Source organism: Equus asinus, chromosome 2 (assembly GCF_041296235.1).
Source record: "Equus asinus isolate D_3611 breed Donkey chromosome 2, EquAss-T2T_v2, whole genome shotgun sequence".
Lineage (NCBI taxonomy): Eukaryota > Metazoa > Chordata > Mammalia > Perissodactyla > Equidae > Equus > Equus asinus.
The window spans coordinates 101,012,130-101,151,934 of NC_091791.1; the positions used below are offsets into that span (position 1 = coordinate 101,012,130).

At 53.3% G+C, this 139,805-nt stretch overlaps 3 protein-coding genes and 1 pseudogene across 7 annotated transcripts; 2 read left to right on the plus strand and 2 right to left on the minus strand.

Annotated features, from left to right (window-relative positions):
• The first annotated feature begins 5,636 nt into the window (after nt 1–5,636).
• Nucleotides 5,637–18,601, plus strand: MFGE8 (milk fat globule EGF and factor V/VIII domain containing). Of its 4 annotated transcripts, none has more exons than XM_014842556.3 (9): nt 5,637–5,849; nt 8,456–8,581; nt 8,937–9,068; nt 11,290–11,471; nt 11,878–12,033; nt 12,791–12,935; nt 16,353–16,537; nt 17,566–17,721; nt 17,827–18,601. In XM_014842556.3, exons 1-9 carry the CDS (start codon nt 5,777–5,779, stop codon nt 17,962–17,964), a joined length of 1,293 nt encoding a protein of 430 aa, XP_014698042.1. In that variant the 5' UTR covers nt 5,637–5,776; the 3' UTR covers nt 17,965–18,601. The 4 variants fall into 4 exon arrangements, with proteins under 4 accessions (XP_014698042.1, XP_070351615.1, XP_014698041.1 ...); XM_014842555.3 differs by having other exon boundaries at nt 5,668–5,849; nt 16,350–16,537; XM_070495514.1 differs by lacking the exon at nt 8,456–8,581 and having other exon boundaries at nt 5,663–5,849.
• A 2,975-nt stretch (nt 18,602–21,576) lies between these two features.
• Nucleotides 21,577–37,074, plus strand: HAPLN3 (hyaluronan and proteoglycan link protein 3). The gene is made up of 5 exons (XM_014842554.3): nt 21,577–21,719; nt 29,371–29,537; nt 32,353–32,721; nt 35,115–35,417; nt 36,115–37,074. The coding sequence occupies exons 2-5, from the start codon at nt 29,417–29,419 to the stop codon at nt 36,399–36,401; spliced, it is 1,080 nt and encodes a 359-aa protein (XP_014698040.1). The 5' UTR covers nt 21,577–21,719; nt 29,371–29,416; the 3' UTR covers nt 36,402–37,074.
• Nucleotides 37,075–38,679: 1,605 nt separating this feature from the next.
• On the minus strand, nt 38,680–104,070 carry ACAN (aggrecan). Of its 2 annotated transcripts, XM_070495523.1 has the most exons (18): nt 103,699–104,070; nt 77,331–77,407; nt 74,643–75,026; nt 73,510–73,684; nt 71,415–71,542; nt 69,604–69,897; nt 67,932–68,327; nt 65,452–65,626; nt 64,799–64,926; nt 63,321–63,614; nt 61,287–61,502; nt 53,902–58,740; nt 45,867–45,980; nt 42,595–42,753; nt 42,057–42,139; nt 41,065–41,209; nt 40,056–40,238; nt 38,680–39,628 (listed from the first exon to the last, which is right to left on the minus strand). In XM_070495523.1, exons 2-18 carry the CDS (start codon nt 77,398–77,400, stop codon nt 39,552–39,554), a joined length of 7,860 nt encoding a protein of 2,619 aa, XP_070351624.1. In that variant the 5' UTR covers nt 77,401–77,407; nt 103,699–104,070; the 3' UTR covers nt 38,680–39,551. The 2 variants fall into 2 exon arrangements, with proteins under 2 accessions (XP_070351624.1, XP_070351622.1); XM_070495521.1 differs by lacking the exon at nt 45,867–45,980.
• A 14,141-nt stretch (nt 104,071–118,211) lies between these two features.
• On the minus strand, nt 118,212–118,305 carry LOC123283596 (U6 spliceosomal RNA; annotated as a pseudogene).
• Nucleotides 118,306–139,805: the final 21,500 nt, after the last annotated feature.

Below are 139,805 nucleotides of genomic sequence, written 5' to 3' on the forward strand. Positions count from 1 at the left end.
CAATTATGCCAGCACCGCTTGTTAGAAAGACTCTCTCTTTCCATTGTATTGCCATGGTACCTTTGTCAAAGTTCAGTTGATTACATTGATGTGGGTCCACTTCTGAGCTCTATGTTCTCTTCCTTTCTCAGAACTTTTGCTTCCTCAGATCCTTGTAAGGCTGGCTTCTTATCATTCAGGGTCTCAGCATCAACATTCCTTTTCAAAGAGCTCTTTCCTTGTCAGCCTACCTAAATCAGTCTCCCTTCCCTCCTCCTTGCCTATGTCATATCATCCTGTTGTGTTGTCTTTGTAGCACTTACTAAGATCTGAAGTTACCTTCTTTTTCTTTTTTTTTAAAAAATTGAGGGGCTGGCCCCATGGCTAAGTGGTTAAGTTAGCGTGCTCCACGGCAGGCAGCCCAGTGTTTCATTGGTTCGAATCCTGGGTGCAGACGTGGCACTGCTCATCAAACCACGCTGAGGCAGCGTCCTACATGCCACAACTAGAAGGACCCACAACGAAGAATATACAACTATGTACTGGAGAGCTTTGGGGAGAAAAAGGAAAAATAAAATAAAAAAAAAAGAAAGAGCTAATATCAGAAAAAGATAATTCTAAAAAAAAAAATAAAATAAAAATTGAGGTACAACTGACATACAACATTATATTGATTGCCTTCTTTTCTTCTGTACATAAGGCCCTTGTGACCTCACTGGTCCCGTGCACAGCTGTTCCCTTAGTGCCTAGAAGGGTGCTTGGCTCAAATAATGTTGGTAGAAAAAAAAAATGACAGTTCAATTCTCTCTTTTTTTAATTAATTAATTTTGTATTGTGGCAAACCCCAAAATTTACCATCTTAACCATTTTTGAGTATGCAGTTCAGTAGTGTCAAGTATATTTACATTGTTGTGAAACAGATCTCCGGAGCTCTTTCATCTTGCGGAAGGGAAACTCTATACCCATGAAGAAACAGCTCCCCTTTTACGCTCCCCCTAGGCCCTGGGGGCCCCATTCCATTTTTCATTTCTATGAATTTGACTATAGATACCTCACATAAGTGGAATCATGGAATCGTACGGTATTTGTCCTTTTGCGACTCAATTCTCTTCCAATTTTTGTTTTCATACAGACACACATCTAAGTGTGAGGCGTCCCGTAGGTGTGTTATTGACGACTGTGCAGCCTTTGGACAGACATTGGACTTTGCCCATTCATGTTCTTTCACATGCAAATTCCCACATCCTTTTCTCTTGGAACTATACAATATCTGTCATAACAAGTTTGTTTAGCTCTCTACCTCTGGGCATTTTGGACGACTATCAGTTTTTCAAAACCATAAACAGTGGTGCTCTGTGCATCTTTGTACATTACTTTTTATCTGGATAATTTCCTCTTGGTGAATTTGCCCAGGGCAGAATACCAGGTCAAGTTTTGTAGTCTTGCTACAGCAAGACTTCAATCCAGAGAGAATGAATCAACTGGTGGTTCCACCAATTCGATGGAAATGTATTTATTTCCCCCACAGCCCCGTCAACTTCGGGTTTTGTCAATTGAATTAATTTTTGTTAAGTTTCTGGAAGACAGAGTATGTTCTCTGATTGTGTAGGGGCGTCACTAACTAAAAAATAAAGGCATACCTGGTTTCCTGTCATTTATGTGAACAAAAATCTGAAGTTTTTAAGTGGACTCTCTGTTAATGACGATCATGGTATGATATTGTTGTTGAAAAATCCAAACAAATCTTGTAATTCTGTGATGCTCTAGTACTGGGTAAGAAAAGTGTGCAGGCCAAGGAGATACCATCCCACTGATCTCTACAAGGGTCAGATCATACAAGAAAATGCCCTCCCTTTCTACCACTCTCTCACCTGTTAAAACTCCCTATCAGCTCCGGGTCCCAAGGCTTAGGTCTTTTGTTTCTCTCGTCAGTGAGTCTAGCCAGCGGTTTCTCTTACCACTTGCACATTAGCCTTATATGGGGAGGTTTAAAAAATATAGATTCCCACACTCCACCCCAAGGATTCCGATTTGTTTGCTTTGCAATGGGGCCTGGTTAGATGTATTTTTAAAAATCTTCTGCAGTGATGCTAACGTGCAGCTGGGGTTTCCAGCCACAGTGCTCACCCCATTAGTGCTCAATAAATGATTGTTGAATGACTCAATGATTGAATACGACTTGTGCCAGGAAGCTGGTGAGGGCAGTCAGGAACTTCTATTCTGTAGAAGTAAGTGGCATTAACCAGCAAGGACACTATGTTCACAGCCCTCTCTGTCTGCCACCTGAGATGGATTTTTGAAGTCATATTTCTTTTTTATTGAAATATAACTCACATAATGTAAAATTCACCCTTTTAAAATGTACAGTTCAGTGGTTTTTAGAATACTCACAAGTTGTGCAATTATTACCGCTAACTAATTTAGAATGTCTTCATCACCCCCCAAAATCCTGCACCCAAGAGAAGTCACTCCTCATTTTCCTCTCACCCGAGCCCCTGGCAACCCCTCATTGACTTACTGTCTCTATGGATTTGCTTATTCTGGACATTTCATAGAAATGGAATCATACAGTGGCTGGCTTCTTTCACTTCGCACGATGTTTTCAAGGTTCATCCACGTTGCAGCAAGCGTAGGAGCTTCATTCATTTTCATGGCTGAACTTGGTTTATCCGTTCATCAGTTGATGGACATTTGGTTAGTTTCCAGTTGTTGACTATTAATGATGCTGTAATGAACATTCACGTCTAAGTTTTTGTATGAACATACGTTTTCAGTTCTCTTGGGTATGTATCTAGGAGAAGAATTGCTGGGTCCTATGATAACCCTATATTTAACTTTTTTGAGGAACTGCCAAACTATTTTCCATAGTGGCTGCACCATTTTACGATTCCATCAGTAATGCACGAGGGTTCCAATTTCTCTGTATCCGCATTGACATTTCTTATTACCTTTTTGATTTTAGCCATCCTAGCAGGTGTGTGAAATAGCATCCCATGTGGTTTTGATTTTGATTGTCCTGATGACTAATGTTGACCATCTTCTCACGTGCTTATTGGCCATTTGTGTATCTTCTTTGGACAAATATCTATTCAAATTCTTTGCCCACTTTAAAACTGAGTTGTCCTTCTGTTGTTATGAGCCATTTATATATTCTAGATATTAGATCCTTATCTAATACTTACAAATATTTCCTCCCATTTTGTGGGTTGTCTTTTCACCTTTTTGATAGTGTCCTTTGAAAAGTTTAAAATTTTGATGCAGTTCAATTGGTCTATTTTTTCCTTTGGTTGCTTGTGTCTTAGGTGTCATATCTCAGAAACTATTGCCTGGTCCAAGGCCGTGAAGATTTATGCCTATTTTCCCCTAAGAGCTTTACAGTTTTAGCTCTTACATTTAGGTACTTGATCTATTTTGAGTTAATTTTTGTATAAAGTGTGATGCGGGAGTCCAATTTTATTCTTTTGTGGCTATTCTGAAAGTCCAGCACAGTTTGTTGAAAAGACTATTCTTTCTCCATCGAATTGTCTGGGCACTCTTGTTGAAAATCAATTGACCATAGATGCATGGGATTTATTTCTGGACCCTCAATTCTATTCCATGGATCTCTATGTCTAGCCTTATGCTAGTCCCACACAGTCTTGATTACTGTAGCTTTGTAGTAAGTTTTGAAATTGGAAAGTATGTCTTCCAATTTTGTTCTTTTTTTCCCCCCAAAGATTGTTCTGACTATTTTGGGTCCCTTACATTCTTACATGAATCCTAGGATCAGCTTGTCAATTTCTGCAAAAATGACAGCTGTCTTTTTGACAAGGATTGTGTTGAACTTGTATATCAATTTGGGGAGTATTGCCATCTCAACAATATAAGTCTTTCGATCCATGAACAAGATATCTTTCCATTTATTTAGGTCTTCCTTACTTTCTATGTTTTATAGTGTTCCGTTTACAAGTCTTGCACTGCTTTGGTTAAATTTATTCTTAAGTATTTTATTTTTTGATGTGACTGTAAATGGAGTTGTTTATTTAATTACATTTTTGTATTCATTTCTAGTGTAAGAAACACAAGTGATTTTTGTATATTGATCTTTTATCCTGCAACCTTGCTGAACTTGTTTATTAGCTTTAGTAGATTTTCTGTGTGTGTGGATTCTTTAGGGTTTTCTATACACAGTATAAGATTGTATCATCTGCGAATAGAGATACAGATAATGTTACTTCTTCCTTTTCAACTTGGATGTCTTTATTTCTTGCCTGATTGTCCTGGCTAGGCCCTCCACTGCCGTGTGGAATAGAAGGGGTGAGAGCTGACATCCTTGTCTCGTTCCTGATCTTAGGGGAAACATGCAGTCTTTCACCACTAAGTATGATGTTAGCTGTGGGTTTTTCATAGACAGTCCTTATCGGGTGATGAGGCTCCCTTTTACTCCTAGTTTGTTGATGGTTTTATCATGAACGGGTGTTGGGTTTTATCAAGTGATTTTTCTGTGACTATCGAGTTAATCATACGTGGTTTTTTCCTTCTGAACAGTTTTAAGAAGGGCCTCCTGCCAGTAGTAAATTGGTCCCAACGAGGTCTCAAAATAGCTCGTAGGGGAGATGACTGGCTGTTCTTTTTTTTGGCTAGTCTGATTGGAACACTATTATTAAAATTATTTACTTGTAGGGCCGGCCTAGTGGCGCAGTGGTTAAGTTCCTAGGTTCTGCTTTGGCCACCCGGGGTTAGCCGGTTTGGACCCCGGTTTCGGACCTACGCACCCCTTGATAAGCCATGCTGTGGCAGGCGTCCAACATATAAAGTAGAGGAAGATGGGCACGGATGTTAGCTCAGGGCCAGTCTTCCTCAGCAAAAAAGAGGAGGATTGGTGGCAGATGTCAGCTCAGGGCTAATCTTCCCCCCCCCCAAAAGTTATTTACTTGTAAATAGGTAATACTTGCACACGATAAAAAAGAATCATTTAGTAAAAAGTCAGCTGTGACAAGTGAATCTCGTTCCCCTTAGGCAACCACTATGCTTATCCCTTGGATATCATCCATCTGTAGCTGCTTTTTTTCTACTCGGGCCCAGCGGGAGAGTTGGCACAGAGCTGTTATGGCCTGCAAATTCTAAAATACTTCCTCTCTGGCCCTTTACAGAAAAAGTGTGCTGATTCCTTTTTCAAGTCTCTTACCATTTCAAAGGATGCTGCTATGCCATCTTGGCACACGTCATTTTACACAGGTGAGTTGCTGTAGAATGACTTGTATAAGTGGAACACTAGGTCTCATCGTCTCTGCATTTGTCATTCTGATAGGTACTGCCAAGTAGCACGGCGAAGTTGAGCCAATTCACACTTCCTCCAACAAGGCAGGCTAGGGCCTGTTCCCCACAGCCTGGCGCTAACCGTGCGCTAATAATTTCATGCTTGCCAAACTCATAAGTGAAACATGGCACTCATTGTACTTTTAATTTGCATTTTCCTTATGAATAAGGTCGAGCATCTTTTCTTAAGGCTAAAATTAAACAACAAGAAACCAACTCCTTCTGTGCCCTTTCCTGCCCAGGCGAACCAGGACTCTGGGCCTGGTCGCCGGCACCACACAGGATGCGGGGCGTGGCCGGGGCGGAGGCGGGGGCTGCGGACCCCTTGGTCCCCCTTCCCTCCCGGGCCGCGGAGCCCCGCCCCGAGCCCGCCTCCGATCGGCCTGGGCTGAGCCGGCGGCCCGGTGGGCGGGGCGGCGCCGCCCGATTTATCCGCGTCCGGGCGGCGGAGGGCGAGCCCGCGTGTCCCTGCCGAGCCCCGCGCTGGTCCCTCCGCAGCATGTCCGGCCCCCGCCTGCTGGCCGCGCTCTGCGGCGCGCTCCTGGGCGCCTCGGGCCTCTTTGCCGCCTCGGGTGAGTGCACCGCCCGCGCCCGCGCCCGCGCCCGCGCCCTCCTCCCCGCGCGCGCTCGGATGTCCGCCGCGCGCCTCCCTCCACCTCTGCTGTTTACAAACTTGGGCGAAGCGCCGGGGCCGTGCGGAGGGGCGACCTCCCCGACCCGGGGCGGGGATGCGCGCGGCCTCCGCTGCTGTCTCCGCGCCTGGGGCTCTTAGCCGGTCCTACGGGCTGGAGCGTTTGGGCGGCGACTCGGGACACCGGTGACAGCCCCGCCGCCCCCCCAGGAATGGGGCTTACGCATAACAAAGGAATCCGCTGTGTCGGGCCTCTCTTTGCCCATCTGTAAAATGAGGCCATTGAAGTGCGTGCCTCGCGCGCGCCTTCCACCTAGAAGTTTCTGGGACTCTTGTATTGATGAGGGTTCTGCAGCAAACTTTGTCTGGCAAGTCCCTCCCCAGCCGTGGCGGCCGGTCGGTTCATTGGAGTTTTGCGCCCCTGCTTGTAGATGTTCCGGCAGCTAAGCCGGGGTTGGGGGTGGGGACACGGATGGACGGACTGGGGGCTGGGGAGTCGGAATGGACGGGGCTCTAGGTGGGGCCCAGGAGGGGCATAGAGTCTAGGGAGGGGCTTAGAAAAAGGGCTGCTTCCTGCGGTGGCGGCTCCGACTCCCCCCCCGCGGCCTTGGCCTGCTGCTGTATCTTCCTTGGTCCTCCTCCCCCGGCTAAGAGGCCTCCGCCCTCCAGCAGGCGGTCATGGGGACGCCCGTCCCCTGCGCCGGGGGCCACGCAGTCCCCTCCAGGGCTGGGAAAAGGATGCCCCCTGTCTGTGTGTGTAGGGGGGGGATATCAAGGACTCTCCAGGCGCCCCTTTCCATCCTTGTCTGGTAGAAATAGGATTGACTGGAGCAAGGGGAGGGGTCCCAGCTGAGCCCTGGCTCTGCCATCCGGTGACAGCCTGACCCCCAGGCCTGCAGCGGAAGCCTTAAGGGCACTCCAGGCTTCCACGCTCTTGGGAGCTGGTGGCTCTCCCCAGCGACCCTGAGAGACGGCTGGGTCTCTGATGTCCCTTTCCACTCCTCTCTGTCCCCACAGCTGCGCTCTGGCACAGCACCCCTGGGGAGATCCCCCAGAGGGCAGGACCTGACATCCGGCAGGTGGTTTAGCTCAGGTTGATCTGGCTCCTCCTGGAAGAGGGAAGCACCTCGGCTGCTGTGCGCAGGTGTGTCAGTGCAAGACCTGCCTGGTGGGAGGCGCCTCTCACTTTCCCTTTTTCCCACTGGCCGGCGTTGCCCCGGAGCATACAGGGAGGGACCGCTTTGCCCCGGAGCCATATAGGGAGGGGACGCGGTTGGGACTGGAAAGAAGAGGAGCTGGATCTTGTTGGGACCGGAGCCCAGGACTCTGGCCATCCCCAAGCCTCTGTCGGTGGCGCTGCCCGCCGCCTGCCAGGTCAGGGGAGGGGATTAACCTGCTATTTAAAGCCAGTGACTAATAGCTTGTCGGGAGTGGCCTTGAGCTCCTGAGGCCGGCCCCCAGATGGAACTCTGAGGGCTGCATCGCTCGTTAACGGTGTCCCCTTCCGTGGAGCCCTGGCCCTGCTCTCGGGGGCTTTGGGATTTCAGGGGGACCCTCCAGCCTGGGATGGTGTGACTCTGCGAGGAGGGAAAAAGATGTCTCACATCTTACCCCCCATGTTGGGGTGGGGCGTGGGATCTGGGGCAGCCCTTCTGGGATGCTAAGGTGGGCTGGAAGACCCTCCCTCTGCAGGCCTGCTTGACGTAGTGGGCAGCACTTTGCCAGAGTCAAGGGACTGGGGACAGGTTAATATGCACATCCGGCACCCAGGCCCCCAGCCAGAAGCTGTGAGGGCCTCTCTGGTGCTCCTCCCACCTCTGTTGTCTTGGTCCATGTTTCTCCAATCCTCCTTTCCTCCTCACCCCTTTGCCTGACTCCCTTTCAGCGGGAGGCCTGTGACAGCCTCCTGATGCTCTGCTCGTCTCCTGCCTCACGCGCGTTGCAGTCACATTTCCATCCGGTGGCAGAGGGATCTTCCTGGAGCTACAGACACTGCCCCCCGCCCCTCCCCAGGGGGAGTCCGGCCATCTCTGCAGGGGGCCTTGAGACTGATAATTTTTTCCTAGTGGACAGTGGTGGGGAGGCTGAGGAGGGTTAAGAGTCCCTGGTCTGCAGAAGGAAAGTCTGAACTTGTCCTTCTTAAGGTCCCTCCCAGCTGGCCCCAGCCTACCTTTTCAGCCTTGTCTGTGTTCTCCAGTGTACCATGTCCCCATGCTCCTGCCTTTCTTTGCAATGTTCTTTCCTCGTTCCCCAGCCTGGCACACTCCCACTCTGTCTTTTGGACCCAGCGCACATGTCCCCTCCTCTGGGAGACCTCCATCTCCCTGGTGGAAGCCGTACCTCCAGTGGCCCCTCGGGCGGGCCTCTGTCACCGCTTATGGGCGCCTCTCCCTCACTGGGGGACTTGTCCGCCTCTTTCCCGTGGCTTGTGGGGGTCTGGCCTGCGCCTGGTTTCTCTGTCTTGGGCCCAGCCCACGCACGGTAGTTGGCTCTCCAAACATTTTACCAAGTGAATGACTAGTTCCTGAGTCAGAGCTGCCATTGCAGGTGACTTCTGTGACTCCAGCCAGTGCCTCAATGGTGGGACCTGCTTGCTGGGCCAGGACGACCTCCCCTTCTACTGTCTCTGCCCTGAAGGCTTCACTGGCCTCATTTGCAACGAGACTGAGAAAGGTACCCGTCCTGGGCCGTGCCTGCCGTCCCACGCCAGGCTGCTGCGCTGAGCTCAAAGGGGACAGTGGGCCCCAGCACCTCGCCCATTGTCAGCCAGCAGTTCCCTGGGCGCTCCCAGGCCGTTTGGGAAGCTGGGTGCCTCCTGCATTTGCGCTAGTTCCCCTGTGACCCTCCTTGGCGCCTGGTGGGTCCCAGCACCATCAGGCAGGTTGCAGGAAGGTGGAGGTGACTGGAGGGGGCGGGCAGTGGGCTGAGTTTGTGAGTTGGGGTCGAGGGTCCCGTCTGCCGCTGCCTGTCTCTGTCCCCAGCTCCTTCCTGATCACCTGCCCATCTTAACCTGCTTCCCACTCCCCAGGTCCCTGTTTCCCAAACCCCTGTCAAAACGATGGCGAATGCCACGTGATCGACGACTCGCACCGCGGGGACGTGTTCACCCAGTACATCTGCAGCTGCCCTCGCGGCTACACGGGCACCCACTGTGAGACCAGTGAGTATCCGGGGGCGTCTGCTCTGGGGGCAGAGCTGGAGCCGCAGTGCTGGCCGCCCAGGGCACGTGCTGGCCGTGTTCCCTGTGTCAAGGCTGCCTCTGGGTAGACTGAGGAGGGGACAGAGCCTCGGTTAGGCCACGGGGCCGGGGAGGAAGGGGGCCTGTTGTCCGTCCCCTAGCTTTTCCTGCCTGGCCCTCTCTCCTGGGACTGGAGGGGAGGGAGGGGCGGTGGGGCCCCGGGGGTCATGGGAGTACTGTTTCCTGGGTCATCATGAACCAAACACACAGCATTAGGGTTAAGTCTTGAGACTTTTCTGCCAAGAGGGGAGAAGAAACACCTGCTTGATCTTTTAGAGCCAAGGAGGTCAGTAAATAAGGCTTGGGCCTCAGGGTCTGACAGTTCGTGGCCCACGTTTGGCCTGTGGCCTCCTCACAGAGCCCAGGGAGGAGGGGGAGGCCTGGGCAGGCCGGGCCATCCCCTCCCGGTCAGGAGGTCGGAGGCCCAGCGTGTGCAGAGGGGCTGACCCGCCTGGCCTGCTGGGTTATCCCCGCGGCCCCAGAATGGCCCTGGGTGGGTGCCCAGCCGATGGAGACAGCAGCGGCTCTTCACGCTGACTGCCCTCCTGGTCCAGCTGGAGTCCCTCCCAGCAAACGGGTACTCCTCCTCAAGCTCTGTGGGGGGTGAGTCCACATCTGAGGCCCAGGGGTGGGTGTGTGGGGGTCCAGGTTTCTGCAGTCCAGGGGGTCTGTCACTGAGCATCTCGGGCAGGAGGCAGGTCGTTCTCCTTCCGGCAGAGGTGGGGCTTCTCTCTGAGGTTTGCTGACCTATAGAAGGAGCAGCGAGGGCTGGCCGCCTGGGTGGGAGCTGGGCCCTTGGGGAGAGCAGCTAAAATGCCTGCAATGCCAGTGCCCTTTGCCTCAGAGGAGCCAGCACTGCGGGCCGGGGCCCTGGGCTCTGGCCTGAGGCCCATGTGTTTGAGATCCTGGGTGGAGGAGTGTGTGTGTGTCGAGGGGGAGGGGGTTGCCAAGGCAGATGGAGCCCTGGGTGGGGCCACTAATTATGTGCTGGGGGCCCAGGTAATTATGGGCGTGCCTGAGTTGGAATTACCCACCTGGCCTCCTTCTGCTCCTCAGCCTGGGGTCTGCCCCTGGCTAGACATGGCAGCATCTGGGGCAGAGGGCAAGTCGGGGAGCCCGCCAGAGGGACCTTTGCAGCGCCTCCTTATTTGTTATGTGTGTGTTTCCTTGGAGCCCACAAGGACCCCACAGGCCCAAAGAGTGCACGTTTGGGTCCCTGAGGGTATGGCCATGGTGGGTGTGAGGACTTGGAGACCTGGGTTCAGATCGCTGCCCAGCGCTGGCCGGCTCTCCTCGTGGGCGTGTGGCCTCACTCCTTGCGAGGGTGTCAGAGCACCGAGCTCAGCATGAGCCTGGGGTGTTGGAGCAAGAGCAGATCCATCCTGGGTTCTGTGTTTGGGACCGAGGCCCAGGCACCCAGCGTGGGGACCCCTGGGGAGGAGAGAGGCTGGGCCCCATGACCACATCCTGGGATGAAGGTGAGGGTGATGGGACCTTGGCAGGGGCAGCTTCCCAGGTGCCTGGGTCAGGACCAGCAGTTGGAAGGGGCAGGGGGTGCAAGAGAAAACAGAATGGCATTCACACCTCACCCGGAAAACGCCTGCCAGTGGGATTCTAGAAAACGCCAGGGAGATTTCTTACTGCTTTTTCTGCAGTGCACATCCTGCTCACTGCCATCCGAGGGGCCCCTTCTCTCAAAGCCCCCCTCAGGGGGAAGGCGGGGGCTGGGCTGGACGTGGCGATCCTCCTGGTGGGGCAGGGAGCCTGAGGAAGAGGGGGCCACACTGCTGTTCTCTCCCGCTAGTCCCCCACCCCCAGAATGATTGCTGCTCGCTGCCCTGTAAAACCAGACCACCTACCTCACACAGCCTGGCGGGAGACTCCAGCTGCCAGTCATGGCCGGGCCACCAGTGCCGGCCTGGCCTGGGATCCCCCCGGCAGCCCCCGGTCCCTGCCCTGCTGACTCTGCCCGGCTGCTCTCTTCCTCACCATGCTCCTTTGCTTGGTACCTCCTCTTGGGCCCTCCTTGTCCCGTTGAGGTCTCTGCGCTGGGTCCTCAGCAGAGGTCACACTGTCGTGTGCTCTCGTCCTCCGACTCCCACCTGCCCGGGCTGCCAGCCGACTGCCATGTCCCTCCCTGCAGCCTGCGCCATGCCGCTGGGCATGGAGACGGGCGCCATCGCCGACGCGCAGATCTCCGCCTCGTCCGTGTACTTCGGCTTCATGGGGCTGCAGCGCTGGGTCCCGGAGCTGGCCCGCCTGCACCGCACGGGCATCGTCAACGCTTGGACGGCCAGCAACTATGACAAGAACCCCTGGATCCAGGTGTGGAAGGGACGGCCCTGGGGTGGACGGCGTGATGGGGGGCAGAGGGTGAGATGAGGGTGTCTGCGTTGGGGGGTCTGCGTATGTCCCTGCTGCGTTGGGACAGCGGGGGTCATAACGAGGTCCAGGTGGCAGGGAGCAGGTACCCATGGGTAAAGTATCTGTAAGTGGGGGGCAGTCTTTGGGGGCCTGGGGTAGGTGGGTAGGATGAGGGGGGCAGACCCCAGGCTAGGGAGGGGCTGTTGGCACTGGATGTGGGCCCTGGGGCCTCGTCCCTCCCATGTGCTGGGTCTGGAGCCTGAGAGGGCCAGTGAGAAAACCCACTCCTTTGTTCCCCGTCTCGGGGGGAGTGGTGGGACAGAAAGCATCCGGAGGTAAGGGTCTGGTCCTCCTTGTCCTGGTCCAGGTGAACCTCATGCGGAAGATGCGAGTGACAGGCGTGGTGACGCAGGGTGCCAGCCGCGGGGGCACTGCTGAGTACCTGAAGACTTTCAAGGTGGCCTACAGCGTCGATGGGCGCAAGTTCCAGTTCATCCGGGATGCAGGGGACTCAAAAGACAAGGTGAGGCTTGTTGGGGCCCTAAAGAAGGGCTGTGGTCAGCACCCCTTGGGGCTCCAGCGCTGTTGGAGGGCTCCCAGTGAGCGGAGAGTGCCCAGTGAGGGGAGAGTACCCAGTGAGGGGAGAGCACCCAGTGAGGGGAGAGCACCCAGTGAGGGGAGAGCACCCTGGGTGATGGGCCATGAAGAGGATCTTCACGTGCATCTTGGTTCCCAGAAATTAGGAAACCCAGATCGTGCCCATGTTCTGTGCTTACGAGGAACAGTCTCACTTTATAGATGAGAACAACGAGACTCGAAAAGGTTCAGTGACCTGTGGGGGGTGGCTGTCGTGCTGGAGCTCGGATGCATTTTGAACCTTCATGGCTACTATGTACGGTTGTGCAGGTTGTATATTGCTCAAGGATGTCATTACTAAGTGAGCACCATTCACACTATAGACATTCTATGTTTGTGTACTTCTGTCTGTCGGAAAGTTGTTATAATAAAGTGTCCTGAGAAAGGAGTGTCTTTTCCTAACTTCCACAGAGGCACCCTATAGATTATAGGTGGTCCTGTGTGAAAGGCAGGGGGTTTGTGCCCCGGCCCCGTGATGACCAAGGAAGGTGTGAGGAGGGGAACCTGTATGGAGGGCTGTGGGGTGGCCAGAGCAGAGCTGAGCCTCTGCTGAGGAGGCTCAGCAGAGGAGGACGGCAAGGCAGCCCCAGGAGGGGGCACAGCCTGCACTGCCTCACTCCTCCAGCCTGCCTCTTCCCTCCTAGGTGTTTGTGGGAAATGTGGACAACAGCGGCCTGAAGGTCAACATGTTCGACGTCCCTCTGGAGGTGCAGTACGTGAGGCTGGTGCCCGTTGCCTGCCATCATGGCTGTACCCTGCGCTTCGAGCTCCTGGGCTGTGAGGTGAATGGTGAGTGCTGGGGCGGGGTCGGTCCTCGGTGGGGTGGGTGGCTTTCCCTGCCCCGCTTCTCAGAGCTGAGCTGGGGGGACGCGCATGAGGCAGGTCACCCGGCCACACGGTCCTGCCCGGTGTCCCTGTCTGCCACCCATGGCATTCTGGTCGGTAGAGAAAAAGACGCTGCTTCCGTTTTCACAGTATTTTCACGCTTCTGAGTGGTTCCCTGAGCTTCTGGAATGCTTTTGTGCTGTTGCACAGCCCTCGACCCTGAGGCAGGAGCTCGTCTGTTTTGTTCACTGCTGTGTGGCCAGTGCCTGGCTCGTAGGTGCTCTGTGTGTATACTTGGAGTGAACGAATGAAGAATCGATGAATGAGAGAAGGGAGGCCCAGATGAATGAGTGATCAGGGGCATACAGCTGGCAAGTGTGAAACTTTGATCTGGATCCCTGGGCTTCTGACGCCCCCCCAGCCAGTGCTTTCCCCCCCGGACCTCCTGTGGTCTGCATTCAGGAGAAATAGGGCTGGATCTGGGGCTTCCTGCTACCCTTTCCAGAGAATTCCAGATAGAGGGATAGGGGGACAGAGAGGCACAGTGTCTGCAGAGCCAGAAAACACTCAGCGTTGGAGAGGTCGGGGTGCAGGGGCTGGACTGACGGTGTGGCTCAGCGGGCTGGCGCTCTGAGGTCTGGGTGTCCCTCTCTTTGCAGCCATGGCACCCTCTGCTGGCCCACAGTGGGACTGCAGAGCGCAGGAGGAGCCGCTCCGCCTTTCTAGTCCTTCCCAAGACCCGCCCACCATGTGGCGCCTCCTCCTGTCATCCCCTTTGAGACCTGCCCGGTGCCCCTCTCAGCTGAGTTCTGTGGCTGGCTTCGCTTAGTCTTTTTCTAAGTGTGGACTTAAGTCGGCGTGTCCAGCTCGGGGGCTCACTGCCTTCTGAGCCTGATGGTTTAGTGGGGAGTGAAGGTCAGGTGATCGGTGAAGGACAGACGGGTCTGGGCGCCCCAGCCTGGCTCCTCTCCCCCGAGAATCTGGGTCTGAACCTGTGGCTGTTGCAGTTGCCACGTGGCCTGTCGTGGCTGGCTCCCTCGGAGGCCACCAGAGGGCGAGCCTGCCAGCCGAGGGGTGAGGCGGGCGGCCTGGCTGTGGCCGCAGGTCTGGACCCGCCCCTTTCCTAGCAGCCCTCCCTCTCTTCGCAGGCAGGGGTGGCGTCCTTGGTGAGTCCACCAGTTATTTAACTCAGTGGACATTTATTAAGATATTTATCAAGCTCCTCTGAGCACCTGGCTCCAGGGAGCAATACCGGTGAGATCCCTGACCTCGTGGAACTTGAATTCTAGTGAGGGAGGCTGATGCCAGACGAAGAGCAAAGAGAAGAAAAACTAGAGGGTGATGCCGGGAGGGCGACTTGCGGAGTGGGGAGGGGAGGGGACGGCACAGGGACTGCCCTGCTGGGATGGCCTTTGAGTGGAGGCTGGAATGATGGAGAGCAAGCCACATGAAGAACGGGGGAAGAGCATTCCAGGCGAGGAGTTGGCGAGTGCAGGGACCCTGGCTCGTGTCGAGGGGATGGAAGGCAGGCCAGTGGGGCTGGAGCCTAGAGAGTGAGGGCAGCTGGTGAGTGATGAGGCCGGAGAGGAGGATGGAGCAGACCGGCCAGGGCAGTGTGGACCATTTGAGGCTTCAGGTCTTTACCTCAGATAAAGCTTGCCCATGGGATGTGATTAGAGTTGTGTCTGGGCGAGAGCCCTCAGGCTGTGTGGGTTATGGGGCAGAGGGCCGCTGTGCAGAGGGGACACCTGCGGGAACCTGGGTGCTTGGATCAGGAAGGTGGAGTCAGTGGGTTAGAGCGCTCAGCTCTCAGTGGGCTCCGTGGGCCAGCAGCCTGAGCATCACCGGAGCTTGTAGAGTGTAGACTCCAGCCCCACCCTAGACCGCTGAGACAGAATCCACATTTTAACGAGACCCCAGGGGATCTGTGAGAAGCACTGCTGTATATCTCATTTTATGGATGGGGCCTGGAGAGGGAAGGGACTCCTAGGGTCACATAGTGAGTGCTGGAGCCGCGAGCCCTGGGCTTGGCGCCCTCCCAGCTGCATCTCCCCAGGAAGGCTGTCCGACTGCCTGGGGAGGCCTGAAAGTGAGGGGCATGGACTGCTGGAAGCAGATGATCTAGGAGAGGCCTCCTCGAGCGGATGATGCGACTTGGCGTCCTCTTTGAAGCTGCCCCAGGCCTTAGCTGGCATCGGGACGAGCCACCTCCCAGCCCAGTGGGTTCCCTGTGTGTCGGGGGGGTTTCCTGGTGCACCGCCCTCATGGAGATGGTACAATTGGCATCTTTATGCTTGCCAGGCACATGTCTGTAGTAGGGAGGGTGCATGCATCTGGGGCGACAGTGACGTGAAGCTGCGGGGTAGAGGCATGGCTTTCTAGCCCCCCCACCCCCAAGTCCCCAAAGGGACAGAGTTGTGGAGCGGGGATTCTGCAGGTGGGAGACACGCCCCACTCTCTCGAGAGTTTTCTCTTCTCCTGCCCAGCCCTGACTGTCCTCGCCACCTGCACGTGCAGGTGACTAGTGCAGAGCGGCTGGCACATTCCTGAGGGCGGAGCAGACCTGACGGCACCCCCAGGGCTCAGTGTGGAGTGCGTGAAGGCGTCTGGGAGACACTGAGGGATGGGCTGCTGGAGAGGGTGCAGGATGCCTCCTGAGCCCCAGGAGTCCCGACTTCCCTGACCTCCACCTGCTGGAGGACGGGAATGTTGTCCGTCCATCGCCAGGTCCCCACCGGGCGGGACTTCGGCTCTGGGTGGGTGCGTGGTGGTGGAGATGATGTCACCGTGTGCTGCCGTGGGTAGGAGTTCATGTGTGTCACTCTCAGCCTCAGTTTTCTCTCTGTGGAATGGTGACTCACTTCCTCTTTGTTCGGGTTTTTGCGGGTAATGCCTGATGTAAGCACTGAATCCCTGAGATGGTTGTTATTAATGTTGCTGATGACAATCCCAGGACTCAGCGTGCGGGTCGCAGCTGTACCACAGGAGTGACAGAAGAAGTGCTGGGAGTCCAGAGGAGGGACGAGTCCCGCCTGAGTTGGGTGGTCAGGGCACCCTTCCTGGAGGAGGTGTCTCAGGAGTCAGGCTGTGAAGGCGGGTGGGAGGTGGTGGATCAGGGCCTGCCCTGTGCTGGGGTCGGGGGTTGGGGGAATGAACTCTGAAGGACAAGTCAGGATCGGGGTGGGCGCTGAGAGCAGCTGGCTGAGGTGAGGAGTGCGGGGGCAGATGGGTGGCTCTAGAAGGTGCAAGGAGCATCTGTCTGTTGTCCAAGAGGATGCAGGGGCTGGTCAGGATCTGCAGAGTTCTTTCCCTTTCTTGCCTGTGTCACAGCCCTGGGAGGCTGTGGATCCCGGATGTGGTGACAGCCCCCCTTCCTAGCAGGATGTGCTGAACCACTGGGCCTGGAGGACAACAGCATCCCCGACAGGCAGATCACTGCCTCCAGCACCTACCGGACCTGGGGCCTGAACGCCTTCAGCTGGTACCCCTTCTACGCACGGCTGGACAAGCAGGGCAAGTTCAACGCCTGGACCGCCCAAAGCAACTCTGCCTCTGAGTGGCTGCAGGTGGGCCTGCCCCTCCTGGGCCGCAGGGCTGGGCTCGGCTGGGACCCGCTGGGACCGGGTGGGGCTACCGGACCTCCACCCTCCACCTGGCTCAGGCTGCTGCTCCCCAAGAGGGAGTTTCTCAAAAGCCTGGTTTTTCTTTGGCTTTGCTCTTTCTTCCTCCCGTGTGCCCCCGCTTCTTCTGATTCTGTAACTCCAGAGGGAGAGCGGGAGCTCAGCACTGCCTCCACCGAGGCCCCCAGCCCCAGGTGGAGAAAGGGCGTGTGTGGGTGTGGGTGTGGGTAGGGTCGTGCCCCCTCTACTGGCCGCCACAGCATGACAAGTGAGCCCTCGGACAGTGGGGCAGGGTTCGGGGGGGGGGGGACATGTGACCAGACGCTGTGGGATTTTTCCGCCTGAGCACCGAGCATATGCATTCGGCCCCATTGTCTGGGACACACCGTGAGACAGCGCTTGGATTTCACGGGAAACCTGGGCATCTGCTCATTGTGTAGATGACGAAACTGAGTCTTTGTCTGGGGCCCACCTGCTGGTTGGCAGTGAGTTGGGTTGCAAGCTGGGTCTTGGGGCTGCACGTCCGGGGGGGCAGCTGGCAGCCTCCCCGGGGCACTAGGAGCCAGAGGTCTGTCTCGAGGCCCCCAGGGGCATGATATTCTGTGGAGCCGGTTCCGTCAGGAGCCGCCCGCCTGTGGACTCCCCTCAGGACCAGCGGCAGGCTGTGTGCAGCCCTGCAGGGGCCCCGGGAGCCGTTCCTGCCCCTCCAGGCTCCAGCCCTTCCTGCCTGGTCCCCATCATCCGAGGGGCTGGCCGGGGCCCAGGTCTGAAATCGGGGCTTCCGCGCGGTGACTGCGAACAGTGTCTGACAGAGTAGGTGGTGGTGTTTATGTCCATTTTATAGAAGAGGAAACTGACGCTCTGCCAGGTGAAGTGGCTTTCCCCAGACGAGAGTTCATGCCCCGGTGTGTTTCCCTTTTCTTGCTTCATGGAGATGCTTCAGGCAAAGAAAACGTGGTTGGTTTTTCCTATAGGTCGACCTGGGCTCCCAGAAGCAGGTGACCGGGGTCGTTACCCAGGGAGCCCGAGACTTCGGCCACATCCAGTACGTGGCAGCCTACAAGGTGTCCCACAGTAATGACGGCGTGAACTGGACCGAGTACCGGGACCAGAGGGCCGCAGACAGCAAGGTGAGTGTCCGGCCGCCTGCCCCACATGGCCCCAGGGGTGCCTGGCCTGTGCTCTGCCAGGAGGGGGCTGGCCTGGGGCCCTCCTGACACTCTCTCTGCCTCCAGATCTTCCCTGGCAACTTGGACAATAATTCCCACAAGAAGAACATGTTTGAGACGCCCTTCCTGGCTCGCTTCGTGCGCATTCTGCCTGTGGCCTGGCACAACCGCATCACGCTGCGCGTGGAGCTGCTGGGCTGTTAGGGGTAGGCCGGACCGAGGCCACTGGGAGGGCCATGGGGCACCTGCCCCTTCTCCGGTCCTCCTGGCTTCTGTGGGCCTGCCGCCTCCTCCACCCTCCCTCCTGATTGTAGCTAACCTGGTGGCGCGGGTTCCACCCTCCCTCCTTCCTTCCACCTCCCACATGCCCCCTGCGCCCAGCCCTCCTGCCATCCCTTGTTGAAGGCGCTGTGGGAGGGGAGGAGGTCTGGGATGGACAGGGAAGGGCGAAGTAGGGCATGTGTGACCTGCACCTCTCAGACCCCCGATTCCAGCCTCTGTCCTCCCCAGCCCCTCTCCCACACCTCACATTCCATGGCCCTGGAGGAAGGCCCTCAGGCGCCAGGCGGGAGATAATGGCCTCCTGCCCCTCAGCCCTGACGCGTGATGCTGCCACTCCTGCTGTTGCCACCTAGCCCCCGACACTTCCCCTCCTTATCTCCTTGGAGCCCCTCTTGACCCTTGTCCTGAAGCCTAGAAAGAGACCGGAAGGGGGTGGGGTGGGTCCATGGAGAGAGAGGGGAGGAGGTGGGTGGGCATGGGGGGCCCTCTGTGCTGGTTGTTCACCCAAGAGTACACAGGCAGCTTCCAAAATATATTTATATCACCCCCTGGAACTCTTGCTGTGGTTCATCATTGCTCCTTTGAAATGGGCCTCGGCTTGTGCTGGTCCCCACCCCCCACCCTCGTCCACCCCGAGCCCCAGACTCCTTGTGTCGCTTGCCTGACGACAGAGCGCTTAACAGCAGCAGGAGGCAGCCAGGACTTTGAGTCCCAATCCTTGGGCTCCTCCTCCAGATCCCTGCAGCTCTGGGGCCTCAGGCGCCAGCCCGGTGAGGGGTCCAGGGGTGCCTGGTACAGAGGCTGTCTCCCTTTGCTTCCTTGCCACGCCAGGAGGACAGGCTGGTGCTGCTGGTTTTCCCCTTCAGCACTTTGCATTTTCTCTGCAGCTGGAGTGGTGGGCTGGAGGGACTAGTCGAAACTCCATGAGCCTGGGCTGCTTTCAGAACTGTGGGGGGCCCCAGGGTGGGGTGCAGTGTGGGATGGCAGGGACTGGGGTTCTGCCAGGTGGGTCCGAGGCTCGTGGGAGGCCGCTGGCATCTTTACTCCGGGGCTTGGAGGAAAGCCCCAGGGGAACTGTGATCCTTTGCCCTCCCCTATGCAGGGGCCGGCAGGAAGTGGCCAGGGAGGGCAGTGCCCTGGTGATCTGAGCGGGGGTGCTGGCGGCTAGAGGAGGACTGCTAGCCGGGAAAGGGGCACATGAAACCACTCTAGTGTTCAAGGCCTTGGGACACAAGGTGAATTTTCTGGCACGAACTTTGGGAGCCGTGCTATGATATGACAGGCACCTCTGGGCAGCAGATCTGGCCACGCGGCTGCCAAAGGCAGGGTGTGGTTTCGTGGAACTTGGTCAGGGAACTTAGTCTGGAATTGGCTCCTTCCTGACAGCTGCTGTTGCCAGGGCTTCTTGGCTGGGCAGGGACAGAAGTAAAGGCCCAGGCTCTTGTCTCTGAATGAACGGGGGGTCTCAGGCTCCCCACCCCTAGGGTCCCTCGGCCCCCTCCTTCCTGTGTCAGGGCTCTCCTCTGCAGAGCTTCATGGATTGGGTTTGGAGTCTGTCTTTCTGGGCTCCCTCCTGGGAGCATTTCCCACCCCCAGCCCTGTTCTGCCCTCTCCCGGGGGCTAGCAGACAGCAGGAGAAGCATCTCATCCCCACGTCTCTGCGCTGGCATGTCCCGCCTCCCCAGGGACTAACTGTAGCTCGACCCTTGCTAAAACCCAGGAGTCCCACTTGTAGAAGGGGAAACTGAGAGCTTCACTCCCATCTGCAACTCATCCCTCTAGGTGGCACTGAATATTTTCTGCGGGCCAGTCTCCTTGGCTGGCCGTGTGGGCTGGTAGGTAGTACTCACAAGCCCACCATCTGGCCCAGGAGACCAGGGGCGACTCTGGAATAGCCTTGACCACCTCTCAGGCCTTCTGCTCATCTTTGCAGCCTTGGATATGTTCGCTGTCACCTTCTGGGACCCTGGAGCGGAGCCCCCTCACTCCTGACCCTTGTGCCCTTGGCCCCTCTCCCTGGGCAGCCTCCTCCACAGACATAGCTTTGAGCATCGCCTCCACGAATTGACTTTTTTATTCCTGACTGCAGTCCTGAGAGCCACCTTTGAGGTTCTGCCTGCTGGCCAGCCCTGCCCCCCCCAGCATTAAACTCATCCCAAAGCTGACCTCCCCTGTCCATCCCTCTCCTTGCACCTGTGGCTGTCAGCACTGGGACCCATCGCCCCGCCTCTCCCAGGAGTCCAGTCTCCTTTCCCTTCCTGGTTTAAGTATAGCAGAGTGGTTAGGGGCTCAGGGTCTCTAGCTGGACGACCTGGGTTCAAATCCTGCCTCCGAGTGACCTTGGCAGTTAAATCTCTCTGGGCCTCAGTTCCCTCCTCCGTAAAATGGAAAAAATAGGACCTTGTGGGGACTAAAGCCCGCCCCGTGGGAGGCCTCATAGACTTCGGTCATTGTCATCAAGGAAGCTTGCAAGAGTTTCCAGATTGGTATTTATGTCCTGTTTATTTCCCCTCCCATCCATCCTGCACACAGTGCTCAGTCATGTCTCTCCTCCTCGCAGAGGAACCTTCATTGGCTCCCTCTTGCCCATCAAGCCTGGTGTTCACTTTGGATACAGTTTAGCTTCTAGTCCACTGCAGCTCTTTGCTCTCTGATTTACTCCTGGCTGTGTGTGAGTGTAGCGCACGTGCACACCCCCCCCCCCCAGAGGCATGTGCACGTGAGCATGCGGGCTGTCGAATGTATTTAGGAAGAGGCGCTGGGCTCAGTGACCCTGTGGTCCTCCTCCCAGCCACATGGAAGGACCTCTCTTGGCTTTTCTGCTGAGGGAACAATGGTGCTGTCCAGGCCAGGGCCCCCTTGGTCTGGACGGGAAAGAAAACACTCTGTCCAAACAGAGGCATCCTGGGAGGTGGCTGCCGGGATGGCTGTGCTGACAGATGTCAGGATTCTAAGGGAGGGTCCCCCTGTTGGAGGACCAGTCAGAAGCCTGCTTGCCCCTGCAGGCTGCTGGGAACATGCCAGCCTATGCCTCCTGTGGCCCCAGGGCCACTCATTCTAGCCTCACCCTCTAGGGCAGCATCCACATGCCTGACCCTGAGTTGAGTCTGGCTGGCGGGTTCATGATAGCTGAACTCCAGGGCAGGAGGGGTGTTCACACCCCCTTTCAGCTATTGGTGATGGTGGGGGGAGGTCAGCATAGAGAGCCTCACTCTTTCCACTCCCCACCGTGCGGGCCAGAAAGTCCACCTGCAGAGTGCAGGAGGGGGGCTCCTCCTGCTAAGTCCCCTGTTTTTGGTTAACCAGGGCGTTCTTATGGGACCCTTCTTCTGCCTACTCTCCTCTTTCATCCATCACTTACCTCCTCCCCCAAGTTGTGACAACCTCAACTCCTGGACATTACCTTCACAGCTTGGCCAGCGGCTCCGCGCTTCGAGGGGTGGTCCCCAGCCAAGTCTGGATTCAGCCCAATCCTGCAGCAACTCCTCCCTTTGGGCCCAGCCTTTGGAGGGAAAGGGGCGTGTCTTCCTTTAAGGGGCTGGCCCGGCGGGAGCGCGAGGGTTTGTCCGCAATCGCTTCCTTTCTGGCCATTCAAGATCCCCAAATCCGCCTGCTTCCTCGACCCGGACAGCCCGCGGCCAACAGCGCTCGCGCCGTCTAGGAGCCGCCTGGGGACGGTATGTGGGTCGGGGATGGCCGGGTTCCTGGGGCCCCGTGGGGGCCAGGTTTCCTCCCTCCCCACTTTGGGTCTTGTGCAGCCCCCACGCCTCCCTGGGCAAGGTCCGGGAAGCGGGCAGGGGGAATGAGCCGGGCACCAGGGTCGGGGCGGAGCTGGGGTGGGATCGCCGGCGGGGGCGACTGGGGGCGGGTGGGGTGGGTGCGGTGCGGGGGCGCTGGGCCCTGGTGCGAGCCGCCAGGAGGCAGATCCCGAGCGAAACCCGTGGCCTCGGAGACCACCGCCCGGGTGCAGCCACCTTCCCACCGGGGCCGCTGGACTCCTTCCCATCTCCTGTCCGGGTTCTGCCGCCGCCAGCACAGCGCACCGCGCACCGGGCTCTGCCCCGGGGCATCTGTCGGATGCTCGGGGCCACGAGAACACTGAGAGGGGCTGGGGACCAGCCGCGAGGCGGCGGGCGGGCGGACCTGCGCCTCTCGGCCTGTGGCAGCCCGCGCTGGCCGTCCCGGGGCAAACGCCAGAGATGCCCATCGGTTTCAGACCTCGGTCCACTGGGGTTTCTGCCTTAGGAACAGCGAGACCAGAAGGGGCCGAGAGGGCGGAGGGTAGAGCCCTGGATGGGGTCGCTCAGAGAGGAAATAGCGCAAAGCACTCTGTCACCAACTCGCCAGGTGGCCCCGAGCAGCCTGTGACCCAGTCTGGACTGCGGTGTCCAGCGCTGGCCCTCGGGAGTGCCTCTGCTCTCTGCAGCAGGGGGAGGTGATGGACCGCGCCTGGCCCCTCTCCCGGGGCCCTGCAGGGCCAGCGGGCCGGGCACGCTGCTAGGAAACACCTTCGCCTTCCACTTTCCGGAGCCGCACGGTTCAAAGGCGCTTGTAAGCCTTGTCTATACAGGGGGCACCGAAGTAAAATTCCACGCTGGGAGGCGGGCTCGCGGAGACCTGGAGGACAATGCTGCCCTCTGCTGGTGTCTGGGGGACTGGCACGGTCGCGTGGCCCTCGGAGGCTTGTCCGGTGGCGCTCCGTCTTCTTCCCAAGTCAGGGTTGGGCTTGTCCCGGTATGTGGAGGGGTCCTGAGGCAAGTGGTGCTGGGAAAAACAAAGGATGGGAGGTCAGAATAGGTCTAATTTCCACCTATTTACCAAAGATAAAGCCTTGGGTAGTTCACTCACTTCCATGCCCTTGGCCTCGGGTTCTCCAACTGTAAAGAGAAGGCAATGGTGGCTGCTTTCTCTCCCAGGAAATGAGAAGGGAGGAGGATCCGCTGAAATAACGTGAGACTTCACTTTGTAAGTGATTAGTAGTAATCCTAGCTAGTGTTTTTGAGTGCTTGCCCCCTCCATTGCTCTGCAGACATTCTCTCCCTTAATCTTCATGAAAATATTTTCTGGTCGGTACTCTTGTGACCCCCCATTTTACAGATGAAAGTGAGGCTCAGTGACTTCTCAATGGCAGACTGTTACTAAGTGGATGGAGCCAGAACCAAATCCAGGTGGCCAATCTGGTTCTGAAATCTGCCGCCATGTTCCTCTGCCAATAATATCAGCTGCTGATTGTTGCTCACTTGCTGTGCGGTCGGGGGCTGGATGTCATTCATCTGGTGTGATCCTCACCACGGCCCTATAGGGAGGGGGCTGTTGTTATCCATTTTTTACAGATGAGGAAATGGAGGCACAGACAGGTGGAGTAACTTGCCCAAGGTCACTCTGTAGGATGCAGGTGTGTCTGGCTCTAATGCTGAGCCCAGGTCTGGGTGCCCAGGCAAGGCTCCAGCTGACTTGGGGAGCCACCCACTGCCACGGGGACTGGGCTAGACTCGATCTTGGGCCTTCCAGCTGGTGGCAGGTCTGTGGTGGTCCTGAGGGGAAGCAGAGGCGGTCCATCGCTACACTGCCCTGTGCTTTAGCATAACAGTCAGGGTGGTCCTTGTGCTCGGCCCCCGAGCTTCCCTGTTAGTCTTCTCTGGAGATGGGGAGACTTCTATTCAGAGAGGTCACGTGGCTTGCCCAGGGTCACCCAGCCAGCAGGTCGGAGAGCCTCGATACAAACTCGGCAAGCCTAACTCAGAACCTCAGGCTTGTGTGCTGCCTCCTCTTGGGGGGCTACAGGAGGGGGCCAGCTTCCACCCGGGTGGAGCTCCAGGACACTAGGCTGATCTTTTCTTCAGAGCTCATTTCGGTTTTCTTGGCGTGCCCCTCCACCCCCAAGGTTGGATGACTGCTGGGCTCGCATCCAGCCAAGAGGGGTGTTGACCTGGTCACACCTCGCCATTGGCGGTAGTGTTCCTAAACCAGAGGAAAGCCAGGGAGCGCCCAGACTGGAGAGGGCCCGGAGGAACAGAGGACAAGGCTGTTTGTAGCTCCAAAGGAGGAGGAGCCAGGCTGAGGACACGCCCCTGACCGGTGGGAGGAGGACAGCCAGAATGATGGGTTTAGAATGTCAGTCAGGCTCCTGATGCTCCTCTGCTGGACACTCTTTGTGTCTTCCCTTCGGTGCCACATTGTGGGGCCTGTGACTGCCCCTCGGACAGCATCTCCTACCACCCTCCCTCTTTCTCCCTGGGCTCCAGCCTCCCTGGACTTCAAGCTATTCCTGCCAAAGGCCTTTGCACTTGCTGTTCCCTCTCTCGGAATGCTTTTCCCTACCATCTCCAAAGCTCTCATCTTCACCATTGATCCCCTTCTCAGGGACCTTCCTGATCCATCCTGTCTCCAGGAGCACCCTTGTCCCCCGCTTCTTCCACTTCTGTCACGTATGTCGCTTTCACATCGCATACGTCCCCCGTTGTGTTTACTGTCCATCTCCCTCACTAGAATGTAAACTCCACGATGACTTCCGGTTTCCGTCCCCCGTGCCTAGAACTGTGCCCCGCACATGGGAGACGCGTTCACCAGCCCCTTCATCTATCACCTGGGTAACCTTAGCCGAGCAACCTAGCATCTCTGAACCTCAGTTTCCTTGTCTGTACGACGGGGACAATAATTATGATATTGTGAGTCCCACAGGCGACTACATCCACGAAAGTGCATTGACCAGTGGAAGGCAGTCCTTGAATGTGACAGACGGTTGTGAGGGTTGGCTGAAAGAGCTCAGCGGAGAGTCCTGCCTCCTGCCTGTGTGACCTTTCGACCGTTGCTTCACATCTCTGTGCCTCTGTCTGCCTGTGGATTAAATGCGGGAGAGTACAGTTCTCCTTGCTGAGGGGGGTGGGGGAGCTCTTGCGAGGACTGAGGAACTGCCAGACATGGAAGCCCTTTAAGACGCAGGGAGCAAGTGTGGGGCCTAGGCTTGAGGTTGTGAGTGGGTGCTGGGGTCCCCCAGGCCGGGAAGGGGTGCCTGGGAGCTCGCCGGGGGACGCCGGAAGGGGCCGCAGTCTGTTCTGTCTCAGCGAGTGTTTCTGAACTGTGAATTTCCTCATTCATGATGTCAGAACGATGAGGGGACCGTGTCACCGTCATATGGAATCGCATTGGTCCTGTGGTGGGTTCCCAGCACCCTGATGTGTTGGAGCGACCGTGTCGCAATTTCTCACATTTAAAGAGCAAGCTGTAGCAGCGTGTGACTTCCTCAGGACAAATGCCAGCAGTCCTGCAGAACGTGCCTTTCCCTCGCTAACTGAACTCTTATGATCCACTGTCCAAAACTCAGGAGCCAGACAGATTTGGGTAACGCACGCAGCATCTCTTCCCGCCGAGTTCCCCCAGCTCCCAGCGTCCAGACTCTCACCATCCCAACTCAAGGACGCGGTAGCTCTGCTGAGGGAGGCTGCCTGTGTGCTGCTCTACACGCCACGGTTTCTGATAAAAGTGGGAAATGATGCAGAAGTTGCAAAGACATTTCCCCCGTGTTAAAAAAATGATCGAGGGGCCGGCCCAGTGGCGTAGTGGTTTAGTTCACGCGCTCTGCTTCAGTGGCCCTGGGTTCTTGGGTTTGGATCCCTGGCACAGACGTAGCACCGCTCGTCAGGCCATGCTGGCGGCATCCCACATAAAACAGAGGAAGATTGGCACAGACGTTAGCTCAGCAACGATCTTCCTTAAGCAAACAGAGGAAGATTGGAAACAGATGTTAGCCCAGGGCCAATCTTCCTCACACACAAAAAAAAGATCGAAGAAGATGGTTCACCCTGGGTCAGATTTTTAACTTTGGTCAATCTGGTTTCTGTTAGAATCCAGTGCCCCCAAGGACCTCCGTCTCAAAGGAGGTCTCCCTTGCCACAGCCATGAAGGCTGCAAAGGGCCGATTGACCCTTTGGTGCCACTGTCAGGGGGCCAGTGGGTTTGGTGCCCAGTGGGTGCCACTGTCAGGGGAGAGTTAAAGGGGTTGGTGTTTTTTTGTTAGGGTTGTCCTTGTTTTTGTTAGTCCTCTGCTCACCAAGTTGCATATAATTTGCAGTCATCTGTCCCAAACTTATTTTTCCCCTAAGCTTGTTCGTTTTTCATGCATGATCCTGCAAAAATCCACTTTTTTTTTTTTAATACAAAATCACTGGCAGCAGCGCCCGCCTTTGCTCGTTCTGGGGAAGCGCTTTCTTACCGGGGAGCGTCTGCACCGGAAGAGCTGCTGGAAGAGGCTGCAAACGCTGCACACGGAGGCTCTGGGCGCCCCGGGCCAGAGTGAACCCCTGGGGCATCCAGCGCAGCATCAACAACCCTCTGGGCCCTCATTCCACTTCCCTCCTCCTTCCGAATGTGGGACCTCAAAGGAGGAAAGGAAACCAGCTCCAAGCCAGGCCCTGGGCTACCTGCTCCACACACATCACTTCCCTGAGTTAGACCCAGTGGTTCCGGGCTTGCGCACTGGGGTGGGTTCAAATCCTCACTCTGCCACTTCCTCGCTGGATGACCTTGGGGCATTATTTAATCTCTCTGGGCCTTGGTTTTCCCGTCTGTAAAATGCGGGTACTAATAGGTCCCATCTCAGGGGTGGTGGTGAGGATTAAATGAGATCGTATGTGCTCATGAAACGCAGCTTTAATATTTTTATGCCTATCATAAAGTGGAAGTGAGTTGTTTGTCAGGCTAAGCTGCGTTCACAAAGGGGACTTGAGATGCGACCTTAAATACCATGGGACTTTGTTTCTCTCTCATGACCTGGTGCAGGTAGGGGAGGGCCAGGGCTGGAGGGGTGGCCCTGCCATTCGATCTGTGGTTTCCATCTCTGAGTCTAACGTGGCTGCTCAGTCGCCAGGAGGTTGGGGCGAAAAATACCAGGGAAAGGTGTCCCTAATTGTTTGAATGGCATGTCCTGCATGGGGCACGTGTTATTTCTGGGCGCTGCCATGGGTCAGCCCCGCCCAGCCGCCAGGGAGGCTGGACACACAGCCTTCAGCTTACTCGTCACACGGATCTAGAATTCTGCTACTACAGGAGAAAAGTAGCGCATATTGGGGAGCAATAAGTCGTGGTGAGTTTTACGATCTCTCTTTCACATGTGAGGAAACCCCTCCAGGGTCACACAGCTCGTGAGTGGCGGAGCTGTGATTTGAACCCGGATCCTCCCGTCCCCAATCTCTGCCTTAGGTTGCCTGCCTGTGCCTGGGCTGCCCAGATCCACGTCACCAAGGGGCTTTATGGGTGTCGCCTGGGGATTCCTCTGGGACAAGAAGCGAGGCCTCAGAGGGCAGTGTCCTCCTGCAGGGCACAGCTCGCAGGGCAAGTCTGCGCCTCGGGGTCTCTGCAAAGATGTCAGAGAGAACAGTGGGGTCTACATCGCCACCTCCTCCACATCCCTAACTTCCTCTCCCGCGGGAGCTCCTGACTGTTCTGGAAACAAGAATGTTTCCTCCACAGTCCTACACCCTTGTAGTCCGATGTTTGTCTTGTCTTTCCCCCTTCCTCCTCCCCTTTCTCCCTTTCTCTCTCTCTTTCTCTTGTTCCCTCCCCCTTCTGGCTCCTGTGCACAGTCCTTTGTAGGGCCACATACTGACAGTCACAGTAGAGTGGCGGTTCTGGCTTCCGCTTTGGCTGTTTTAAATTACACTCTAAGCGGTTTCCCGCAATGCTGCGTGATGATCATAGTTAGGCTTCTAGATGCCTGCTCTGGCCTTGTTGCCCCACAGCCCCTTCTGGTCCACCCAGGAGGGCTGTTTCTAAGATGTAGGGCTGACCCTGTGGTCCTCCGCTTAAAGCCATTCCTGGCAGCCCAGGGCCTTTGGGACAAAGGACAGGCTGCTGAGCCTGGCACCAAGCCGTCAAACACTGGTCTCGCTGACCCCTTCCCTCCTCTCCCTGGTATCAGCCAGGGCTTGGCAGGAAGCAGAATTCGCCCTAGAAGTTTGCAATAAAGAGAATCCGATGAAGGGATGACTCCTAGAGAGGAGGGTGGATGCAGCAGACAGGGGAGTGGGGGATGCAGGGCCAAGCATGGGCCCTCACTGCCCCCTAGGCCTGGAGGGGACAGGTGAGGAAATGGTGTTACAGAACCCAGGCGAGCGGGTCCTGGGAGAGGAGCCCCCGCTGGAGCCGTGCTCCTGAGGGTCACAGGTGTGGCAGAGGCACTAGAGTGAGGACCGGCAGGGAGGAAATAAAGCCCTCTCTGCTCTTTCCTCCCCCGCCTGCCCATCTCCTGTGGGTGCCTCCCACTCGCTGAGTCTGGCTGGAAGTCAGAGGGCCAGGGCGCCTGGGAGAAGTGGCACACAGGGACCAGTGCAGGGCAGATGTGGGGCACCAATGGAGAACTTCCAGCACGGCCCAGCCCGCACGCGCTCTCTCTGGCCTCTGCATCTCTGCGTTTGCTGGGTCCCTGCTGGGCAAACCCCGCTGTCCTGTGCCATCTGGCTCCCTCCTGGACCTCAGTCTAGCTTCCCTGCTCCTTCTCTGCACCCCATCTTTGTGCTCACCACACAGCATGGTGACCCCCAGCCTGTGACTGCCCCCTCCCTGCACGGAGCTCCTCGGAGGCCTGATCCAGCGCTCAGTAGATGGCGATGACCAGGGCAGGGACCCGGGAAGGTGCGTGAGGCACTGGCCTTGGGCACAAACTTAAGGGGGGGAGTGTGTGTGTGCCAAAAAAATTCAGTAATCAAGACATAATATTTTAGTGCAATATTCAAAAAAATCAAATCAACAAACGACAGCCTGTGGAACAGCTATTTTATTTGAGTGTCCACCGCAACCCGAACAGCCCCTCAGAAGTGTTCTACTGTGATGTTTAAATTTTTTTGGACCTTGACCCAAGATACGAAATAAATTTCACATTGTGACCTCCCCACTTCATCCCCACACACCTTTCTGCCAAAACAAAAGCTTCACAATGTAGGCCTCATCCTCCCCAAATACGGATGTGCCCTGGTATTTTCTAGTCTAGTCCAGTCTCTTCCATGCCGTTAAAAAATGCTGCTCACAGCCTTTCAAATTCAAACCTGCAGTTTGAAAAACGTCGATGCTATCGTGTTGTCCTGCTTAATTTCTCCACGTCTCTCTGCTGCCTCGTAAGTCAGGATTTGTTGGCTTGCTCATGGCCATCTTGCCTGTGGGCTGTGGCCCCCGGAGAGCAGGGACCTTGTCTAACTCGTCACTGCTGTCTTCTTGGCTCTTGGCTCACAGAAGATGCTCCATAATACTTGTTGAGCGAGTAGGTGCTGGAGCCCAGGGGTCCCCAGCCCCCACAGTGGGGCTTCTCTAACTGGCTTGTTTTTCTCCTCTTCCCAGTTGGCCCCGGGCCCCAGCCCTGCCCAGGACCCCCGGAGCTGCCGCCATGCATGACGCCATGGGGCTGCTGGTCCTGCTGCTGCTCCCGCTGGCCGGCGTCTCCGGGCTGCCCTTCTACAACGGCTTCTATTACTCCAGCAGCCCCGTGGGCAACGGCCATGGCGAAGGTGGGCCGCCTTTTGGGCCCAGCTTGGGCTCCGCCCGCCGGGTGACCGAGACCTCCCCTGGCCCCTGCTGTGACCCAGCAGCCCTCTTCCCATTGGGGACTTTGCATTAGGCCAGGCTCGCTTCTAACACGAGATGCTTGAGTCACTCTGTGTTTGCCAGCCCCACGGACACGGAGCCCAATGCACTTAAGGACGACCACTTGTGCTTTTTATACTTTCCCAACATCCTGCCAGTTTGTCAAGACCGAGCATAAATGTGACCTCCCCTGATGTCCCCAGTGGAAGGGGGTTGGGGTCAGACAGATGTGAGTTTCAGTCTTAATGTTGCCACTTCCTAGCTACGTTGCTTTGGGCAGGTGACATTTTAGTTGGTGGTGGCTGCACACCTACTATGTGCCAGGCAGGCTTCTAGGTGCCTTACCTACATTGTCTCATGTAAACCTCACAAACACCCTGACATGGGCAAGGGTGAGAATAAAACATTTAACATCCAGGGCAGCACGGGCCCTGACCAGGCTCGATGAATGTTGGCTGCCCTCGCAGCCCCAAAAGCAGATACTGTTTATTATTCCATTTTGTAGATGAGGAAACGGAGGCTCAGAGGGTTGAGCCAGGTGCTCAGGGCACACGGATCTTAAGAGGCCATGCTGAAATCTGTCTGTGGAAGGACTTGGAAAATGAGCAATGCCTGGCCCCTCCCCGTCTTGATGTGGGCTCCCTCAAGGCTCTGGGGGAGAAGCCGCTCTCTGCCTCCTCTGGTTCCAGGTGGCTGCCTGCATACCTTGCTGCTGTGTCACTCCAGTCTCTGCCTCCATGGTCATATTGCCCTCTCCTCCTCTGTGGGCAAGTCTCCCTCTGCCTCCTTCTAAAAAGATACTTCTGATTGCATTTCGGGCCCATCTGGAAAACCCAGAATACCGCCCCCCATCTCTAGTTCATTGATTTAATGCCATCTACAAAATCCATTTGACTGTAAAAGGTGACACTCCCAGGTTCCAGGGAAGAGGCCCTGGATATTTGGGGGAGCCATTGCTTAGCCTACCACACCCCTTTTCTCCAGAATTGGTTTTGTTGTACAAGCACACTTTAATGAGATTCAAGGAAACTTAAAAACATCAACTTTCTACCCATCAGTCCACCACTTGACCAGGCCAACTCTTCATTTTTCTCCTTCCCTTTAGTTCCTGAATATATGTGAGCAAAATCACAAATAGTGCCCCCACCCAGGGGAACCACTGCTAACGTTTTAGGTGTATCCTTCCAGCCTTTCATACATGATTAAGAGAATTTCCTTTAGCCTCATGCTGTACGTGTAATTTTGTTGTTTCATAGAATACACGTCTGCCAGGTTATTTGACATGGCTGTTTAGTATTTTGTCATATGATTTAGCTAAACATTTTCACTTTATTCAGGTTAAAGCTTCAGACACAACTTTACTAAAGAGCTCTGGGAACACAAAGGGCATTGACACCAAATGACAGCCGGGCTCATGTCTGTTGAGCTCTTTCTCTGTGCCAGGTGTCCCGCCTCACCTGATCTGAGCCTCTCTCAGCCCTCTGTAGGTCCCGTTACTATCCCATGCTACAAAGGAGGAAACCGAGGCTCGATTTCTCTAGACTACGTGTTGTGAAAAGCTGAGACTCAAGCCCATCTTGCCTGCCTCTGGGCCTGTGCTCTCAGACCGCTGTGTCCTGTCATCCAGAGCAGGATCCTCCAGCTTGAGTGACCACAGAGTCACCTGCAGCACTTGTTAGGACACTGATTTCTGGGCGTCACCCCCAGAGCTTCTGATTCAGCATCGCTGGGTGGGGCCCAACAATGCATTTCTAAAAAGTTCCCAGCGGTGCTGGTGCTGCCAGCCCAGGACCCACTTTGAGAACCGCTGCAGAGGAGCATCTGGTCGTCAGGTGCAGCTCTCGTTCAGCGTGACATGCTCTGTGGGGAGCCTCCTTGTCTATCTCCTGCTGACCCCCCAGGCTGCCCCTCTGCCCCCGCCCTGTGTACCTCCAGGGGCCCGAAGTCCTCACCAGGGTCGTGACACAGTGAGACCGCTATAGTGGGTCTCAACTAAAGACGAGCCAGCCTGGCCCATGCGCTTGCTTTCTGTGTTGCCTGTTAGGCTCTGGTTTCTTTGTGCCCTTGAGCCCTGAGCACAGTCTCCTCTAGAAGTCCCTGCCTCATCTTACCTGCGTTACTAGGAATTCGGGCAGAGTCACGGCAGGCAGTTGGAAGAGAGCGAAGGGCAGGCTGTGCTCTCCTGTGGCCCGTGTCACAGAGAGGGAGACTGGGGGCATCTGGGTCCTAGCCACCCCACCCCCTGTACGGCGGTGCTCTGTCGCCTGCCACATCACATAGCTTTTGCTGCACAACAAACTTCGCGGCTTGAGACAGCAGCCATTTGTTTTGCTCGTGATTCCGTGGGGCAGCATTTGGGCGCGCTCACTGTGCCTGCAGTCGGCGGGCAGGTCGGGGCGGGGGGGCTGGTTGGTCCCGGATGGCCCCAGTTGGGACGGCTCCCTGCGCTTTCGTCCTCCAGCAGGTGAGCCCAGGTGTGCTCTGATGGCGGCTGGCAAGGTCCCGAAAGTGGAAGCCGCAGGGTCCCCTGGGGCCTGGGCTCAGAACAGGCACAAGGCAGCCGTCACTTCCGCCACGTCCATTTGGTCACAGCAAGTGGCAAGGCCAGCACAGGTTCAAGGGAGGGGGGAGCAGTCGCCTCTTGATGGAAGGAGCTGGATGCAGAGCGTGGATACAGGGAGGCGGGCAGCCTGGCGGGAGCTTGGATGAGATCCCCCTCTGCACCCCCCTACCCCCCAGGCCTCTTCAACGGAGTGAAGCTGGTGGTGGACACGCCCCAGGAGACTCTGTTCTCCCACCAAGGGGCCAATGTGACCCTGCCCTGCCGCTACCACTACGCGCCGGCCCTGGCCTCCCCCAGGCCCGTGCGCGTCAAATGGTGGAAGCTGTCGGAGAACGGGGCCCCCGAGCAGGACGTGCTGGTGGCCATTGGGCTGAGACACCGCTCCTTCGGAGACTACCAAGGCCGGGTGCGTCTGCGGCGGGACGGGGAGCGCGAGGCGTCGCTGGAGATGCAGGACCTGCGGCTGGAGGACTCCGGGCGCTACCGCTGCGAGGTCATTGACGGGCTGGAAGATGAGAGCGGCCTGGTGGAGCTGGAGCTGCGGGGTGAGACCCTGACGGGGGTGCATGATGCTGGGACCCCGGGGGCCGAGGGGAGAGGGCCCCGGGAAGCATGCAGACCTTTGTGCTTTAAACAGGAAAACATTTAATCTTCAAGACAAACCCATGAGGAAGCTACTGTTACTATCACCCCCATTGTGCAGATGAGGAAACTGAGGCACAGAGAGGTCAAGTAACTTACCTAAGGTCACATAGCTCATAAGTGGTGGAGTAGGGATTTGATGCCAGGCAGTCAGTCTCCAGAATCCACTGCCTCTCACTCACACCCCATTCAGAGAGAGGAAAGCAGGAGCTGGTCACACAGCTAATTAGAGACAGAGCTGAGATTCAGGCCGGGTTGGCAGGCAACACAGACGAGTGCCAGGTGATAGGGAGCGGTGGGGACTGGGGCACACTGCCGAGCCCTCATTCCGTCCAAAGGGCCCAGCTGATGATGCCATCCCAGAAGGAGGCCCAACCAGCCAGATTTTCTGATTTGACAAGAGAAGCTGATATTTTTATGTGAACTCTCTGGATTTTTCTGTAAAAATCTCCTATTTAAAAAAAACCTCAGTGCTGTCTAAACCAGTTAGACCCTGCAAGCCAGATCCGTATGTGGGCCCCAGGTGAGGTCTCTACGTGACTTCTGTTCTCTGTGTCTAGGACGGGAGGTGTGTCCTCATATCTCTCCTGCCTGTTAGGGAGCAGCTTGGGGGGTGGAAAAAGATGACTTGTCTCCATGTCCACCCAATCCCAGCTGTGGCTCCTGGTAAATGCCTCCTCCCCCCAGAGCTCCAGAGCCCTCATGGGTAAACTGAGGAACGAGGGTAGTTCCTCCTTGACCTCCCTCAGAGGAGATGAGGGTCAAATGTGTGTCAAGGCCTAGCTCAATCAATGGCAGACCTTTGCCATCAGCATCCACTTCCCCAGTCCATGTGGCTTAGATGGTGGCCCAGAGGGGCTACATTTCCCATCCCTGATGTTGGGGATGGTGGGCGCTGGGAGGGAGCCTGTGAGAGTCATTTGTCTACAGGGGACCGGAGAGAAACAGGGAGCCCTCATTCCGTTCCGGGGGTTTCAAAGGAAGGAATTTGGGATGGAACCAGGTGTGAAATAACTCCCCTGCAGACACACACGGAGGTGTGAGCTGATTGTCGAGGCCCACAGACCTCTCTGTGCCCTCGACCTCGCTCCGCCCAGGCGGCTGGCTTCCTGCTCCAGAGGAGATTGGGGGTGTGGGGCCCAGGATGGTTCCCGGCCCCTGGCCACAGGGAGGAGCTTCCGAGGACTTCAGGCCCTGCTTCTCAGCCATGCCAGTCCAGGCCGCTAGGTACACCAGTCTCCTTAAGGTTTATCTGATGTGCTAGAGACCGGGTCTTAGATGTTTAAAAAAACTTTTCATTATAGTAAAATTTCAAACACAAGTGGTGACTTTTGAGAGGACCCTGTGGCCCCTACCAGACCCTGGCACCAGGAGGGGAAGCCCCCAACCCGGGGACCTCCCTGGCCTCAAGCCCCCTTTATTAAGGCCTTTTATGAGCCCCTCCTCGTCCCACGGCTTCTAGGGCCTCCCCTTCCCCTGAAAATCGTCTGTCACACTTGGAAAGTTTCTTGTATTCTCCCAAGAAGCTTCCAAATTAATGATGACATAGATGATCAGGCCCCAGCTACTGAGAGCGGGGCTGGGAGCCACACCTGCCCCCAGAGGCAGGTGCTGGAGAGACCGCGCACCCTCACTGGTATCGTAGTGGGCTCGGCTGTGGGAACAGACCACCACAGCCCAGGGGGCGTAGAAACAACACTTACTGCTCACAGTTCTGGAGGCTGGAAGCCTGAGATCAGGGTGCCAGCCTGGCTGGGGGAGGACCCTCCTCCGCCTCCCAGATTTCTCACTGTGTCCTCACGTGGTGGAAGGGGCTGGTGCGGGGCTGTCTCTGGGGTCTCCTTTATAAAGGCACTAATCTGAGCACCTCCTGAAGCCCCCGCCTCTGAACACCATCACCTTAGGGGTTAGGATTTCAACATAGGAGTCTGGGGGGGACACCCCGAGACCATAGCACTGGGGTTCTCGCAACAGCCCTGGGAATTAGGGATTATTTCCCTTCGATAGTTGGGCACATTAGTTGGCTGATTAATTAATTACCTTAATCAACGTTTGCTGAGTCCTGCTGTGTGCCAGCCCAGTTCTAGGAGGGAGGTGTAAAGCAGAGGTCGGCTTGCCTTGCACTTGGATGATGGACAGGAGGTGACAGGCTCGCTGAGCTGCTGAGAGGGACTGTGTGTGTGTGTGTGTTGGGGGAGCATATGTATGTCCCAGTGGACATGGGGGCAGGGCACTGGGGTCTCCAGCCACTAGGCCCCTGCCCACCCCTCCAAGCCCCTCTGTCTTCCCTCCCCAGGTGTGGTCTTCCCTTACCAGCCCCCCCAGGGGCGCTACCAGCTCAACTTCCACGAGGCCCAGCAGGCCTGCGAGGAGCAGGGCGCGGCAGTGGCGTCCTTCGAGCAGCTGTTCCGGGCCTGGGAGGAGGGCCTGGACTGGTGCAACGCGGGCTGGCTGCAGGACGCCTCCGTGCAGTACCCCATCGCGCAGGCCCGGCGGCCCTGTGGCGGCCTGGGCCTGGCCCCCGGCGTGCGCAGCTATGGCTCCCGCCACCGCCGCCTGCACCGCTATGACGTGTTCTGCTTCGCTGCGGCCCTCAGGGGTGAGTGGGACGGCCAGGCCCAGGCCTGCAGGTGGGAGGGAAGCCCCTGGGGGGCTTCTGGACCCCTCCGCCTGCCCTGCCGGCACCTCCTCCTGGAGGTCTGGAGCCCCCGCAGATCTGGAAGCCAGGCTGAGTTTTCAGTGCTCTCCTGCTGCTTCCCACCAATCATTGGTTTATTCATTCATCAAACATTTCCTGAGTGCCTACTACGTGCTGGGGCCAAGACTAGGCTCTGGGCATCAAAGACGCATAAAACACAGCCTCTCTTTATAAAGCGGCTCACTTCATGGGAAGATAAACTAAAAACAGAAATTGGTTCCGTGCCATATCCCCAGCACTTTGAAAAGTGCCTGCCACATAGTGGGTGCTCAGTAAGTGATGGAGCAGATGAGAGATGCTGATCAGTCAAGCCTAAGTGGGGCGCCCACCGAGGGTGCAGTTAGGGAAGGGTGGGAGGAGTACAGACATGACTAGGGGACCCCAGCCCCAGGGCAGGCGAGATGGAGCTCTCAGAGATGGGATGAGGAGGGGGACGGTGCCCCTTGAAGTGTCCACTGCAGATGCAGACAGCATGGGCTCCGTTGTCAGGGTTTGGGGCCGGGTTGTAATGTCTGGATGAGCTGGCATAGAAGCAGGCCCTGCTGTCTTCTCCGGCTGCCCCCCTGCTGCCCTGCCCTCATGCCCCACTTGCCTGCAGGGCGGGTGTACTACCTGGAGCACCCCGAGAAGCTGACGCTGGCGGAGGCAAGGGAGGCCTGCCAGGAGGACGGCGCCCAGATCGCCACGGTGGGCCAGCTCTTTGCCGCCTGGAAGTTCCGTGGCCTGGACCGCTGCGATGCCGGCTGGCTGGCCGATGGCAGCGCCCGCTACCCTGTGGCTCACCCACGTCCCAACTGCGGGTCCCTGGAGCCTGGTGTCCGCAGCTTCGGTTTCCCAGACCCACAGAGCCGAGAGTACGGCGTCTACTGCTACCGGCCGCGCTAGACCTCACGGCTCCTGACTCGCCCGCCCCTCCCCTCGCGGGCTGTATTTATTGACTGCTTCATGTTCCCCTTCCAGTTGGGGTGGTTTTCATCTTGTTTTTATACTTGTCAACTTAAAATTTAAAAAAAATTATTACAATTTTTCATAAATCCTACAGTTCCCAGATCCTCGCTCTGCTCAGGCGGACACCCCAAGGCTCCCCGCTCCAGGATCCTCCTGCCCCTCTCCTCTGGCCCTTTGAGCCTCGTGGGCTCGAGAGGGCTCCCTGCCGTCACTGAGTCCAGCTGCTCTCCCTGCCCCGGGGGCTGATGCCCGAGGGGACAGTGACATGAGGAGGCAGGCGTGGCTGCCACAGCTGTCCCTTGGCTCCAGCCTGGGTGGACAGGGCAGCCAGGGGGCTCTAGAGCTGGGCTGTGGGCCTCGCAGTCTCCTGCCCGCTCCTGCTTCTCTGTGAAGCTGCTGGACCAGATCAGCGACGCTGAGGACCAGGGCTGGGAGCGGGTCCCTGGGCTTCGGTGTGAAATCCTGGGGAAGGGAGAAATTCCCCGCATGCTCCCCTTCTCTCTTGGTCCCAAAGAGTCCGTATTTTGTTCCCGCTTTTCCCGATTTGGGGAGTGGCCCTCAGGTGTGTGTGCTTTCCTTGGACAATAAAGGTGCTAAGCTTCCTTCTTCCATCCCGGCCCTCCTCTTGGTCTCGCTCCGCATCTTGTTCAGTCTTGGGGCCCAGCTCCCTGCCCAGTGGGCATGGGGGGGTCTATTCTATCCTAGGTTTCAGAGGTCGCTGGGGTCCGTCCAGTGGGGTGGGCAGGGAAGTCCATGGCCTACACCTTCAGGCTGACTTGGTTCTGGCCTTGCCTGCTCCGTGGCACACCCTGCCTCGAGTGCTAGCCTAGCGGCTGTGGCTCCAGCTTGCTTCCCCACCATCCCCGCTCCTGGGCTCTGTGTCTGCAGGGCCCAGCACAGGAGTGGGAGGTGCCTCTCAGGAGCTGGAGGAGGCTGTGCCCCTCAGAAAATCTCGGAGGCCAGGGATCTCAGGGACCAGCCCTCTCTGTGCCTCACCCTCTGCCCCCCAACCCCCACCCCAGCCTCAGGAAATGGACCAGTTGCCTCTGCACTGGCACACCTCTGCCACTCACTGTCAGTTAGTCAGTCAGTTCTTCATGTAGCCCAGTGCTTCTCAAAGTGTGGCCAGCAGCATCAGCATCACTGGGAACTTGTTAGAAATGCAAATTCCTGGGCCCCACCCCAGACCTGCTGAGTCAGAAACCCCGGATTGGGGCCAGTGCTCTGTGTTATCACAAGCCCTCTTGATTTCTGGTGTAGGCTCAAGTTGGAAAACTACTGGCATAGTTGTGTTCCCAACTACTCCGTCCATTAATTGACAAATTGTGTGATCGTTGAGCCCTGCTATGTGACCATCGCCGCACCCTCCACTCTGGTCCACTCATTCTTTCCAGAGCTGCCAACAACCTGGGCACACGTACGGATTCACGGAGAGATACTCAACCACACACGTACACACTGAACTCACACTGGCACACGCTAACCAACACACAGACGTGTTCACACACACAGACTCAACGCCCACTGAGCAACTCTGATGAGGGGGTGGTGCCAACCTGCCTCCTCCAGAGAGGCCGGTGGAGGGAGGCCACCAGGCACGCACTTCCGGCCTGACTCCAGGTTGTGGGGGAATCCATAAACAATCGAAACCATCCTCAGTGATGTCCTAGAGCCTACTTAAAAGCAGGATGCCCAGACATTTTTGCCAGTGGCCAGCCAACCAACTTACCCCAAAATGTGTAAGCAAGAGTCACTGTTTCCAGGCGGGCTGCGATTTTTTTTTGTTCTCCTAAATCCTGATATTGCCTCTGTTCTTGGGCTCACACTACCAACCGACTCCTTCTGTGTGAGCAACAGCGTGATATCAAAGAACAAACTCTGCAAGGTGGCCACGTGTCTCCCTGGAGCTGTCCTTCGACAGTGTGCCGCCCACAAATCCACACGCAGCACCCATTGACTGACACACACACGCACACGCACGCACGGAGCAGAGAATCCATCAAACGCATCAGCACCCCCGTAAAAATAAAGCACAACGCGTGTGACTGTCCCCAGGCTTTCTGAACAGGCCCAGATTCATACCAATTTGCGGCCATTTGATCAAAACATGTCCCCACTGCCCCCATTTCTAAAAGCCACTTCAGTAGCCTCTGGACGGTGGCTGCCTTCTCTTTCAATCAAAAAAAGAAGGGAAAAGAAAAGAAACAGATCTCTTCCAATGTCTTTATTATTATAATTATCATAATCTTCAGTTTTCAAAAAATATAAATAGGTGCTCGGAACCCTGGTGCCCGCACGGTCCCGGGGGTGGGGTGGGGGGGAGGGGAGAGGGTGAGGGGGCGCTCCCGCTGGGAAGGAAGTGCCCCCACCCAGCCCTGCCGAGAGCCACACCTGCTAGGGTGGCAGACAGCCCCGGGGGAGAGGACGCTGGAAGAGGGACCCTTGGAGGGAAGCAGATCCCCATGCAGCAGAAGACCCCTGGATGGCTCGCTCCTGCCCACTCACCCTCGGCCGGAACCCACCCGCTCTCCCCCCGGCTTCTCCCCGACAGGGATGGTGTGGCTTCTCCTGCTCCGGCCCGGCCCCTTCTCATCGGATACATTCAGCTGCGGCTCCCGAGTTCTTCATGCCCTGGGGCTTCTGCCCTTCCAGCTCCTTCTGCCCCTTCCTCCCTCCTCCCTAGCTCTCCCTGGAGAAGAAAGAACCAACGATTCCACTGCTCTTGGATAAAGTCAGGAAACAAAAAATAATCTTCTTTATTTAACTTAACCCCTCCCCTTCTCCCCCTGTCCCTGCACTGGTCCTTGGAAAGGCACATCGGGAGATTGAAGAAAAGTCTCTAAACTCAGTCCACGGGTTACGATACATTTGCTGTGCTTCGGCATTTGAGGGAGAAAATCAGACGAAGTGTCGGTGATCTGGGGGTGGGGGGGTGGGTGCATACACAAGGTGGGATTTATGTTTTTCCTTCTTTAATGGAATTCCTTAGAGGACAGAAAGCGACAAGAAGAGGACACCATCCGTGTGGGATGTCAGCCTGGCAAGGCTCCTGGGCTCAGCATCCTGGGCGCGTCCGGGAAGCCCCTTTCAGTGGGCCGTGCTGGGGCGGCTCCTCCGTGGGGCCCGGGAGCTCCGCTTCTGTAGTCTGCGCTTGTAGCTGGCGGCTGAGGTGAAGGGGAGATGGAAAAATCCTAGTGAGCCCCCGGAAAGAAAGCAGGGCTGAGCCCTCCTCATCGTGCCCCTCCTCTGCCTGCTCCCCTCTCCGCAGAAACCAGGGGCTCCAGAGGGCAGCCTGGGGGGTTTACCCGCTTCCCAGTTTTAATTTTTCTTGGCAACAACTTGGGCTAAGGGGCTGGTGTTGCAAAGGACAGCGGGCCCCCTGCTTTCTTAGTAAGCCCCCCTGGGGGCTGAGGGCAGTGCCCCGTGACAAGCAGCCCCCTGGCCTCGCTGCCCTCATGGCTGGTGCAGACGGCTGGTGTCCAGGATCCCCAGGAGAGGGCCAGCCACCGCCGGGCCCCGGACGCAGGGAGGAGGAGGTGCTGGCGGGATGGGACGCTGTGCTCAGCGAGGGGTGGGTGGGGTGGTGCTCACGGTCTGTGCAGGTGATCCGGGGCTCCTCCCACTGTCCGCTGGGCTGGCAGCGGATGGTGGGCACGTGGCGCTGGACAAAGCCCTCGGTGCACTGGTACCGCACCAGGGAGTTGATCTCGTACCGCGCCTTCTTCCGCCCAAAGGTCCTGGCGTGCTCCACCACAGGGGGGTCTCCGCAGGCCACTGAGGGACAGACAGACAGTCTTCAGAAAGGGCTCCCGTGATGCGCCAGGCCGGTGAGGAGCCGGTGTGGCTCCTCTGGCTGCCATGAGACAGCCCAGAGCCCAGGGAAGGGACATCGAGCCCGGACACCCAGCCGTGAGCCCTGGCTGCTGGCAAAGCGGCATTTTCATGCCAGGCTAAGAATCTGGAAACCACTGTTTGTGGCCCTGGGTTCCTCGATGACTCAGAGCAGAAGGAAGGGAATCAAAGGAAGGGCCTAAGGGGACGAGGAGAAGACAACCAGAGGGAGAAAGGTGGGGAAAGGGGGCGAGAGCCTGGCAGACCTGCCTTCTTTATGAAAACATCAGTGCAGGGAGAGTGAGACCTAACAGCGTGGGGCGAGGCCAGGGGCAGGACCAGGTGGGCGTGTGCCACCAGCACCTCCACGTCACAGACTTAACACCAGGATCAAGGCCTGACAACTCTGGCTGTGAGTGACGGGCTTGGGGACCCAAAGAGAGGGAGGCTCCCAACGCATGTGCCATCGCGGGTGAGCTCCTGTGCCGATCTCCACGGGACTGTGTGCACGTGTGGAGCAGGGGTCTGTGCTCCAGCCTGTGGCCTTCACCCTCTGCCTGTCCCTGTCCACGGTCCCCAGGAGTGGACTTGCACCTGCCATCGGCCCTGGGATGCTGGCGTGAGGAGAGGGCCCCACGTCAGCTCCAATCTGCTTGTGGTGCAGGTGAAGTGACATCAGCAGCCAAGAGACAAGGGACTGGCCCAGGTCACAAAGCGGGAGCCGAAGTCTTGATTCTGTTCACGTGGGCCCTCCCAGGCCGCCACTCACCCGTGCCCTTTTTACACGTGAAGGGCAGCTGGTAATTGCAGGGCACGTCGTTCCACTCGCCCTTCTCGTGCCAGATCATCACCACGCAGTCCTCGCCGGCCGTGAAGAAGTTGTCGGGCTGGTTGGGGCGCCAGTTCTCAAATTGCTGTGAGTGGGCGTGGGGGAGAGGTGAGCAGAGGGCAGGGGTGGCACAGCCTGGCCTGACCCCCGCCTTCTCCCCCAGCCATCAAGCCCTTCCGTGGGCTCCTTTCCCTTCTGGCAGTGGCGCAAAGACTGCTGGGAGCCTGGGCAGGGCTGTCCCATGGGCTCCCCAAAGAACTGGCCTCACCGCCCGGCTGTGTCCTTTCTCAGAAACTCAGGACCCCAGGCTTCACCGCCCCTGTTAAGGAGCGGCCACCACGCTCCTCTTCCATATGGGCCACAGGGGCTGCTCGCGCAGGCTGCCTTGCTGGGGTGGGACTGGGTGGCATGCTCCAAGTCCAGACGGTGCCTCCCCCGCTTCTCCCTCCAGCCTGGCCCCGGGACAAGCAGAGTCCCTTTTCCTCTAATGTAACTGCTCCCCTCCCCCACGGCCCTGTTGGCAGTCAGCTCTTCCAGGGAGCCTGCCTTTGCTGACCTGCAGCATCTACTAAGTATCCTGTTCATCTGAAATCTGTGTTGCTTTCTGTCTGTCTGTCTCCTTGAGGTGACTGGAGTTGTCTGTGGGCAAGGAACCCCTTGAGAGCTTCCATGGATCCCCCATGGTGGTTGGCCTGCATTCATTCATTGCCTTCCTCACCCCGCTTCCTGCATGCAATTATTCACTCAGCTCATCCAGCCTGGGCTGGTCTCCAAAGGCAGAGATGGACGAGACATGGTCCCTGCCCTCAGAGCTCCCGGTCCAGCAGCTGCTCAGGGAGCATTTGCATGCCGTCTGAATGTGTCTCCCTCTGGGGGTCCTCATCTCCCTCCTCTGGGCTGCCAACTCTCCCCGGTGCCCCTGCAGAACTCACCAAGGAGTGTCCATCTGACCAGCGGAAGTCCCCTTCGATGGTCCTGTCATTCAGGCCGATCCACTGGTAGTCTTGGGCATTGTCTGGAGAGAAGATGTGGGTTTGGGCATGGTGCTGGACACCCTGAGGGTGTCTGAGAAAGTTGAGCTCACAGAGGCAGAGGGGATGGAGGGGTGGCAGGAGCAGGTTGGGCTCCTGGGAGCATGGCACCTGCCTCTGAGGTCCTGACAAGAGTCTCAGCATAGGCGTGTTCGACCACTTTGGACCACCTCCCCGAGCTGGCACAGACTGGTGACAGCCACAAGGCTAGTCTGGGGCTGACTCTGACAGACAGTTGGCTGTCCTGGGTGCAGCCAGAGCCGTTGGCCCCAAAGACCTCTGTCCTCGTCTCTCGGGGCCCTTAGGCTACAGAAACACCCTTCGCTGTCCCCGACCCGTGCAGCCCGCCTGGGCCCAAGTCTGCTGACTTCTGGCAAGTGAGGCCCTTCGCCCACATGACCACTCTCCTCCCAGGTGCCAGAGGCCCCGCCACACTCACTGTTGACAAACTCCTGTTCCTCGGGAGTGACGATGCTGCTCAGGTGTGACTGCTGCTCCCGACACCTGCTCTCGGCGTCCACCCAGGTCTCGCGGTCGGGAAAGTAGCGGTAACAGTGGCCCTGGAACTTGGTCCAGCCCTTCTCACACAGCTCCTGGTCTGCAACACAGGTCAGGGGCTTGAAGGGAGGGGCCCGAGGCCGACTGGGGATGGCGGTTGCCGCCAGTCTTATGGCACGAAGTCCTGTATTCACCCTGTCTTCAATGTCATGCCCTCAAGAGGCCCAGTTGGATGGAGGCCCAAGTTGGAGGCCAGGAGGGCCTGGCCCTGGCCCCCTGGAGCCTCTGGGCATGTTCCCGCCCTCTGGAAAATGCCAGGACCCTTTCTCTTTATGATGTTGGCTCCCCCAAAGCTTTTCTCGTGTTGCTGCCTGCTCTGCAGGGCTGGCCGAGTTCATCAGGCCAGGTAAAGAGATGGGAAGGCGGGAGGTGTTGAGGTGTAAGGCAGGTTCAGAGGCTCCGAGGGGCTCCAGAGACAGGGAGCTGCGGGGAAGCACGTGAAGGCAGCAGCAGCGGGCGGTGCGGGGGGCGTGGAACGGAACCTTGGGTGGCGACAGGGGAACAGAATAAGTCAGCTTTGGGTCCAAAGAGGACTCAGAGTGCTAAGTCTGTGGATCAGAGCTGGCTCCAGCAGGGTACGCGATTCTTGCCTCTTGAAGGGCGAGGCAGCCAACCCGGGGTCCACGACCCAGGGGCCCTGACGTTTTATTGGATTTCCTGGTGGCTGATGAGAAGAGGGGAGGAGCTTCTCTCCTCGCAAACCTATATAGGTAATGGGTCCCGAGTTCAGGAGGGTTCAAGAGGAGGGCCTCTTTTGGAGTTCCTGGAACAGCCCAGAGGGACCCACAGAGGCAGGGGCCTGCTGGGGCTGGCTCCTTCAGGCTTGGGAAGCCATTCAGGGTGTGTCTTCCCAGCTCCGCCTTCAGTGACACCACATTGGTAGCCTTAAGGTGGCCCTGGTGGGATTATTATATCTCAGAAATTGGCAGATGCTACAGCTCTGGGCTCCTCCCTCCTCTCTGAGAGCCGGTGGTTAAAATCTGCCAGCCCAGCAGTGGACGGAGCAAATTCCAAGACCCTCTCTTCCTTCTTCCACTGGGGCCTCCCAGGTGAAGGGCTGCCCCTAGAGCCCTGGGGCTGAGTGTGGGGCCGTGAACCCCTCAGGCTGTATGGCAGCCTCCTGATTGGGTGCCACTGACAGGCTGGCTGTCCCAGGAAGGAAGGACCAGTACCCGAGGGGAAGGAGGCTTAGGCTGGAGGGGTGCATGCTTGGCAGGCTTGGAAGAGAGAGGCTTGGAAGAGCAGGGAGAGAGGAGGGCTGGGGGCCAGCAGCCCGAGAAGAAAGAGGCACAGAGGCAGGAGGGCTAAGAAGATGCCGCTGGCCCCCTGCTGCCAATGCCTCCCCCAGGGGGCGAGACAAAGGTCTGGAAGGAAGGCGGAGAGGCCTCAGAGGCAACTCAGCACCTGGCGAGGCCGGAGACATCATCCCAGGGCTGATGGGTGGGGCCAGTTCTTGGGCCGCCTCAGTGCCTGCGGGCTGAGCTGGGCAGGTAAGGCTGGAGGGCGCAGGTGCTCCGGGAGGCGCCAGGGCCATGCAGGATGGAGGCGCTGGGGGAACAGCGACCCAACGGCAGGAAGGCTGGAGGAAGCAGCGGGGCCAGAGCCACACACAGCATGAAGGAGCCGAGGGCGGTGAGGGCTCAGGACTGGAACGGGAGAAGAGATGCAGCCTGGCGCATAGCCGGGCACCCCGGCTGGGGGCCAGCTGGGCTGCTCCAGTACCATCTCTGTGCTCCATCAGAGTGTATCCCTGCCTCCCCTCCACCAGAGCACCTCCTTCCCAGTCTGACGCCCAAGATCTGTCGTCTGTGCGGACGTTCCAGACCCTTCTCCCCTGTGGCAAATATTTTGGCATCCTGGGGAGAAAATCCTCGTAGCTCTCCACTCCCACTCCAGCCAAGACCCCAGGCACTGATTTTTTGGGTTCTTGGGATGAAGGTGGAGGGTGAGAGGCTGCAACGGAGGAGGCGGGCCCAGGCCTTTTTTCCAGAAGCCTTAAGTTCCTCCACCAGTCTGCAACCTTGGCAGTGCCTTCAAGGAACATGCAATCCGGAACTACCTCACTACATTGCTTAGCACCAAAGGGAGCCTTCCCAGGGGTTTCAGCTGCTTTCTGGAAGTTTCTGGGATGTCCAACTTGAGAGTTCATTGAAAACAGTTTTGAGCCCCTGCACCCTTCCAGTTCTGTGTGGGCCATTACTATTAGCAACTGCAAGCCCCACCCTCCCCTTTCTGAGGTGGGATGGCCCTGAGATCCAGGAGGATGGGGGGCCATGGGGAAGCCTCAAAAGTGAGAGCTGGGGGCTCTGTCTGGCCCTGGGAGGTTCCCGGCACACAACTCCCCTTCGCAGAGCCTGGCCGAGGGGCAGAAGCAGAGGGGTTGGCAAGGCCCAAGAGGGGACACTCAGACCCTCTCCCTTGCAATGAGGCTCTGTTCTCTCTGGCCAGGCTTTGACCTTGCACAGGGGAGGAAGAAAGGAAGTGTGGGCCGGAATGGCATTGACATGGCAGTTGTCATGGTGGTGACATGCAGCAGTCCCTGTTCATGCATGACCTGAGCATGCTGGTGACATGGGAGTTCTCAGGCAGACCAGCCACAGCTCTTGCCAGAGAGGAAGAGGAAGGCAGCTTGGCCAGTGTGGCACGGTGGCTCTCAAGGCCATGGAAGGGCCACAAAGGTCCCATGGACAACACAGCAGGCAGACCATGACCATGCTGGGAAGGTCCGTGGCTGTCATCCGGAGCGAGAACCAGTGACTCCCACCCATCGCTGCCTTTAAGACAAATGCATGGCGTCAGCTCTGTCCTCTTAGTCTGATGCCTGTCCCCACCTCAGTGGTGGCATCTGCAGGTCTCGAAGCCCTGGAGGAGGTTAGCGTTTTAAAGGTCTCCCAGAGCCCCACCTTCCTAAGTGCTGGCCGGCCCTGCCTGCATGGCTCCCCTGCGGTCAGATCAGCCAGTGCCCTAGAGGAGGGTTTTCGCGGGGAACAGCGAGAGAAGGAGTGGAAGGGAGTGGGGTAGACTTCTCAGTGGTGACTGTCTGGATGGGCCTGGGGGCCCCCAGGGCCTAGCACCAGTGGTTAGGAAGGAAGGGTGAGGGAGGAGGAGGAAAGCAGCTGTTAGTAACATTAGCTGAAGCCGAGACGGCCGTACCGATCTCACACAGGTCCCCTTGGTAGCTGGGAAGGCATAAGCATGTGAAAGAGTCGATGGCGTCCACGCAGGTGGCTCCATTCAGACAAGGGCTTGAGAGGCACTCATCAATGTCTGCAAGAAACCAAGGGCCACCGTTAGGACTCCTGTCGGCCACTCCAGCTTCGCAAGCCCGGCGGCTTCTTTATGGGTGGCCAGCCCTGCTGCTCTCCAGGGCCCTGGGAGGAGAGGCTGGATTTCCTAAGGACTGTTGCTGCTGCTGCTGCTGCTGCCGCCATCTTGGAGCGCTGAGCCAAAGATCCAACAAGGGTTTTCTTGGATGTGTGTGATCCTTGATTGGCAAACTTGGAGCCGTGGAGGCAGGCTTCCCAGTGGGAGAAGAGATCTGGTGATTTTGAAGGCAAAAGCCTGTGGTGAGAGTGAGCATGGAGTCCCTGTAAGATGCCTTCTCTTGTGACTATTTCAAGAGGCCTTGGGGTCTGAACTGGCTCTGAACCTGGTGGTGAGCAAGGACAAGGAGGGCAAGTTCTTGAAGCTTGGTGAGAGCTCTTTCTTTTCCTAGCTTCCTCTGTAGCTATGAAGCAAGGAAAGAGGGCAAGGCCGTGCCGTACTAGAACCAAGAAACTAGAAGTGGTCTGCAGAGCACAGGACCAGGAGAAAATGGCAGCAGGGGATATTGGCTTGAGACTCATGACATTTTTTGGGTTGCAGACACCTTCTCTGTCTTCAGCAAACAAGATTCCAGAGTATCTCATAAAGATAAAGCCAACTTCATTCTCTTGGGGAGGAGGGACAAATACTCAGCCCAACATTTCCCCATATAATCTCCTTTCAGCTTACGGCCCCAGAACGTGGACATCTCCAGCCAGTCGTGATTTCTAGAGGGCTCCATCCTGGCCAGTGGGAGACCAGTGTTTGAAGCCGGCGAGGCACTCAGGACATGGCCACCCACCAGCACCAGCCTGGGACACAGGCAGCTCCCTACCAGCCTCTTCTACCCAGGCAGATTCTTCTCCTCTTCTGTTCTTGGGGGCCAACATGTTCTTTCTGATCCAACTTCTTCACGGGACTTGAATTGATAGGTCATTGGCCTTTGCCTCATATTTTCATCCAACAGCCAAGATGAGAACTGAATCTCCTAATCTGGCCTTTTCGCATCTTTCTGAGAAGCCAGAGACCTAGAGGCTCTCTTCTACTCTCTTCGTCTTTGTTCTCCAAAGGCTCCTGCTCGCTTTTTCTGGGTGGCTTCCCCTGGGATCATGACGCAGGCACTGTGCAGCTCCTCTTCCCGGGAGGTCAATACAATTCTGCCATGAGTAGGTCCCACCGGCTCATGGGGCGTCATGATAGGTGGCTAAGCCTTGGTCTGGGCAGCTGTGTTCATACAACCTTCAGGACCTGATGCGTCTAAGCTGGTCTCCATGTGGGCGGCTTCCTAGAAGTTCCTGGACTTCGTTCTTGCCTCTCGTAAGAGCAGACTAGACCTTAAAGTCAATCTTCTGACAAGAAGGCAAGAGCACTTTCTTCAGGATTCTTTCCCTAGTGCTTAGCAGACATCTTCTAGACCAGAGCTGGGTTGGTGCCACAGGTGGCCTGAAACTCTCAAGTCCCCAGGTACTCTCTCTTCCCACCAAGTTCTTAACTTCATCTCGGGGCGTGCACACCATGGACGAGAAACCGACAGTTCTGGGGTTGGAACTGTTCCAAGCAAAACCAAAATGCATGGAGGAACTGACCGAAATCCCAGCATGCACCAGGATTCCCAGCAGCAGCAGGAGCAGCAAAAGGTCAGGCCGGTGGGCCAGGCAGAAGCAGGGGATGGCTCTCCTGCTTCAGGACAGCTGCTGTCCTCGTTTGTCCAATTAGCATCATTATGGGAGGTGGGAAGCACTGGGCAGGGAGGAATTAAGCAAATGGAGGCGCTAAAGCAGTTGTAGAGAGCAAGGGACAGGAGTGGCCTGGGGGGACCACCCGACATCCCCCCTGCAGCCTCAGGCCAGCCCACGGGGGAGAGGGCTGGGGAGGGGGGCCCACGGGAGGCCGGCCAGGGGCCTTCCAGTTGCCCAGAGGTCTATGTCACATCGCCCACCCCTGGTGGCCTGAGGTCCAGGGGACAGTGTACTTTTCCTCCGGCGTTTGGCCAAGGCACAAAGTCTGAGAAGCTCGAGGAACCGTTCCTGGGCCCAGAAGCCGTTTTGTGCAGGGCCCTGGATTCACGGGCTGGCTCGGAGGGAAGGAAGGGCCGAGACCCCCAAAACCAGTGCCCAGGGGCCCGGGGTGACAGAGAGGCCTCCAGCTGTGGGAAGAGGCTGGTGGCCTGTGTGGGGCTTTCTCACAGCACGAGGCTGGCGGTGCCACCTCCTCCCCAGCTGAAGGAGCTGCTTGGGCTCTGCAATTGTCACCTCTTTCTGTGAAGGGTGGTTAGGATGTCACTTGTCTTCATGAGAGGAGCTGGGCAGGGCCCTGCTGTGAGCACAGAGCGGGGAGCCCAGCCATTAGGATGGGAAGGGCTTCAGGCTGTGGGCAGACGGCGTGAAGGAAGAGAGGAGAGAGAGGGAACCGGCACCTCTGAAGGACCTTCTCTGAGCCAGACACTGCATCCCACACCCACACGGTCCTCCCAGCAGCCCGATGGCACAGACGTCTTTGTGTCATTTCACAGGGAAGGAAACAAGTGATGTGACCTGTCCACGCTGGTAAGTGGGGGGACAGACGGCAAGAGATGGAGGAGAGAACTGGATAGTGAGGCTGGAGGCTGGAGGCTGCGCCTCGTCCCATGTGGAGGGAGAGAGAGCCGGGTCCTGGACCTCAGCATCTCGTAAGCATTTCTGCTGCACCAGCACAGGGCTCAGCTGTCATCGCCGAGCAGGGACTCTGGGGCATGTCAGGACCTCAGAGTCCTCTTCCCACTGCTGTAACCAGAAGGGGTGGTTCGTTCCTGAGCCAGGCACCCTAGCAATAGCTCGAACTTAGTGGGGAAAAGAACTGAGAGCCCCTGGTAAAGGCAAGAGGAATGAAACCATTTGCAAATAAGCACTTTGGCATCTGAATTGGGCATCTCAGCCCTCCACCCTGAATAGGTCTTGTCCAGCTTTTGCCAGGACCTCCAAATGAGAGAGTTTATTTGACTTATAGAAAAAGTTGACTGAAGAGTGGCAGCAGGTGCTTTTACTCAAGCAATACCCAACTAAAGGGACTGCCACTCATAAAGATTATGACATGAATGGTACCCCTCCAGTTGTTCAGTGCACAACCCGTGCAGCTGTATGTGGCGACCCTGGACAAACTTTCCTGGATAAGGATGGGGGAAAATCCGCTCAAGAAGCACAGAGACAAGTTTCTTACCTCAGTGGATGCTCTGTACTCTGTAAAGAACTGGGATCAATCAGGATGGGACAGACTTGAGTAAATACAGATTTACTCTATCACAATTGATAGACGGATTATAAGAGCACATTTATCAGTTCCAATTTGCCTTTAAAGTAAAAATCATTCAGTTAAAAAGCGTACTATAGCTATTTATACTATCAAGTCTTTTGTATTTTTAAAGTTTGATCTTGAATGTAACTTGAATGCCCTGCTTCTTAAATTCGATTAGTTAAAATCTGCCCATGGACTTGTTGGTTAAGTCAAGTCAAGAAGACAAGAAGTGTGACTTGTATTTTCACTTATAAGCCTCTATTTTCACTTGCTTTGAAAGATTCCCCTACCCACCCGCTCCTCCCCCCCAGGGATAAGGTTTAACTGAAATTCAAACATGTCCCCAGTAGGGGAAGGGACAGTGTCAGATCATAGATCAGAGCCCCGGACCTATGAAGTGACAAATAGCAGTAAAACAGAAATGAGGCTGCTTAAAGTTTAAGTTCACGCTCTTCTACCCAAGGGGTCTAGAGAAAGCCACGCAGCACTGCGAGGGCTGGAAAACTGCACGTGAGATCTGATTAGAACAGCATTTCTCAACCTTGGCTGCCGATCAGAACCACGGTGGTAATTCAAGAAACTTTTTTTATTTAAAGATTTGAAAAAAAAACACGCATGCCGGAGTCCACCTCCAGACCCACTGAATCGGGGCCTCTGGGGTGGGGCCCAGGCGTGGGGCTTTTTAGAAGCATCCAAGGTGATTCTAAGGAGCAGCCAGGATGGAAACCTCGGAGTCAGAAATCTCACCCCCAGAGGAAATATAAGCAGTGGAAGTGGGAAGGATGCGGTGGCTTTTGAAGCCAATCCGAATAGAACATCCCTGCTTTTAGTTGCTGAAGATCTGAGAATTCATTAAACAGATGTTTATTTGGATGCCAAGAGGACAGATGCACAGTTTATCAAGAACTCGTTTACGAAGGGCTGCCTAAACAAGATGACAGGAAGTGTCAAGTGTTTTCTTTTAGGACAAAATGCAGCCTCCGACCTCCTTTACCAGGTGCGGGTCTTCCCTGAGTATTCAGTCTTGCCACAGCAATAATGCCAGCGTTTGCTACCTATGGCCCTGGAGCACGCTCGTCCATGGTCTTTCAACAACCTGGGGTTCCTGGTTCTAGTCAGAGACGACGGGCGGGGCACCTGTGGGGACCAGACACCGTCTGTGGTCCTTTGGGAGCTGCGCTGAGCTCAGTGGAGCAGGAGTGACCTGGGATCCCAGGGGCGGAGTCACGGGCAATGAGACCCCAGGTGGGTGACCCTCACCACTTGCTCTTTAGAGATGATAAAGCTTTGGCTAACCAGAGGAGCAAGAGGTGGGAGAGCGGAACCAACATTCCTTAAGGCCTCCCCCTGCCAGATGCTGCCCACTGATGACCTTGATCCTCACAGCAAGGTCCGCTCATCTCTGGCTGCACACTGGAGTCACCGGGAGTTTGAAAAGCCCCAGTGCAAGGGTCTCAGGACCATTTCCATCAGAATCGGGGCAGGGGACCCAGGCACCAGAGTTTTCAAAGCCGAGAACGATTGGCTTTGAGCCTATTTACAAACAAGGTAGTGAGGGCCTGGCCGGGAGTGCCCAAGGGGCCCCACCCCAATTCTACAGCCTGTCTCCACTCTGGTCCCCTGAAGTCCAGCCTCTAGCTCTTCGCGACCAGCAACCGGTTATTATGTTCAAGAGGGATTTTCTTATTTAGCCGGGTGTGTGAAACAAGTGCATTAAGACCTCAATTCTTGGTTCGACTCACTCAGCGGAGTTAGAAAAATTACTTAGCCTCTCTGTGCTGCAGGTTCAGATGGGGATGATTATCAAGCTACTCCCAGAGCCGTGTAGGAAGAAATCGTGGGAAAGAACGTCCTTTGGAAACATACATGGTTAGAGAAAGGCTGTCCTTACAGCAGATTAGTTAAGGTCCACTGTCACCTACTTCTAATTTCAGGAGAGCTGGGACACAAGGCTTGCTGTGGCTTCTGATAGTGTCACATTTTTGCTTCAAGCCTCAGGCTGGGGAAGGCATTGTAAGAATGGAGGGGGGCATCAGAGAGACTGAGAGAGGGCAAGGGGGTCTGGTCCCGGCGTCTGCCCGGGTCCCACAAGCCCTGGTGGACACTGTGTCTGCTCCTCACTGAGCCGGGCTGAGCTGGCCGACTGAGCCAACCTGCTCTCCACCCACGCACGCAGACGGGGAGGGGGTGTCTGCAGACCCGGCACGGCGTCCTCCAGGGGAGCTGCTCACTGGACGGACAGTGAGGCCCACTGCTGACCGAGGACCCTGAGCCCCACTTGCTGGAAAGCACACACAGGGTCTCCCCAGGTTTTCTTCAGGGGCAGCCTTTCCCAGGACAGGGGCAGCTCTCCGCCCTCCTGTCGGGGTGGGGGATGAGGGAGGGGTGCGGGTCACTGTGGCCCAGTGGAAATACTGTCCCCTTGGCAGTAAGGCCAGGACCTTCCTAGGAGAGCCCACCCTCTCTGGCCACGGACCCACAGAGTGATTTCAGTCATGGCCACCACTCGGGGGCAGAGGCTGACCCCACTGCGGGAAGAGCGATAGAGCCGCACCCTAGTGCCCGTGCATACGGACATCCACGTGTCCTGCACAAGTGCTAAGTGTGCGGCCTATGTATGTCACAGCAGCATATAACACACCAGCAGGGGCTCATTTGCACGTATATTCACACGTGGAAACACACAATCCTTCTCTGTGGACCGTGTCAAGGCTACTGGAGGACACGATGGTTGGTTCCCCCAGGATTGCGGCTCTGACTCTGCCTGCGTCCTAGGAACGCAGCCCTTTTATGAAGGCCTTTTATGATTCCTGACTTTGCACAGAGCGTGGGTCAGGGCTTGGGGCAGCGGTGTAGACAGCTAACCCATGAACAGGAGCTCAGAGGTAACGGGGCATTTCCCCCTCGATGGTGGAGATGTTGACCAGACGAAGCCACAGGCCTCAAGGTGTTCAGGGAATGACAGGCAGATTCTAATCATTTTGTTTCGGCGGGGGGAGTCACCTCCAATCAGAGGATCCCCAGGCTCCTCCCCGTCCCACAGGCTGCCTGACCCACGGCAAAGGCCAAACAGGGGCCCCAGGGTGGCAGGTGCCCAGGGGCAGGGTCACAGCTGACCTGCAGTCGTGAAGCCGGGAGCTGGGGGTGACAGCACTGTCTGTGTCACTTCCTTCAGGCAAGAAGGGGACCCAAACCCCAGCCAGCCCAAGCCTGGTGGGGACTGTGGGGGCTTTCCTGGGGAGGATTACTCTGCATGATGCAGCCAGCCCCTCACAGAGCTTCCCTCCCATCACTCTGCGGGGCGTGTGACCAGCTACCCCCAGTTCTCCCATTTCTTTGAAGTCTCAGATTTTATCTTCCAAATTTAAGCCCATTTTGCATTCTGCTCATCAGTCATTGGCTTGACAAAAACTCACTGCTTACCAGTTTAATCACTTGACTTTTCTCTCCTAAACTGCCGCGGAGAACAGACGCTCTAGAAAGACGGGCCACGTCTGTTCTGTGGCCCCCACCCCAACATGTCACTGACTGCCCCCTCCCAGGCCTAGGTGCCTGAGCCTCAGGGAGCCTGGTCGCCTCCCCCGCCCCCCCAGAACCCCTTCTGGGGATAAAGGAACCCCCTTGCTCCCCTGCCTGCACCCCCACAGGCTGTGAGGTCTTTCCTACATCGCAGTGCTGGCCAGTGCGGCCAGGGGGACACAGGTACATGACATGTCCCTCTGTCTCCTGGCAGGTCCCAGCACCGCAGGGCTTCTGGCACAGGCCCTGGGGGGCCCCACTCCCCAGCGAGAGGCTGGATGTCACCGCCTGGGGTACAGCGCAGCCTCTGAGACCTCGAGGTGGGGCCCCCAACGCCCATGAGGCTGGCTCCAGGTGAGCATGTGAGAGGGGACTCAGTCCCTCCCGGGCACCTGGCCCGGCACCTGGGGGGCTCTCTGACGGGGGGCGGTCTCAGCCATGGGGAGGTGTGAGGGACCCCAAAGCGAGAGCAAAGGAGAAATCACCAGCCTCTGGGCTGGGAGCTGGGTGTCGAGGTGAGGCCATCACTACGGTACAGAGGGGCCACCTGTGACGGGCCAGGCGGGGTGGGGATGCTGGGTCTAAGTCAGGACACAGCTAAAATAACACTTCGTAGTTCCTGAAATCGCGCAGGTTCTAACCCTGCACAAAGTGACTATTTGGGCATAAACATCATCGGTAGATCCATTCTCTCATCTCACACTCACCCCACGGGAAAGGGGCATGAGCAGAATTTCCAGCACTATCTACACAGTCATCCTTCTCTCTGTGCCAAGTACGGAGAGCTGCATTCACATATAAACGTCCTTATGATGTAACGCCACTGTGGCAATAACCATCAATGATCTGTACGTATGTACTGCGTGCAAAGTGTGATGCTAAGTGCTTGTTTCCTGGATATTTATATCCTGTTTAATCTTCCCTGGTACTATTCTCGTTTTACAGATGAGGCTCAGAGAGGTTGAGAAACTTGCCTGAGGCTGCACAGCTAATCTGTGGTGGAGCTGTGCTCAGAACCTTCAATCTCCACAGCCTCCCACTATGCTACAGTCTGAACTACCCAAACCCCTTTAAAGAAACAGAATCCTAAGAATACCTGTGACGGCTGTCTCCGATACACCTGGTCCTCCTGGAGAAGCTGGGATGGAAGCCTCTGTCGGGGAGACGGCTGTTTCGGCTGTTGGGGTCTCTTCTCCTGAGTACAGGGGGCTTGAGGACTCGATTTCTAGGAGCGCCTCTGCAGGGCGCTGCATCTGCGGGGTCCACTCAGACTCTGGGAGGCTGGTGCTCAGGACCACATCTGGGCCCGAGGTGTGGCCAGATGGGTCTCCGCTGCTGTCAGTCCTGTCTCCGGAAGCCGCGGGGGCGGCCGAAGGCCAGCCTGATGCCTCTGTGCCAACGTGGTAGGTGGTGCTTGACACTCCACTGGCCTCCGGGCTGGCTGAGCCCTCCCTGGGGCCTTCGTGAAAGGGGGACGTGCTGCTGCTCACGCCCAGGCCTGAGCCTCCGTCCAGGTCAGCTTCACGGGAGGCGGCGGTGGCTGAACTCAGATCAGGGGACCCAGAAGCTCCTCCGCTGGCCTCGGGGGCAGCAGACGCCACCACCCCGGCCTCAGGATAGGCAGACGTCTCATGGCCGGATTCTGGGACTGAGGATGCTTCCACTCCAGCCCCGGGGAACCCGGGCGTAGCTCCACCGGCTTCTCCAGACGCAGAGGCTTCTCCACTGGACTCAACAAGCTGGGGGGTGAATGTCACAGGGGGTCTCTGGCCGAGTTCCTGGGAAACAGTTGGTTCAGTAACACCCTCCACGAACTCAGAAGTGATTAAAGTAATTTCTGGAAGTCCTGAGGCTTCCCCACTGGTGCTCGTGGCCGCCGAGGATGCCCCACTTACATCAATGGTGCCCGAGAAGTCCCCACTGAAATGTGGAGTACTCGATGGCTCTCCACTGGGCTCCACCAGCCCTGACGGCAGCCCGCTTAAGTCCGAAAATCCCGAATGGTCTCCAGACACGGCCGGTGCTCCAGAATGGGCACCACTGAGTTCCAAAATGCCCGAAGGCCCTTCTCCTGCTTCTTGGGCTGTTGGAGCCTGGGTTACAGATTCCACCAAAGTTCTGTCTACAAGGGAGACAGTGGGGAGACCAGAGGGAAGTCCACTGCCGTCGTAGGCTCCCGAGGGCAGGCTGCTCCCAGTCTCAGCTCCAGAGGATTCTCCACTGACCTCAGCGACGCCACTTGGCAGGCCACTGAGTTCTGGAGGCTGGGATGTAAGCCCACTGGAATCAGGTGCTCCAGAAGATTGTCCACTGACATCTGCTCTCCCAGATGTGCCCGAGAGGTCTGCGTCCCCTGAAGGGAGCCCGCTGAGTTCCACGGATCCCAAACCTTCTTCTTCTTTAAACGGAGTCGGGGTCACTTCGACCAAACTGGTGTCCACAAACGTAATGCCAGAAGGTTCACCACTGCCACTCATGGCACTGGAAACCAGGTCATGGATTCCAGATGTTGTCCCACTGAACCCCGGCAACCCCGATGGCTGCCCACTGAGATCATGGACCCCGGATGCTCCTCCACTCAGGTCGGTTATGCCAAATGGTTGACCACTGCCAAAAAGAACTCCAGAAGCTTCTCCACTGACATCTGGTTGTCCAGAGGACAGTCCACTAAACTCAGTCACTCCAGATGTTTCCCCAGAAAATCCTGATGGCTGCCCGCTGACCTCAAAAAGCCCAGATGTTCCCCCACTGATGTCAGGAAACCCTGACGGCTGTCCACTGACACCAAAGAGTCCAGATGTTTCCCCACTGATGTCAGGAGACCCAGATGCCTGGCCACTGAGTTCAGCTCCTGAAGGGAGTCCACTAGCTCCGCCACTAATGTCCAGCTCGCTTAAGGGCAGTCCAGATGTTTCTCCAGCACCACTGATGCCAATCGTTCCCCTCCCTTCCAGTTGACCTGCAGTGGTGGCTGTGACGACTTCCACCAATGTCGTATCCACTAGGGAGACGGTTGGGAACCCAGACGGAAGTCCACTAAAGTCCGGCAGGCCAGAGGATGGGCCACTTCCAAGGTCCACCCCAGAATACTCACCACTAAATCCAGAGGGAAGGCCACTTGCTTCAGGAGCTTGCCCACTTCCAGAAGGTATTCTGCCAAAGTCCAAGGCTCCAGAAGCTGACCCAAACAAGTCCTCTCTTCCAGAAGGCAACCCACTAAGGTCCTCAGCTCCAGAAGCAGAGGTCTCTAGACCTTCCCTTCCAGAAGGAAGTCCACTGAGGTCCTCTACTCCAGAGGCAGTGGGCTCGAGATGGACCTCTCCTCCAGAAGGAAGTCCACCGAGGTCCTCTATGCCAGAGGCAGTGGGCTCGAGATGGACCTCTCCTCCAGAAGGAAGTCCACCAAGGTCCTCTACTCCAGAGGGAGTGGGCTCGAGATGGATCTCTCCTCCAGAAGGAAGTCCACCAAGGTCCTCTGCTCCGGAGGGAGTGGTCTCTAGATGAATCTCTCCTCCAGAAGGAAGTCCACCGAGGTCCTCTACTCCAGAGGCAGTGGGCTCTAGGTGGATCTCTCCTCCAGAAGGAAGTCCACCGAGGTCCTCTACTCCAGAGGCAGTGGGCTCGAGATGGATTTCTCCTCCAGAAGGAAGTCCACCGAGGTCTTCTACTCCAGAGGCAGTGGGCTCAAGATGGACCTCTCCTCCAGAAGGAAGTTCACCAAGGTCCTCTGCTCCGGAGGGAGTGGTTTCTAGATGAATCTCTCCTCCAGAAGGAAGTCCACCGAGGTCCTCTACTCCAGAGGCAGTGGGCTCTAGGTGGATCTCTCCTCCAGAAGGAAGTCCACCGAGGTCCTCTACTCCAGAGGCAGTGGGCTCTAGATGGATCTCTCCTCCAGAAGGAAGTTCACTGAGGTCCTCTACTCCAGAGGCAGTGGGCTCAAGATGGACCTCTCCTCCAGAAGGAAGTCCACCGAGGTCCTCTACTCCAGAGGCAGTGGGCTCGAGATGGATCTCTCCTCCAGAAGGAAGTCCACCAAGGTCCTCTGCTCCAGAGGGAGTGGTCTCCAGATGAATCTCTCCGCCGGAAGGAAGTCCACCAAGGTCCTCTACTCCAGGGGCAGTGGGCTCAAGATGAATCTCTCCTCCAGAAGGAAGTCCACCGAGGTCCTCTACTCCAGAGGCAGTGGGCTCTAGATGAACCTCTCCTCCAGAAGGAAGTCCACCAAGGTCCTCTACTCCAGAGGCAGTGGGCTCTAGATGAATCTCTCCTCCAGAAGGAAGTCCACCAAGGTCCTCTACTCCAGAGGCAGTGGGCTCAAGATGAATCTCTCCTCCAGAAGGAAGTCCACCGAGGTCCTCTACTCCAGAGGCAGTGGGCTCTAGATGAACCTCTCCTCCAGAAGGAAGTCCACCGAGGTCCTCTACTCCAGAGGCAGTGGGCTCTAGATGAATCTCTCCTCCAGAAGGAAGTCCACCGAGGTCCTCCACTCCAGAGGCAGTGGGCTCTAGGTGGATCTCTCCTCCAGAAGGAAGTCCACCGAGGTCCTCTACTCCAGAGGCAGTGGGCTCTAGATGAATCTCTCCTCCAGAAGGAAGTCCACTGAGGTCCTCTACTCCAGAGGGAGTGGTCTCGAGATGGATCTCTCCTCCAGAAGGAAGTCCACCGAGGTCCTCTACTCCAGAGGCAGTGGGCTCTAAATGGATCTCTCCTCCAGAAGGAAGTCCACTGAGGTCCTCTACTCCAGAGGCAGTGGGCTCTAGATGGATCTCTTCTCCAGAAGGAAGTCCACCGAGGTCTTCTACTCCAGAGGCAGTGGGCTCAAGATGAACCTCTCCTCCAGAAGGAAATCCACTGATATCCTCTACTCCAGAGGCTGTGGGCTCAACATGAATCTCTCCTCCAGAAGGAAGTCCACCGAGGTCTTCTACTCCAGAGGCAGTGGGCTCAAGATGAACCTCTCCTCCAGAAGGAAGTCCACCAAGGTCCTCTGCTCCGGAGGGAGTGGTCTCCAGATGAATCTCTCCGCCGGAAGGAAGTCCACCAAGGTCCTCTACTCCAGAGGCAGTGGGCTCAAGATGAATCTCTTCTCCAGAAGGAAGTCCACCGAGGTCCTCTACTCCAGAGGCAGTGGGCTCTAGATGAATCTCTCCTCCAGAAGGAAGTCCACCAAGGTCCTCTACTCCAGAGGCAGTGGGCTCTAAATGGATCTCTCCTCCAGAAGGAAGTCCACTGAGATCCTCTACTCCAGAGGCAGTGGGCTCAACATGAACCTCTCCTCCAGAAGGAAATCCACTGATATCCTCTACTCCAGAGGCAGTGGGCTCAAGATGAACCTCTCCTCCAGAAGGAAGTTCACCAAGGTCCTCTACTCCAGAGGCAGTGGGCTCGAGATGGATCTCTCCTCCAGAAGGAAGTCCACCGAGGTCCTCTACTCCAGAGGCAGTGGGCTCTAGATGAACCTCTCCTCCAGAAGGAAGTCCACTGAGGTCCTCTACTCCAGAAGCAGTGGGCTCTGGGCCCTCGCTTCCAGAGGGCAGCCAGCCAACTGCAGGAGTCGTGGACCACCTAATTCTATCTTCATCCCCTGAGGCCAGTCCACTGCCCACATGCAAGCCTGAGCCCACTGCAGAGATGAGACCACTGGAGTCAAGGTCTCCAGAGGGCAGTCCACTTACACTTCCCTCTGAGGGCTGCCCCCTGAAGTCCAGGTGTCCTGAAACTTCTCCACTGCCTGTGAAGTCACCGCTGACTTCAGGCACCCCCGATGGCTCCCCAGAGCTTGGCAGCTCCGTCTCGATGGGCACTGGGGCTGAAAGTGTGGATGGCTCCTCCGAGGGGGATGGCTTCTCTGAGGCTGAGGGCACTTCCGTGGCCCAGGGGCCTTCTGTGCTCTCCTCTGTTGCTGCACTTGTGGGAGGCCACGTAGGAGGAATCCCTGGAAGAAAGGAAGACGGAAGAGAGGTGTGGGATTAGAAACTGCTCCATTTGAAGCTCAAGCAGAGAAGCTGAACTCTACTCCTTCCAAAGCGAAACTTTTCTCTCAAGACCTCAGAGACACGTTCAAGCATTTTCTAACGGAACCCTCCTTCTGGAAGAGAGCACCCTGGGAAGGGATAGAGGGAGTGGGGAGGCCTGCAAACTTCCCGCCACCCTCAGGCTGCACTTTCTGAGACTAGAGTCTAGAGGGGGCGCCATTCACACAACCCATGGGATGTGGGGGCCTGGCTACCCCTGAGGGCAGTCTTGGTCACCTTTCAAGTACTCCACATCAACTCTCATTTATCTAAACCCATGGTTTCCAAAGTGTGGTCCCTGGACCAGCTGCACCAGCATCTCCTGGGAGCTTGATAGAAAAGCGAATTCTCACACTCAGGTGAGCATCAGCATCGCTGGGAGGGCTTGTGAAAACACAGCATGCTGGGCTCACCCCACAGTCCCTGATTCAGTGGGGCTTGGGTAGGATTTGAGAATTTGCTTTTCTTTCTTTCTTTCTTTTTTTTTTTTGGTGAGGAAGAGTTGCCCTGAGCTAACATCTGTGCCAATCTTCCTCTATTTTATATGTGGCATGCCATCACAGCCTGGCTGATGTGTGGAGGAGGTCTGTGCCCAGGATCCAAACCTGCGAACCTCGGCCACTGAAGCAGACCATGCGTAACTTTAACCACTTGGTCATGGGGCCGGCCTTCCAACCCTCTCTTATTTTTTTTATGATGAGTCCCATGGGACATATCCCCAGGGAGTGTGACAATTATTCATCTAACCCATTTCCTGTGGGCCAGGAAGGGCCAGGCGGTGCTGTTTGCAAAAATATACCAACATTTTCTATTCTGAAAACCTATTACAGAGGATTTGGAAAACAGAGAGAAAAAGAAAACTCCATTATTTAAAATAATTATGGTTACATTATTTTCTTTCCATCTTGTCTCCTTTGGCATTTAAAAAATAACCTAGCTGGAACTGTACCTTGTGTGGACTTTTGGGCTGATTTTCCCAGGTGGAGAAGCCAGGCGCAGAGGCTGCCGGACCCCTCTGGGCAGGCCCACAGTTTACCCTTGCTTGGAGGAGAATCCTGGCAGGGTGGGCAGCTCAGTATGGCGGTGGGGGCATGCAAGAGGATTTTTAGGTGGGAAACACCCAGGGATGGCCACTTACAGTCAGGATATAACATTTCTCCTTTAAACAAATTTAGGTTTCTTTTTTAAAGCAAGTCAATTTAAAGAAAAAGACGTAGAGTTAACAACAGTACAGATGGTTCCCAGATATGGTCGAAATCAGCAAGATGGTTGGAAGCTGAAGCTTGGAGAACATTTCTCTGGGCCCCTGAGCCCCTTCCCATGGATAACTCCCACCCGTGGCTGCCAGAGTCTTCTGCCAAGCCACCCACTCATGCCAAAGAGGACTCAGCTATTCCTGTCCTGGAGAAGGGCGAGGAAAGGGCCATGGGCAGGAGTGGCTTCTTGGTGAGGTCTCTGGGCCAGAAGCCCACCGGCTCCACCCACGCACACCCACCTCCTGGCATGGAAGGGGCCAGGCGTTGCACTGCCAGCACCCAGAGGAGCGCCCAGTTCAGCGAATTGTCCATGCACTGGACGGGTGACTGGGGGAATTACTGAGAAGCTCTGACGCACCCTTTTCTTCAAATACACACGCCCCTGGGTGAGCTGACCCTACTAGGCACGCACACGTGACTGCACACTGCTTTACTTCAGACTGATCCAAACTGGGCGATGTTAAAATTGTTCCAAGAAAGAAAGGCCCTGTGGTCAGATTCTTTGGGGACAGAATACCTCCCCCGCTCTGCATTACAGTGCACGTTAACATATCCAAAGCTCTGAGAAGGTCTGCAGCCAGGAAACCTATTGATCTTTCTGTACTTCAGCGTTTCCCAAACATTATGGCCACAAAACCCTTTTCCCAACAGGGTTGGCAGGCTGCTGCTTTCATCCTATCTATCAAGTCCCGTCTGATCTGACCATGACAGCTGGAGCTCAGGAAGCTCTGGCTGGGCAGGCTGGCCCCAGAAGAGGGACAGGAAAGGAGGAGAAAGGCCAGGGGACGGGTCACAGTCAGACTTCAACAATGACCGCTCCTGGCCCTTCCTTCGATTGAGGATCCTCCTACAGGGAGATTTTAAAGGATGATGGGGCCGGGGTGAGAAAGCAGGGGGACAGAGTCATGGCCCTCTCATTGGCACAGGATGGGCAATGGGGTGTGCAGGCAGGAGAAATAAAGGAAAGGGGACAGTGAATGAGGAGGGAGGGAAGGAGAATGTTTCCGAACAAGACCACCCGTGCCCTTTCTCTCACGTACGGGAGGTCCTAGAGGCCCGCCCAGGGGGCTGAAGTCGCCTGCAGCAGCATGCCCAGGTAGTGTCAGGGCTGGGGAAGCACAGCTAGGGGGAGAAGCCATGCCCAGGACACACCCAGGGCGGACAGGGGTGTGTGGCCTCAGGACACGCCCCAGCGCCCAAGCCATACGAACCTGGCAGTGGGGATGCAGCCAGTGGCGTGTAGGCTGGTTCCCATTCTGTCTGGTTTTCCGGCTCAACGGTGAAGGCTGGAATTGCTGTCGTCTCCTCCCCTAAGGGGACAGCAGCCACGCCAGGCGCCACTTGGGTCACGAGCCAGTCCTCCACGCCTGAGGGCAGTGTGGGCGTGCCAGCCTCCTCTTCTCCTGGAGACGGCGCCACTGAGACACCTGAAGGGGATGTAGGTGGTGAAGGTTCCTCCTTACCAGTGACCCACCCAAGGCTGGCCCTTCTCGAGGAGAGCTAGGGGACTCTGAGGTGGGCCAGGCCTGTGCAAAAGCCTTGCTGGGCCTCGAGCTCCTCCCTACACCCCCGTCCCCATCCAGCAAGACAGCTCTTGGCCTCCTCAATTTATAAGAGCCGTTTGCATCAGCTACACAATATCGATTTGCGCACTCCATCAGCACTTTATTTCAGGTGGTCTGGGGCACTGCTTCTGCAGAATCCGTCACACCTGCCAGGGCTTGTTTAAAGGCATTACGTATGTAAGATCATTTTATCTCACAACAGCCTTAGGAGCTAGACACCATTATGGCATTTACAGATGGGGAAGCTAAGGCACAGAGTTAAGTGACTTGCCCAGGGTCAGTGGCTTATAAGTGGCAGATCTAGTCTTTGAATCCAAGTATCTGATGTCAGATGCCACGCTCTCAGCTGCTGCGTGAGGCTGCCTTTCCTGGGGACAGAAGTTATGTTCCAAGTGTGTCGGGACCAAAAGCAGGAAGGTTCTGTTTAGATCCCGTGAAGCCACCCCAGCACTGGAAGGGGTAAGGCAGGATTCACCGACTGGGGGTACCTGTTGTGGTTCAGGGGAACCGGCAGGCGGCTTGGTCGGGAAGGAAGCTGAACTTGTCTGCATTTATAGAAAAGGCTGGGATCACGCGGGGTCGGGTGGGGGGTGCATGACCGAGAATTCACTGGGAGGCTGACTGGCGTGGCTTCTGCCGCTCTGGGCAGATGCTGCAGGGGCCTCATCAAATCCCCAGGCAGGGCTGGGGATTGGCCTTCCTGAGGCTGGCGGAGGGGGGCTGCACTTTCTTTGAACTGGATTTTAAACCGTGACCCTGGCAATCTGGGAAACCTGGGGATGCTGAGGGTTTATTCAATATTAACTTTATTTTGGAATAACTACAGCTTCACCGGAAGTTACAAAGACCAGTCAGTTTTGATGTATAATATGTACATCGGGACACAAGCTGTTACTACAATCTATGTCCTGGTCAGCGCACCCGACCCGCGGACCCTGTGAGAACTCATCCAATCAGAGCCCAGCAATGTCTTGGCCACTCCCTGGCCACGCCCACTGAGTTGTCCGATGATGTCACTCTCAGAACTCTCACCCGTAATGATGGTGATACGGCCGCAGTGGGTCCCCCAGCATGGGCCAATCAAAAGCATGAATTTCTGGGGCTTAGTGAAGAATAGACTAATCTGACTGAACTCATCGCAAAAATATTTAGAAGCAGGAGGACATCTGACAAGGGCATACACACTGAAACAGTACGTGTCATTTATTTATAATAATAAAGCTAACATTTATTGAGTCCATTTACTATGTCCCAGGCACTATGCCCAGTGTTTTATATGCACCCTGTCAGGTAATCCTTACAGCAACTCTTTGAGGTAGGAGCTATTATCATTGTTTTATAGATGAATTGGAGGAACAGAGAGGTTAAGTGACTTGCCGAGGGTCACACAGTCCTGAAGCAGCAGAACCATAATTAAAATTCAGGACTGCCTGATTTTAGAGCCCCAAGTTCCTACTCACCTCTCTCTACTTGTCTCTGGGGAACTTTAGAAGGACGGAGTTGCCTTGGGGTCAAAGCTTAAGGTCATGCTAGCTCCAGAGCTGCCCCTGCCCCACAGGGGCTGACTTTTTTCTCCTTTCTCTGATGGATGGGGAGAGTGGACAGAGGCCAGAAGGGGTGAGCCCATGGGAGTCACCCCCAGGCAGAAGTGGGGGCTGGAGGACAGGTAAGGATGCGTACCTCGGAAGCAGAAGGCGTGGTGCCGGGACAGTGGGTCCGGGAGGCCTGTCTGGTTGGGGTAGAGGTAGACGGTCCTCACGCCTGGCTTGTCCCCACCACAGGCGGGTCGTGGGGTGACGATGGGGTAGCGCAGGCTGCCGTCTGCCAGCCAGCCGGCGTAGCACTTGTCCAGACCGCGGCTCCAGGCAGCATAGAGCTGGCCCGTGGTGGCCAGGGTGGCGTTGTGGGACCCACAGAACTCCAGGGCTTCCCGGAAGGTGAACTGCTCCAGGCGTGTGGCGAAGAACACCTCCCCTGGGGACAGAGGCAGGTGGCACGTGTGACCCCTTGGGCCCAGGGCTAGAGCAGCCTCTGCTCACGCAAGGGCAGGGCAGCTGGGCTGAGATGAGCTGGGGACTCTGCAAGGAAACGACAGCCGCTCCTTTCCCCAGTCCCCAGGCAGCCTTGGGCACCCCTCCCCTGGCCAAGAGAGGCCCTCCCTCCCCAGCCACCCTCCCATCCCCTGCCGCCCCCCACCCCACCCCATCTTGTGAACCGGTAGGGGGCGGGGCCTATCTGATTTGGGGAAAGGAAGTTCACGCTTCCTGAACACCTACTCGTGCCAGGCACTTTTCACACCTATCTCATGGAATACTCAACAAGGCCTCTGATAGGAGCATAGATCAGCCCCAATCTAAGATGAGGAAGCTGAGGCCTGGAGAGTTGAAGTGACTTGCCCATGTCCTGAAACAAGTGGGCAGAAATGCTGAAATCTTTCCAGAACAGCAGCATTTCCAAAATTGGATTCAGTGGAATTGTAATCTGCTGATTTTAATTGACGTTAAAAGAAATGAAATAAAACAAAATAAAGGGTCTGTGGTTAAAGAAGCTGGGCGAGCCTTGGTTAAGCAGAGTTAGAGGTCTTCTTCCTGCAGGACTTCTCAGAGTCTGACTTGTTCATGGGCACTGGGACTCTCCACGAGGCAGATATGTATATAACACTTATTTATAATAAATAAATAAATTGATTTATTTATCTACAGAACTTTTTTTTTTTTTTTTTTTTTTTGGTGAGGAAGATTAGCCCTGAGCTAACGTCTGTGCCAGCCTTCCTGTATTTTGTATGTGGGATGCCACCACAGCATGGCTGATGTGTGGAGTAGGTCTGTGCCCGGGATTCCAACCCACGAACCTGGGGCCCCCAAGCGGAGCGTGAACTTAACCATTAGACCACCGGGCCAGCCCCAGAACTCATTGTTTTTTTGAAGGAGCCAGCACTCCCCTGCAATGCTGGGAGAATCCACACGGACCATCTGGGAGGGAGAGAAAGGGCTTGACCTGAGGGGGTGGGTGCATCCTCTTTCTGAAGCAGGGTCCTTTCCCCTGGGGAAGGCTGGGTGGGACCGGGGCTGGGGTGAAGGTAATGCCCTCTCCTCGTTGTGTCCCCCCATCAGCCCCCTGCCTGTCTGGGGCCCCAAATGTGAGAACAGGGCCTGTACCCTCGAGCCTGTCCACGTAGCAGTAGACATCATAGGTTTCCGATGAGGGGCGCACGCCGTAGGTCCTGACCCCCGGGCTGCTGTCCATGTCGCCCACACATGGGGTCCGGGGGCTCACAATGGGGTATCTGCAAAGGAGGGTGAGAGGGGCAGAATGAGGGCCTGTTCTGGGGGAGGGAGGATGCAGCCCAGGGTTAGGCTGGCAGGACACGCTGGAACTCGGGCAGGGCCTGCCTTCCGTGTCCAGTGGAACTCAAACCAGGAGTCCAACCCTTGTGCAGCAAGGCCCCTGAGCAGCTGGGGGAAGGGTCTGGGGCCCCGAGGATTTCTGGCTTCAGATGAGAGTCTGCTATGTGGAAGGGCACTGGCTGAAGCTGGAGGGGACCAGGGGCTTGATGAGGGGATCTCCCCCTCTGTCTCTTGGCGGGAAATGACCAAAGACTTAATGTCCCCAGGGCTCTTCTCCACCCTTGCAGAATGCACCTTGTTTCTGGGGAGAAATGCAGGGAGTGGCCGCAGCGTCACCAGTGACTGAATTAACCCACAGGGCAGCGGGTGCCCACGCTGTGCCGGTGCCGGGCCAGGTGGTGGCTCCCCAAGCCTGACCCTTGAGACTGGGCTTGGGCGGGGAGAGGAGACGGCTCGCCCTTCACCTGACGGTCTGGTCACTCAGCCAGCCGGCGTCACACTGCTCGTAGCCCGCTTCGTAGGCGGCCTGGAGCTGCTCGGGCGAGGCGATGACCGCCCCTGTCTGCAGGCAGGCCTGCTGTGCCTCCTCGAAGGTCAGAGAGTATCGGTCGGAGCCCGGGCGGTAGTGGAACACGACACCTGGGTTGGGGGGAGAGGGCGAGAAGGAGAGACGGGGCAGGCTCAGGGCACGGACTGGTGCCACTATGCCGGTGCCCACGGCGCCTGCTTCTCAAGGCTTCTCAGCAATGGTGTGCGCCATGGGACCTTGAGGAATGACCTCTATTCATTCCCTCTTTCCTTTCCTACTTCCGATCCCATTTCCAGCCAAGCGGTTTCCCTCTGCTTGTTCAAACTGCTCCTGAACTCCATCTTCCTGAGAAAGCCTTCTAGGACTCTTCTGCCCTGGGTGTCCCCAGCCCTCCTTTCTGGGCTCCTCACTCCTAGGATGCTCATTTGTCCCATTACTCTTTAAAACAAATGCATTTTTTCTTATTGTAAAAAGAATAACCATTCATTGCAGAATATTTGGAAAATACAGAAAAGGATAAGGAAGAAATCAAACAATTACCGGCATTTCTTCCACCTGGCCCACGGTCCAGGGTTCAGGGGGTGAGTGGTCCTCCTGAAAGTGGCTGCAAGCATTTGTGTGGGTGTGCACTTGGCACATTGTGTGTGCATGTGCTGGGCATTTGTGTGGGTGTGCACTGGGCATACTGTATGAGTGTGCACAGGGCATAGTGTGTGTGTGTGGGGGGCACAGTGTGTGGATGTGTACTGGGCATACGGTGGGTGTGCACTGGTCATTTGTGTGGGTGTGCATGGGGCATACTGTGTGGGTGTGCGTGGGGCACAGTGTGGGTGCGCAGTGGGCATACTGTGTGGGTGTGTGCGGGGCATAGTGTATGGGTGTGCACAGGGCATTTGTGTGGGTGTGCACTGGGCATACTGTGTGAGTGTGCACAGGGCATAGTGTGTGTGTGTGGGGGGCACAGTGTGTGGATGTGTACTGGGCATACGGTGGGTGTGCACTGGTCATTTGTGTGGGTGTGCATGGGGCATACTGTGTGGGTGTGCGTGGGGCACAGTGTGGGTGCGCAGTGGGCATACTGTGTGGGTGTGTGCGGGGCATAGTGTATGGGTGTGCACGGAGCATACTGTGTGGGTTGCACGGGGCATAGTGTGTGGGTGTGCACTGGGCATAGTGTGTGGGTGTGCACTGGTCATTTGTGTGGGTGTGCACTGGGCATACTGTGTGGGTGTGCACTGGTCATTTGTGTGGGTGTGCACTGGGCATACTGTGTGGGTGTGCACCCCGCATTTGTCTCGGTGTGCACAGGGCATATTTCTGGGGAGTGGGCTCGTAGTTCCTGCCAGACTCTCCAGGGGCTGGAACCTCGCGGCAGAGCCCTGTCCTCGAGACCCTCCTGCTCTGCCTCCCTCTCTGCGTTCAGCTGGATGCACGGTAGTTTTTGACACGTCCCTGGGTGACTGGCCGGTTTATGTCACAGCTGTGAATCTGCAGTCTGAGTCTGTCTCACGTTCTTTGTCCTGTCCTGTGTCAGAGGCTCACCTGCCCATTGGCACCTTTCCATGTGGTGGCCAGTGGGGCTCTCTCCAGCCCTGGGACCCCGCCATCCTTGGGGTTACCCCAAAACTCCTCCTTCCTGACATATTTATATTCATCTGGGCAATTCAGGCTGAAATCCCACTTGGTGGCTGGAAAGGGCTGGCCTTTCCAGAATAGGACACATTTTATGGCCATAGTATGGACATGTTTATTAGGACATGTTTGTGGCCTAAATGGTTTCTGTCACAACTACCATGTTAGCTCTAAATTTGCCACAGACAACACGTTAACACACGGGCGTGGCTTTGTTCCAATCAAACTTTGTGGACATTGAAATGTGAATTTCATATAATTTTCACGTGTCACAGAATATTATTCTTCTTTTGACTCCCCCCTCCAACTATTTGAAAATGTAAAACCATTCTTAGTTCATGGGCCATATAAAAAACAGGGGGCCAGCTAGCTTGGGCTTGTGGGCCATCCTTTGCCGAGCCCTATCCTGAAGGTCAGACCGTGAGAGGCCTCAGGGGCCACCCAGTGCGGTAGTTTCAAGTGGCTCTATCTTGCAGAGGTCCTGATGGGGCAAGGACAGGGAGAGCCCTGGTTCTGCACGCCGTGTCACCTAGATCCACACCCAGTGTGGCATCTTGACCTGCTTGATATGTACACGGGTTTCCAGCATGACTCCATTAGAAGGAAATGCTTTGTGGCAAAGGAGCAGGAATGTCACTGGTCTGGCGTGTCTCCCTTGTTTTACAAATGAGGACAAAGGTTTGTTCCAGGTCCCAAGTCCCAGGTCCCAGGTATAGACCCCCAGGCCAAGTTCCTTCCACTTCCCCTGCCCCGCATGCAGCCCCCTTTGGGCCGGGCACTTACCCCCTGGCAATCGTGGCTGCCCAGGGACCTCAGGAGCTGTGGTCACCTGTACCACAAGGTCCTCGCTGGTGAAAGCTGTGATGGGGCCCAGGCCGGGTGTGGACTCCTCCGGAACGCCCCAGGGTCTGGTGGCCGCTCCAGTCTCGTTCTCCGCCTCAGGGAAGGCGGTGGTCCCCACGCCAGGGACAGACGTGAAGGGCTCCCCAGGCTCCAGGATGGTGGGGGAGACGCCAAAGATGGGTTTCACTGTGAGGATCACATTGCCTCGAGCTTCACCCTCAGTGATGTTTTGTGGCAGTGGCATCTCCACATCCGGCCAGGTCACCGTCTGGATGGTGATGTCCTCCTCGCCACTCACAGCGAAGAAGTTTTCTGGGATGTCCACAAAGTCTTCACCTGGGGCAGGGGGCAAAGGTAAACTTTAGCGGCTCAGCCCGGGGCTGGCTTGAGGGGGACGAGCATCGGATCTACTTTCTCTCCTGCTGGGGAAGGACAGCACCGTGCTGGGCCCACGCTGGGGTCCTCAGCTATTTGAATATTCATCACAGGAGTCCCCACAGTTTCCAGATGGCAAAAGAGCGCAAAGTCATCATAGCACAAGACGTCGGCCAATCGGCTCACTGCTTACAAAACCAGTTCCTGCTGGTCAACTCCAGCTGCCTCCTCACCTGTCTTCTGAGCACCTTGTTGACCATCTGATGTTGTAAGTAGCCAACAGGACAAAGAAAATCAGTTACAAAGTGAAACTGAAACATTCTTGTCAAAGACGCAGGAGCTCATGAAATTGATGGAGGTGACAAGGGAGAGCTGTCTGCCCCAGTCATGAATGAATGAGGGTCGGGTAGAACCAAGCCAGTGACTAACCAGGAAAGAAAATCCATGAGGGTGTCACTACTTCAGAAATGATGGTTAGAATATTGAAAGATTAAGAGAGGCCCTGGGGGAAATCCTAATCATTTTCGCAAAAATAACCTCTTCACGTAAGACCAGGCTGTGAGAGTTAAACACGAAATGAGCTAGATCATTGTGCTATCGCCAATTTTGTTATAAAATTTATGCAATTCCGTATTAGTCATTGTTTTTTTCCTCCAAGAATTGGCACTTTATTGTAATTAAAACCTAGATTGTGTAAAATATAAGATAAAAATCTTATTTTAAAAAAATTTTAGTCTAATTTTTCAAAATAAAGTGCCCGTCAAAACTTTCCCCTCACTCTTCAATAACTAGCCCTCCTTCTAAGGTCATCCCATTGAAAAGGGCAGATCACAGCGCCCTTCTGTGGGAGCATGGTCTTAGGTCAGGCGCCTGCCATCTTCCATGTGGTATCACCATCTTCCCATTAGACAGATGAGGAAACTGAGGCTCAGGGCCTGGACCTTCCCATGGTTGCACAGTAGCAGGTGGCAGGGCTGGGATCCAAACCCGAGAAAACACACACTCTAAAGCTCATGGTTTTAACCCTGTTCTAGGCGAATGAGATAGGCCTGGATACGCTGCAGCCTCAGCAACACTATGTTAGCTCTTCTAGGAAGCAGTGAAAATGGCTGGGTGCTGACATGAGGTTCAGGTATCCGGTGGACCCTGATAAAAACAGCCCCCTATTCCATGATCTCGTCCTCTGGGCCCCAATTTTGGTGTTGTGACGCCCTCCCGCCTCCAGCCCCAGCCCCACCTGTGTAGCAGATGGCGTCGTAGCGCGATGAGGGGTCGGGGTAGCCAGTCTGGTTGGCGTGCAGGTAGACGGTCCTCACGCCCAGGAGGTTGCCCCCGCAGTTGGGCCGGGCCTTGGAGATGGGGTAGCGCACGCTGCGGTCGGCCAGCCAGCCGGCGCTGCACATGTCCATGCCGCTCTGCCAGGCCAGGTAGAGCTGGCCGGTGGTGGCCAGCCGGGCGCCCAGGCGCCGGCACTCATTGGCTGCCTCCTGGAAGGTGAACTTCTCCGGAGACGTTGCGTAAAAGACCTCACCTGTGAAGGACAAAGCAGGCGGCAGGGTGAGGCTCTCCCCTCACCTCCCTGCCCTGCATCCCCAGGGAGATCCACGCGGTTCCTCCAGGTCTTGAGCACCCTCAACTCGGTTTGGCCTCTAAATTCTCAAAGCCCGGGTCCCACACATCCATATCTCCCATCCTGCCCTCCACTTCCCGTGGGCTTTTGGGCGGCATCAGTTTCCTAAAACAGGAGGACCCAAAATGGCAAGGAGGCAGGAAAGCGTAGGGCAAATGTGAGTCCCAGGCCGAAACTCCACCTCCTCAGCGGCATCTCGGCCCCGCCGTTTGCTGTGGATCTTCAGCCACTGGGGCATCTTTCCTACGGATCAAGCATTGCCCACTCAATTGATCCTTTTAAAAAATTCAAACTCTGATGGGAAAGGCGGGCATCAGACTTTGACCCCTCAGAGCAGTGGTTCACAAACTGGGGGCTCTAGGCCCTGAAGTGTCCACGAGGGCATTAGTGGGGCTTTTGAGTTCTTGCTACCATTTCCAAAAACCTACAAGTTTGTGTGGGGTGGAGGTGGGGTCGTGGGCATCCGCTCCTGGGGATAGTCCTGGCAGTCCCCGCTCAGGGGCAGCTCTGGTTGGCTGCTGTATGGGTCTTTGGTTAGCCAAAAACAGGAACCCACATGCCTGTTACTTAATACACTGGTTTGGGCGCTGGGGTGAGAGTGACGAAGGCGGGCTCTGGTGGTGAGAAAGCTGGGGGCTGTCCTGCCTCAGTATGAGCCAGGCTGTCAGCTCTTCTCCCCCAGCCTGGGGGAAGCTGTGAGCTTGAGGGTTTGGGGGTGGTGGGCAGAGGTGGCAGAATCTGGACAGCCGAAAGGGGCGAATGGGTACAGATGGGAGAAGGGGTGTCATCCACATGCCTGGGTAGCTTGGGCAGCTCTGACTGCGACCAAAATGAGCGCCCTTACAAACCAGGACTCCAGGTTCCTTCCTGCTGCCCCTGGGGCTCTCCAGGACCAGCCCATGGGGGACCGCCAAGGAAGGGCTAGGGGCTGGCAACAGGGAAGCAAAGAGAGGGTTGGGGGGCGGCCAGCCAGCTCTCCTGGGAACTACTTTTGTGACGGGTCCACCCTGGAGTGGCCTGGGGTGTCCTTTGTGGGGGTGACAAGACCGGGCTGGGCACTGATGGTGCAGTGGACCTTGGGACAGTGATGGGCTGGTCAGAGCAGCAGGGGTCCTGGCTGGAGGGGCAGTCCCAGGTGAGAGACCAGCAATAAGCCCTCTTGGGCCCGGTGGTGACACCAGACAGTCTGCAGGTGCCTGGGGCCACTGAAGCCTTCTCCAAAATGGAAAGAGAGGGGCCAGACCTGTGGGCGCCTTCCACCCCCCACACTGCCCGCCCCTACCCCCTCTGGGTGTGGCACAGCGGGATGAGTGGGTGGTGCCCTGGGTTATTGCCCTGCCTCAGAGGAGGCCCATGTGATCCCGAGTGGTAGTGGGGTGAAGGGAGCAGCGTGCTCTTGGGAGGGGCAGCGGCCTCACCCTCCATCTCCTCGGCAAAGCAGTACACGTCGTAGGTCTCATTGGTGTCACGGATGCCGTAGGTCCTCACGCCGGGAAACTCATCCTTGTCCCCATAGCAGCCTTCCCGGGGCAAGTGGATGGGATACCTGCCAGGAATCCAAAGTGGGATGTGACACTCAGGGCACAGAGGGGCCTGTGCTCTTGTATCTGACTCCCTTGTGGGAGGAAATGGCAACTCACTGATGCGTTTGCCCGTGTCTGCCCTGGAGATGTGGACTATTGGTTTTACAATTTTTTTCCCGGCTTTATTGAGATGTGTTTTCGCAGGTATTGTGACGCAAGGCAGCCTCCTTTACTGAATATGTATTGGTACCAAACATGTTCTACCAGGGGCCGGCACACCTCTTCTGTAAAAGGCCACAGAGTAAATACTTTAGGTCTTGCAGGCTGTAGGGTCTCCATCACGACCACTCGTCTTTGCCATTGTAGTAAGAAGTAGCCACACGTGGGCGCCGCCGTGTTTCCATAAACCCCTATTTATAGAAACGAGGAGTGGGTTGGATCTGGCCCAGGGGTCACAGTTTGCTGATCCTTACTCTGTATCATTTGAGTCTCATATCAACCTAATGAGGCAGGTGCTATAAGGACTCTGTTTTAACCTGGAAGAAACTGGGGCTCAGAGATGTTAAACAATTTGTCCAAGGTGACACAGCTTCCAAGTGTCAGAGCTGGGGTTTGAGCCCAGCTCTGTCTGAGGCAGAGGTGTGGGCTCCTGACTATGCTAGACTGTTGTCTTTTTTTTTTTTTTTTTTTATGGTTAGTAGGCTTAGTGTCTTAAAATCTCTTTGCCTACCCTAAGATCGCAAAGATATTTCCCTTTGTTTTCTTCTAGGGGCTTGGTGGGTCTGGCTTTTACGTTTAGCGCGGTGATCTGCCCCGAGTGAACTGTCACATCCTGTCTTAACAGGCTCGATCACCCTGACTGAGGTCCCGCAAGGCAGGGCTCTGTCTGTCCTGCTGGGCACCCCATCCCTCAGCAGTGGCACTGGGGGCGGGGGGTGGGAAACGCACCTAGAAGCTTAATTTATGTAAGTCTTGTTTTATTAAAAACAAAAAGAATGTACAGTGGTTTACAAAAACACATAAAGCACCAAAGTTTTTTAAAAAGTAAATGAAGAAATCATGGCAAAGGGAAAAATGGGTAGGAAGAATAATGATGTGTCATTTGCATGGACGAAATGAGCATGTAGGTCAAGTTGCTGGGAGGGACTCACTCGCCTGCAGGACAGAGCACGAGTCCCCCTTACCCACATTTCACTTTCTGTGGGTTTAGTTACCCGCGGCCAAGTGCAATCTGAAAATATTAAATGGAAAATTCCAGAAATAAACAATAAGTTTTAAATTGTGTGCTGTTCTGAGGGGTGTGATGACATCTCCTGCTGTCCCACTTCCTTCCTCCCGGGATGGGAATCACCCCTTTGTCCAGCCCTATATGCTACCCGCCCGCTAGGCACTTTGTAGCCGTCTGGGTTATCAGATCGACTGTCGCAGTGCGGCAGTGCTTGCGTCCAAGTCACCCTCACTGGATTTAATAACGGCCCCAAAGTGCAAGGGTCGTGATGTCGGCAATGTGGATACGCCAGAGAGGCCAGGAAGTGCTCCTTTAAGTGAAAAGGTGAAAGTTCTTGACTTAATAAGGAAAGGAAAAAATCATGTGCTGAGATTGCTAACATCTACGGTAACTTGCGTTACAGTATATCGTTATAATTATTCTATTTTATTATTGGTTGTTGTTGTTAATCTCTGTGCCTCATTTATAAACTAAGCTTTATCATAGGTGCGTATGTATAGGAAAAAATGTGGTACGTATAGGATTCGGTACTATCCACGGTTTCAGTCTTCCACAGGGGTCTTGGAACGTATGCCCCAAGGATAAGAGGGGACTCCTGTAACAAGGATTTGGGACAGGTCATCGGGTGTCTGACCTAGAGTTGGCCAAGGCAGCCCTCCAGGCCCAGCCTAGGCCGGCCACGTGTCACGCCAGCACCAGCTCAGTGCTGGTCAACGTTCCAGCCCATCGCCCACCCCACTCCGCTGGTGGCCTGGAGCTCACCTGACAGTCTGGTCGGCCAGCCAGCCGGCGTCGCACTGGTGGAAGCCGTCCTCATAGGCGGCCTGCAGCTGCTCGGGTGTGGCGATGATGGCGCTGTTCTGCAGGCAGGCCCGCTGCGCCCTGTCGAAGTCCAGGGTGTAGCGCGTGGAGATGGCTCTGTAATGGAACACGATGCCTGCAAGACACGCGCGGGCGAGAGAGCAGGTCAGGCACAGCCTCTCGTCGCTGAGGCCCTCGGAGAATTACGGCGATAGTCAGAGGGACTTTAGAGACATCCGGTCCAGGCCTCTAGCTGATATGCAGGCATCCCCTCTCCACATTTGCATGTGGTCCTCTGCCTCTGCTGGGACACCCCAGTAATGGGGAACTCATTAGCATGCTTCTGAACACCTATGATAATTCTGATAATCAGAAAGTTTTTGAATTTAACGAAAATCTGCCTCCTTAAAATTTTTCCTTGTCATTCCAGGACCCCATATTTGCTTTGGGGGAAGAGACATTTAGAGCCCCATGCATCTTCAGCCAGGGGCATCCTAGTGGGAGCCCAGTGTAAGGCACACCGAGGAGCAGACCATCTTTGACAGAGCCTCAAAACAGGAGAAATCCAGGGCTGCCCCTAGTCCTGAAGCCAATAGAGGACACGACCACTCTCCTTGGGCCATCAAGAGAAAGGGGACCAGGCAGTCTTCATCCTTTTGTTTGGCTTCTGGAACTGAGAATGGGGTGCTAGAAGTGGAGGAGGGAAAAGACGCCTGGATTAAGGGTCAGGAGACTGCTCTGGCCCACTTCCAGGGAATCGTCAGGCAAGTCACTTGACCTCAGTTTGCTTGCCTTTAAAATGGGGAGTGTCACAAGGCCCACCGAGTCACAGGATTGTTGGAAAGCAGGAACTGTCACTTACATGTGACTGTGGCCAGGAAGAATTTAATTCCCTCAGGGTCCAGAAACAACGATACCACCAGCTCCTCGTTACAGAGGGAGCCACTGCAGTTAAGTAACTTGACCGAGGTGCAGACCGGTGGGGGTGGGAGGAGCTGGGATCTGAAAGCCAGCCTGCCTGGGTCCACACCAGTGAGGATACCATTCTGGTTCTTTCCACAGGTGAAGCAACATCCCTGAGGGGGCGCTCTCACCTTTCACCACGACCTCCAGGGTGGCCTCGCTGTCCTCGATGCCGTGCATCACCTCGCAGCGATAGATGCCAGAGTCATTGGAGCGCAGGTTCTGGAGTTCCAAGGTGGCGTCGGTCGGGATGGCTGGGTAGTTGGGCAGCGAGACCCTGTCTTGGTAGGCGCTGTTGACCCGCACCTGCCCTTCCGTGGCCACCAGCAGCACCACCTCCTTCTCCTTGGAAATGCGGCTCCACTTGATTCTCGGGGCGAGGGGGGCGGTGGAGGGGGCGGTGGTCACAGGGTGAGTGGGGTGGATGAAATAGCAGGGGATGGTGAGGGAGGTCCCCAGGAGGACCCGCAGCGGGGATGGTTCGGGGATGCTGACACTCAGCGAGTTGTCAGGGTCTGTGGGGAAGAGGAGGGGAGGGAGACAGACTCGTTAGTGCTAGAGAGGACCACCCAGGCTCCCTGACAGTTCTTCCGGAAATGACAAAATCCAATGAGCGTGCTCGTGTCTACGGCGGGGATGCTCCTGTGCCATGTGGAGTTCCCAGGAAGCCTTGCAACCTTTCCCAGAGCAGCCTTCCCCAAGATCCCCAGTCTGTGCACCTCAAGAAACTACGGAGCCAGAAAAGGGTTGCAGGGGAGGGTGGGGGAAACTTCAGGATTGAGACCACCTCTCTGTTTCTCAAATCGGGGTACCACAGAGGACGCCAAGCCACAGGATAAACAGGACCCATCTTCCTGGAGTGACAGCTTGATTGAAAGATTTTGGGACAAATTACTTTCAGGGAGAAAAAATTATTATGGGGGAGGAAAAAATATCCACACAACTTCTAAAGCTAAAATACCAGACTTCAAAGATGTGTCCCACTTGAGAAAGTCTGCTTTGGGGTCCATCCCGACTTTGCAGAAGAACAAGCCATTCTCTCCTGCTGCTGGGGAGTCGGGGCACCCAGCTGCAGGAGCTTCAGAGGAATCAGACGTTTAAGTCCGCAAAGAGTCAGACACGGGGTGGGTTTGGGAAATGACTAGACTCCATGAAAGATCACAGAGATATTGACGGGGAAGAGGCAGCGTGTTTACCAAATCCTGTTAGAAGTCAAAGATCTTTCTGGAATGGGAAAGAAAGAGCTTTTGAAACAAGAGCAGCTTTCGTGTCGAGTCATACACTTAAGGAACCCTTTTTTCCTGCAGGTTGAAAATAAAACTGTTTCAGATATCTGTGGGTGGTGGATTCATAACAGGGCAAGTAAGGGGGAGCTCGGAATGTCTGGGGTCCAGCCCTAACCTTCTGATGTCCTGGGCAGTCAGTACCAGGCCCTTCCACAAACACCTCCCTCTGAACGCTCAGCCCCAGCTGCACAGCACGGCGCGGGGTTAGTGGGGGTGGCTCTCTGTGGAGAACTGAGCTTCTGCAGTTTCTAAAGCTCTCAGCCAACCCTGGAGAGCTGGTTTGTCTGTGTGGGCAAACCACCCAGGTTATGGCCGGGGGCTGGATTTTTGTGGGTCCCAGAGCAGAGTACAAACGGAGACCCATACGCCATATGTCTAAATATTTAAAAGTTACAAATCAAGGCAACAGATTGTTAAATAAAATATATTCTATCTTCCTACTTGACAACGAAACCTTTCAAAAGGAGAAGCTGGATTCAAATTTAGAATTCTTGGATTCCTTAGAGTTTTGCATTGGGATGTGGCAGCCGCAGGGGAGGAGGGGGGCCAGCCCTGCTCCTTTTCCCACCACTGCTCTGCTCTGTGAGGGTCTGGGTTTATCCCAGGTCTCACGCCCTAGCTGTCCACACCCTGTACAAACAGCCACCCTTTGACCCCTCCCTCGGGCCCAGGGCTGGCTCATCCCAGGGGTGTGGTCCCCCCATAGGAGGATGGACCAGAGGAGAGACCCATGCGGCCCTGGAAGTGGCTTGGGTCCACTTGGACAGGAAATTTTGGGTGTCTGCATCCCCAGAGTATGGTCTAGGGGAGCATGGATCTGGTGAATGCGTCTCGTCGGCCCTACAGACTGCTCATCCTTTAGGGGGTGTTGTGGCTGGAGGAGGGTCAGAAGGGGCCTCTCCTGCCTGGGGCTAACGGAGACATCCCACTTTGGAGCAAGCACATCCTGGGGTCAGCGGACAGTTTGTTCACTGGGTTCAGGGCTTCAAGACCAGAAATCTACCTGGTGCCTGTCACATGCTAGAGACCAGGCAGCGGGCTTCCCGAGGACCGTTTGCAAAAGCAAAGGCCTGTGGTGACCTGTGGGGGGCTTCTTTCTGACTGTTTCTCAGGCGATTTCCCCTTCCTTGATGCTCCCGTTCATCCTCCCTTGCCAGCTTTTTGTCTTTGGGCTTCTCTACGTCCCACCCCCAGCCCAAGCTCTGCGTGAGGTGGTTCTGGGTGAGATCCACGGAGAGGATGCTGGGATGGTGGGCACCTGCCCGGAGCTCACGCCCTCGGCTCTCCATCCTCGAGGGCAGCCAGGAGCGGTACTATCTCAGGGAGGGCTCCTGGATGAATGTGTGTGTGTTCACACGCATGGGTGCTCTCTCGAGGCCATTATGCTTGCCTTTCCACAGAAAAGGGGCAGGGCCAGGAAAAGCCTGGGAGAGGGGAAATTGTACACCTGAGGCTGGCAGCACCAGGGTCAGTCCCCAGAATCCAGTCTTCAGCGCCTGTGGATAAATGAGACGTGCGTGCAAAGGTCCTCACCTGAAACGTCTACTGAGATGGCCGCTGTGATGACCCTCAGAGTCACAAACGCCAAGAGTAAAGTGGTCATAGTTCACCTGGAAGAGGAGAGGCAGACGTGTCACGTGGAGAGTCAGATACAGTGAGGGCAAAGGTTACGGGACACATGACACAAGGTGATAAACACCGTGGCCGGGGACCTGAAATCACATCAAGATAAGGAGGCTGTACGTGGTTCGAGAGTAATCTTCTCCGAGAATCATCTCTTCACAAAGCCCTTACGGATTTCTCGGTTTAACTACAGGTGTTAGGCTGCGAACTTACTCCGACTTTTTCTAGGGAACCCCCCCCCGCCTCCAACCAGCAAAGGCTCATCCTATAGGATCCTTTGATGGTTGATTTCATGTGTCAAGTTGACTGGGCCACGGGGTGCTCAGATATTGGTCAAACATTATTCTGGGTGTGTCCGTGAGGGTGTTTTTGGATGAGATTAACACTTAAATCAGTAGAACGGGTAAAGCATCGTGCTCTGCTAATGTGGGTGGGCCTCATCCAACCAGTTGAAGGCCTGAATGGAACAAAAAGAGATAATTCCTCCTGCCTGATGACCTTCAAACCTCCTTCAGACTTCAACTGAAACATCAGGTCTTCCTGGGTCTTGAGCTTTCAGACTTAGGCTGGAAGTACACGCCGACTCTCTGGGTCTCCAGCTTGCCAAAGGCCTCCACAATCACGCGAGCTAATTTCTTATAATGAATCTAATCAACTCCTGTGATCAATCTCTATCACGTGCTGTCGGTTCTGTCTTTCTGCAGAAGTCTGACTAACACAATCCCCCAGGTCCAGAGAGGTGACACGGTTCTCCAACCTCCCCGACGAAATCCGGACCTGCTGCCAACTTCCAATGCGGGAATCTGGTGTGTCCTAGAACGGAGAACACGCCAAGGTTTTGGGAAATATTCAGGGCCCTGGCTCAAGTCAGGGGAAGGATGTCCACCCAGAGAGCTCTCAAGGAGGCTGGGGGACAGACAGATGAATAATTAAAGAGAGAAATGGGGTCCTGGGATTCCTGCAGGCTTCCTGCTGGCCCCAACAATGACTTCATGTGAACAAGAAAAACAAGCCTTCCTCATTGTCCTCTGCAGAAGAACTGTCAAATCTGCGACAGCCACAATGTGAAGGGCATCGCCTGCACCACTGGGACCTGACTCCAGCTGGGCCGGTGCAGGTGGACCCCAAGAACACCCAGCTGAATTTACGAGAGCTCAAGCAGAGGGGTGGTTCTCGGCTTCGGCTGCACATTGAGGTCAGCTGGGCTGCAGCCTTGTCCTCAGGCGTTTGAAAAGCTCCCCAGAAGGGCCTAATGTGCAGCCACAACGGAGCACCCCTGGCTAGAGGCTGTGCAGGCATGCCGTAGACACCTGCGACTTGCACTCCATGACATGTGCTGATGATGTTTGCCGAGTTGCTCTGTTGGATGGGCCTGTGCTGGGGCCGTCCCTGCCCCCTCTCCCATCTGTGAGCAGGAGCCTTTGGTCCAGGCTTGAGAAGTGTGTGCCTCACAGACACTCTGCAGGGAGGAGAGGGGAGGCCTCGGAGGAGACAGAGGACCTGGAACTGAAGATGGAGAATAGAGCTCTCAGAGGCTGGGGAACGCTCGGCTGGGACGGCAGCCCGGCCGGACGTTGGCTCTGTCAGAGTCTGATGGCCCAGCAGGCATTGCTGTGGGCTCAGTCACCATCAGCTGGGCTGGACAGATTTGGGGGTGAGGGCAGTACCCCTGGGGTTCCCATCCCAGGAAGGCCTGGGGGAGGGGCGAGCAGGGCCCAGGAGTCTGGGGGACCCTTTTGGATGGCCTTGGCTGTCACTTGGAGTTATCTTTCCACCACTATCCTTCATTCACTCCATGTATACTGATCATCAGAGCCATGAAAGGGCTGTGTATCCGGGGGCTGCCGGGGGTACAGAGGTAAACGTGTGGGGCATGTCCCCTTCACCCCGTGGGAAGTCCACAAGACCCCAAAACCCTCAGAAGCAGCCCTTGCTTCCCCTCCGGGATCTTTCTACTTAGATGCTCCCTTCAAAAGCAAATCTCTGGGGCTCCAGGTGCTGGCACAGTGAGCAGCCACCAAGTTGTGGTGCTCTCGTCCAGTCCTGGTGTGACCAGTCGTGGCCGGGAAACAGTCCCCCAGAAGCCAAAAGGGTGAGGGGTCCCCTCTACTCTGGGGAGGGGGCTAGACTTGGCTCCCCGCTTCCCAGGGCCTCAGGGACTCCGTGTCCAGACACAAGGCCGCCTGTTCTCCCCTCAGAACGCCCTTCCCGGGAAGTTTTGTGTATGTTTTCGGAGTTGTGTTTCTTCCCTCGCCTCCGAACAAGCCCGACATTGTCCGGGCCATAGTGGCTCTCCGTGGGGCTCGGCGGGCGCTGTTTTTCTCCCTGGCCTCCACCAGCCATGGGAAGGGCTGGGGTGGGGTAGGGGTGGCGTGGGCAGAGAAACTAATTTTATTTCTTCTTCTTTTTTTTTTTTTTTAAGACAAACTCTGGGATAGAAATATCGCAATAAATATGCTCTTGTGTTGGTGTGTGTTTTCTCAGCTGTAAAGAAAATAGGGAGAAATTCCATTCTGTCTGGGTTCCAAGTGTCTCCAGGACTCACTGAGTCTTTTATGCGAGGAGATGGCCTTTGCCAGCCTGTCAACAGCGAGGCCTTTCTCCACGGAACCAGAGGTAGGTGGCGGCAAGGGGATGGTGGCGCTGGGGCAGGGGCAGGGGACGGGGCGCTCGGAGTGAAGCCAGAGAGGAGCTCGGGGTAGCATCCATCAAATTATGGGACTGGAAGGGCACCTCACCCTTGACTTGCTCTTCCAATAACATGCAGTGGAGACCCCCAGTCCTGGGTCTCGGGCCTGGCTCGGCCACCTACTGCTTTAGTGATGTGGGATCCACCCCCACGGCTGTTTCAAAGACGGGGTGAGGTATGTGCCGGTCAGGCCCCCCTCCTTGAGGGCAGGACTGTGTCTCTGGCTCGGTCCCCGGCACAGGGTCTGGCACTCAGCAGCATCCGTCAACGCCACTCTCCTCCCGCTCCCTGGTGTCAGGCTTGAGGGAGCCTCTGGGAAGGTGAGGCCTGGCAGAGAGGTTAGTGGTTTTGTAGGCGGGACTCTTGTCCTGGGCTCAGGATGGGACTAGATGACTTTACATAAAGGACAAAACGGCCTTTGTTTCAAAAACAACATCCCCGCACTACCAAACCTTTGGAAAAGGGGAAACAGAGAAAAAAAAATCACCAGAATTCTCAATCCCAGTCCAATCGTTAGTCGCATCCTGACAGTTTTCCTTCCTTCTAGCCTTTTTCCTTAGGCATCGCTTGTGTTTTATGGAGTTGTAACCTTTTTGCATCCTTTTGCTTTTCCACACAACACAGGGACCCAATGACTGTTGTTGTTCCTGCAGAATTGTGGACTCTGGGTCTTACCATCACGACCTCCCTGCCGGGGGTCCTGACTGTGCAGCCGAGGCAGGTGGTCTTCAGCTTCTGATCGCATAGGAGGTGCTCACTCCCTCAGAGGGCGGCCCGTGTGGTGCTGGGCAGCTCTGTGCTCAGCATCTTCCCAGATGGAGGCCAAATGAGCCCCACTCCCATTATAATTTCCTCCCACCAGTTCCACCCTCAGGGACCACAGTAAACACATCCCCTCCTCTCTCATGGGACTCATGCCAGATCTTCAGGGGTCCAAGCTGCTCTCTTGTCTGCTGTTCTCCCATGGAGAGATGCCCAGCTCTTTCACCTCTTCGTCCTCTGCCTTCCAGCCTTCTCCTCCCTCCCTGGAGCCACAGAAGATAGAGTTTGGATAGACTTTCGTGAACATCAAGTCCAACGCCTTCATTTTACAGGTGAAGAAACTGAGGCCCAAAGAGGTTAACTGATTTGCTCAGGGCCACACAGTAAGTTGGAGATGGAGCCAGGACCAGAACCAGTTCCAGGGCCTGGCCGTCAGAATCCCATGTTTGTAGGCTCCCCAGGGAGTGACTGTGTCTGTCTTGCTCCTCAGTCTCCCTGGGCCCCAGCAGAGTGCCCAGCACAGAGAGAGGGCAATTCAGGAAATGAATGCACAGTTGGAGGCCCAGGCACCGCAGAAGCTGTCTCCTTCGCCCTGGGCCTCCAAGGGAGGCGAGCCTGGCTGGACGCTCACATCGGTTGAGCATCCGTGAGCACACAGCCCTTTGAGGTGGACCACTCCTACTTTGCATTCCATAAATCTCAGCTAGAGACATACATTGATTGCTTGTGATGTGCAGAACTGTATTGATTAATGCTAGTACGTCAGGATGGCGTGTGACTTTGTGAAGGTCACAGTCCATGTGCAACCCAGGGGGTGCGACAACTCGGGTCTTCCCTTCCCAGGGCTCCAGGGACAACCAGTGGCGCATGGAGCCAGCTTGCACTGGCTCGCCAGAGCCAATGTGAAATATCTCTTCCCAACCCCGTTCAGTGACATGACATGTCACATTGGTACCTTGAAATTGGTCGCAATGGACGCATGGAAATCAGCAGACCTTACAAATGAGGGCTGTTCTTGTTTTCTTTCCCTTAAGCGTTTTAGCACTGAGTTTGTCTCCTGTTCTTTTACATACATGCAGACTGAGACGTCCTTAAGACGGAAAGTCAAGCCTTAAGTTAAAAAAAAAGTCCTTCTGTGTTAACTCATGCAATGCCGGGAACAACAAAAAATGGCATTTGACCTCTACTTGTTGGATAAACGGGTGGATGTTGGAATCTGGTACACTGTTTGAGCAGTAAGATTTGCCAGTAACCAAGTGGCTCTGTGTCTGTGACGTAAGTCCTGGGGTAGAGATTCACAAGGACCAAGGTCGCCCATTCTCCCAGCTGCTGGCCTCCAGCACCTCACTTATTTGCGAGCTAATCTCCCGATAGTGCCTCTTGTCTTATCACCCATGGACAAGATCTATCCTACATGTGTGCATCAAAGCAGCGGCACATGCGCTCGAGACTGGGATTTCAAATCCAGCCTCAGGAAAGGGGCATGGATCCCACCCCAAGGACACATCTGGCCAGAGGGACACCCCACTGCAGCCGCTGATTTTCTAAGCACGTATTCTAAACAGACATGGTGGGGTGATGTGAAAAGGGGAGCCAGGAAGCTGGCTCCAGTCCTAGCTCTGTGGTGACTCACTGGGGAACGCACGTCAGCCCTCAGTTTCCCCATCTGTCAACTGGAATCCCACTGCAAGCTTCACCCCCAGGAAAACTGGGAAGGTGATTTTCGTGGATGCTAACACTCTCTTTGTATTTTCTCCTCTTTCTCTTCTCTCTCTCTTCCTCTTCTTCCTTCTCCTCTCTCCATCTGGGTCTTTTTCCATATCGTTGGTTTCCTTATTCTTGTTTTATTACTTGCTCTGTCATCACTGAAGCATCTTAGAGTCTGCAAATGTTTTCCTGCTTTCTGGCCAATTAAGGGAGTCCACTGAGAAAGGCTGTTGGTGGTGGGCAGGCTGCTGCAGACCAACCCCTCCCGCCTACAGTTTTGTCTAGGTTTGGCCTCCAGCAGTGCTGGGCTAAGGCAGAGGGGCCGCGAAGGGGAAGGAAGGCTTATCCTCTGAGTTACTTAGAGCCTATGGGTTGGAGACAAACATGTACCCAGAGATAACAGACATGTGTGAGTGGGCTCTGGGTCCTAACCTTGACCCCATGCCTCAGTTTTTCCATCTCTGAAATGGGGCAGAATGGGGGAACTGGTCCTGGAGTTCTCTGAGAGTCTAAATGCCAGCTCCACGCGGCAGAAGAGAAAAACTCTTTTGCTGTCCAGTCAGAATGAGTTTTACTCCCCTCCACAGCCTCTATCACGGTCAGGGACCCGCTCATCTCTTGCCTGTTCTGCCCCCACACCCAGGTCAACATTCCTTGGGAAGGCTCCAGACCCCTGGAAAGATGCCCCCTGTGCCCTCAACATGCTGGGCAAGAAGCAGGGGGTGGGGGTGGTGGGGGTGCAAAGAGGGCAGCTGGGAGGTTGTGTGGGTCCTGCCCGCGTCTGAGAGGAGTTCTGGGGGGGCTCCGAGGGGAGGAGCAAGGCTCAGGAAGTGAGATTGGGAGAAAAAAAATCAAGACATGATGCAGGCCCAGAGGGTGTCGTATCAACAGGTCAGCCTTGTTACCATGGTACTTAAGACCCTCTGCCAACATGCCTCGTGTTTATCTACCATCAGGGCCCTATCTGAACCCTCGGCTGGGGTCGGGTTGGCCCTTTCTCCTCCCTTCTGTGGCTCACATAGTTTGTCCCTTCCAGAAGGCTCTACATCTGGCCTAATCATGGCTGTCTTTGAGGCCCGGGACAAACGCCACCTCTTGGGAACTCCCCTCAGGTACCCTGGCCTGAACTATCTTCTTTCTGCCCATAGCCTTTGTCATTTCTTGTTACCACCAATTGATTAACGAACACATCCTGGCTTCTGACTTCTTTCCCATTGTTGTTTTAATTACTAGGCCAACCACTTATGGGGGTGCATGCGTGGGTGGGCGGGGATGGCGAGGGTGGGGGGGCAGGGCCAAGTGGTGGGAAAAGCACAGTTTTGGAGGTGCGTTGATCTTGTTAAGCCGCAGCTCTGACACTTACATGTGAACACATGACCTTGGCCCCATTATTTAACCTCTTGGAGTCTCGATTTCCTTATTTCTAAAGTGCTGATAAAATAGGATCTATCACATAAGACTTCCGGAGGGGCTAAATGAGAGACTCTGTGGGGCTCTCGGTAAATTCTGTCTCCTTCTCCCAGTCTCGTCTGACTGGCTCCTCCCTCGCTGAGGAGGGAGAGCGGCTGCTTCGCGTAGCCCACGCCTTCATTTCACCTGCACTGGGTCCCTGCACATAGGAAGCCCTCAGCCAACGTGTGCCGACTTGCTAGGAAGTGATGAGAAGTGACACCCAAATCCAGTTGACGCCTACATCTCAATTAAACGATGCCCCCTGTGGACGGTCATTTGAGCTGCGATGACAGTAAACGATGGAAACCCTCCCAACTTGGTTAGCTCAGGGCTCATTCCTGCATTCGCCCCCAGACTGGGCATAGGATGTGTGTGCATACGAAACTGTGGAACGTAAAGCAAGATCCCAGTGTGGCCACTGCCCTCTCCAGGGACACAGGCTTGTCACTCTCAGAGTTTCTCTGCGGTCACTGAGCGAGGGGAGCCATCCCCTCTCTACCTTCAAGCAATAGTGAGCATCTTACAACCAGAATCAACTTAAACAATGGTGTCACAGACAATCAGAGACTTCCTTCATGATGGGCCTACTATGTACCAGGAACTGTGCTCTGAGCTGTGGATAAGGCCATTTCTCATCCTTAAAACAACCTTGCAAAGATAGATACTGCCCTCCTCACTTTGCAGGTAGTGAGATGACAGCTTAGAGAGGGTAAGTAACTTGCCCAAAGTCACACAGATAGTAAGTAAGTGGCTGGAACACAGGTCTTATGGCTACAAATCCCACGTTTTTCCTTAACATTCCCAGACCCTCTACATTCATTAGTTTTCCTCATTCATTCCATTATTCAGTCAACAAACACATTTCAATTGAGGAGGAGATGGCAGACATTATCACGGAATTTCAGATCCAGAGGGCTTTAGGGGTCGATAGAGGGTAAAATGCATCCCTAACTGGTTCATAAGGGAGGGGAATCCAATACCTACCCCAGCTCTGCCTGGAGCTGCAGAGCGCCTGGAATACGGGCATTGGCCTCAACAGCGATTAATGCTGGGTCCAGTCTGGAGGAGGTGCGTTCCCAGGTGAGAGTCCTAACCCACCCTTAGACCTTACATCAGCAGGGAGGAGCCCTGGTGGAGCTGCAAGGCCTGGCTGTTCCTTCGTCCCTGTAAGTCCAACAGAGGACGGGCTCCAGCAGCCCAATGTGGCTGCTCTTCCCCCAATCCTTTGGGCAAAGTGCCCAAGGGTTCCAAAAAAGAGAAAAGACAGCCCCTCAGCAGGGCTGCAGGCAGTCCTGGGGAACCTCCCTCCAGGGGCTTCCGGGTGGGTTTTGAAGACGCTCTAATCAGGCCATTCATTCCTGATTAGATGCGCCAGGGCTCAGCCAGTACCTGCAAAGGCAGGAACCCAACCCCCCCCCCCCCCACCCCAGGAGTATCTGGATTCCCATCAGCCAACTCACTGGAAAGGTCCATAGGAGTCTCCTCGAGCTGGGTCTTCTGGCCGTTTCTAACGTCCCACCCTGCCTCGAGAGGACCCTCGCCTCAGGCAGCCGGAAGAGCTGGCCAGCTCCTTGCTGCTCCTCTGCTACTAATCAGAAGGGCAGGGAGCAGGAGTGAGGGAAGGAGCCCTCTCTGAACTTTGGCTTCCGAAATGAACCCAAGCAGCTGTTTCTGCCAGTGCCGATCTATGGCCCCCCTCCCCGTCCTGACCAGGGCCAGAGGATGTGGGTCCCACGATAAAAACAGAGCTGTCCTTGGTTGGCTGAAGGCCTACGCGGGCTTGTAGGTGAAGGTCCTGCCTGAGGAGGTGGGCACAAGGGGGAGGTGGAAGGAGCAGACCCTGGTCCAGCGCACAGAGCAAAAATCCTTAAGAAGACATCAATTTATCCCCTCTCTGGTCTTTCTGCCTTGATCCCCTTCACCCATTGAAAAATGTCCCTTCTAGTAATAACTGTGTGACTTGGATCTGTTGTGACAAGAGATATGCTGTTCTTCCTCTCCTTTCTGGGGTCCACTTTGAACCCAGGCTCTATGCGATTTCCTGAAATGGCCTCTTCTCGAGTTTCCCAGGAGACAATACGATAAGGTAGAAGGTGGATACCCTTAAGAATACAACCTGAATTCATCCTTTTGACCCATAACTTGCTCTCTGGGTGACCTCGGGCAAGTTTCTTGACATCTGTAGCCAGAATATCCACAGATGAGGCCTCTGGAAATCGCCGACTTCCAGTTAGGAGGAGAGGCAGAGAATGATGACTCCCTGTGACGAGTTGCTCTGAATTTCCTCTTGTTCCTTCCAAATCAACAGAAGTCCCTGTGTCTCCTGGGTGGTCTGATTCTGTCGGGTGGGGCGGCAGGAGGGGCTGGTAGAAAGGAAGCTTGTACCCCAGTGGAATCTTGCATGAGCCAGGGATGCTGAGCTCAGGTCAGAAGGGATGGCGAAAGCAAAAGGAAGCTTCACGGCAGAACAGGATGGATGTTCTTGGAGCAAAATCCAGCCCCTTCCCACGGCCTAGAGGGCCCTCAGGGATCTGCTCCCGTGCCTGCTCAGACCACGTTTCATGTCTGTTCCCAGCCACATCCTCGCCATTCTTTGAACACAGAAGCTTCCTTCCTCCCAAGGGCTTTCATACCTCCTCTTCTTTCTTTCTGGTACAGACTTCTGGGTCTTTCCCTAGCTGCCCACTTTTTATCATTCCAGCCTCAGTTCCAACGTCCCTTCCCTGGTCATCCTGTCCCCTCACTGCCCCTCCCGTGTCCCTCCTTATCATGTCACCTTGTTATTTTTTATTTACAGCATTACCATTATTTGAGATTATTGTCCTTTTCTATTTGTTTATTTATTGTCTGTTTTCCCTTCCTAGAATACATACTCCCCAAGGGCAGGGGCTTCTGTCTGTTTTGCTTGCTGGAGCCTGGAATGGAGCCTGGCACATACTTGGTGCTCAATCAATACCTGTCGAATGAATGACTGAACGGCTCTTGATGAATGGACAGTGGCCCTTCTGGATTCAGTGTGGAAATGGAAGGAGTGTCAAACTGAAGACTGATCATAACTGTTGAATGTCACCTGATTTCAAAGCACTCCTGCCTCCTTAGCCCTGGGGAGTGTTCGAAGCCCCAGGACGGAAGGTAGCCTGGAGCACACAGGAGGCCCATGGAAACATCCATTCCCGCTCCTGTCCTGCTAGGAGAAGACCAGGAGTGGAGCAGGATGGGCCAGGCAGGGAGTGGCTGGTGACTCCAGAGACAGCAGCCAGGGACAAAATAGAAGTCAGAGCCATGCTGGCAGCCTGACGAGGACTGCATTTCCAAGGGGCTGGGAGGGGGGCCAAGTCCAGGAGCTGGGAAGGAAGGCTGGCCCTGGGTGGTGCTTCCTAAGGGTGGGGTGGCCGCAGCCATCCTTGGCCCTGAAGCACATGCCTGGACAAGGGTGGGTGCTTAAGGGAAGAACTCAGCTCAACGCCACCAGCTTTCCCCCTTAGTCCCACCTCTCCCTGCTCGCAGCTGGAAAGTCCCAGTAAAACCAGTTTAGAGTGGAGGGATACATGGCCCTCTTAATGGCTCCTGATTCACTCACGCAGCGACATTTAGCTTTGCCCTGTTCTCTTTGTGGAAAAAACCCTGGGACTTGGGACCCGCCCCTTCCTGTTCTCAGCCTCCTGTTCCAGCCTGAACACTTGGAGATTTTCTCTGCATTAATTTCAGACGTTGTGTAAATATCGAACCTGGGATGTTGGAAAGGAGTGTCCTTCAGCCCAAATTTTCCATCAGGCACGAGCACCTTTCCTGGGGCAGGGATCCTGGGCCAAGAGCTGAGTTCCCTCCACTAGCTGCTGGCCGCCAAGCTGGCAGGACAGAGAGTTCCTTCTTGTAGGAGTTTGGGAAGGGGCTGGGGGACCCAGAGGGACTTCCCGGTGGCCTCCCTGGGTGGGAATTGAGCCTAAGTTTCAAAAATGATCTTCCGTAAAGGTTTTTGGAAGTCGAGGGTCCTGGTGGAAATGCCTGCTTGTCAGAAAGGGCCATCAGGGGTTTGGGGGTAAAGATGAATTTCTGAGCAAAGTAGACCGCCTGGTGCCTGGGATGCAGCTGAAAGGAAACGATGCCTCAAACTTTTGGGGCAGATGCTCAGGTCCTTGGATTTTAGTCCTGGGGTCTAGTCAAGAGTAAGAAAGGAGACGAGTTATTTGTAGTCAAACCTCATTCTTTGACCCTAGTTTGCACGTCCCGATTCCAGGACTGGGAAAGACTTCACAGAGAACACCCGCTTAGCTCCTCTTGGGTCCTGCTTCTCTTTGAGAGCCGACGGGAACTCGGGGCCTGGCTCCCAGAAGGTAACCTCTAAGTCCTTATTTACCCACGGGCCTTGGACCATGCTGTAGAGTCTAACAGTGTGATTGATGGTGGCGGTCTCAGGTCACATGGCATCAACTTGACCTCTGGAGGTGCGGGAGACTAAGGTCAGCGGTGCAGGTGGTCAGTCATGTCTCTATGACCGACCCCCAGTAAACACTCTGGGTGGGCTTCCCTGGTTGGCAGTCTTCCGTGATGTTGTAACACATCGTGACTGGGAGGAGTAAGCGCTGTCCGCATGACCCCTGGGAGAGGACAACCAGAAGCTGTGCCTGGTCTCCCTGGGACTCTGCCCTCTGTGCCTCTTCCCTTTGCTGATTTTTATCTGTATCCTTTTGCTGTAATAAACCATAACTGTGAGTAGAACAGCTTTGCTAACTTCTACGAGTCCTTCTAGCAAATTGCTGAATCCGTGGGTGGTCTTGGGGACCTCTTGAGACTGCCCCTCTCCTGCTCCATCTTCCACCCAGGAGAGCTCGGTACGGGCTGAGTGGACAGTGGACAAGACCTCTTCACCCTGTGGCCATCCTTCAGCGACACTACTTCCCCTTCTTGGGGCGTGCGCTCTGAAGAGCGGAGCGTTCTTTTTTGGGCCTCACGTGGGAGGAATAATTGCCTTTGATCCGGGAAAGTTCCCAGCACTTCTTGGCTTTCCTCATTTCCTCCTCTCCTCTGTCAAACTCCCGTCACATGGAAAACTCTGTAGTAGGTGCCCAGGGGATCCAAGGATGGACCCATGTGAGTCCGCCCTGGGGCTCACTGTGTGGGATGGCAGACAAGAGCTGTGAATAAATCCTACAGCACAAGAGGGAGGGCCTCTCTCGGTGAGAGGGTTCCAGGAGCTGAGAGGATGCAGAAGTCACTCCTGTTTGGGGGACCTGGGAGAGATTTGAAGGAGAGGTGGCATTTGAGCTGAGCCATGACCAACAGGAACACCATTCAGGGCATGCAGAGTTAGGAGCAGGGCATTCCAGGAGGAAGGGATCACATGAACAAAGGCATGGAGAAAGGAGAAGACCCAGCCGGCGTAGGATAAATAAAGTGAGAAACAAAGCTGGGCCAGATTCTGACGTGCTCCATGGCTGGGCTCAGGAGTGTGGCTTCATTCTGTAGGTGATGGTGGTTCTCGGGGATTCAGGGAATGACCTGGTCTGAGGTGTGCGTCAGGAGGACACTGCATGCTCTGCTATCCCTGCCAGTGCACCCCTCCCCCTGGTGCCCCATTCCCATTGAGTTCACCCTCCTCCATCACAGCAGGAGCACGTCACCTGCATCATTTGTCTGCCTCTGCAAGGAGACCGCGCCCACTGGGATGGACATTAGGCTTGTCCATCCTCAGGTGTCTCTTATCCATGAGCACCTGTCACAACCACTTCCTCTAAAAATTACCCTGTATTGAAACTGGCATCCCATGCCAGCATGTCGCCCGGCGGCAGTGTGAAAGGTGCATCATCTCGTTTAATGCTCAAAATCGTCGTGGGAGGTGGGCATCGCTGTAGTCCCAGTTCAGAACGGAGGAGACAGAGGCTCGGAGCGGGCGACTGACTTACCTCACACCCCAGGGCCAGGGAGTGCAGGGCCAGAATTCAAACCCGGGTCAGTGTAACTCCAGAAGCAGTGCTCCCCGCCAGCTCCCTGCTTCCCAGGCACACGCCAGGAACGAGGATAGGTGCTGAGGAGGGAGCCCGTCAGGAGCATGCTCTCATCATCCAAAGGCCTTTGACACTCTGTGGCCCCAGCTTTAAAGACTGGATTCAATCAATAGACACTTGTGCGCCTGCTCCAGAAGGGCTCTTCACGCACATGGGGTTCAGTTTCAAAGCTTGGCTCAAAGCACCAACACACCTCGGGGCTGCACAAGAAGGCCCCAAATCTAAAGAGCCTGCTCTATGAACCCCTCAAAGACCACCTCTGACTCTCGACTTGTCCCAGAACAGACAAAGAAGAGCTGCAAACACGGATATGATATGATATCGCCTCCCCTCACTTTGTTCCTCCCTTTCCAGCTGTCTCTGGCATGTCCCCAGTTCTCTGCCAGCCTTGCCTGGCTGTGAGACTGTCCCCTGCAAGGCTGTCAGGATTACAGTCCCTAATAGCCACGCCACAGGAGGCCAGAGCAGCCGCCTTCTCGAAAACACCTTCCAGGAACTCGTGCTGTCTGCTGCCTCCCAGCTCCTCCCAGTCAGTGTTTCTTGAATGACATTGTCCTCACAAGAAAGCTACCTTGCCTTTTTCAAAAAATTGAGGCTTTGAAAAAATTGCAGTAAAACAGACATCACATACAATTTACCATCAACTATTTTTAAGTCGATATATTTTACAGTTCAGTTGCATGAAATACAGTCCTATAATTGTGCAAGCATCGCCACCATCCATCTCCAGAACTCTTTCCATCTTGCAAAACCGAAACTCTGCACCCATTAAATGACAACTCTCCATTCCCTTCCCCCAGCGTCTGGCAACCACCCCTCTACTTTCCGTCTCTATGAGTTGGACTACCATCTTTCCTTTGGAGGAGGAAAATCAATATCCCCGTCTGACACAGTGTCTAGAGATCTTTCTGTGCCATTCCAGTTGGACAGGCTCTATTCTTTTCTGGAGTTCTTTACATCTCCAAGGAAGCCTTCAGCTTCCTTGGCCCTCCCGGGAACCACACTGCTGTCAGCATCCTGGGACGCCTTCGCACACCCCACAGAGGAGCGGCATCTCCATGAGCTTGGGCTCTAAAGCCACACACAAGACACAAACCAGGGAGCATCAAAATTTCCGCTGAAAATCTCTTAGGAAGATGCCATGTAGGAGACCCCCACGATCTCTCCCAATGAGTCCAACACAATCATCTTTCTTCCATTCCTGGGTCAAACTATTGTTTCTGTATCTGAGCAGCAGATGAATGATTGGCTTGTCAGGAGGGCCATGTTGTACGAGAAATATGTATCATTAAACACTAGACGCATGCGCGGTGCCTCAAGATGCTCACACTATGAGGGCAACAAGGGAACTGAGGCCAACTCTGGGAGCAGCAAATTCGAGTCTCTTGTCCCTGGTTGCCTGGGGACACACCCCTGTCAGGCAGAGAGCCTGCAGAGCTTCTCTCGAAAGCATGCTCTCTCTCCAGCGACCGCCGTGCACTGTAGCTGAGCCTCAAACCCATTGGAGCCGCGTGGGGACAGCTGTGTCGATTTTGCTTGACGGACAAGTTCACCCACAGCTGCGCCATCAGCAGCAGCGCTGGGGCCAGGGCCCCGGGCCCTCTGCATGGCACTGTGTTCCCCCTGCACACACCACTCTCCCTCCCAGATTGCGGGCTCTCCTTGAGGGTGGGCAAAGCTCTTTATTCCTCCTCTCTTATTCCCTACGTGTCCACTAGAGAGCCTGGCACACAGAATGTTCGAATTATGGAAAACTGCTTAGCCACTTGGAAATACGTCCCTGCTATATCATTAAGCACAAAAAGCAAATTGCAAAATAATATGTAGAATGAAATTCCAATCCATTTTTTTGTCTATCTATTCACAGAAAAAAAAGAGAAAGATAGAAATTTAACTCTGGTTATATTTGGGTGGTAATTTTATAGGAGATTTTTAGTTTTTCCACTTTGAGTGTTTACATTTCCTAAACTTTCTATGATGTCCTTTATTATTTTTCAAAAGCAAAATGTTTCTAAAAATAAAGAAAAATCTTATATCCTTTAAAAAAAATCTACATTCAAGACAATCACAGAAGAAAATAAACTTCAGCCCTGGCAGGCCATTAGGAGAACTGGAGTTTGTGTGTCAAAGTCAACAGGCTCCCCAGAGACCAAGGTGACAGCCAGTAGGGAGAGGAGGTGGGGAGAGGTCTGTCTCAGCTGAGAAGGGAGGAGACAGAAGGTTCTCTACATGTTAAAAGTCTTGGGAATCTGCTGAGAAACCGATTTTTCTGCTGTCACAGTTCGTGTTCAACAAACTCTGGGCCTGAGGTCTTTCGGGCTCGTGGGTCTGAGCCAAGGGATCCCCATGAAGTCTATGGGCACGGCATGCAGGAACAAACAGGGCTTCACACATCCTGCCTGAAGATGGGCCCCAGATGGGTTCCAGGACTTGAACTCATGACTGATATCCAGCTAGACGTCAGGGTCCAGTCTGAGAAATTGGCCTTCTCTCCGGGCATAGTGCATGAAACAGCCAGGAAATCACGAACTTTGGAATCAGACAGTTGTGAGTTCAAGTCCTGGCCCTACCACTTACCAGCTATGCCTCAGTTTCACCATCTATTAAATAGGGATAAGTAGACTACTTCATAGAGCTTTCTGCTGACTCAGCGTGAAGTGCGTGCACGTGGGCAGGGTCGTGCGAGGGCATTCATATCCTTTCTACCAACTTGCCCCATCTCTGGTTAGCATAAAAGCACTGACCTATTGGAGAACACCTCATTTATTTAACCTGTCTCCCCTGAAAGAGCTTCCTTTACAACCTACAGATAAGGCACGGCTCTAAAACATAGTAGCAAGTCAATACAGGGTGTTACGGGCTATATTGTGTCCCTCCCCCAAAAAAGATACGTTGACACCCTAACCCCCAATACCTGTGAATGTGACCTTATCTGGCAATAACGTCTTTGCAAATGTAATCAAGCTAAGATGAGGTCATTAGGATGGGCCCTCAATTCAACATGACTGGTGTCCTTATAAGAGGGGAAGACGGCCATATGCAAACACAGACGCACGGGGAGACGGTCAAGGATGGTGGAGGCAGAGGTCGGAGTGATGCAGCTGCCAGCCAAGGACTGATGGCCATCACCAGAAGCTAAGAAGAGGCTAAGAAGGTTCCAGAGGGAGCATGGCCCTGCTGAGATCTTGATTTTGGACTTCTGGCCTCTACAACCATGGGTAATAAATTTCTGTCACTTTAACCCACCTGGTTTGTGGTACTTTGTTATGGTGGCCCCAGAAAACGCATACAAAGGGTGACTTTTTATTATAATACTATTACTAATAAAAAAGCTTCTAAAACAAGGAGATTCCCCAATCTCCCTTGGTAGCCAAACTCAAGATCACTTGGATTTCTTTAGACAATTACTTCTTCTGTCTAATCTAAATCTCTGCTTCTGCCTTTCTTTCCTTAGTGGAGACATTTCACGTCTTGGGGTTGTTCTTGATGGGCTTTTCTAGATCTTTCTCATCTGCCTTCTGCTTTGAATCCAATCTCTGTGATTTTCTTTGCTGGGCTCCTTGACCCTCATGCCGTCCTTAGGCCTTCCCATCTCCCCTCTGTTCCCTCTGATTGACAGCGCGGGCTCGCTGCATTTCTAGGGAACCAGGAAAACGGAGAAACATACCCCAGATCCTGGCCTGGAGTCTGTCTTTTATTAAGAAAAACCCAGAAGCAAAAGTTTCTTTGAGGTTTCTGGCCCACCCAGACTCAGAACATCTTTTCTTCTGGGGGCCACACAGGACCAAGGAAGACTGAAGTTTCCGCGGGAGGCACAACCGAGTCTGTTCAGGTGCTTTAACTTGCTCAGAACCACAGAAGGTTCTCCTGGGACATTTAGATTTCCTCATTCTCCAGTCCCAGGAGAGGAGGACAGGGGTTGGGGGGGGGGGCTCAATGAGGCCAGAGGCAGTTCCCAGCCCCTCCCTCCCCAGCATGCCTCCTGAAAGCACGGCCATGCTGGCTAGTACTCAGAACACCTGAACAGGAATTTCTCGCTGATCCATCCTTGTGGCTGTGGGGCGGTCCCAAGGGACGGCTGAAGAAGTAGGGGACAGTCAGGGCTAACGTGTGAAGCTGCAAAGGCTGTGCCCTGTACAACTTCAGGGGGCACCCTATACGCGGGCCACCATGGAATGGCACCCCCTGGGATTATGCAGTGGGGCCTCTGACACAACAGGGCTTGCGACAGTTATCAGGTTTGTCGGGAGATCTCCCCCATGACCCAGCGATCTCTTTTTATCCTCCCAACAAACTTATGAGGTGAGAGTCATTATACCCAATTTACAGATAGGGAAACTGAGGCACATCACTCTGGCAAGGTCACACTGCTGATGAATTGGCCAAACTGGGCCTGGATTCCTTCTACCTGACTCCACTCCTGGAGGACAATGGCCTGATGGATTCTTTTGGGAGTCCAAGGGCTAGATGTCATCAGGAAGGGAGCTGGGGAAAAAATGTAGAGACAATGTGCTAGACTCCATCACCAAAGAAAGACGAGATGGAGCTGGAGCTTCAGGGAAGGCCCACAGTGGGCGGAGCTGGAGAGGACGGGCGTAGATGGGAGCCGGAGGGGAAAAGTTATTCAGTGTGGACGGTGCAGGCTGAGAAGGGCTCCCCATCGAGGGCTTCAGAACCCTGAAGCCTGAGCTGTGTGAGTCCAGGAAAACCATGTCCTGTTCTCTATCCTATCCCTGGTGCCTAGCCTGCTTCCTACCACGTCATGGGGGCGCTGGGACCCTGCACCTTGAAAGAGGGCAAGGCAATGAGATGAAAGATGGCCCAATCATGGCCCGTGGCCTAGTGTTAGGACTTGAGGCTCCAGAGGTGGTCAAACCTACAAATATACATTTATTCTTAAAAGCAGCTGCTCCCCCAAGATGTTCGAGTCATTGTGAACTTCCAAGGGAAGGTGGGTAGGGGAGAGGCGCTGGCACATAGAGAATAACCATTCCTTCCTTAGCTGGGTCATCCATGCCTCCCATCGGCAGCAGAACATGAGCAGGCCTGGATGGTGGCCATTCCGACTGTCCAGCGTCCCCGAGCCACGGCCAGGGTGCCATGGGGCGGCTGAGGTGGCCAGGACAGGTGGGGACTGTTCCTACACAGCTGCCCAGTTCAGCAGATGGAGCCTTGCGAGTTGGGAAATTTGGGTCTAGTTCCAGCCCTGACACCACCCAGTGCCACACCCCTAGGCAGGACATACTGTTTTCTAGGTCCCAGTTTTCTTGTCTATGACTAGAGCAGAGTGCACTATATCAGTGGCTGTCCAAAGACGTAAGACTGGAGTTACTCTGATAGAATCTGACACACGGAACCCCCAAATCACTGCCTCTCTCGACTCACCTCTGTGGTCCCTGCGGGATGTCACAAACCACGCCCCCCTGCCCCCACTCCCTGCAACATGGTTTGAAAAGCACTAGAATGAAGTCATTAGTCAGCTCAACAACTTTTAGCGGGCACCTTCTGTGCGCCAAGCATTTTCTAGGTGCTGGAGATACGGGGTGACCACAGACAGAGCTCCCGTCCCAGGCGGCTTCAATCCTCCGTGGGGCTGGGAGGAGGCAGACCACCACCAAGGGAACCAACCAACCAGACCCTTTAAGGGAGTGATAAGCCACAAAGAAATGCAACCCAGGGCCGCTAGTGGGTGGGGGCGGGGGGGGGGGTTCATCTTCTTTAAATTGGGTGGTCAAGAAAGGCCTCACAGAGGAGGTGCAATCTGAACCTGAATGTCCAGAATGAGACAGCCGGACAAAGCCACGTGGGAAGAGCATCCAGCAGGGGAGGCTGCAAGGGCAAAGGCCCTGAGGCAGGAAGGAGGTGGGAGCCAGGGGCCGAGAGTGGTGAGTGAGGGGACAGGGAATCTGGAGGATTGGGGGGGTGGGGGGGGGCGGGGACTAGCTCCTGAGGGCCTGCGGGCCAAGGAAGGGGACTGGGCTTTATTCTAAGTGTGAAAGGGGTGAGAAGGGACAGGCGCATAACCTCGGGCGACTGCTGCTCGTCTCAGGGTGGGCCACTCCACACAACACCCGCAGAGACGAAGGAGGGGCGGGACTAGTCACCATTTTCCAGCCGCTGAACGTCGCGGGAGCCTTACCTGATGTACACCAGCGCCTTGCGGACCCCACTGTGCATGAGCCCTGGAGCCCCTGAGGCCCTGAGACTGCAGAGGGAGCTCCCACGGGGAAGCGAGATGGGAGGGTCCAGCAGGGGCGGGGCACTGGGAGGCTCTAACCCAGCGCTGGACCTTCGCGGGCTAACAAAACCACTCCCGCCGCCAAGCCGGCCGTCCAGAGCACCGCTGTCCTGGGGAATGGGGTGAAGCCATCTAAGCACTCAGGTGCCCCCGCACCACGCGCCCTCTCCGCGAACACACTAACAGAGCGAGTGACAGCAGACGCCCCCACGGGCTGGCTTTAGGAAGCGTGGGAATCCCAGAATGAGGCTGGTGCGCCAAGGGGAGTTAAGGGCTCAGGGGAGGGGCTGAAGAAGGCCTCTGGCCGGGCTGTGTGGGGCTGGGGTGGGGCTGGCGCCCCGGGATGGAGCGGTGAGGACCGGGGCGGACAGAGACCTGCACGTGGATGGGCCGGCGCTTCTCCGCTCAGCTGCAGGGGCGCGATCACCACGTGGGGGCGCTATTCACAGAGCGGCCCCGCAAGTAGGGCGCACAGGGTCCGGCCCGCGGCCCACACCGGGGTCGGGGGTCGGGGGCAGCCAGGCCTGGATGGAGACCACGTCCAGAGGCAAGACTCAGCTGAGGAGCTGGGGCCTCGCCTCCTAGTCAACCACCCTGAGTCCCTGAGGGCTCCACCTTTCTCCCCATTTTTTTTTTTTTTAAATCCAGAAAACAGCGGAACTAAAATGAGCGCCCAGCAGGCTCACCTTCCAAGGGAAGGGGGCAGGCAGGAGGTGGAAAGGAGAGGTTGGGCCCAGCCTTGCCGTGAGGGCTGGCTCGTGCAGTGGCTGCATTTGAGACAGGATTTGAAGCCCTAACTGGTGGGGTCTCCTCTTTCCTGGGCTGCCCCCCAACGGCCCTGACGCAGCCGCCTCATTCCTGCTGCAGGATCAGAGCTGGCTGATCTGCCTAGGTCAGCGTCTCCACAGGCTGGAGTCCTTGCTACATCTCTGAGTCATCGTCCAATCCAGGTGTTCCCCTGAGCCATCTGGATAAGCAGATCAAAGTGAGGGGCTTGGTGGTGGGAGGAGGGGAGCCCCCAATGGGGGAGGGAAGTAGCAGAGGAGGTCAGGCCAAGGTCCAGGCTTCACTGAGGAAAATGCCCCTATGGACGGCCCAGGGTGGTGGCCAGGACAAGGAATCCCAGGTGTTCTGAGGGAGATGGGAGCCCGAGCTCCCCCTTGCCTTGGACATTTCTCTTACAAAGGAACCAGCAAGGACGCTGGAGGGACCGAGCCAAAGGGTGGCTCAAGGGTGGACAACGGGTGGCCCCAGGACAAAATCTGTCCACAGTCGGGTTCGGAGGGGGTGGCACAGTGTTTCTGTGATCTGGCACCTCCTTCTACCGGTTTGGATGTGACATGGGGTGTGTGTGGGGAGTCAGCAGCCCCTCGAAGCCGTGGCTCTGGAATAGCAGCCTGTGTCCCAGTCCAGGTGCCTTCGCCTCTCTGGGACTCGGTCTCCACATCTGCATAATGAAGGCGGTGGGGGATTTAGATGTCTCCTAGGTCCCTTTCTGATCTAATGCTTCATGACTGTAAGGAATCGACGCTCAGGGAAGCTTGGTGATTTCCCAAATCCAGCCCTTCGGCTGTTGACTTCAGTTTGGCCTTAATTTATTGTAACTTCAGCTCCATGTGGCCGAGCAACAGCCCTGTTCCACAGATAGGACAATGGAGGGGTTCAGCCATGCGCCTGCTCTGAGCTGGTCTCTGGGCTCCTGATCCTGATTTGGTGCTCCTTCCAGCAGCTTGGTCTTCACTGTTCTCTGGGCTCACTGGCACCTCCCCCTCGGCCCGGGATCCCGCCTGGGGCTGGCACAGCTCAGCTGCTGTGACTCCAGTGCCCTGTAGAGGGCGCGGTTGTCTGGTGCTATGACCCGAGCCTGGCTCGCACCGAACACTAAGTCCTGGCTTCCTCGGGCTTGCTCCGGACAGGCAAGTGGCAAAGCAGACAGCCCATCTGGGGGTTGCTGGTACTCTCCTTGTCAGGAATTGAAAGGAATTTATAATGCGATGGTCCATTCACTCATTCATTCATTCCACCAGCCTGTCTTGTGTGTGCCCGGCAGTGGATTAGGTACCGTGCACACCAGCTAGAAAGATTCCTGCTTAGGCTTCACAGGCGCCCCCCACCAGGCACCCTCCTGGACCCGTGAGGGCAGGCCTTAGTATCTCCATTTTACAGATAAGGAACCTGAGGCTCAGAGAGGTGAAGCAATTTCCCCAGGTCACACAGCCAGTCTGTGCCCAGTTCATTTGGCTCCAAGTCCAGTGCTCCTCCCGACTGCATACATCGGAGGATGCACACAGCTGGCTCTCACCGGAGCAAACCCTTCTAGACTCTTCTGTCCCTTGCTGGGAGCTGTGCCTGTGGGGAGGTGCTGACCTGCACCCCACCCCTCAAGCAGAAGGCATCACTGTGGCAACCGTGCCCCAAACAGCAACCTTCTTTGGCCTCATGGTCACATGGCCACACCTGCTGATGCTGTAATTTTCCATGGCAGGACCTTGGAAAACCTCAAAGATAATAATACCAGCCGCGACGTTACTGTAGCTCTATTTTGTGCCAGCTCCCGTATTTACTTTATCCTGAGCTCTCTCAGCGGGCCCACAAGCCCCATTTCACAGATGCAGAAACTGAGGCTCAGAGAGGGTAAGTGACCTGCCCAAGAGCACAGCGGGGATTTCACCCTCGATCTGGGCTGCCCAAGTTTCAAGTCCTTTCCATTTCATCACTGTGGGCCTGGCTTTTTTTTTTTTTTTTTCCATTCGTTGTCTGCTCTTCACAGCCTGCCAAACCCTCTCTTCCTGCCCGCCCACCCCTAGCCTTCCTGCTGTTGCCCACAGTTGGGCCTGGGCCGGCCCAGTGACTAAATGAAGGTCTGGAGCAGGGTTTCTCAATCTCGGCACTAGTGACATTTCGGACTGGATAATTCTCTACTGTCGGGGGAAGGAGCTGCCCTGTGCACTGTAAGAGGTTTAGCAGCATCCGTGGTCTCTACCCACTAGATGCCACTAGTATCACCCCTCTCCCATGGTGACAACGAAAAAGATCCCCAGACATGGCCAAATGTTCCCCGGGGGGCCAAACAGCTCCCCGGCTGAGAACCACCACTTTATAGAAATGAGGGGTCAGGGCCAAGTGGATGAGAGCCCGGCTCCCTGTTCGACCACGAGCGGCTGGAGCGCAGGAGGAGTGAACTGTTCTGTTCACTACTGTGTGATGCACACCTAGTACAGTGCCTGGCATGTAGCAAGGGCTGCTGAAAGAAGAATGAATGAATGAATGAATGAATGAATGAATGGTTTCCATGCATGTGGAATGTTTCAGGATGAGGGCCTGGAGGCCTAGGTTCTGGTCCAGATCCTTGCTGACCTGTTCTGGACTGGCCTGGGGCACGCATCTTCCCCTCTCCGGGCCCCCGTCCTCTTCGCCATCCCTTAAATGAGGGTCATCACAGGCAATGAAGGAGGTGCATCTCAGAGGCCCCGGCCGGGGGCCAAGGGGGGCCGGGGGGGCCAGGCTGGACGCGGCAGATCTGCCCCGTCTTGAGTCTCCCTCCTACCCTCACCCCTCACATCAAATCAATTCAGGAGAGACAGGCAAGCACCCCCCTCCCACCGGCCCCTCTGCAGGAGGAGGGGTGTGTCTTAAAAGGAAAAACACGTAACCTCAACGGTAACCAAATGCGCAGACCGCGGTGCTGAGCATTACACTCCCAAATCCACTATTCATGAGGGCAACAAACAGCTTCTTCAGGACGCACTGTGAGGCCATTGAGAGCCAGAAACATCCTCTCACACGCCCAGGCCAGCCCGCAGGGCCCGCCCTCCCAGCACACACACACGCACACACACACAATACGCCCCACACACATACTCAGCCGCTTACAAGGAGGTTCTGAGTTTTTAAAAGTAAACTCTACCGTTTCCGTTCTTGCCCTGGATTCAACTTTCGAAAAAAGGAACCGTTTTAACTGTTTTCCCTACCAATTCCCCCTCTCTCTGGTCCTCGCTTTGCCTCACTCCTACTCCCGTCTCTAACCCTAGCTTTGCCCTACACCCCAGTGGGTCCTTCTCCGCGGTCTCCCTGGGATGGGGGTGTCCTGTCGAGTCTGGGGGAAGGACAGCAGCCACTCCCAGGCAAGATGCACAGAGACAGCTCTCACTTCGACTCATCAAACACGGCTTTCTTAAGGAAGGAGGGTGGCAATGAAGCTCCCAGCATGGCTCAGAGCATGGCCAAGAGGTTGGCCTGGTGACAGCAGGAGAGCACAGCTACTGTTTCAAGACATGTTCCCACCCACAGACCCCCTTTCCCAGGGCACCCCTGGGCCCCGTCCCCTCGCTGCTCCACTTGCAAGCAGGCCTGTCCTCCTTGCCTTGCCTTCCCTCTGAGTCTGGGTCCTCTTCCTCGAGCTTGCCTCTCAGTCCCTCTCCCAGCCTCCACTCCTCGCTGCCTCTGCTCCCAAGACGCTTGGGGGTCCAGTCTAAATGTTAAGACAGGGGCAGAAAAGACGCCCCAGCACCTGCCAGCTGGAGCCAAGAGGCAGGGATTTCTCCGAGACAGAAACCTCTTCGGGATCAGCGTCTTCCAAACTTTTTCCACTACAACCCGTGATAAGAAATACATATACAAATATCAAGTTCGTGTATATTTGTGTATATACACCTATATTATAAACACATACACGCATACTTCTGTAAGACCGCAAAATATGTAACAGAAATAAAAGTTTCCAGAAACAACACTTACCTTTACTATATGGGAGGCTCTATGAGATTATTCTTTGCTATGTCTTTAAACCCCCACTAAATCGGTCTCACGACCTGGAGTTGGACAAATCCTGCGCTGGGTGTTCCCGCGGGAGCAGACCGAAAGTGACACCAGGGACCGAGGGCTTCCCCTGGCCCCGCTGAGGTCGTCCTCGTGCCCAACAAGAAGGGCTGTGGGAGGGACCAGATTGTGGAAGGTGTCGTTAAGAGAATCCACACCAAAGGTGGGGACAGTCTTTGACTAAGACAGAATACTCTGTTAGTCCTGTCCTGAACTTACGGTTTGTGACTCCGAGGGGGCCTAGAAACTGTGAGAGGAGAGGAATAAAGGTTTGTGGTGCCTGCTGAGAACCAGGCAAAGCACCCACATTACGTCTTTTAATCCTCACAAAAACCCGCTCCTGGAGGTTTTCCTCCGCCTCTTAGAGAACGGGAAACTGAGTCCCAGGGAAGTGAGTAACCTCATCAGTCATGTAGCTGGTCAGTGGCTGAGCTGGGATTTGAACTCAGGTCTGCCCAGCCCGGGGGTGGGGGGCTACCTACCCTGACGGCTCTCCCTACCATTTCAGGAGGTGAGCGCTCCCTCGGAGCTCCCTCTCTGACCGAGGTGCCTGACAGGTCATTCTGGGCGTGTGAGGTTGGAGAATGCCCCATCCCAGCAGGCAGGGAGCAGGCTGCCTGGGAGGGGGCTGTGTGTGAGGGGGTGAGCGGGGGCAACATGTGTGCATGCATGTGAGGAGGAGCGTGGGGTCAGGCCTGGCTCACACCAGACAGCGTGGGACCTCACCGCTCAAGCACACAGACTCCCCCCAAATAAGTAATAATACAGCCATTGTTTTCCCTTCTGGATTCTTTCCTCTTATATTGACCAGAGGGCTTTCAAATAATAAAGAGAGAATCCCGATGCAAGTATGATTTTCATCGAAAATTCTAGGAAAAGAAAAACTTCGACTTAATATTAAATTAATAATGCTAATAATACTATCAAACAGTTATTGAGGGCCCACTACAGGCCAGCACTGAGCGCAGAGCCTGTCGCCTAGGTGGCGCTCAGTAGATACTGGAGAATGAATGAACATATCAGGTTTCGCGCTAGAAACTGCACAGAAATACATCTAAATTAAATCCAACTCGATGTAACCTGAGGAACGCCAGCATTTCTCCGAGAGATAGTTCCCTCCTTTTGATAAGTCCTTCATCCCAAACTTTTTAAATTGGAGGGGTCTTTTGCTCTTTCTTTCATTGCCTTCCATTCCTGGGCAGTCTCTTTCGGCTCAGTGATTAACAGGCTAACACTCCTCCATCGATAGCCTCCTAAACCGCCTTGCCCAGGGGCACAGGTAATCTGAATGCCCCCTCTCTTTGCAACCCAGAAGGCAAGCAAGAGGGAAAAGGATTAGAGCCCAGACTTGCGAACTTTTAAATCAGGACTAGCGATTGACTATGGCCTCAGACAACCTGGATTCTAGTCCAGCACGACCTTTAGAAAAGTCATTGCATCTTTCTGGGTCTGCTTTCTCTCATCGTGAGATGACATGAGTGTGTTTCCAGGGTCCAGGGTTCCCCCAAGCTGTCAGATGCCCAGCCACTGCAGCACCAGGACCTGCCACACCACACTAACCCAATTCAGCTCTGCATCTTCCCCCTTTTCCTTCTGGCAGTCACCCCCACAGAAGTGGAATGTACGCATCAATCAAAATAGCGGTGAAGCTCTAGAACGGTCCCATTAGAACCCTGCTTGCCACCGCAGAGAAGAGAACGATGGAAAAGTTTGGGTTGGATCGTGTCTCCCAACGAGAGACGGCCCCCACGCCCACAGCTTGCTCTGGCCTAGAATGTGGGTTCCTTTGACATGGACACCCACCCACCCAGCCCCAGGGTCAGAAAGGGCTCCTGCTCCACCATCATTCGCTTCATCTGCAGAAGAAGCCAGAGACGACTGCCCGTGGCCACGTGTCCTCCTCTCCCCTCCTCTTCCTTGAGAAATGGCCCACTTGGTGGCATGTTCGGAAAGCTGCTGTTGTCGCCCTTGCTGCTCAGTAGCCCTGTCCCAGATTCTGCCAGTTCCTCCCGGCTTATCCCTGTGGCTCCTGGAGTTGGCCAAGTGGCCAAGGAAGGGCGACCAATGGGTTCTCCCAGCCTCTGCTTAGGCACCTGCTGCGTACCTGACACCCTACCCATGTCATTTCATTTATTCCCCAGTGACTCGGCCAAGGAGGCCTCCTCCTTCCCGACTGGTAGAGGGCAGGCCGAGGCTCAGGAAGGCCAGCAACTCCTCTAGCTCAGAAGTAGCCCAGCAGGATTTGGACCCACATGTCCGCGACTCTAAAGCTGCTATTCTGTCCACTATGGTTCCTCCCAGACCCTAGGTCTTGAAAACGGGCGGCAGTTTGGAGCAAAGGCTCGTTTGTTCTCTACTCCTTAATTCTGGGGCACCGGGAGACATGAACCCTTCGTCACATGCTCCTTTGCCCCATTCACTCTGACTCCACCGCAGCCAGAAAGTTTGCTCAACTCCACTGTGGCCGCAGCTGGTGGATGTCGGGGGCGCCCAGCACACACCTCCCCGCGGGGAGACCGAGGCAGCGCAGCCCCTGGCACAGAGGGAGGTGGCCACAGCACCGCTCCCGGCTCGCCTGGCGCCCCGGGGGGGGAAGGCGACAGTTACCTTGAAGAGTTGGACTCCGTTCTCCAAGAACTTCAGTCCCATACACCTGGAGCGGCAGCCGGGGGCTCGTGGGGCCGGGAGGCCCGGGTCTCGCTGCGCAGCTGGGGAGACGCTCTGCGCGGGCGCGGCGCACCCCTCCTCCTGCCGGCGTCCTGTCCGCAGGTCCCCTAGGTCGGTGGCCGCAGCGGCCGCGTCTGGGTTGCAGAGTCCCGGCTGGCCGAGTGAAGGGACAGTGAAAGGTGCCCGGAGCCCCTTGGCCCCCGGGTCAGACGCCGGCCGGCGAGGGTGCGGAGAGAGAGACCTTGAGCAGCGCCGCGCGCGTCCTCAGCTCTGCGAGCCCCCTCTGGAGCGGCGGGAAGGTAGGTGGGCGGGCGGGCGGGCGGGCATGGCGCGCGGTGACACATACATAGGGGCGGGCGGGGGAGGGGAGGGCACCGGCGAGATGGGGGCGGGAGGGGGCGAGCGCAAGGGAAACCCCACCCCCGGGGGACCTGAGGGGCGGCGGACAGGGGGAGGGGAAGGCAGAGGCGTCTGGAGCGCGCTGGACCCTGGCTCCGGACCGGCGCGCAGGGCGAGGGGAGCGCTCCCCGGCAGCCCCGGGGCCCGCGGGGGGAAGGCGGCGCGGGAAGGGCCGAAGGGCCCGCGTCTGCAATGCGGTCGGCAGCTCCGCAGCCCGAGGGGCGCGGAGGGCTGCCCCGCAGAGCGGCCCCCATCGGCCCGGCCCCGCGTTCCCGCGGCCGGACGGGGCTCCCGGGCGCCCGGCGCGGGGTCTGCAGGGGACGCCCGGCGGGACGCGATCGGGAGGGGCGCGGTCCCCACGCCCAGGCCGCGGTTTGGAAGGATCCTCCTGAAGAGCCGGCTCGAAGTTTTTGGGGATGGGGTGCGCGGGGATGGCAGGGGAGGGCGGGGAGAGGAGGAGGTTAGGGGGCAGCGGGGAAGTGTGCAGGGGCTGGGAGCCTCCGGGCAAAAGGCGGAGGGTCTTCAAAATCCAGGAGAGACCAAGGACATCTGGAACGGAGCAGGAATTCTCCAGGACTCCTGTAGCTCCGGAGAACACCCTCCTTAGCAGTTTTGTTTCCAGGCAAAGGAATAAAAGAACTAACAGCTTTTGAACATCTTCTGTGAGCTGGTTGCTTAACATACATTTACATCTCATTTGCTTTTCCCAAAGAGCCCAATGAAGTAAATATTACAACTCCTTCTCCCCGAAAGATGTGAAAACGGGCTCAGAGAGTGATGGAGTGACCTACTCAAGGTGGAGTCTGAATTCAGACCCAAGGTCATGCTACGCAAGCTGCTGGTTCAGCTGCAGCCGTTTTGGGTCATTGAGGTTGGTTGGTGGGCTTCAGATCCTTATGGAGGAAGCTGGTGGTGGGTGATGCTAAGATTTAGCGGCCTCTGTCAGTTTGGTGGAAGCCGCTTCACACCCTCATTGGGCGAGGACTGAAGAGCAAGATGTGGGATCTTTGCTTGCTGCTCATTACAGAGAGAATAGACCAAGTTTTCCTCCATTAAAAGGCACTGAGGCACCTCAGTTTCCCCAGGGTGACTGCTCTAATTGTGTGGGTATTTTACTGGCCATCTCTGCTAGGGGGCAGGACTGGCCCTGGTCCAACACATTCTCTGGAGCCGCCCCCCATCTCTTTCCTGCACAGAGCAGTGAAGCCTGGCGAGGGCACAGTGCCCACTCCCCCCGCTGGTGCCCAGGAGCTGTGGCTAAGGTGTGCCGTTGGTTGGTGGTTCTTGGCGTCACCCTTTTCTGCCCGAGTCTGGCGGTTCCTCCGGGTCGGGTCTCTAAGTTGTAGAGCGCATTGGGCACTGCGGACATGGTGGTGATGGGGGCCCCTCAGGGGTAAACAGCATCTTCCCTCTCAGACAAAGAAATGGTATGAAATCTTGTTAGTTACTGACTCCAGTGCCTGGACCAGGGGAAAGGACCCTTCTAGAAAAACAGCAGTCCTTAAAATTCCAACCGGAGGGGTCAGGGATTCTTGTGCTAGTATTTGCCTGAGGCTCTAGGTTGGGAACAAACTGTGCCCTCATCTATAAAATGGGGTCGTATCTGACATTTGGGGTTAGTGAAGGACAATTCAAGGACAAATATTAATTAGGTAATGAATCTTGCAATGAAGAGGATGAACGTTTATGGATCACCTAGTTTTCTGAGGCGGCTCAGAAACATATAATGCGCACCTGTTATGTGCCAGACACAGCTTGATACACCTTGCAGCTGGATATTATTCCCATTTTACACACTGAGAAACTGAGACTCGGAGGCCCCCCAGGGAGTGAATGAGGGCAGGTTGGCACGACTCCACAATGCCTCCCACTACAGGCTATGGAAAACTGGGGATGGTGGCAAAGTTTTTGGACACTTTAAAGCCCGTGTTCAGAGAGTCAAAGGATGTTGGCGTCAGAAAGCCCCTGGTGGCATACGGATGCTCCCCTATTCAAGGCGGGGGTCCTGGTCCTCGTGGGGCATTTCGGATGCTGCTCATCCATCCTCTGCTTGAATCCTTGACAGTTGTCTAATGCCTTGGCCAGGCTGCCCCGTCCGGATGCTGTCCTGGGCCAGATCTCGCCTCTGAAGGCTCAGAGCGTGGCCTGCACACTAGCAGTGTCAGCTGGGAGCTTGTTCGAAATGTGGAATCCCAGGCCTGCCCGAGACCTACTGGCTCAGGGTGTGCACGTCAATCAGATCCCCCAGGTGTCTGATGTGCCTGCTGAGGTTTGAGAAGCCGGGCTGGCTCATTCAGCAGGTTCTACGCATCCAATCACAAAATTACAGAATGGAAGAATCTCAGGGCTGGGAAGGGCTCTCAGAGAGCCTTGAGGACAGCCCTTCCTGCCGTACGTCTTCCTCTCCACGGCGTCCCCCAACTGGAACAGCAGACTCCTTGGCCATCTGCATGGGTTTGACTCCCGTCTGAGGCCTCGTCTCCTTTTCACGTGGTTCTAGTGTTTGGCAGCTCTTGGACTTCCCAGAAGCCTCCGCCGGTTACCGTCACTGTGCCTTCAGCAGTGAACAAAGCAGGCCCGTGCCTCACTCCTGGCCCTGGTCCCCAGACCTCCTTCCATGTGACAGATCTTTCTGAATTTGAAATCAGTGCTTGGGCTGCTCTCCCCCTCCCCCGCTTCTCCTTTTGGACTGCGCATCCTCGCTTCTTTCCAGCCTTCCTCACTTGTCTCCATCAAGAGACTCTATCCACTCCCATCAGTCTTCTTCAAGCAGGTCTGGACTGCCCTTGTCCCATGTAAAGAATGATTCAGAACTGAACGCAGTCCTCCTGTTCGTGTGCTCAGCCCAGGGGAGAGCTCACCTCCTTTGTCTTGGTACTGTGCTTCTGTTAGTGCAACCGACATTGATGGGCTTTTCTGGTTGCCTCATCATGGCTCATTCTGAGCCTGCAGCCAACTCAGATCTCCTTTCCATATGTACTGCTGTGGCCCGATGTCTGCCTTGGTTTGTCCTGGGACAGTGGGTAATTCTAATCCAAGTGTGGGATTTTATCTTTGTCTCTCTTAAAAATCCCTCCTGACCATCTTGGATCCTGATTCTATCGTTCTGTGAGTTTGCTATTTCTCTCAACGTAAGACCTTCTACAAAGCTGACTCGTGTGCCCCTTCCACGTCTTCACTCAGCCTGGGGCTGAGTTCTAGAGCGGGGCACTAGAGACAGCCCCCTGGGGTGCCATGGAGCCACGTTTCAGTTATTGTGGCTGTGTAACACAGCATCCCCAAACTTCGTGGCTTAAATGAGAGTCATTTAACATCTCTTGTGGGTTTTACGCGTCAGGACTTGGAGAAGCCTGGCCAGGCTGTGCTGGCCGTGGCCGTCCCATGGGGCTGCAGTCAGCTGGCAGTCTGAAGGCTGGACTGAGCCTTGAAGATCCTGCTCTAGCGTGGCTCGCTCACAGGGCCAGCACATTGGTGTTGACTGTCGGCCGGGGCCCTTAGTTCTTCTGTATGCGGGCCTGCCCAATGGAGCTACCTTGTGGCATGGCGGCTTCCAGCACAAAGGGGATAGAATAGGGCCAGGCAGAAGCTGCTGTGCTTTCACGTCCCAGCTTTGGAAGTCACACACTGTCATCTCCACCGTCTTCTGCTGGTCACGCAGAGCCAGCCCTGAACTAGTGTGGGAGGGGACCTCAAGGGTGTGAATATCAGGGACTAGAGTTCGCTGGGTGGCATCTTGGAGGCTGGCTTCCACGCACCATGAAACTGGGTCTTAGAGGATGGCCAGTGCCCCCGTCCATCCACCTGTGCCACCACGGAGTGCCTGTTTCTGTCCCTTACATGAGAATGCCGTGTAAACGCCTTGCTCAGTCCCAATATAAGGTGATTGCAGAATTCCTCTGAAGCATCCTTTTGATACCCCCACACAAGCACGCCGCCTAGCCTGCTGTGTGTGACAACACGCCTGTCTCAGTTTCCGCAGGACAGCCTTCATATAGCCCCGGGGGGTTTTCACACCCCCTCCATGTCTCTCCTCACAGCGGAATGCCCGTGGGTCCTTCAACTGTTTCCCAAGGAGGTTTCCTTCTGGTTTCCTGCTCTCTGGAAATCTCTGTTTGTGGATGTCCCTCCAGAATGTGATTCCCAGCCCCGGATGCGTGAGCCCAGCTGTGGGCCAAGCCGGACGGAGCCAGGACAACTCTTTGTTTCACCATTTGCGTGTTCCACTCCTACTGGTGCGGCCCAAGACTGTTGCGTTTCAGAGCTACGTCACACCTTTGGTTGACTTTGAAACTTGTGGACAATTAAAACCATCAGCCCGTTGTCCTGCTGGCCACCACGAAAGGGCCCCCTGTTTATCTCAAGCACAAAACAGACGGGGGAGGGGGAAGTGCCCTGTGTTAAGCTGCCTTGGCCGTGAGCCCCACTTCTGGCACAGAGACCTTGGGCAAGTGTCTTACCCCCTCTGGGTCTTGGTTGTCTCATCTGTGAAGTGGAGCTAGCTTGTGGAGTTGTGAGAATTAGAATAAGAGATGGGACGTCAGCACTTTGCAAATGGTCTGGCTCAAGGTGCACGATGGTTAGTTTTCTTCCCTGCCCTGTGATTTGATGTCCCTGTGTAAGTACCTTCGCCTCCGTGCTCTGCTCTCTGGGTTTGTGAAAGAGGCTAAAAATACTCCCCTCGAAGGAGAGTGGCAGTGATAGATGCTGTGTGTAATGTGTGCAGAGAACGCTGTGATCCCCCTGGAAGCAGAGGGCCATAGAAATACGATATGGAAAAAAGTGCCTTCTGACTGCAGAACTGGGCTGGAGCGTGGAGTCTTCTGAGAGCTGGTGGAACATTTGAAAAGCACTGTTTTATTACTCTAACACCGTGCAAGTGACAAACTCAGAGGGAAATGTTCTAATAATAAAGGACATGGTGTAAGTTAATGAAACACTTACAATTCTCCGCGGGTCTGTGTAGAGTGATGACGTGCGGTGACACGGAAGCACTGTGTCACCTAAGACGTGGAAGTTGAAGGCATGTTTAAGGAAGCTCCAATTTCTTGAAGATTCAGTTTGATTTTTTTTTTCTGAATCCATTGCAGATTCTATTTTCAGTAAAACCCTGCCATTTATAAAAGAGGAAATTACGGCAAGCCTTTTACTCATGACTCACTAGTGTTTTTGTCACTGAGAATACGTAGGAGTGATGCTGAGTAGGGTGTTACCATGTTGGTTTATATCATCTTCACCATCGTACCATCATCATCACCGTCATCATCATCACCATTGACAACAACATTTTCCAGGCAGGTCTGGGGTAAGAGGAAAGAGAGGTAGGAGGATGCTTCCCCGGGCTGCCCTGCCCCCAAGGCTCTGGGGAGCGTGCACTCACCTTCTCCCTGCCCCACTCTGAATCCTAAGGGGCTGCCTCCCAAACCGTGGGCCTGAGTGGCCTTCTCTGTTCTTTCCTTTATTTTAGTCATCAGACTCTTTTTTCATGTGGCGCTTCGTGTTTTTATTTTCTTTCATTGATAAACATTGGCCATTCTGAAAAATTTTTGTCCCACATTTTTACACCTTATAGTATAGATAGGAAATACATGCTTATAAAATGAATGGATACAGTATCCTGCAACACTTGCTAAAAGTGAAATCTGAGGGGGTACAGACAGCAACTCCATAGCTTGAAAATGATCTGAGATGTAGGCATGACTTTTCCCCACAAGACGTGGCATCTCTTTGGTGTTAAAGTCCTGGCGAGTAGTTACTCTGACATTTTAGTTGTTGCTGTTGGTCTATTTGGTTTCTCAATGCGTATTCCTTTAAGGTGAGAAAACACAGAATATATAAGGGAAAAAAGCAGTATTTAACTAGGTTATCTTTTATTTTTAGAACTTTTACATGTTAGCGTTCCAATCTTGAAATAGTTCTTAGAGAACAGGCATCATCAATATGCTGGAGGGGACTCTGTCTGGTCTCAAAATCTCAAGTTCCAAAAAATGGCATGTCAGTTCCTTCGTGGCTCAGCACAGCTTCCTTGTCCTGGGGATATTCATTGATTTACTTTTTTCTGGGGTAAAATATACATAACATTTACCATTTTAACCTTTTTAAGTGGACAGTTCAGTGGCATTAAGTACATTCACATCGTTGTGTAACCATCACCACCATCCATCTCCAGAACTTTCTCGTCTTCCCACACTGAAACTCTGTCCCCGTTAGACACAAACTCCCCGTGCGCCTCCCCCAGCTCCTGGCAGCCACCATTCTACTTCCTGTCTCTGTGAATTTCACTACTCCGGGTACCTCCTGTGAGTGGAATCATACCGTATTTGTCCTTTATTGACTGGCTGATTCCCTTAGCATAGTGTCCTTAAGGTTCGTCTCTGCTGTAGCAAGGGTCAGCATTGTTTTTATTTTACAGTGACATTTTTTGAGTACCTACTATGTGCCAGGCACTAAGCTAGGCATTGCACCCACGTTTTTTCCTCTCCCCTTTCTTTCTTTGGATATATAATTTACATAGAATAAAGGGCATCTTTAGCGTACAACGCAGTCAATTGCTCACATATATAAACACCACTGTAATCACAATGAAATTAGGATGTAGACTATTTCCAGCCCCCTAGAAGGTCCCTTTGTGGCCTTTCTGGTCAGTACACCCCACCCAGGGAGACCACTATTCTGAACCTCAGTGACCAATTTTGTCTGTTTTTGAACCTGATGGAAATGTTATCTTCCCATGAGTACTCCTTTGTGTCTTGCTTCTTTTACTCAAACTGGAGAGTGTGTGCCCCTTCAAAAGGGACAGCCACTACCCAGCTCCAACTAAATGCCGCCATTCAGGAATCCAGGCTCTTTGTTGCATCATGTAGCGGTGGTGGCGGTCGTGGTGGTAGTTATTGCCGTTTTTCTTGAGAAGCCAAATATCTGGATTTTTATGTAAAATCAGATGACTAATTAAAAAATTTTAAATGTGGTGTGTGTCAAAACATTGAAGAATAAACAAAGTGCATCTCTGGGTGGGGGGATAATACGATGGTGGTGGCTGTGAGAATGGACAGGAAGGACTTTGAAAAGAAGAATCAGAGACACTGAATCTTGGAGAAGAGAGAGAGGCAAGACCCAAGGACAGCCTCAACCTCTGAACCTGAGTGACTGGGAGATGGGGAGTCCCTGTGACAGCAACAGGGAAGTCAGGAAGGGCAGCTGGCTTGGGGAGAAGAGACAGTGAGTTCTGTTGTAGACAGATTGGGTTTTCAGCGGTGGGGGGATATCCACGGGGAGGTGGCCAGCAGACAGAGAGAAATGTGGGACTGGGGCTTGTGGCAATGCTCAACCTGAGGGTCTGCACATCTGGTTTTCATATAAAAACAGGGAACATTAAATTCTATCCAACAAATGCTAAAGTATACTTTAATTGCACGCTGTAACTATTTAAGGGAGAAAGTAGAAGGGCAGGAAAGGTGGAGGGAGAGAGGCTGCTGGATGGAAATGCAAGAATCCTAAGAGAAACAGAGAGAGACCAAGAAACAAAGGGAGGGAGAGACCCCGACAGACTCCAGGAAAAGTGATGTATATAAGGGAGTTCTAGAGAAAAAGAAACATAGACAAGAGTCAAGCGATGAACTTTCATCAGACATAGACAGAGATAGAGTTTAATCGCATGACAACTGTGTCTTGTGGCTCTTAGGACTTGTGGCTAATGAATTTTTAAAACTGTTGCATTTTTGCAGCTACAGGCACAAATGAGGCTAACGCTTCTTGATACTTACCTTAGGCCTAAAGAAATGAGATAAATAGCTATGATCTTCTTATATACACTGGCCAGACCTCACCGCAGAACCATGGCATTGGGTTCACCTTAGATCCAGATCAAGTCAGAAGCCCAGCCTCCCGAAAGTCACCCCACCTTCTTGAGGATCCCTGGTTTAATAAAGGCCATGTATAGTTTGGGCTAGAATGTTCTCTACAGAGCGGTGTCAGAGCCAGTTTTACCTTTGAAGGATGGAGGAGAAGAGAAGAGAGACATGATGAAATTCATTCAGCTTGGTGGTGGTTGGGGGTGATTATGTTGTTGCTTTTCCTTGCCTCCTACTTCCCAGAGTTGAAGGAAAGGACCATTGAGTTCCACTATGGTGGCTACAGAGTAAAACGCCAGGTCCTGAGTTATGTGTGCGTCAAAGAAATAGTAGCCATACACTATCAAAGGGACACTTACAATTTAATTAGGAAACAGAAAATTGACAAATCAGAGGGACTTAATGCCTTAACAAGCAAATATGTATATATGAGAAAATAAATCCTCAGTACAACTCACTGATCAAGAGGAGAAAGGTGACAGATGCAGAGTAGAGAACGATTAGAATCAAGGGTGAGGAAAGCCTAGCAATTAACTGGGGGATAAATAAATAGGAGTTACACTGGAGGGGCAGAAGGGCTTCCCCCCAAAGCACCCCCAGTCTGAAAATCAGCTGTCCTCTGTGCCCACGTGAGCTGGGTCCCCTGCCTGTCCAAACCTCACACCCGTGCGTTTTCTCCCAATCCCTGGCCCCTCTGCACGCCTTGGTTGGAAACGTGGCTTTTCCAGAGTCAAAAGCCAGAACACAAGGCACCTATTCACCTCGCTGGGTTTGAAATCCTCCTCTGAAATTCCTTTAACTGCAAACGCCTTCTCCCAAGTACACTGTGCATCTTTTCAAATTTCAGACATAAACAGCGGCGTGGCCCTGCCTGGCAACCCCCTCTCGCTCTCCTGATAAAAATAGAAAGGGCCAAGGTGGGAAAAGCCGTGGGCACAGTGAGGGTTTTGTGGATCCACGGTTTGCATGGGTGTTCCTGACCCTCTCTGCCTATTCTGGGGAGGGGCGTCTCTCGGGGGAGCTTCGAGCTGGATTCTCGGGGCATTTGTCATCCCCGGCTCCTTGGCCCCTTCCATTCTGGGCCCAAGACGCATCCCTGTGGTTGTGTGTTAAACTCTGTCCCAGGGAGAAACACGTTTACCTGTGGTTATTGGCTTGGGTGTCAACTCTGGTGGTTGTGGGGGATGGAAGAAGTGGTGGGGACAAAGTGCGGGACAACAGTTCATTTGCAGAGGCCGTTGGCATGAACACTGTCACCGGACACCCAATTGCACATGGTGGAGGCCTGGGGCTGGTGTGAGTTTGGATCAAGACAGGCGCCATCACCCACGGCCAGGTGGAGGGCTTTCGGGTAACAAGGTGTCACTCATGTGTAGCTTCCTGTGGGACGGGACAGGGGCGAGTGGAAAGTGTGGGGCGGGTGGGCAAGTTTGCTGAGCTGGGATTGATGAGACCTGTGCTGGTTCCAGCTGCAGCATTTACCAGCAACGTGGCCTTGGGTCTCAGTTTCCTCCTCAGTGAATGAGGACTTGCAATATCCCCATCGAAAGATGCAGGGTGGGGTCCCACTGCTTCTCTGCTTACAACCATCTGGTGGCTTCTGGTTACACTCAGGACACCATGACCAACAGGGCCTGGCTGACCTGGCCCTGCCTCTCTCACCTCCCCTCCTCCTCTCCCCACAGGTCTCTCTTACGCTTACTCTCTACGTTTCAGCTCCATCTCATTTTCAGATTGTGAGGAAACCGAGGCCAAGAGAGGTCAAGCACCTTGCCCCAAATCATGCAGCTGGTGAAAGGCAGAGCAGAGATTCAGCGCCAGACAATTAAGTTTCAGACCCTGTGCCTTTAACCTCTCATCTTCCCACTTGAATGAAGGAGTAAGTGAAAGAGAGCAACCAGCTGGTTGCAGAGGTTCATAAACGTTCATTTATTCCCTACCCACTTGAAAGGGTAAAATTAGATCTTTATAAGACAGTAAAGGTATAGTAAAGTGACCATCCAGACTAGGAGTGGAGTGGGCAGGGCGAGTCCTCAGTTGATTATCCAGCCCTCATCCATCAGGAGAGCTTTGTGGGGTTATGGGGTTAGAAGATATTTAAATGACGGGAGAGAAGGGTGATGACAGCCAAGGCCATGGCCTGAGGCTTGAGCTGGCAAGGGTTGGAAGCAAAGGAAGAAGACTAGAAGCTACATCTCCCATGAGATAGCAAATCAGAAGATTGATGGAGGAGCAGGAGGACCATAGGACTCACTGGGACGTGAGGCTGAAGATGGTGCCCCAGTGGAGTCGTCAGGGCAGGACCTGCACGTGGGAGTTCTCCTTGGCCAAAAAGAAACCACGGAAGAGGTCAAGTCGGTCTGTCTTTAGTCAAACCAGACAAGAAGTGGTGGAGCTCCAGAGTCTGACGTCAGACATCAGGTCACATGTCACGGTTCAACCCCTGGTGTTTGATTGGCAGCCTGAGCTTTGCCACTTGTAGCTGCACACTCTCACCCTAACCCTCCACTGGAATCCACCAAGGCCTGAAGTGCTGGCACCTTCGTCTCAGAGGAGAGCGTCAACTGGAGTCTTCAAGCTGGGCAGGGCTCTTGGTATCCTTACCCTTTCATGGTGTTAGGACTGAGGTATTGGGTTGGACCCAAAGATAAAAGTGGATGATTGGGAAACAAGGCTGTGGGGGTCCCTGGGGGGTAGGTGATATTGAACGTGTGCAGCGCTGGTTGGCCTTTGACACGTTTCAGTCAAGATGGGCTGGGTCATGCTGCAGTAACAGCAGCCCCCAAATCTCAGTGACTTGAAATAACAAGGACTTAATTCTTGCCCATGCTCATGTCCACAAGGATAGGTTGGGAGGGTTGCCCCAGGTCATCCTCATCCTCGTCAGTCCAGGTCAGGCTGATGGAGCAGCCATCAACTAGAAGGGTGCTGGTGGCCGTGGTAGAGGGGAGAGAGAACTCTGGAGCATCATGTGTCAACAATTAAATGCTCCAGCCCACAGTTGGCACCTGTCACTTCTGGAACTAGTCATGTGACCCAAACCAACTAAAATGGGAGGGGAACCGTATTCCCAGGTACCAGGAGGATGAAAAGCTGAAATATTGTGAACAGCCATTATTACTGTCTCTAGTCAGGCTCTCAGTGTTAGAGTAAGGTGTGGGCTCCACCTGGCTATTTCAGACCCTAGGATCCCTTTCTTAGGGGTCAAATGTTCCCCTGAGTAAGTGAGGGTGATAATGATATCGGGGTCCTTGATACCCCCGTTATTGCGTCCTTGCTCTGGAACAGCCCCTTACACCCTGATCGGGTCGTGGACACTTGTTGGAGCTCCATTTAGTGTCCTGTTTGCCCATGGTCTAGGCCTGGTCTTCTGGAAAGAAAGGACAGCAGCCTCCTCGCTGTGGCTGTTCCTCCCCGGGGCATTAAGACCTGGAGGCCCCACTTACGACATGTTCTGGATCCGAGTCCTTGACAGAATGTGGTGGGTTCAGGGTGCTTGCCAAGGTGAGGTCCCTCTTCACTCTAGGACTGTGAGCTTCTCAGAAGGGTCCATTGTTTCCCCATGGCTTTATTCCTTGTCTCCTGGGGCCAGATCTTGGAGGCCACAGAGCTCTCTAAAAGGTGGAGGCACCCCCAGAGTTGGTTGTGGGCCTGCAGGCAGCAGACTTCCCACCTGGGGATCCCTTGCAGGCTTACCTGCTCAGCTGGTCAGTGGGGAGCTCTGCTCCCTCTGTGAAGATGGTACAAGCAAAGATTGGAGCATCTTCACCATCTGTGTTGAGAGCAAGGACGCAGTGAGGCATACCTGGAGCACGCAGGCTCCAGCTTTCCCAGTGGTGGCTTGGACCTGGCTCCAGGAAGCCTGCTTTTCCTCACTTAGCAAAGGAGGGAGGGGTAGGGGAAGCTTACTGGCTTCCTGGGAGATGGGAAGGATGAGGACTAACAGATCCCAAGCTGCCTCCCCTAGGCAAGGCCCACAGGACCAAATTCAGGGGATCGTGCTGAGATGAGGGTCTGAGAAGCTTCAAATCGCTTCATTTTTGGGCCAGAGAGGCCCTGTGGCCTTGGCCTGAGTTCATCCCTGAGGATCTAGGAGTTGTGGAATGGAGGCCTAGAAAGAGCCAAGGATGGAGGATGGGGCATGGAGGTGGGGATCAGGAGCCAGGTCATAGGAGAAGACTTAACCATCCCCGGAGCTCCTCCGCCATGCAGGGCAGGGCCCATCTGGAAAGCAGGTACTTAAAGGCTTTATGAGAAACCAGAGTTAAAGCAGACGCAGGAAGCGTTCGAAGAGTCAGGTCAAAAAGGTAGAGCCCTCAGAACATGAAGGCCTGGCTGGGGCTGTGGACTGGAACCTGGAGATGGAGTGGTCAAGAGGAGGGACAGCCAGGCTGCTTCTGTCCAGGAGCGGCCTCCCCAGCCTGCTGTACCGAAGGCCAAGTCCTGTTGGAACTTTGTTGATGAAGAGTCTAGAGAAGGGATTGTCATGACTGGCACACGGCCCAGCTTGGGTAAGAGACTGGAGGCAGAGTGGAACGGCTGGAGGGGCCATCCTGAGCGGGCTTGGCTTGGATGGGGAGGGAGCCACAGAGCCCCAGGATGTGCCGAGCAGACATAAGCGGGAGGAAACTGGCATTGATGTTTCTGCGCGTCAAAATCCTGTCCCATCGTCAGGGCCCAGCTCTGATGCTACTCTGTCCAGAGAGTTTTATCATAATCTGGGGTCAAAATTCATCTTCCTCTGTGGTTCTATACCTGTCGGTTCTTGTCACACCTGCCTTATGCCCAAGTGAGTTATGGGTGTCTGTCTCAACAGCCTGAGCTCAGAGTGGACAGGACTCCACTGCAGGGCGCCCCCAGCCTGGCACCTGGCTCTCAGGTATCTGAGGAGCTAGAGAGAAGGCAGGAGGGTGTGGCAGGTCCTTTCTCCATCTTCCAGAGTGCTGTGTCTCTAGTGAGGTTCTGGGACCACTTGCCTTCTAGGTAGCTGGGCTGTTGGTTAAGAATGCACCCCAGCTTGCCAAATCTGACTTTCCAAGGCTAGTCCCCCAAATTTACACGTTTTTGTTTTCTCTTAAAATTAATTGTGATGAAGCATAATTTACGTATAATAAAATGTAGCCACGTAAGGGCAAAGTTTGATGTGTTTTGATAAACTTACACAGTCATGTAACCATCATATTAATCATGATATAGAGTATTTCCTTCACCCCAGAAAGTTCCCTCATACTCCTGTGCAGTCAATCAACTACCCTCTTGGCTCCAGACTTCCATTTCTTTTTGTTACTGTCATTCCTTCTGGAATTTCATGTGTATGTAATTTTCTGTGTCTAACTTCTTTTGCTCATCTTGCTTTCAATATTCCTCCATGTTGTTTGTGTCTATAGTTCATTTTTTTTAATTACTGAGTAGCATTTCATTGTATGGACATACCACAATTTGTTTATTCATTTCGCCTATTGATGAGTATTTGAGTTGTTTCCAGATTCAGGCTATTAGGAATCAAACTGTGATGAACAGGTTTGTGTGTATGTCTCTGTGTGTATGTGTGTTATGTATATTTTATTTCTCTTGGGTAAATATCAAGGAGTGGGGTTGTTGGGTTATACAATGTGTACGTTCAATTTAGTAAGAAACTATCAAATGCTTCTCCAAAGTGGTTGTACCATTTTGCATTCCCATGAACAACATATGAGAGTTCCAGTGACTTCACATTCTCATCGACACTTGATTTTGTCAGTATTTTCTTTATTATATATGTATGTATAATTATTATAATATACATCTTATATATACATCTTATATATGTATATATAATAAATAAAATATGTAATTAAACTTTAATTGAAATATATAATATGTGATAAATTACATGTATACATTCAACAGTAACTGAAAAACATTTACTTGTAAAGAAATGCTCCTTTTCTTTTCCTAAGGGAAAAGTAAAAAAAATTCATGGCAAGTGATGCGCAAAGATGATACTCTAGTATCAGTGGAACATCAGAAAATATAATGAGTAGTTTTATTTCTAGAAATATCTAAATAGGAACCAAATGATATTTAGTATAAAGTACAGATATTTAGTCGAGTGTGAAGTTGTAGGCTTCCTGAAATCTTCCATTTTTATTTTCTTAACTTTGAAGTGTTAAAAACCAAATATAAATTCTTCAAATGTTCTTTCACAATTCCTAAGTCTTGTCATTAAAAAATATGGAGTGCTTCACGGATTTCATGTCACCCTTGCATGGGGCCATGCTAATCTCTGTATCCTTCCAATTTTAGTACATGTGCACTGCAGGCTTTGAAGTTTTAGTTATTTAAACGAACGTATGGAGGTACCTCACTGTGGTTTCGATTTGCATTTTCCTAATGACTATAATGTTGAGCATTTTTTGGTGTGCTTACTGGCCATTTGTATATCTTCTTTTTGAAATGTCTCTTCAAATCTTTTGCCCATTGTGTGTGTAGGGGGTGTTTAACTTCTTACTGAACTTTAAGAGTTCTTTATACATTCTGGATACAAGTCTTTTGTTGCAAATAAGCATTGCAAACATTTTCTCCCAGTCTGTGGCTTTCCTTTTCATTTCCTTAACAGTGAATTTCAAAGAGGAGAAGTCTTTAATTTTGATGAAGTCCAGATTTCCAGTTTTTCCTCTTGTAATTAGTGTTTTTTTGTGTCCTACCTAAGAAATCTTTGCCTATCAAGATCACAGAGATTTTCTCCTGGAAGTTTTACAGTTTTAATTTTTGTGTTTAGTTCTATGATATTTCTTGAGCTGTTTTTTGTGTGTGGTATGAGGTAAGAGTTAAGGTTAATGTCTTTTTCTTACAGATGTTCAGCTTTCCAGCACCATTTGTTGAAAAAATTCGTTTTTCCCTACTAAATTACCTTGGCGCCTTTGTTCAAAATTAACATGTTAAATTGTCTGTCCACTCATTCCTGATGGATCATGTTTTGTGATGATACTGGATGATATTACTTTGTAGATTTCTTTTTCCAAATGATTCGCGGCTCAAATCTGCATTTTGGCCAAGCACCTCTGGCATCACACCCTTCGACTGTAGGGCAGTGGTTCCCAGTCAGGAGCAGGGACAATAATCACCAATGCCAGAGCCCCACTTTCAAAGGGCCTGGTTCAGCAGGCCTGGAGGAGGCCCCCGAAAACAACTCCCTCCAACTATGAGCTGTTGATTCTTCAGTTGAGAACAGTGGCTATATCCTCTCCTTTCCATTCATGTGTCCAGTAGACCCATCACGACTGACTCTTCTGGGAGTCTCTGAGGTGCCATCATGACCAAGGTTTGGTAGAGGCAGAGATGAGCAAACAGGCCAGAGCAGCCCCAAGTGTGGGGTGCAGACGGGGGTGGACAGAGCCCTGTGGGAAGAGTGGGTGAATCTGGTGGTCCTGGGTGCCACTGTGGGTGCTGCAGTTGGGGACCCAGGGGAGGCCTCTCTTTGCCTTGCAAAGACCCCCATGAGGCCTGGCTACACCTCCCATGCTGGTTCGAGCCTGAACACGAGGCTCCTGCTTGAGGTTAAGGCTGCACGTCACATCCCCTGCAGGCCTGGATTTCTGGCTTTGTCGTGGGACGGCAGCGTCACGCTGTCTCCCCGCGCTCTGTCCCTGGTGGAAAGTTTCCTCTCGGGAGGTGCGGAGAGAAGGCAGCTCTGTTGGAGTTCTGTGACCGCTGGGCTGTCCGCGTACCTTGGTCTCAGTCCACCATGCCCCATTTGTTTACCGTCTGGGCCGCTTCTCCCAGGCGGATTGACTGTCCCTCACGCCCAATTTCACACCCCACCTGAAGCCATTTGGCCTTTCTCCCCCGCTCCTCCCTCTGAGCAGCGCTCCTGGGGATGCTGCCCAGCCTGATTGCTCAAATGTGCAAACCCAGTAACTGGGCAGGGCCCCCAGGCCCCGGAGGCATGAACCACGTCAGCTGTACATGGCTTTCTTTCTGGCCTGGGCTGGAGCCTGGCAGTTCTGTGAGGAGAGGGGAGCCTGCTGTTCTCTAGAATGGTCCAGAAACTCCTGCAACTGGCTGTTGTTCTCAGAGTGCCTGTAGCCCAGGTGCTGGGGGAGGCGGCTGATCTAGCTCTGCACTTGCTCAGCGGTGGTTCTCAGCCCTGGTTGCACGTGAGCACCACCTGGAGAGCTTCGAACGTCTCCGAAGCCCACGCTGTGTGCCAGACAAATTCAGCCAGAATCTCTGGGGGTGGGCCTCTGGTCTCAGGAGGTCTGAAGTTCCCCAGGGGGTTCCAACATGGTGCTAAGTGTGAGAGCCGCTGCTCTAAGGGGACCTACACCAGTGAGATGAGGCGAGGCCGAGAGGGAGGCTCTGAAACTAACCTCCCCGGACAAAACAAGCCACTCTGTTTTGTTTTGGTTTTGATTAAAATCATGGGGGTATCACCCTTCTTTCTTTAAATCTCCATTCGATGCTTGACGGATACTCTTACAATGTCTGGTTCTAAGATCACCTTTTGGGTGCAAAATATAGTCCCTCTGGCTGGGGAACAGCCGGGGAACAGGATGCAGAGGGCAGAGGATCTGTTTGGCTCTGTGTTTTCCGTCGTCGGCACGTTGCTGTGGTATCTTGGGTTGGTGATGACTGGCAGAGCAGGGCGCTGTGTTGGACTGTGGCTCAGGAGAGCTGGTTTGCCCGGTGGCACCACTCTAGTCTCTCCTGTGCCCCCCTCACCCACTCATGCCCTGATTCTCACCTTGGGCTTGTCATCCCCACAAGCCCCCAGTCCAAGCGTCCTGCTTTCCGACCACAGCGCCCTCTCCTTCCGCCCACCTGTGGCCCCCGTCCCTTCACACCCTCATTGGGATCTCCACCCTTTCCTAGCCTTCAGCCCTCTCCTTCCCTCTTACTCAGCCTATCATTTCAGTGACACTTTTGCTAGCCCACTCAACTCCTGCACTCCTTCCGGATTTCATAGAGAAAACTGAAGCTGTAGATTAAAATTCTGCACCTTCCAAACCCGTCAGCATCCTCGCTCACCCTCTCCTTGACCTCCTGATTGCCATCGTGGAGCTTCCCTCCTCATCTCTGAGGCCAATCCTCCACCTCCCCTGGGGTGCCCACACCTCCCCAGGACCTCACACTGGTGATCTCTTCTCTCTGTTGTCTATTCACCCCCTGGCTTTCACCTCCATCACTCTATGAGAACAGCTTTGGCTGATGTGACCTGCAGCTTCCGTCTTACCAAATCTGATGGATTTTTCACTCTTTGTTGGGCTGCCCCTTGACATCTTAGCAGCATGAGGCACAGCTGACCACTCCCTTCTTCAGATGCTCCTCTCCCTTGGCTCTCTCCTGGTTTTCCCTCTACCTCTCTGCCCACTCCTTCTCAGTCTTCTCTGTAGACTCATTCTTTGCTCTCAAGCCAGTAACTGTAGACATTTCCCAAGCTGGTTCCTAGGTGCCTTTATCTTTCTGCTCAAAGCAGTTACACCCTGAGTCCAATGATCACCAAGTCCTAGTGTTGCACATATTTTGTCTCCAGTCTAGATCTTTCTTTTGAGCTCAAGGCATACATAGCCAACTGCCTCCTTGTCCTTTTTTCTTTGATTGTGGTATAAAATGCAGAAAATCAAACTGACCGCCTTAACCATTTCCAAGAGGACAGTTCAGTAGTGTTAGTTATATTCACGTTGTTGTGCAATCGATTTCCAGAACTTTTTCATCTGGCAAAATTGAAACTCTATACTCATGAAACAGTAACTCCCCTTTCTCCCCTCCCCTCATCCCCTGGTAACCACCCTTCTACTTTCTGTTTTCATGAGTTTGAATCTCTAGATATCCTCATATAAGTAGAGTCATATGGTATTTGTCTTTCTGTGACTGACTTTTATCACTTAGTGTAATGTCCTCAAGATTCATCCATGTTGTAGAATATTTCAGAATTTCCTTTCTTTTTAAGGCTGAATAATATTCCGTTGTATTTGTGTATCACATTTTGTTTCTCCATTCATCCATCCATCGATGGATCCTTGGGTTGCTTCTGCCTCTTGGCCACTGTGAATAGCGCTGCTATGAACATGGGGGTACAAATATCTCTTTGAGACCCTGCTTTCAGTCCTTTTGGATGTATACCCACAAGTGGGATTGTTGGATCATACAATCCTTCTATTTTTAATTTTTTGTGGAACTGCTTTACTGTTTTCCAAAGCAGATGCGCCATTTTACACTCCCACTAACAGTGCACGAGGGTTCCAGTTTCTTCACATCGTCACCAACACTGGCTGTTTCCTGGGTTTTTTTTTTTTTAGCTGGTAACCATCCTAATGGGTGTGAGGTGATAATTCATTGTGGTTTTGATTTACATTTTCCTAATGATTAGTGATGTTGAGCATCTTTTCATACGCTTGCCAGCCATTTGTATATCTTCTTTGGAGAAATGTCTTTTCTAGTCCTTTGCCCATTTTTAAATTGGGTTATTTGTTTTTTGTACTTGTTGAGTTGTAGGAGTCTTTGTGTATTCTGGAGTATTAAACCCCTATTATATATATGGTTTACAAATATTTTCTCAATCCATAGGTTGTCTTTCACTCTGTTGATTGTCTCCTTGGATACACACAAGTTTTAAATTTTGATGTAGTCTAATTTGTCTGTTTTTACTATTGTTGCCTATGCTTTTGGTGTCATATCCAGGGAATCCTTGCAAAATCCAATGTCATGAAGCTTTTCCCTATGTTTTCTTCTAAAGGTTGTATAGTTTTAGGTCTTTGATGCATTTTGAGTTAATTTTTGTATGTGGCATAAGGTCCAACTTCAATCTTTTGCATATGGATATCCACTGTTCTCAAGACCATTTGTTCAAGAGACTGTCCTTTCTCCATTGAGTGGTTTTATCATTTTTGTTGAAAATCATTTGATCAAATATTCAAGGGTTTATTTCTGGACTCTCTGTTCTATTCCACTGGTCCGTGTGTCTATCTTTATGACAGTACCACACTGTTTTGATTACTACAGCTTTGTAATAAGTTCCTCCTTGCCCCTTTAAAAAACATTCAGTTTTTGTTTTCTCACGTATGTGTGTGTGTGTGGGGGGGGGGGGGGATCCAACTTAGAGTCAATTATTCTACAGGTTTATCACCTTTCTGCCCAAATCATGCCCTGTTCCTCTCCAGGTTTTGCTTCCCTGAGGCAACCGCTTCCACTCTTTTATCTTTTTCAGTTGGAATGCTCTCCACATCCTTTAGATAATATGCACATAGTGGTGCTTCCTGGTCTTTAAGTTTCAGGCTGTATCTATTCACTTCTCCTTGTGTTGGAAATGAGGATTTAGCTCTTACCACTATTTCCCAGAATGTGCACACCTTCTGTCCCCTTGAGCCTCCTGATAAAGTTAGGTCAAAATTTTGGACAAGTGAGTATAATGGCACTACTGTAACCGTGGAAATGTGCTTCACGGCTGAGCCACATAGTGTCCTCTCATAGATTTTCCTTTCTTAGGGAACTTCTTGTTTTCCCTGGATGTAATAATATTTCTGTTTGCTACAGATGTTTGTCTACATATGTTGTTGTCTACATAGGTATCATTAATTTAACCCCAGAGCATGCCTAGGAGCTCCCTTGGTACAACCCCGCCAAGCGTCAGGAAGCCCCCAGCTTGGGGATGGGTCGCGTGTCCCTGAGCAGGGCGCCTGCCTTCGCTGGGGAGAGGCTCATTCACAGGGAGGTGATTGAAAGTAATCATCACTGACGAAGTTCCTCCTATGTGGGTGCTGGGCTGGAGTGCCAGGGATGCTATGACAATATTCTGCACACCTGGGACTTACTGTTGAGTGAGAGGTGGGTGTGGAGACAATGGTTCCAATATGAGGCGAGCTTTGATGAGAAGTTAAGAGAGGACAAGTTAGGAACAATTATTTCTGATTAGAAGTTCCAAGAAGAGCTTTAGTGGTGGGGCTGGTTTTAAGCTGAATTAAGATCTCAATGGGAACGGGGCTGGCCCCGTGGCAGAGTGGTTAGGTCTGTGCGCTCCGCTGCAGGCGGCCCAGTGTTTCGTTGGTTCGAATCCTGGGCGCGGACATGGCACTGCTCATCAGACCACGCTGAGGCAGCGTCCCACATGCCACAACTAGAGGAACCCACAACGAAGAATACACAACTATGTACCGGGGGGCTTTGGGGAGAAAAAGGAAAAAAAAAAAAAAAAGATCTCAATGGGAAGGATTGGCGGTGCAGAGAGAAGGACACTTAGGTGCAGGGAGAAGGGGGAAGCAGAGGGACAGAGATAGGAAGGCATATATAGGTTCAGGGAAAGACGAGAGGCTCAGTGTGGCCATGGCGTGGGATGCGTGTGGATGCATCATCCAAATGAGAGCTGACATGTAGTGGGCATCTCTGTGCTAGGCATGGAGCTCAGCATTTTATTGGCACCATACTAGTGGTTCTTAAAATGTCATACCCTGGAAACTTGTTAGAAATGTAAACCTTTGAGCCCCACCCAATTCACTGAATCAAAAACTCTGGGAGTGGGGCCAGCAATCTGTGTTTTAGCAAGTGCTCCAGATGATTCCACGGCATGGTAATGTTTGAGAACCACTACACTCTACAACTTGATGCTTCCAACAATGCCGCCGTTAGACACTCCTTATCCCCACTTTACAGATGGGGCAGCTGTCTCAGAGCGAGGAGGAAACTTACCAAAGGTCAGGCGGGGTACTGGAGCCAGCTCGCACTGGTTCTTGAGAGCAAATTTTGAGCATCTCTTCTCAACTCTAAATTTAGTGATGTCACATTGGTAGTTTGCAATTGGCCCTGGTGGAAGTGTTAACACCATGGAAATTAGCAAATGCTACAAATCAGGGCATCAAGCCCACCGTGAGAGCCAATTGTTAAACACGCCCCAGCCTACCACTCCCCAGGTCACTCGGTGGTAAGTGATTGGTAGGACTGGGTCTTGAACCCCGACAGCCTGGCTACCGAGTGTGTGCTCTTAACCACTAGGTTACACTTATTCTGCAAAGCTGGGATGGCAGGCTGGGGCCACAATGTGGAAATCTTTACGTGCACATGAAAAATTTGGGCTTTATTCTGCACACACGGGATTTTTCAGAGTTTTGAATAGGTGAGTGGTATGATTGTACGTTTGGGCAGGAGAACTGAATGGTTGGCTGTGGCTTTTCAGTTTGCAAATATGGCAAAAAAAATGGGATGGGGGTGTTGTAAGGAGAGTCAAAACAGTTGTACTTGATAGAGAAGGACCTCGACAGCCAGTGGGTTGCCGGTTCGCAGAAGAGGTTGTGAGGCACTACAGAGCAGAGGCCTCCTGCTCACAAGGCCTCCTTGTCCTTCAGGAGAAAGGTCCCCTGTCTCTCACTCCAACCGTCTGCCGCAGCGTGTACTGGGCTTGACGCAGCAGCTGCTGGCCAGAGTCGTCCCAGGAGCCCCTGGTCCAGGTCAGGATCCACTCTGCAGCCACGATGGCAGATGGCTTGGTCCCTTCCCACGTTCATTCCTCCTTCTCTTCAGACCCCTTCCCATCAAAGCAGCCGTGCGCTTCAGGCGAAGCTGGACCCCCTTGGAGCCTGTGAGTTCCGGTTGGATTGAAGCCAGTGGTTCTCAAAGCTTGTGGTCACAGGACACCTAGGAACCGAGGACCCCCAAAGACCTTTTGTCCACGTGTCATGTTAATTGATATTACCGTACTAGAAATCAAATCTGAGGATTAAAAATTTACTTATTAATTCATTTAAAAATAATAGACCCATTACCTGTTAACATATTTTTATGAGAAATTAGTATATTTTCTAACACAAAAAATATTTCATGAGAATATCTAGTTGTAAAAGAGAGGAATATTTGTGAGTTGTATAGTTGAAATTTGCAAATAGAGAGAATCTCAAATGTTCTCGCCACACACACACAAAAAGGATGGCTACGTGAGATGAGGGATATGCTAATTACTCAGTCGTAGTAATCATTTCATAATGTATACCTGGATCAAAACATCATGTTGGGGGCTGGCCCCGTGGCTGGGTGGTTAAGTTCGCATGCTCCGCTTCGGCGGCCCAGGTTTCGCTGGTTCGGATCCTGGGCGTGGACATGGCACCGCTCGTCAGGCCATGCTGAGGTGGCGTCCCACATGCCACAGCTAGAAGTAAAATATATACAACTATGTTCTGGGGGATTTGGGGAGAAAAAGCAAAAAAAAAAAAAAAGAACACATCACGTTGTACAACCTAAATATATACAATTTTTGCTTGTCAATCGTACCTCAATAAAGCTGAGGGGAATAAAAGAGGAGTATTTTCATAGCCCTTTCAGATACTTGGGGATATTTTTCTTTGCTACCACACAGAAACTCAACAAGAGGTAGGTTTTTTTTTTCTTCCAAGTAATGTTATTGGGATCATAATGGTTTATAACATTGTGTAATTCTGGGTGAACATTATTGTTTATCAATTCTTGAATACACCTCATCGTGCTCACCCCTAGTAGTCTAATTTTTATCCATCACCATACATATGTGCCCCTTTATCCCTTTCACCCACCCCCAATCCCTTCCCCTCTGCTAACCACTAATCTGTTCTCTTTATCCATGTGTTTGTTATCTTCCACATATGAGTGAAATCATGCAGTCTTTGTCTTTCTCTGTCTAACTTATTTTGCTTAACATCATACCCTCAAAGTCCATCCATGTTGTTGCAAATGGGATGATTTTGTCTTTTTTTATGGCTGAGTAGTATTCCATTGTAAATGTATACCACATCTTCTTTATCCATTCATCAGTCGATGGTCACTTGGGTTGCTGCCACGTCTTAACTACTGTGAATAGTGCTGCAGTGAACATAGGGATGCATAAGTCTCTTTGGATTGTTGATTTCAAGTTCTTTGGATAAATACCCAGCAATGGGATAGCTGGATCATATGGTATTTCTATTTGTCATTTCTTGAGAAATCACCATACTGTTTTCCATAGTGGCTGCACCAGTTTGCATTCCCACCAGCAGTGTATGAGGGTTCCCTTTTCTCCACAGACTCTCCAACATTTGTTGTTTTTTGTCTTGGTGATTACAGCCATTCTGACTGGTGGAAGGTGATACCTCGCTGTAGTTTTTTTTTTTTAAGATTTTATTTATTTTATTTTTTCCTTTTTCTCCCCAAAGCCCCCCGGTACATAGTTGTATATTCTTTGTTGTGGGTCCTTGTAGTTGTGGCATGTGGGACGCTGCCTCAGCGTGGTTTGATGAGCAGTGCCATGTCCGCGCCCAGGATTCGAACCAATGAAACACTGGGCTGCCTGCAGCGGAGCACGCGAACTTAACCACTCGGCCACGGAGCCAGCCCCAACCTCGCTGTAGTTTTGATTGGTGTTTCCCTAATAATTAGTGATGTTGAGCATCGTTTCATGTGTTTGTTGGCCATCTGTTTAACTTCCTTGGAAAATTTCTGTTCATATCCTCTGCCCATTTTTTGATTGTGTTGTTTGGGTTTTTTTGTTGAGTTGTATGAGTTCTTTATATATTTTGGACTCCAACCCCTTGTCTGATAAATGATTTGCAAATATTTTCTCCCAGCTGGTGGGTTGCAAGAGGTGGTTTTTTGAAGGTTAGGTGCAATGTGGTATCTGAAATGAGATCAATGAACTTTTCATACTCTGTTGTGTTAAAATCTACTGGTGTATCTTGCATTTTGGGTGGATCTTCTACCTATCTGTGATTATTAGGAAATACAGGTTTGCTGAGTGTGCACATCTTCCTTGTATTGACACATTTGGTTATGCAACGTCAAAAAATCACATTTTTCTTTTTTCTTTTTGAGGAAGATTAGCTCTGAGCTAATATCTGCTGCCAGTCCTCCTCTTTTTGCTGAGGAAGACTGGCCCTGAGCTAACATCCATGCTCGTCTTCCTCTACTTTATATGTGGGACGCCTACCACAGCATGGCTTGCCAAGCGGTGCCGTGTCCCCACCCGGGATTGCAATCTGTGAATCCCGGGCCTCCAAAGTGGAACGTACGAACTTAACCGGTGCGGCACCAGGCCGGCCCCTCACATCTGTTAATGTCACCATCAGAAAGTCTTTATTGGAAAGCTTCCAAGCTAATGAAATCAGACACAAGTTTTGCAAAATTCTAATTTTTGTTTGAAAGCTTGAATTTCATTGTTGGCCACAAACACTGGCAGTTGATTTCCTTGAAATGACCGGCTCACTTTGTTCATTTTCAAGAAACTTTCTGCCAAACACCCAAGTTTGAATGACTGTAGTTTGGCAATTATTCTTTCACATAAAAATAACGTTCTCTGAAAAAAAGCAGCCGGGTTAATTTGCAACTCAAGCAATTGGACAAGTGCTTTACTCTAGAAAGCCATTTTCTTTGATGCATCTGACATGCCTTATGCTTACTTTTCATTTCATCACATAGGATATTAAAAAGTCATGCTCAAAAAAGATGTGTTTAGGTGTTGAGACTTAGTAAAATTAAGAATTCTCACTGCTTCATCAAGAACATTCTAAAGTGAAGCTGGCTTTTTAATTTTTCTTTTAACTGGGAGAGCTTGGCACCGAGGCCTCCAATGGCAGTTGAAGCCACCATTGCTTTCGCATCATCCATGCAGATGTCGACATGGTTGATAAACCTTAAGACAAGCCATCCAGGATAAACCGTAAGATTAAAAAACATGCTTCAACATTTTGAATATTTCAGTACCACTGGTGCTTGTTGCCAAGCACTCACATAAAAGATGCTCCTTGATAATTAGTGAGTGCTGATCGTGGAGAAATACAAGCAAAACAGCCAATCTAGCCACGCCCGTACATTTGCCCATTTGTAAGGCAAGCGTACGATTCTGCCCGTGAGAGATCGGCTCAGTCTTCGTGTTCACAGCTGCATCTTTCATTTGACGAGTTGCCGTGTGGTCAGGAAGTGGTGGTGCCGTGATTTCTCTCGGAGTTTGCATTCAGCAGGCATTTGGCGGTGTCAACTGTGCAAGAATTTCTTAGGCTTTCCATTAATGCAATTTAATCATTTATTCTGTAAGATGTTTCTGTGGCTTTTTCATTTCTAGTTTAAAGAGCTGTAACAAATGGTTTTTGGCTTTTTAAGAGCTCGTAACGTCCTCGTTTAAAATATTTAATTCCTTTTTCTTTAGACTCTGGTCTTAAAATGATACCACAACTTAGATGGCCCCATCAGGGTGGGGGGGGAAGGATAAGACGAGCAGGTGCCTAGGGCACAGGACTTGAGGAGGTGCTCACTCTGCCACCTGCACTTGCAGGACCCTGCGAGTGAGTACATTTTACACCCAGGGCCCCTAGTCCTGGTCCCAGGCACAGTAATGCTATTCGGAAATGTTCTGTTGCATTTGACAAAAAAAGTAAATAATTAATTTCTATAAAGCTGAGGGAGAGATTGCTTTCATCATATTTTTGCGTCTTATTTACAGTTTCTCGCAGTTTCTTTGGAGTAGGTTCCTCCTACCTACCAGTCAGCAAGCTCTCTGACGAGTCACTTTCATCGTTGTAGGATCTTGAGATTTACGTGGTGTTGTGGTGGGTTGCGAAGGTGAGTCTTCCGAGCTCCCCTCTTTAAGCTGGTGAGCCATCCTGAAACGTAAGAAAATATATCTTAGAGATAAAATTTCTTTTATTGCAGAATCTAATATCATTAAACCCTAAAGTAGGAGTTGGAGATCAAATTTAAAGAGTAAAATAATTTTTGGAACATTTAACAAATAATTTTTCAAAACAAGATAACAAATTGTACTTTTTATGTTTCCGTACAGGTGCAAGGCAAACTTTGGGATTTCAAAATAATGATTTGTTGGATAGCAATAGCATTATAGAATGTAACAAGTATAACTAAAAACAGCCGGTAAGAGCACAGTAGAGGTACGGAGAACAAACTGAGTTAATCTCTGAAAATGCATGTATTTATGTTCTAAGCTTACTTTCCTTAGAAAATTCTAGAAAACACAGGGATACATTCCATGAGCTGTGAGAGCAATGACATATCACATATCATGGCGCCTCTGGAAAATTCTGCTGTACACTCAGGAGAGAATGAACACGAACAAGACAATGAAGTCTTGATATTATGAAAATAGTTTTGATCTTACAGACCCATTTAAAGGGATCCCACTATCCCACTTTGAGAACCTCTGGTCTAAGATCATGTTAGTCCTCTTGCCAGTGTTTGGTTTAGGCAAAGTGATGTGACACAATTCTGGCCAATGAGAAAGGAGAATTCTGCTGGGTGGTTTCTGGGAAGGTTTCCTAGTCCTTAAGAGAGAAATGCAAGAGATAATCTCTTGTTCCGTTGGACGCTGTTGGGATTGGACGTAATGCCTGGGACTGTTGCAGCCATCTCATGCCCTTGAGTTATGCTTGATTCGTGTCTTCCTTTCACACTCCACATCCAATGTGTTAGCAAATCCCGTGAGCTCTACTGCTAAAATACGTCCAGGATCTGACCTTCTTCCACCACTGCATACTCCCCACCCAGTCCAAGCACCATCATTCCTCACTCAGATTATTGTAATATTTTCCTAATGTTTCTCTTCCCCTTGCTTCTCATATTATCCACAGGGCAGCCAGGGTAAGTCTTCTAAAAAGAAGTCCAGATCATGTCATTCTTCTGTTCAAAACCTTTCAGTGGCTGTCCCTCTCTCAGGATAGAGGCCCAAGTCCTTACCGTGACCACGAGGACCTACCTGCTCTGGCTGCCACCTACCTCTTCCTGCTGCTCTGCCCCTTCCTTACTCATCCATTTTCCCTGGTCCCTGTTCCTCGAACAAGCCAAGCATGCTCCTGTCCCCAGGCCTTGCCCTTGCTTTTCTCTCTGCCTGCAGTGTTCTTCTGGATGGCTGCATGGCTTGCTCCCTTAGTTCATTGACGCCTTTGTTCCGAGATGCCTTCTCATCAACCCCACCCTCTTCATCCTGCTTTATTTTTCTTCATGGAATTTTCATCTTTGATCTATCATTTAGTAATTTGTTTATTGCCTATCTCCCCCACCATAAATCAAGTTCCACGAGGGCTCCGCTTTGTTCTGCGCTGTAACCTTATCACCTGGAAAAGTGCTTGGCATTTAGTAGCGCTCATTAAGTAAGAATTCCAGAAAGAGAGAAAAAAGTATATGGAGAAGAGGAAACAGTGACTAAGAATTTCATAGAATTAAGAAAGAAAAAACTTGAACTTCAAAAGTTCATAGAATACCAAATGGGGTAGATTGACTCAAAACAAACAAATACTCAAGCTTGACGCTTTGCAGAGAAGTCTCAGAACACCAAACACGGAGGAAATTCTGAAAGTTTACAGAAAGAAAAAGCAGATCATGTACAAATACAAGAATTACATTGACATCAGAGTTCTCAATAGAATGAAGCAATGAGGCAGGGGAAATAAGGACTTGTAAATAACTTACTAAGATTTGTCATTCTCTAAAAAAGAAATTTTAAATAAAGGGAGAAAAATTGTCTATAGCAATCAAGAACCGATTTTGGGTAATGCCAGTATGGCAGAGTGGGGAGGATGTTGAGGGGATGTAGAGACCAGAAAGAGGTGAGTGAGTGCCAGGGAGAACGAAATTGATAATGAAAAGTAAACATAGGTACGATTCTTAAAAAGTTAGGGAAAATGACTAGCAGAGTACAAATGGAAGATACGACTTTCGTTCCAGCAGAAGAAAATCTGATTCATGCAATGGAAAGTAGAAAAGAGAGAGGAAAACATATGTAATAAATATAGTAAACACACAAAAAATGGCTGGATTAAGTCCAAATATACTAGTAACTAAAATAAATGTAAATGAGTTACACTCTCTGATCAGATTGGATTATACACAAAACAAGATCAAGCAACGTGTTGTCTTCCAGAGACTGTGGCAGATGCTGGTGTTATTCCCAGCCACTTCTTTGTTATTGCTTTCCTCTATAGAGGCTGAAACATTGGATGGTTACTTTCTTAGTCTCCATTACAGGTGAGTGGCCTTGGGACCCAGTTCTGGCCCAGGAGACATAAGTGGAAGTCAGTTGGACCAAATTGTCACAAAAAGCAATAGAAACTTGCATAGATCAATAAACATTAAAAAAATTAGGCTTCCCTACATCAAAAAGCCCTAAGACCAGACGATTATATCAAACTTTTATGGGACAGATAATCCCTATCTTATACAAGTTTTCCAGAAAATAAGGGTGAAATGAATAAAATGATTTCGTGAGGCTAGCGTAATCTTGATTCCAACACTGATGGAACTCGCAAGAGAAGAAAATTGTAGACCTGTTTCATTTATAAGCATAACTGTGAAAATCCTAAATGAGACATCAACTGAACTAATCCAAATATGGGTTTTTTTAAAAAAATAAAACATCACGGGGCTGGCCCCGTGGCCGAGTGGTTAAGTTCGAGTGCTCCGCTGCAGGCGGCCCAGTGCTTCGTTAGTTCGAATCCTGGGCGCGGACATGGCACTGCTCATCAGACCACGCTGAGGCAGCGTCCCACATGCCACAACTAGAAGAACCCACAACGAAGAATACACAACTATGTACCGGGGGGCTTTGGGGAGAAAAAAGAAAAAATAAAATCTTTAAAATAAATAAATAAATAAATAAAACATCACGACCAAGTAGAGTTAATTTCAGAAAAGCAAGAAAGGCTTAACATCAGAAAAATAAAGTCAATGTAATTCACCATATTAATGGACTGCAGGAAAAAAAGCACATCACAGATCAAGAGACAATTCTATCTATTCTATTCACAGATATATAAATGGTTTTTGATAAACTACACATCTATTTATGGTTTTCAAAATTCTTGGAAAATTAAGAATAGATAGAAACTGCCTTGATAAAGCTTATCTACCAAAAATTTCATACTTAAAGAGAAACTTTATAAGCATTCTTTTTAATATTAGGCATAAAACAAAGATGCTCAATATTCAACATAGCAATAGAAGCGTTGTCAATGCAATAAGGCAAGAAAAACAAATAAGAGACCAATCAGAAGGGAAGAATAAAAACTATCATTATTTATAGAAAAGATGATTAATTATGTAAAAACCCAGCAGAATCTACAAGCTTCTGGTACTAATAAGAGAGTTTAACAAATTTACCAGATTCACGATCAACTCAGGAAAATCAGGAACATTTCTGTACTCCAGAAAAAACCAACCAGAGAATAAAATAACATTTGCAATAGTAACAAAAATTTCAATGAAAAAAATGCTTGAGAGGCTTATAAATAAAATTTTGAAACTAAAGTTAAGGTCTTAAATTTACACATGACTAAATGACAAGATAGACCTATACTATCCAATTCGTAGCCACTAGCCATATGTGAGCACTTGAAATGTGGCTAATTCAAACTTAACTGTCATGTAAGTATAAAATAAATGCTAGATTTTGAAGATTTAGTATAACAAAAGAATGTAAATTAATGAAAATTAATGTTTTTTATATTGATCACATTGAAATTAACTATTTTGGGTTTGGTGGGTTAAATAAAATGTACTATTAAAATTAATTTCACCTGTTTCTTTTTACCTTTAAAAAATGTTGCTATTAGAATTTTTCAAACGGCATTTGTGGCTCACATGATATTTCCGTTGCACGGTGGTAGACCATGATTTCATATGGGACAACTTAATCTTATGATGATATAAACTGTCCTTTAATTAGTCTATATCTAATGCAATTTCAATCACAATTCCAGCAGAGGTTTTTTGCGTGTAAAACTCAGAAAAATGGTAATGAAAGACTATCAAGTGGGCAATTTACAAAAGGTGAAATCTGAATGGCTAAAAACTTTTTGAAGACATACTTTACCTCCATGGCCATAAGAAAAACAGTTAAACAAAAAAAAAGCAGTCCCATTTTACACTCCAACATTGACAATCTTAGAAAGTTGGATAATGTCAAGTACTAGTAAGATGGTGAGGAAACAGGCACGCTCGTGCCCTGTTGGTGAAGTGTAAACCCATTGCAGGCATTCTGGAAACCAATCCACTGGGACTTAGGGAAACCAAGTGAGTGTGTGTCTTGTAACTCAGCAGGCCAAATCTGGGACATATAAGCCCAAGAATTTCCTGCAAAGATGCATAAAGGGACACAGACACGGACGTCCATCATTACGTTATTTGTGGTAGCAACGAGTTGGAGACAACCCAGGTATCCATCACCAGGCAAATGGACCAATGCAGTGGGGGCGTGCACTGGACTGTTACGCAGTGGTCCTGTGGACAAGGTCTACGTAGCGATACGGACACATCTTCCAAACACAGGACCAACAAGAAAAGTTAGACATTGAATGACTCTCTAACAGTACCACCTACATTTTAAAATCACATATACTCACCTTAGCAATATCTTTTCTTCTATATATAGAAAGAGAACGTATATGAAACAAATCTGAATGCAGTTGTCAAAGGAGAAGGGATGGGAATGAAGATGTGGAAGAAGAGGAAGAAAAGGGAACAAGAGAAAGTGACCATAATATGAGCAATGATGCATGTGAGCTTATCCACTTCTGGCCCCTGAAACCCTAAAATAAAATAATAAAACAAAAGGATAAAAATTTCACCATGGTGAAAATGTTTTGACTGGATCAGGAGGACAGTCCCTTGTCTTGTGGGGAAAACTCTCTGGCCCACATTTCTCTTGAACACCCCACTTTTTTCAGAGACCTTTCCTGTGGCCTCATAACTGACCAGGCCTGTGTGCGGCTCCTGGGAGCCGGTGTGGAGAGTTCAGAACACACTGAAACCCACTCTTTCCCCTGAGGGGGTGGCCGGCTTCCATGGTCAGGCCTGGGAGGCACCTTGGCCAGGCGGGCAGCTTGCGAAACACAGCGGGTCTCTGTGCGGGCCTGAGGTAACCCAACGGGAGCGCGGCCGCTCCTCCTGGGCCGCAGAGAATGGCCTTCTCTGTGTGCGCTTGTTTGCTTTGGTTTCGAGCTAAAAAAAAATGATTTCACACATAATTAGGGCTGTGGCAGCGAGATTGTGTTCGAGGTGCTTTTACTGGAAATATCAAGAGGACGGACAAGGGAGGGCTGTGTTCCCCTTCCAGCCGGGGCTGGAAGGAGGAGGAGGAGCCGAGTTGCTCCGCGGATGGGACAACAGGCAGCGTTCAGGGCTGAGAAGCAGCTTCCAGGGAGGCAGGCCCAGCTGCGAGGGTCTGGGGTGGGCGGGTGGAGGTGGGCAGTGTGTGGGGTGTGGGGGGCGTGCGGGTGGTGAGTTGGGGGTAGGGAGTGGGTGGCAGGGGTGAGGACTGCTACCCGCTCCTGCCTCCCCTCCATCCCCCATCTCTCCAGCTGCCAGTGGAGGAGGACAGGCGTCCTCACAGAAAGAAGAGGGGAGGGGAGCAGGCGAAGGGTGAAGAAGGAGGCAGGGGTGAGAGGCTGGTGAGAGGCAGGCGAGGCTGAAGGGATGGGGAGAGAGAGAGGATGGGGAGAGATGGGCAGAAGAGAGCCCCTGCGCCCTTCCACCTGGTCTGCACGGTCCACAGGCCTGACACAGAGCTGGCCTGTGGGAGCAGCCTGGCACCGTGGAACCAGCCCTAAGCCAGGTGCCGGGTGACCTGGGTGCTAGTCCTGACTCTGGATGTGGCTGGAGAGGTGTGCTTCTCCATGACGCTAGAGCTGCTCCATCAGCCTTTTGCAGAATGACAGCCCATGAAAAACTATGTTCTGGGAACACCAAATAATACCATGTCTCCATCTTGGAGATTCTCAGTGCACAGTGGATATTAAAGGTTGCGAGGAGTCCTGTAGGAGAATATCCTGTTGTACTTGGAATCTGTGTAACGAAGCACTTTCCAAAACATTTAATGACAGCCTCCCCGCCCCTTTTTGCATAATATCTATTAACATCTTCTGTGTTCCAGTTACTATTGCAACATAATAAACCATCCCAAAACTTAGTGGCATAAAACAACCATTTTATTATGCTCACAGTTTCTGTGGGTCAGAAATTTGAACAGGACACAAAGGGGATGGTTTGTCTCTGTGCTGTTTGGGCCTCATCTGAAAAGACTTGAGGGCTCGGGGTAACTCTCTGTCTGGAGGCCAATTTCACTCCTGTGCTTGGCGGGTGACGCTGGCTGTGGGTGGACCCTCAGCCGGTGCAGAGCTGAAGCATCTCCACGTGGCCTGTCCACGCGCCTCAGGGTAATCGAACTGCTTACATGGCGGGTCAGGGCTCCGAGGCGAATATTCCAAGAGACCCAGGCTGAAGCTGGATGTCTCTTATGACTTAGACTTGAGTGTCAGAGTCACATTAAGAAGAGCACATGGGATGGGAGATTGTCATGGTCATCTTTGGAGAATACCATCTGCCACTCTTTGGGAAATGGTGGGCTAAAGCCGTGAGGACGTCTAAGGACCTTTGGAAATCTGAGATGCCACCAGGCCTCCGGCCTCTGGGTTCTGCATCCCTGCGCCCTCTCTCACACCCGGGCCCAAAGAGCCACTTCCAGGTGCCCCCATGCCGCCCCTGGCCTTGCTCCTCCCCTGCCGTGTGGCTTCACATGGCCCTGTAGATCATTGCAGGCTACAGGAAGCCCATGAGGGCTGTGACTTCACGCAGGCCGGTGGGCCCCACAGTTTCCTTGTTGCTCCGATTTTGCAGTCCCTTTGGGTTGACTGCTCATTTCTTCCTTTTAAGAGAGGTTTGGCTGGGAACCTCGGGAAGGACAAGATTGACCAAGTCCTTCTGGAAGGTCTGTCTCAAATCTGCTTTGGGGAGGCCATTTCTCCCTGACTGTCTCATATCCTTTGTCCAATTTTCCCTGCTTCTAAATCCACGTCCTTTCCCACAAGATCCTCTTTTCCTGAATCAGTCAACCCAGGTACAGCTGTGGTGACCAGCATAACTTACGCCAGTTAATTAGTGAGGAGAGAATATGGAGCATAAAGGAGAGAAGCGCAGGGGATGGCGCCTGGGAAGACGCTGAGGCAGCGAGGAGCAAGGCCAGCTCGGGCATTTGAACGTGGTTCATGGTTAGGATGTGGAGAATTGCGGTGGAGAGGTGAGAGACGAGGCTCCTGGAGTAAACCCCTGAGGTCCTGTAGATCTTGTTGAAGCTTTTGGATTTTATCATAAGAGTAACCAGAGGAGGCTCTTAGAGAGGGATGTGACTCGATGATGACTTTCTTTTGAAAAGACCCCTCTGGTTGCTGGAGGAGAGTGGACGTGACAGTGGATGTGGACGGCTGGGAGGTTGTTTTGGTGTTGACGTAGAAATGGAAAGAGTGGATGCCCTGGACAGATATTTAGGAGGCAGAGCCTGGCTTTGGCAATTGTGTGGTGTTTTTCTGGCAGAGGGAATCTTGGAGAAGGACCAGTTTGAGCAACCTCTGAATCATAGCTGTAGTTGGATGTAAAGGTCTGGCGTTCAGAGAAGGGGCTAGGGCTGAGTACATAGTCATAGGAGTCAGCTCCCTGCAAATGGTGTGCGAAAGCTGTGGAGAGGACGAGCTTGCCCAAGGAGAGGGTACGGGGAGGAGAAAGGGACCCCACAGTGGGGAGGTGCCAAGTGCTGTGTAAGGATTTTGTGTGAACACGGTCTCAGCTTAAGAACCTTACCAAGATCCTGAGTGTCTTCAACTTATCCAAATCCGGGTGGAGCCCGCTGAGTCTCTGGTCATTCGGCTGGTGCCTGAGCATGGACCAGCCTCCCCAGGGGTCTCTGCCCGTCCCCTTCTCTGGAGAGAGAGGACGAGACGTGAGGTGAGAGCCTCCTGAGACTGAAAGATCAAGAGGTCTGGGCCTTGTCCATGTTTCTGGAGACTTCTGCTATGTCAAAGAAGAGTGATTCCGAAACATGGTTACAGAAGTTGTGGCAAATTTAAAGCACTCTTTATTTGGAAATAATTTCAAGCTTACAGACAATATACAAAAATAAAACTAGTACAAACACACCTGTAACCCTTTACCCCGATTCACCTCCCATTAACATTTTACCCATTTATTTACTTTATTGTTTTCTTCCCCCTTCCTCTTCCTCTATCATCCATTTATCTATCTATCTATCTATCTATCTATCCATCCATTATCTATCTATTTATCTGTCTCTATCATCTGTCTATCTGTCTATTTATCTCTCTCTTTCTCTCTATCCATCTATCTCTATCATCTCTCTCTCTATGTATCTATCTGTCTATCATCTATCTATCTGTCTAATCTAATTTCCATGCATGCATGCATGCATCCATCCATCCATCCATCCATCTATCCATCCATATATCACCTATCTATCTAATTTCTTTTCTGAGCCATTTGAGGGTAAGTTATATACATCATGGCCCTTTATCCCTAAATATTTCAGTGTGTATTTCCTAAGAATAGGGATATTCTTGTACATAACCATAGTATAGTTGTAAACTTTAGTAAATTTAACATTGATACAATACTTTTATAACATCTACTATTTGTAATCCAATTTTGTCAGTTGACTCAACAATGTCCTTAATAGCATTTCCCCTCTCCATATAGGATCCAGCCTAGGGTCAAGGTTTAAATGTCATGTCTCTTTAGCCGTGTTTAATCTGGCACATTCCTCAGCTTTCTTTGTCTTATGTGACATTGGCATTTTTGAAGGAATACAGCTTGCCCCTCCCCGCTCTTAACAGAATGCGCCTAATTTTGTGTTTGCCTGCTGTTTCCTGATGATTAGATTAGGGTTTGCATGCTTGGCTGGAGTACTGCACAGGTGATAATGTGTGCTTCTCAAGGTATCACAACTAGAGACACATGACACCCATCTGTCTCTCATCGATGATGTTAATTTTGATCACCCAGTCTTGGTGTTATCTGATTTTTTCATTGTATGGTACAATCATTATTTTCTCCTTGCAACTAATATGCAATTTATGGGGGAATACTGTAAGACCATATAAATATCCTGTTCCCCAGCAAAACGTCCCCCTAGCTTTAGCATCCACTGATGCTTCTCGCCTGGTCCAGTCTTTACCATGACGGTTGCAAAATGATGATTTTCCAGCTCTAGTGCTCTCACCACGTTTAATAGTTGACCCTCACTGTTCTGTTTTACCCAAGAGTCCTTCCTGTCCCCTGCTTATTTATAGCATTTTCCTATTTGTTATCAGCATGGACTCCTGAATTCCTCTTTTTTCCAATGGCTTATAATTCAAGACCGTAGTTAATGTATTACACTCAGCTTAACTGCTTAATTACTGTTGTGATCAAATTGTTCTAGATTTAGTCAGTGGCTGTCTCTTGAGGCTGGGTCCCATGTCCTTATAACATGCGCCCATCATTTTTTGAGTGCTTATTTTCTGGCATAACAGGATGTTCCAGGCTCGTCTTGTACTGGCCCTGCCGCAGGCCTGGAACCAGACTTTTCTTTAAGGAGTCTGGTTCCTTTTAGTGGAGAATGGTATTAGAAACCAAGATCTGAGCACTAGGTGTGCTCATTGCTACTGGGATGTCTTTGCTTCTTGGAATTGTGGTGTGTTTAAAATATCGACATAAATTATGTTTTTATAAAGATACAATATAGTAGAATGTGCTATTCTCAAGAGAATGACCAGATTTATAGAACCACATTATTTCATACTGCACTGTGGTTCTGTCCTGGGGTGTTGAAGCTGAGCGAGGATCATCTTCGTCTATCCATCCAGTCAGCTGGTATCTGAGACGGTACCACGAGCCTCACTGGGGAGAATTCAACAGTCTGAGGTTGAAGCACATTGTGATTGTAAAGTCAAAGACAAATGGCCCTTCTGTGTCATATCCCCAGATCTCTCATTGCAGCCACCTCCTGATTACAGGGTTAGTGTTTGAATACTACAGTCATGTGTCACTCATAGTGACGGGGATGTG

Bases quoted from the DNA above. Each gene is read 5' to 3' on its own strand.
- HAPLN3 (XM_014842554.3), top strand. From the start codon at position 29,417: ATGCATGACGCCATGGGGCTGCTGGTCCTGCTGCTGCTCCCGCTGGCC. The intron at 29,538-32,352 runs GTGGGCCGCCTT...CCTACCCCCCAG, and splicing joins GGGCAACGGCCATGGCGAAG to GCCTCTTCAACGGAGTGAAG. The intron at 32,722-35,114 runs GTGAGACCCTGA...TTCCCTCCCCAG, and splicing joins GGTGGAGCTGGAGCTGCGGG to GTGTGGTCTTCCCTTACCAG.
- MFGE8 (XM_014842555.3), top strand. From the start codon at position 5,777: ATGTCCGGCCCCCGCCTGCTGGCCGCGCTCTGCGGCGCGCTCCTGGGC. The intron at 11,472-11,877 runs GTGTGGAAGGGA...GTCCTGGTCCAG, and splicing joins ACAAGAACCCCTGGATCCAG to GTGAACCTCATGCGGAAGAT. The intron at 16,538-17,565 runs GTGGGCCTGCCC...TTTTTCCTATAG, and splicing joins CTGCCTCTGAGTGGCTGCAG to GTCGACCTGGGCTCCCAGAA.
- ACAN (XM_070495523.1), bottom strand. From the start codon at position 77,400: ATGACCACTTTACTCTTGGCGTTTGTGACTCTGAGGGTCATCACAGCG. The intron at 63,615-64,798 runs GTACAGGCCCTG...CTCTGTCCCCAG, and splicing joins CTACGTGGACAGGCTCGAGG to GGGAGGTGTTCTTCGCCACA. The intron at 39,629-40,055 runs GTGAGCACCACC...CCTTCACCTCAG, and splicing joins CCGGATCACCTGCACAGACC to CCGCCAGCTACAAGCGCAGA.